The 129,856-nt window shown below is 39.6% G+C and overlaps 1 protein-coding gene across 1 annotated transcript; it reads left to right on the plus strand.

Annotated features, from left to right (window-relative positions):
* The first annotated feature begins 3,627 nt into the window (after nucleotides 1–3,627).
* Nucleotides 3,628–96,833, plus strand: LOC122107544 (SPHK1 interactor, AKAP domain containing). The gene is made up of 11 exons (XM_042679330.1): nucleotides 3,628–3,771; nucleotides 23,042–23,149; nucleotides 62,371–62,430; nucleotides 64,050–64,184; nucleotides 67,668–67,923; nucleotides 69,550–73,303; nucleotides 84,619–84,792; nucleotides 86,597–86,683; nucleotides 89,179–89,231; nucleotides 89,320–89,504; nucleotides 96,465–96,833. The coding sequence occupies exons 1-11, from the start codon at nucleotides 3,628–3,630 to the stop codon at nucleotides 96,606–96,608; spliced, it is 5,100 nt and encodes a 1,699-aa protein (XP_042535264.1). The 3' UTR covers nucleotides 96,609–96,833.
* The last annotated feature ends 33,023 nt before the right edge of the window (nucleotides 96,834–129,856 follow it).

Genomic DNA, 129,856 nt, shown 5'->3' on the forward strand with positions numbered 1-129,856 from the left:
AGATTTTTGGTAAGGACAGATAAGGAATAAAATATCAAGAGTGGATGATGAAGAAGCTGACCAGATACTTAGAACTGTGGGATTCTTGCTAAGAATTGTACCAGTTCATTATAAAACCTGGGCTCAGCAGATCAGCGTCTGTCTGTAATTAAGAAGAGAGCTCAAAGGATATGGCTAAAGATTGACAAAGGATTGAGTCTTCATGAGATTTTTAATACAAATTATTTTTGACAAGATTGACCTCAATCCCCCTGAACTCCACCTAGCAGGTAATTCCCTCTGGATAAAAAGTAACATAAGAGCCTTCATTTTGAACTGTGCAAATGCATATTTCTAAATCCTCTAAATTTTTGGTTGTTGTATGTGATTAAATTGATTTAATGACAGCTTTTTTATGCCCTGCTCAGATCTCTTCTGATAGATCTGAGTTTTTATTTTCATCTAGTGTTGATATGAAAAGATTTAATAGAAAGCTCAAGAATAGAAATCCTTGACAGGATTGAGAGAATTAAGAGCGTGATGATCGCTCTATTTTACCAACAACCTTAAGTGGTGGGAAGATGAGAGCAAATCTCTATCCTTTAGAATCTATTAAAAATTCTGCTTAACTTAACACGGTGTTTCTTGACATCGTAGTGACAGTCACAGAGAATCCTTTTTCATTAGGACTATCCTGGGAAATAATTGAAATTATCTTCTTAGACATGGCTTATCCTGCCATCTGTGACCACGGCAGAAAATTAAACATTGAATTCCACCACACGTTTGAGCCTAATCTTCTGAGGTTAAACAGACTACTCAGACAGACAGGAGAAAACAACCTCAATAAATGCTTGTTTACCACAGCCCAACACCATTGCTAGGATCTAAGTGATCCCCACATTTTTAGCATTTGCAGATCAAAGGGAAGACCGAGAGATAATCTATGTGCCTTTTGACAATTGCTGTAACAGATCACATGGCCCAAGGTGCTGTTGGAGCATACAAGAAAGTATGTGTCTCATTGTGTGGGTTGCAGTGTGGATGTGTTTGTATGTGTGAATGGGGCTTTGAACAGATGTTGGAGGAGCGGAATAGCTGCTTCTCAACAGGGAGAAGAAAAGTCAGAGGCACAGAAGTAATGTACAAGCTGAGATCAAGAAGGAAGCAGGATTAGAATGCATGCTCCTGAAAGTGACATCAGAAGCAAGGACCTAAGAGCCAGAGAGAATGTATACTTGTTTAACAGGTTAGACCAATGATTCTCAAACCTGAAGTGGACATATAAATCACCTGACTTTAATATCAAAATGCAAGTTCAGACTCATTAATTCTGGGAAGGGACCTGAGAAAGGACATGTTCTCTTAGAGGCTCCCAAGAAGAATGGTGGTGCTGTTCATGGGCCAGCTTTGAGCCCGAGTGCATACACAGCTGTGTCTAGTGACTGAACTTTATCTCTCTGGAGAATTCACTGGCTGGACCATTTTTACTATGATGGTGACCTACTTTCTCCCTCTGAAGGAATTCTTGATACTGGTGGTCCAGTGACAACTTCCAACACTAGTTATTAGTATGTGGCTTTATTCTTTATGGAAAGCTACATTATTCTTTATAGAAAGGTAGGCTAGTTTAAGGTCTCTTTTTCTGGCTACGTGTTTGTATCTTCTTTCCCACTTTTTCTGTCTTCTCATTGAAATGAGAGACAGAAACAGCTTCAGCGTGAAACCCATCTAAAAAGATATACTTAAAGTCCTTTAAAAAGGATGAACTTAAACATTGCCAACTTGTCAAAATCAAAAGGAAATGCCATGAGGAAGAATCAGCAGCCCTGCTCATTTGAAGCACATTAGAGGTCTGTACTTTATCTTGAGGCAGATTTTGTAAATGACCATTTGAGCTCATTTTAATTAATGAGTGACATTAATATCACCTCCATCTCTACTTCAACATCTAACTGCAAATGTTGGGCCTTGGTGTTGGAGACCAAGGACAGAGTCTTAGCAGTACCCCTAAGCTTCACATCTCTGTCCCAAAGGCCATGAAACAAATTGGGCTGAGTTGTAAAGTCAGCTATGAAAGGTTCATATCCATATCATGTGATACATTTTTGAAAACATGAGACATAATTAAAAAGATATCTAATGTGTTTCTGGAGATGAACAGCTGCATTTGTGCTCAGTGTTGAAGCGATGGAATGTATTATGTCTTTTGTTAGGGTAATGTTCCATCACGGGATCTATTTCCTTATTCACTTCTCAGAACAAGTACATAGATGTGAGTGCATATATACATAATTGCATAGATCTAAGAAAGCTATACAAGCTTAGGGTAGAGTGAATGCTTCAGAGAAGCCAAAAAACTTTCACATTCCTTTCTGAACGTCCATCTGGAATTTCAGAGTCAGGAAAGCAGAACATTCTTCAGGTAGACTGTCATTTCTTTTTAATATATGCGTTCAATGGCTCTTAAATTTTGAGGGACATCTAAGCATACTGTATGCTATCAGGCTGTCTAGCTAGAGCCATACAAAATATGCTTGAAGGGTAACTTAAGTAATTTTCAAGTCGGATCTTTTGCTCTTCTTCGTTTCCACATTATCTTCTAATTTGAACCTGACCTTTCTCGTACCAGTAGGATGGGATTCTCCTCCAGAGGAGTTAGAGAGTGTGGAAATACTGGGGGTCTTTTAAACCATTTTCCTTCAGGAAGAGTAGCCTAAAGTCTTTCTGAATTTTAGTTCTCAGTCTCCCTGACGCTTCTCCTAGGATCACCATCCTATCAGACATGGGGAATGCCCTAGCTCTGAATATAAGTCCTGAAAAGGCCTGGACTGAAGTAATCCACTAGTTTACCAGGTCTGCCTGTGGAAGCAGGGCAAGGAGCTATTTTCCTGTGGTCAAAGCCAATACAAATAAAATACACGATTTGAGAGATCAGTACATTTTTAATGTTCAAATTACTGTATTTTCAGCAGAAGAAAGTGTTTCAGAAATGCTAACACAAGCAGATGTTTGTATTTAAAAGAGGCATCATTTTATATGATCCGTCACATAATAGGTAGCAGATTTGGTGATCATCTCAATTTTTATCACTCCCCGGAGATGTAGGAATAATTCTAAATCTATGGAACCATGTTTGCTTTCATACAAAGACATAGCCAAGCCCGTCAGTATTTGCCAGGGACACAGTGGAGGACGCAGTGAAGTCACAGCAGTTTGGAAACAGAAGAGCTGAGGGACTTCCTGTCTCCAGCCAGAGATGATGAGCGGATAGCCTGGCTTTGCTGAACTTTGACTCTCTTTCCTGGAACTACACTGCATCCTGGGCTAAAATTCTATTCTTCACCTCACTTTAAATATACAGTGGACATTGGCTATGTTAGTACCAGCGGAGCTGAATGAATGTGCAAGTGAAAAGGTTTTATGGTTGAGTCTGACAACTGCTTGCTTAAGAAAAGTTGCTAAGACTGTAAGAAGTCTGAAGAGATGTGATTGCGTCCAGGTGAGCGTGGTGTTATGTTCACATTAATGTAGCCAGACATGGTCCCACCCCACCTGTTAGAAAAGCATCCAGCATAAGTCACCCAGGGGAAAGGATGGTTTTTAATAAATCCTGTCATGCTTTATTCTGCACTTTCAAGTGGAGCGATGACTCACTCGAATGTGTTCTCTTTTGTGTTTGGGGAACACAGCAACTTGGAGTCACCACTGATGCCCGAAGCTTTGGAGCCTCCACAGAGCAGTGGCAGACCAGGAAGCAGCCCGGGAGCTGCCATCACAGCTTGTAAGAAGGTAACCTGGCTCCATGAAGCCACTTTCTTGCTACCAGTTAAACCTGCACACTTCTTGACGTGGACCTTTCTGAAGGAAAGCAAATGAGAGGAAGCAAATGAGGAACATTTTGCTTTCCCACATGAGCCTTAATGGTGATATTCATATATATTTATGTTTATATATAAATATATTTATGTATGAAATGATATGTATATATCAAATATAAATGATATATATAAATATGTTATATAACTGATATATATATATATATATATATATATATGTATATCATGGAAATGATATTTAAAAAGCTCAGGCAATTCACGGAGGTACAAATTGAAAATTATTGGCCTCCATGGCCATCACCTACCTAGGACCTCGTAGCTCAGCATATGAGATTCTTGAAGTCACACGTTACAAGTGACTTGGCATATAATATAATGCAGCACTTGACTTACTCTAGTAAATCATTTAAAATTATTTCATGACTCCTTAGGTTATTTTTTTTAATTTGGTAGAGTAACATTTTAGTTATGGCAATGAAATAATTGCTAACAAGTGCTTCCTTAAAATAATTTTAAAATAAAGTTCTTGTCTTGCCTTGTAGGAGAGGCAGAGTTGCATTTGCAAGAATACAGGCTTTAGAACTGACAATCTTGCCTTGAGGTACTTGTAGAAAGTTGTCAATTCTATAACCCCAAACCATCTCTTTTCCCTCATTTCTCCTGCCAATCCGACTAGAGCCCTCCAAATTAAAGCAAAACACCCAAGATCCTAGTTTCCCCCATATATTGCCTTTTTCTCATTATTTATGATTTCCAGATGAGCATATGTTTCTTCTCATTCAAAGTTAGTGGAAAGCATGTTGGATTATTTCATTTATTACCACAAAAATCAATGATAAAAATCACTCCTATATATAAATCAAAACAAATTATGTGGTTAAATATATAAAACCCATGCCTGCAATGCACCTTATACACACATATATGTATATTTATTTCATGTATATAAAATGTATAAAACATTGTGCTCCATAATCGCTCTTACTTATTTTCTGCCTATTTGACTTTTGTATCACTTCCCAGATTTTAAGCTTTAAAGAAAGTGACCATTATCAGCAGCTAGAAACAGTGATTATAGAAAAGCTACATTGAATATGATTTTTCAGAAGTATTTGTATAGTGTGGTACTCACCTTTCCATGGTTGTGGATAATACCTGAAACCAATAACCTCTTAAAAAAATTCATTTTAGCTAATGGTTTCAAAGGCCTCAGACCATAGTCACAAGGAGCGTCTGCCTCTGGGCCTGTGGAGAAGAACAGGAGCAGTGCATGATACTAGCAGAGGAGGCTCTGCTTACCCATGGTGACCAGGAAGTGAAGAGAGAGGAAAAGAGACCAGGTTTCAATATCCCCTTCAGGGCATGCGCCCGACAACCTAACTTCCTTCTATTAAGCTCCACTAGCTCCCAATAACACCACAAGCTGATAACCAAGCTTGCAATAGTCTTCAGGGGAACATTTACTGTCCAAACTATAATACATGACTTCATCCATCACAAAATATAAAAACAAAAGTAAGTAAGGACTTTCCATGCCTCACGCTACATGTATTAGGTATCTCTATCTGTATTTCTAGACAGATATAACTATAGAGAGATGGATCTATAGGGATATATAAAGATCTTGGTATCAGTGATATACATATCTGCATGTAGAGTTCTATAGATCTATTCATAGAGATAGAGATGTAATACAGAGGTATCTAGATAGTGAAAGAGAGAATATAGATGTGTTTGAAAATAGAAACTCATCTAAAACTCTATTAGATTTAGGAAGGGGATTTGCCTCCAACTCAGAAGAGTTCACAATCTGATTTAGTAGATAATATTACTTTGTCAAGTGAAAAGTCACTTTAAGTACTCTGTATAACTATCTCAACACAGTTTATATTACATGAACAAACAAGCATTTTGAGCATTGAAAGCTGAGGTCCAAGAGAGACCCCAGCAACCAGCACAGCAGGTTTGTGGATGTTGATAGTACGTGGGCAGATGGTCTTGAGTATAATGGATGGGTAGAATGTACACCAAATTCAGCAATGACTACTATGAGCTGACAAAATTAACACTTTTTTAATATATCTTTTTCAGTAATCACAGTGTGTTCTTTATATTTCAAAAATTCTCAACTTACAACTGCACTTAAAAGTCTACTTAGTAGTGATTAGACACATATCACATACCATGAGGGCTGTAATTGTTTTCCTCCCTTTCCAAAAAGTAATTTGCTCATGTTTGGTCCCTCTTTGCATTTAGAAAAGTGGTCCGCCATAATAAGAGATTGAATGTTGAGTTTTACAGCTTTATTCATTATTCCATTCTTATACATTATTGCAAACTAATGTCAGTGGTCACTGACACGTTTTAATCTTATTAATCAGGGATGATAGGGCTGAGGAAAGGATCATCTGTAGGTCCGAAAATACTTGTATAATGTGTGTTCTTAGACATAGCCAGGCCGTCTAACTGAATCTCTACCCTTCACAGTCAAACTTCAGTAAAAGGAACATGGATAATTGAAATCTACTAGTAATTCTCCAGCCTCATCTAATGTAACAGGCTTATCGTGTTCTCCATCAAGCCTTCTTATAAGGACTGACAGATTGCTAACTTATCTGGCAGATGAAATAAAACCAGGGACCAGAAGAGAATACATTATCTGGACAGCAATCCTCTGAGAAGCCGCACATTGACTGGATTTCTTTCATGTGTTTCATGATGAATCCCTCTGAGCTTGTGACTACTACCCAAGTGCAGTTGTGTCAGCTCTGATTTGCTGTTGGAGAAACAAATTCTGCCACCGCTGTGAAAAGACACAGCATCAGGAGCAAAGTTTGTGAGGGATTTATTTGAAAGAGGAACTCTTCAACATATAGTTTTGGGTTTGCATGCTGATTCTCAGAACTAAGGTGACCACATTACAGGGTAATAGTTTGCATGTATTGTTATGATGTTTTGCTAACAGGCCCCCTTTTGCCTTCAAGCGTTATCCTTTTGTTCTCAGTCCTCCTAGCTCAAGCTTCAGAATGATCCTTTTCCCTCTTCCTTCTTTTCAGTGCTCTTCAACTGATAGATAAATTCAGTCAAGTGTTAGGATTGCCCGGCCTAATGTAGTGGTAACAACGTATTTCTATTACAATGTATGTTTTCTATTACTGCTACGCTCCCTTGTTTGTATCCCTTGAGTCATATTGCATGCAGGCATTTTCTCATGTCCTGTTTATCCTATGACTATTCCTTCTCACGAGACAGAGAAAACCACAATTGTTAAATTGATATATAATGGATTTTCCAGTAAACAAAGTAAACCATTATACACTATTGTTTTGTATATTGAAGCACCACTTGAATGGTCTTTAATAGATTTTTTTAATTAAAAATATCAAGATCTGTTACCTGTAAAGAAGCAATGGGTGTTTTGTAACAAATGTGAACTTGGATTCCAAATACCTGAATGAGCTCCCAGGTTTGTTTGCTTTTTCCCTCGTTGTATGTTCTTAGGCCAAGAACATAATATCTCTAACTCAGACCATTAGGGTTGGTATAAAAGTTTTATAGTTGATGCTCCATAATTCCAGGTAAATGGTCTTTACCTAAGGTCAAACTTTATTTAAACAGAGTTAAAGAATGCACCTGCATGATATCAAAGGAGTTAGACTTCCTTTTACTTTGAAAGCATTATACCCCCTGCCATATTTCTTCAGTGGCTAGACATTTCCAGCCCAGGCTTTACTTCACATAGGGAAGATTTGTTATTTGAGACAGAGTGGAAACAAGTCTTCCCCCCCGCCCTCCCCCCCCCCGCCCCTGTCTGTCATAGGGCTTGAACTCTGGGCCTGAGTGCTGTCCCTCAGCTCTTCAGCTCAAGGCTAGTGCTCTACCACTTGAGCCACAGCACCACTTCTGGTTTTCTGGTGGTTTATTGAAAGTCTCATGGACTTTCCAGCCTAGGCTGGATTTGAACTGCCATCCTCAGATCTCAGCCTCCTAAGTAGCTAGGATTACAGGCGTGAGCCACTGGCTCCTGGCTTGGAAACAAGTCTTTAAAGAGCATTGATGTGAGAAAAGAATTGTTGGAGAAAAATCAAAGCATCAAATAGCCTTCTCTTTTCATTGTCATGACAATTAAATCCACCTTTAACTTGGGCTTATCAAAACCAGCATCCTGAAAGCACTCCAGGTTCCCAGACACCTCACATTCCCAGAGGCACAGTGTGATCTTAACATGGCATCTCATCAGCTCCTTGAAGTGTCACCATCATTCTTTACCATGACTGACCGCTTTTTAACTGATGTCATTTGCTTCAGATAAGTCTGGAGAAGGACAGGGTGGATGAATGCCTTGATCTGTGATGCTACCTTTCAGTCTGCAAAATGTTCTTTCATTTCAGTCTCTATGATGGATGACAAGTAATTACTAAAAGTTAATTCAATTAACATATGCATGCTTGGACATTCACATTATGAGGCTATTTTCAGAATCCCATCCATAGCTCTAAAGGCATTTCATCCTAATAGACAAAATTGTGTTGGACAAAAGCTTCTATACTACTATCAAGAACCTAAGGAGGATTTTGGCTGTTTTAAATAGCCAGATAATCACATGATATGAAATTGTTACAGTATTCTGTACTTACAGAAGCTTTTTCCTTTAAGAAAAGAAAGACTTACAGAACAAATACATGAACAGTTAAATGAGTGAATAGACATATTTTAAAATAAGCATGACTGGGCTTTATTCCTTAGAAGGCCTTAGTTTTTGGGGTTTTTTTGTTTTTTTGGTCAGTCGTGGGGCTTGAACTCTGGGCCTCGGTGTTGTCCCTGAGCTCTTCAGCTCAAGGAGAGTACTCTACCACTTGAGCCGCAGCGACACTTCCAGTTTTCTGGTGGTTTGTTGGAGATAAGAGTCTCATGGAGTTTCCTGCTCAGGTGGCTTTGAACCGCAATCCTCAGATCTCAGTCTCCTGAGTAGCTAGGATTATTGGCATGAGCCAATGGTGCCCAGTGGGCCTTAGATTCTTTATAAGGAAAGTTTTAAAGAATCCCACACACACACTTCAAGTATCCCTCCTTTAGATCCCTCTCCTCTGTTCTTGGTCTTGCAGCCTGTGCTCATCTTTAGGCCCTGCTTTGAATTACAAGGGAATGGCTTAACCACCATATCAAATGGCTTCTTGTGCAGCAGCATTGAAGTAGCCGGGACTTTTGAAAGAAAAGAAGTAGAGATTTGTTTTGCAAAAGTGATATTTAAAGAGAGCTCATCTAACCATGCTAAAGGGGATTCCTTGGGGAAAAGGCGTCTGAACTCTGTGATGCAGGACAGATACATTCCATGGAGGAGAAAACGGGAAGACAAGTTGAAGCTGTAAGAGGACGGTGGGAGGAGAGCAAAATGGAAACTGAGTCAGGCATATTGGGAAGGCAAGACCAGGAGGACAGGCCAGGTGCTGGTGGATGACATCTGTAACCCTATCACAGCTACACAGGAAGCTGAGATCTGGATGGCCACAGTTTCAGGCCAGCCAAACTAGAAAAGCTCATGAGGCTCCATCTCCAGCAAAAAGTGGGACTGGGTGTATGATTCAAATGCTAATGCACCAGAACAAGTCTGAGGCTCTGAGTTCAAACCTCAGTTCCTGCCAAACAAACAAAACATAAAACAATAAAACACTCTTTCAGTTGAGGGTTGTGTGAGTTAAACAGAAGAATGAGCTGGAATGCTTTAGGCCAGGGAATCCAAGTGAAATGGGGAATTCCCAGGAGCCACCATTCAGACAAAATATATAGCCAATGGAAAGTCCTTATCAGGCAGCCAGTGACTACACTTGGGTGTGATAGCCCATTTCCTGACCAAGTCAGGTTAATACACCCCTCACCCAGTTTGGAATTTGCCTTCTTCCTAATCTACAGCTACAAGCAAGCAAGCAGGGAACAAGAGAAACAGAAGTCAGCATTAAGCAAGTGGCGCCTTATCTAATTTATTGGTGCATTGTGCTTTGTGCTCATTCACCTGAGTCAAGCCATCTCCTGAAGCTAGACTCTTTCTGAAGTTTATTGATCCCAAGCAAATGGGAACTAAACTAATTGTTTCCTGGAGCTTATTGTCCCCAGGCAAGCAGGAACTAACAGGAAGATAGAAGCAAAATGCACCGGACAGGATGGTACTTAGTCATGAAATGAAGAATTCTGTTCACTACGCTATCACACAAGAACGGTGGTCATTGCTGAGGTCATAGGAAGGTTGATGGAGAAGGACAAGGAGACTTGGAGTTCAGATTTGGCTCACTATCAGCCCAGTCCTCCAAATTCCCTCTGAGGACAATCTCACTGTCCAAACCCCTAAGGAAAGTTCCATTGGTCCTAAACCATATCCTTACCTAGGAGATTCCAGTGTTTTACTGAAGGCAAAATGCAAATACTGGACGCTTCCAGCAGGAATTCATTTCCTCCGCTGTCAACAAAAGCAAATCAAGATGCCTTTATTACAGCCAAGCTCACAGTAAACCAGAGAGAAGGTTCTTTGTAGGAAACTCTGCTTAGCGCTATCAATTATGGCTCATTTTATGTTTTGAATGTGATTCAGCTTTGTATTCCAGAAGTTGGTAGATTCCAGAACTTCTATTCTTGGCTCTGCCCAGCTTCCTTTTACTTCTAACAACTTGGCTATCTGGTATTTGAGATTTTATATACTGCATGTGAAGAAGCCATTGGGTGTCATTTTCTTTTCTGTCTTATTTTCCTTCCTTTAAACCAAAAAGTAGCACTCTGAAAACCCAGAATAGCTTAGGACAATTTGTAGTAACTAATGGTAATGTTGCATCCATGGAACTAAGTAGGTGATATTTTCGTGAATATTTGTTCTAACTGCACCAAGTTCTCTTTATTTGGTACCTTTTACAAAGAATAGAAGTCTTGAATTTTAAAATGCAGTCTAGAATTTCCATTTTCTCATTGGATTTTTACAGAAAGACCAGCCAGTGGGCCTCTTCTCTTTCCTTTCCATCAGCTTTCCCCACCAATTCTGATACCATCCCTCTTCCTTCCTTCTTGAGAGGTTTATCATTCTGGAAAAAAGTAACATGTGTGCATTTCAGTTCTGTCCCCATCCAAGCAAGAGACAGGACACAGCTCAGATCTATTTGAGTACCGCTCAGGCCCAAGCCTCCCTCAGACTGAATCTGCTGCTGCTGTGTGTCCACCTTTACAAGGCTAGCTTCTGCCCTGTGTGAAGGTGATGCACTGAGAAAGACTCCTATTAGGGTGTGTACTCTCCCAAATAGGAAGCATGGCAAAAGCATCTCTCTCTGCCAGGCATCTTAACGGACAGTTGTTCACAATAGTTGCTTCTGAAGATGAGTCTGAGAAAAGAGAACCACCACTTTCATTTCATTTCCACAGGCCAAAGGCTTGTATTAATGTTGCAGTCACACAGGGTCATTAAAACCCCCATCCCTTTATCCAAGGGCAAATCCTAAAGAACCTATACTTTGCACAATCATGAACATACTACATGTTTTCTTTTATGAGTCTTTTTCTGATGTTTTGCTTCTCCTAATACCGAAGTCGCATTATCTTCCCTGATCTGATATAAATGACAGCATTCTTTTGACTCTATATTTCCAAAATAGAGATTACTGATTAATTAGGTAGCTTCTATTTCCATACTAACTGGATTGTGTTTAAACCCTGACTATTCATAAATTATTCCATCTTTGCACTTCCCGAGGAAGTCACTCTGGAATTTTATATACTACACCCAATTTGGTTTCCACTTTTGTGTGGAAAGAGTTCCCATCGACTTTCAAAACATTATTGGTCTGCTGACATATGTGGGATCCAGCAGAAGCTCACTGTGGTCTGATACTCCTTTGCCTAGCTCAATTAATTCTCAGGGTCTGAAGTGTACATGTGATTTTGAGACAATTTTTGTGCCACAGTGAGACAGACATGATGTAGCTTCCAGGATACAAGTAATTCAGTGGGGCGAGAGGAGCAGAAATGTAGGGGAAAGTGGGAACCACTAGGCAGATAGAGATAGAAGATGTCAATCATCACCCATGGCAGACAACATGTGCCCCATAATGGCATTTCTTGTTCCCGTAGTGCCTTGGACTCTTGCTCAAAATGGCACTTCTTCTTTTCATAAGGCCGTGGGTTGGTGCCCAAATGCTTTTCTTCCCATAATGTCCCATGCTTCCACTCACAGTCCTATGTCAGTGGTGAGTTAACGTCTCATGCACAACCAGATGTGACCAATCAGACTTATTTATGTACTCATGTGCAATGGCAGAGACCAATGAGGAATCCAAGTCGATGCATGGCCCCTTACTGACCAATAGTGTTCTGAGACAAAAAGAGAATTGATAAGGTGTAAAGGCCACTTGCCTGGGGGGAATTCATTGCAATTCCAGCTCTAGGGCACCTCTCTATGGAGCATTAGTACTGTACTTTCCCTTTCAGTCAACGTGGTACTTTTTCCTACTTCACTACTTGTCTGCCTCTTAATTCTCTACCTGGTGAAAGAATGGACCTGTGCCCTTAGATTACAGAATTAGAAAAACACCCAGGATTATGCTGAAGCTGCTAGTCATTCTTACCACATAGGTATGTCCTCTGGCCCAGAGTTAGCATAAAAAATCCAAATTACAGACACAGACATGGGATCATGTCTGTAACTGAAGGAAAGATGCTGTTGTATAATGAAACATCTCAGACGCAAGCTTAATTAGAACATACTGCTAAAATTCCATAGATAAGTATTCTTCCATTAGAAGAATCTAACTTATCTGGGGGCCAGTCATTAGCTTGTGAACCATGTGACACCTGCAGGCATTCTTTCTCATTCCTCTACAGCAAGGGAGAGTGCATTGAAACCCACTGCTAACCTTTTTCCTTCCCAGACTCCTCTCTGCCTATCAGCTGGTGTTTTCTAGGCTCCCTTTCATCCTTGATAATGAAGAATTGTTTTATCCTAAATACTAAAAGAACTCATTTTCCATGACTTTTCTAATAAGTACTTAGACAATTTCCAAATCTTAGTGTTCATATGATTTTTAATACTATATATTCCACCATAACTAAAATTCATGTACAGCTAAAGAGAATTACTGGATATGTCCTATGAGAAATGGTTATTTTTACTCTGAAATACTTATCTTTTTTTCTTTTTTGTCAGAAGAAACTAATACACAAGAATACACAGTCATCAAGTAAAATTACCAAGGAAAATATTCTCTTAACATTTGATTTAACCTTCTGAAAAATGGAGACTGAAAATCACTGAATTTTGAATGTTTTTTTTTTCTTCTACACAATAGCTATGTCTAGTTTGTGGCAATGTTTCTTCTGAATAATGCAGGGTGCTTTAACTAGACATTATAGAGTTTCTCTTGGAAATAATGGAAAGTGATTGTATCCCAGATAGGAAAACAAAAGACTACAAAGAATACTTTGCCAAGGCTTCGGTTAAATTAGCATGAACTTAAATGTGTAAAATTGTACATAATCTTCTAAATTCTAGAACTGTTTAGTTGGATGGACACCAGATTTTTAGGCTATTCTGAAAACTTAATTCAGCAATTAACCATTAGCTAAGCCAATGACAAATGATAATAAAATGATCTTACATACTCCTAAAGTGCTTTAAAACATTAAGTCCTGTAGCCCAGTTTAGCTATAGATTTCCTTTTAAAGCTATTTTATTATTTTAAGTAGTTAGATAAAGATGTTTCCATTCAACATGTCTATTTATAAGTACAATGCATCTAGATCAATGTTACTTTTCATCATTTCTCTACCCATCTCTCTCTCCCAATGCTAAGCAGCCCCTCAAGTTATCTGATTCCATGTGTACATTGACTATGATAACTATATGCATGCATTCTTCCTTTCCCCATTGAAGTTCACTTTTGAACTTCTGGAAAACTTCTTTTCCACCCCTGGCTGCACCAGCCACAATAGTTCTTTACTATCTTGTAAATGCACAAAGCACGCTGCTGCCTCGAAGATTTCTTTCTGATGATGACCTCTTCCCAGGTCACAGCTGGTCTCCACAGACAGGCATGACTGACTCGTACTTCATGCAGAGCTCTGCTCAGTGTTACTTTTAGAGAGGCCTGCAGAGATACGCTTTTCAAAAAGGCATTCTTTGCTTCTTTATCCCTTATCCAGCTTTATTTATCTTTGGGTAGTTTCATTACCAGACACCTCTCTCTCTCTCTCGCTCGCTCTCTCCTGTGTGTGTGTGTGTGTGTGTGTGTGTGTGTGTTATCAATTTGATTTGTGGTCCTGCTCCAACAGAATAAAAACTAGATTTGTATGTTGTATTGATATTCTTGCTTTGTCCACTATTCTCCAGTTAAATAAGCAGTGAGTGAAAACACCGCCAGGTGTTTTCAACAGGCATATAAATAAGCGTAAATGAAAACTTTTAGCATGAACAGCATGATCCTGCTCTTATAATACTTCCAACGTTGATCTCAAATATTATTAATCTAATTAATAATTTTGTGTAAAATTTGAGTAACATGGAATCCAAGCTAAAACTTCAATTTTAAACATATCCTGCAGGCATAAGAAAGGAGAACAAAACAGAAATAGATAGAGGTAATATATATTATGTAACTAGATTTTAGATTATGTATATATATATATGTAATACATAAAATCTTCCTGGTAAAACAGAGATTTCAATCCAGACATAACCTATGATATTTACAGCAGCTTTATTTGGCAAAAACTAGAAAAAAAAAAAAAGGTCCTTTAACTTGTGAGTAGATAAAAAAATAGAAAAAACTAGAACTACAACCCATTAAATGGGATACAACTTGGCAATAAAAGAAAACATACCTGCTTACAACAGGCTTGCATCTGCAGATATAACTGCACACACATATCTGGAAAATGCAAAATTAAAAACAAAAAATCAGACAGATTTCCCAGGGCTCTGCCCGGGAGAAGGTGAGATTTCGACAGTTGCAGGGCAGCTGGTATCAGGGAGGGGAGAGTGGAAGTTGACCTACATCTTGATGGTGCAGGTGGTTACACAGCCACATGCACTTTTGAAGTGAGTAATAAGTAATTTTCTAGGAATATGAGTTCTCTATCAAGAAAATATTAGCTCTGGAAGTGCTTCAAGGTGGTAAAGCACTAACCTTGAGCAATAAAGCTTAGGGACAGTGCCCAGGCCCTGAATTCAAGCCCAAGCCCAAACAAACAAACAAAAAACAAAAAAACAAAGAGAGAGAAAGAGAAAGGAAAGGAAGGAGGGAGGGAGGCACACAGGAAGGAAGAAAAGAAGTAAAGGAAGGAAGGGAGGGAGGGAGGGAAGGAGGAAATATTAGCTCCAATGCAGTGCTGCTTTATTGCTCAGGAATTAGGTGAATCCCTGAGTCCCTGCCTTCCTTCCATGGTTCTTTCCTTGCTTTCCTGACGACTCACATTCAGTGAATCTCTCTCATGTGTCTCCCTGTGTAATGAGATTGAATGGAGATTCCTAGAAAGAGGCCAGGAAAGCACCAGAAGCCTGCAGGTGTTCTCTGAGTGATGTCTCAATGTTCTCCTCCTTCCCTAGGTGTATAGCTCTTCTTGCCTCTTGTCCCCTCCTCATCAATCCATATTCATGTAGATTTTGTGTCATGTTTGAAAGGAAAAATCCTCCCAAATGGTTTCCAAGTCATTATGTATATTTTAAAGTTTGTCATCCATGAAAACACAGAGGGCCAGCAGGACTTACTCAGAGATGGCCATCCCGAGTTCTGCTCAGCCTCCACAGAAAGCATCCATGTCTCACAATCTCTGCTTTTCACACGCTCTCACAGTCTACCTACTACCAGAAGGGGGAGGAAAGAATAAATCTGTGCTTTTTGAGAGAAGAAAAAGAATTCACATTCTGATGTCATGCTGAAGTTAGCTCTAAGCAGCACTCCATTGCTCATCACAATCCATACATTAAGGGAATATGGCATATTGTGTGTGAAAGTCTCTCTCCTAACAGCTCTGAGATTGCTTCCCATCTATATGCCTGTGATGGATGGGACATGAAATGTTTTGATAGTTTATAAGATTTGAAAGTGGTTATCTTACTCAACTTCAAAAATCTTTATTACCTGTAAAGAAAATCCCTGCAGAAATACAAAACATCAATATGTGCATATATTTTCAAACTTTCTTCATGTTGAATAAATCACAATTATTAAGATTTCCTTTTGAAAAACACAATCATTACAAAGAGTAAAATTACATGTGTACATATATAAATTACATGAAATGTGAGAGAGTCCGGTATCAAATGAGCACTGGTCAAATACTAGGAGATGTGTGATTTAGAAAGGCAATGAAATGCTCATGGGCTCATACAATACTCATATCTGACAGGAAGGAAAAGACACATACACACTCTAAAATTCAAGGTAGAAATACGTTAAGTTATAAATATTGATACTGGGCTCAGTGCCCAGTTCAAAGATGTGTGGGGAAGAAAATCGATAAGATGTTTAAGAGACAGGAGGAAAGCAATGTGTGCATCAAACAAGCTATGTGTAGACCTCTTTTTTTCCTTCTTTTTTTAAATTTTATTTTATTGTAAAGATGCTGTACAGAGGGGTTACAGTTACATGAGTAAGGCAATGAGTACATTTCTTGCCGAGCATTGGTGCCCCTTCCCTTATTTTCCCACTATCTCTTCTCCCCCCACCTCCTCCACCCCTCCCCTGCCCAAAGTTGTATAGTTCACTTCCAATATACTGTCATGTGGGTATCCTTGTTGCAATGGGTTGTCCTGTGTCCTTGTTTCAGCATTTTGTTATTCCCCTTCCCCTCCCAAATTAGACAAATGTACATACAAGATGCAGGGTACCAAAATCAAGTACAGTGACAACAGGGGATATACCCTAGGGGGAAGAACATACAAAGGAAACAAAAACAATTACCTAGTGCATTAAAGCCAACACAACACATAAAGACCTCTATGTCTATATCCTGTGGAGAACTCTTCAGTCTTCTGGTAGATTATAACTCAGGGTATATCCAGAGGAATTACCAAAGACAAGGCTTGGGATAAACCAGAATATCTTAAACAACAGAGAATTATAACAGTTCAATAGATGATCAGAAATTAGAACTGAATTGGGATGCCCTGAATGCTAGGCCATAGTTTGGTAGTAAGCTGATCAAACTTTAGGCTCACCAACGATACCATTTCCCTTCAAGGGCCTAGTCTGTCCTTGTAGGACTATGAAGTCCTCACTGATTTTTTATTGGATCAATTAATCAGTTGAGGTTAAGGTCTTAGCAGGGAATTACAGGACATTAAGACAATATGAATAATAATGGATACTAATGTGATACTATGTACATCAGTATGTACAATTATTATTCTAACAACTTTAAAACACCCTTCACTATGAACAGGAATCACCTATATTTAAAACATGAGAAAATTGAGTCTCAAAAAGGTTAAATGACTTGCTTTCTGCTGCTGTGTTAATTAATTTTAAAAAATGGAATTTAAGGCCAGGGGCTCCTTTGAAGCTCACCTTCATGTCCTTTTTGATTCTGGTTTCAAGGCGTGGACAGGCTTGGGAGTGAGAGAAAGCTGGGAAATAATTAACAACATGGGTGGTTAGGATCTATATATGATGCTCAAAATTTCCTGTCCAAATACCATTCCTGCCTTAGTCTATTCAGGCTTTTATAATAAAATATCCCAGACTTATTTGTTTATAATCAACAAGATTAATTTTTTAATAGTCCTGGAGGATGAGATATTCAAGATTAAGATTCAGATCAGCTGATTAAGGGTCCAGGAGGTTCATTCTTAGTAGATGGTACCAAATGCTTCACCCTCACCCTCTTGTGGAAAGACAGAAGGCCTTCTTCAACTGCTCCTGTAAGGACACCAATCCTACAGATAAATCCTCACAACCCCTATCATCTCCCAAAGGCCCTATTACTTAATGTCAACATCCTGGGAATTAAATGTTGACCCACTAATTTCGGGAGGAACCAAACATTCAGATCATAGCAGTCCCTTTTATTCTCTATCACAGCATTGTGTGGATTTCTTCATAATGTCTTGCAATTAAACATGTATTTATTGTTTGGCTCCCATGACTGTTTTTAAGGTCCATAGATATGAATCTGAGATATTATTCAGCATAATGTAACCCAGAGAGTAGGCCACAGTATGGATTTCATTGGTTGAGTGGGAACCCAGGGTATGATGGGAAGAAGAATCATTTGAGAAGTATGATTTTTAAAACATTTTCTATTAAGTGAACGAAATAAAAGAATTGTATTTTGGAGAGCCTACTGTTAAAATAGAAATATACAAAGAACTATTCCAGCTGGCAGAGAAAGTTCAAACCAGGGTAGTTGGGAGAATTGTTCTGCCATCAATTCTGTAAACATAAGACAAGCTTTTCTTTTCTTTCCAGTTATTATTTTTTAAGCAGTTGTGCAAAGGAGTTGCCATTCAGCGAAGCAATTTATGAATACAACACATCTTGATCAATGTCTCCCCTTTCAACGTTCTTATCCATTCCTCTCAATCCACCCTTTCCTCTCCCTTTTCTTAATTGTGTAGGATATACATTGAATTCTTAACTGCATTCTCTCTCTCTTCTTTACATTCATGTACCCCTTTCCCCTTGACCCTACCCTAGTCCTTTCAAACACTCATTTCCCTGCTGTTATTTTGTTGTATCATTTGTAACAAAATGAAAAGACCTGGAAAAAATTATGTTAAGTGAATTAAGGTGCAGAGAAACAAACGTTTGTGTGTTTTCCTTCATATTTGGAAGCTAGATTTAGCTTATAAACATATAAGTAAATATGTTGGGGGTTATGCAAGTGTATACAAATATATTAGCTGAAATATGGTAGGTTTAAGGGAGAACTCAAATAGGGTAATTCCTTAGAAAGGCAAAGTCAAAGTTCAACAGAACCGACATCGAGTTTTCTTTGTGGATTCAGGTGTGGGAGAAGAAAGTCTACATTTATTCACAAAGAACCCAAGATGACAAGGGGATTTGCAAGGGTTAATAGTTAACAGTTTAAAATGTAAAGCTCCAGCTCCCCAGAAAGGTCAACACTGCCAGTAAGTGGGTAAGTCAGACCAGTGGGTGCTAATTGATATCCCGAGACTCTTGGAGTCTCCAGGGGAAAAGATTGAGTAAACTGGGAAGACCCATGTGTTTAAAACACCACGAGCGGGGAAACTTACACAATGAGGATTAAAAATTAGTCAAAAGAAGACGTACAGCCAGGCACTCCCTGGGTGCTCATACCTATAATCTAGCTACACGGGATGCTGAAATCTGAAGGTTGTGGTTCGAAGCCAGGCCAGGCAGGAAAGCCACATGAGACTTTTATCGCCAATAATCTATTCAAAAAAAGCAGGAAACGGTGCTGTGGCTCAAGTGGTAGAGTGCTAGCCTTGAGCACAAAGAGGCTTAAGGATAATTAATGCTCAGGCCCTGAGTGTAAGCCCTAGGATCAGGAAAAACAAGGCATGTGTCCTCTTCAGTGTACCCAATCTTTCCCGACAATTCAAGTTCACCTTCCAGAACTGGTCAAGTGCAAAACCTTTTCCTAACTACAGACCCCTTGAAATCCATTGTCCAAAGCAGTCCCTCTTCTTGACAGTCCTGGGTACATGTAATTTCCCTCCATTAGAACTGAGCTTCCAAAGGACAGCTGTCATTTTGACTCATCTTTCCCAGGTCTAATCTCAAGGGAGCTTACTGAGACCTTATTGACTGAATGTTGACTTGAGAAAGCAAAGAGATGAAAGAGAAAAGCAAAAATGGTGTATTGAAAATAATAAAGAGAAATTGTCAAACATTATGGAAAAGTAAAGAAACCATTAAACATAGAACAGATGCTATATGAAATTCAGTCTTCTGATATTAATATGTCATCATCATGCTTAATAAATTACATTCTCTTGTAAGAAATTAGGCTTTAACAGATATTTTCTTTTTTTTCTTGTGAAAATATGATACAGAGGGGTTACAATTACATGGGCAAGATAATGAGTACATTTCTTATCAAGCATTGTTGCCTCCTTGAAACAACCTTCTGGAATGTCTTTAAATGTCATCATTTAAGTTACTATAACTTCAGTAAATGATAAGTGTGATGACCACATTCACTCAGTAGGTGATGGTAGGGAAAGAACTTGAACTCTAACCCAAATATCTGTGGTTCATCATAAATTACTGTTTTATCCTATCTAAATTGCTTGAAAAATGCTAGCATTGCTTAGGACTGTGTTCAATCTACTAAATGCTCATTCTAGCTTCCTCCTCCATCTCAAAAACACATTTATTTTTTTCCTTTCCTGCATTTTTTATTGTTATTACAAAAGTGATGTAGAGAAGAATTATAGTTACCTAAGTCAGATGAAGAGTATATTTTTTTGAACAATGTCACCCCTTCCTTCACTTCAGTTTTTCCTACTCTAGTGAGTAGCACTGCTATATCTGTTCACCCTTGGTTCCACCATTTCTAGGCCCCCACCAAACTCCCCCAAATAGATAGATGTACAAACAAGACAAAGAGGAAAAGAAAACAAAAACTGCAACACAGGAAAAAAAACCTCTTGTTGCCATTCTCTGGAGCTCATTTCAATAAATATTATTGTATATGATCAGATGCTCATAGGTACTGTGCCTTTGTGATCCTCTCCTAAGAATATCCTCCTTTGGTCTCACTGTGTAACACACTAAATTCCTGCCTCTTGATTCTCTCCATCAGAGTAAAGTCTTTGAAAAAAAGAAGCTCTTCTTCCTTATTCTGAACACTGATGAAATTTTAAAAGTAGGGGCTGGGAAGGTGGCTCAGTGGTAGAGTGCTTGCCTTGCATGCATGAGGCCCTGGGTTCGATTCCTCAGCACCACATAAGCAAAAAGAAAAAAGCCAGAAGTGGCGCTGTGGCTCAAGTGGTAGAGCACTAGCCTTGAGCTGAAGAGCTGAGGGACAGCGCCCAGGCCCAGAGTTCAGGCCCCATGACCGGACCCCCCCCAAAAAAAAAAAAACAAGAAATTTTAAAAGTAATTGTGCCAATATTATTTCACACTTATGACTACACAGCACTTTTGTTCTTAGCTCTTCATCAGAAATAAGCAATCCTGGGAACTAAAAATAGCAGATAAATTAATGAGCCGTGGAGAACCTGGTGAGCTCCTCTCTTTTTCTCTCTCAGCAGGGAAATTAGATTCATAAAGTTTCCAAATTCATTGCATTCTCAAGCACATATTTTCTCCCCTTCAAGTACCTCTCTTCTAACCCTTTGTGCAGACCATTAAACCAAAAGCTTTCAACAGGTTATAATTGTTCAACTTTTTTCTTGTGGGGCTAAGTGGTTTATTGAAGCCGGGTTTCATTCTCTTTTCTTATTTGGCTTTTTAATATATATGGGAAAAGGAGAGGCAGGATGCAGGAAAGGGGAGGAAGGAGGAGAATTACGTGGTGCTTGATGCACAAGCACCCCTCAGCTCAGCTAGTTTGGTCTGATGGTTTAGGGAGGGCAAACTGTGGCCAGGAGCAAGGAGGTAACTTCATCACACAGAGAGTGAACAGTGGACTGAGACCACATAGACCAGGATGGGCTGCAGGACTGAATAGATGGGAACTGGGCAGAATCCAGAAATGAGGAACTAAAATCCCCTGGCAAGCAATGCACCGGTCATGGTTTGGGAGCGCTTAGGTCTGAAAACTGTTCTCAGATGCTAATTCTGCACTCATCTGACAAATTACTGCACCTGGATAAAGGTATTAATAATTTCTAATCACAGCTCAGCTTTGTTGGGCACTCAGTAGAAGCTAGAATCTGGTATACGCCTTTTTCTTATATAAGCTATTAAATTCTACCACAACTTTTGATGTTTAAATCAGGTAATATGTTAGTGTCTGAACTCAGGGTTTCCAACATAGCATTATGTAGCATAAATATTAAGTAATTAATAATTGAAATATCAACAAAATTGATGGGAAACTATTTTATTTCATTTTAGTTATTTATATAATCATGAGCTATTTAATGGTGAGTAAAATTGGTGTTTATATCCTCAACCATACAAAAACTCTCTCTTACTAATATACTTCTTAAAATATTTAAGACTTGTTTGAAATTCCACTTTTGTATATTTGTGTTTTTGTTTTTATTTTCTTTTATTCTTTCTTTTGTATATCAGTCTTTGGGTCTTGAGCTCAGGGCCTGGGCACGGTTGCTGAGCTTTTGTGCTCAAGGATATCACTCTACTACTTGAACTACAGCTCCACTTCTGACTTTTGGGTAGTTAATTGGAAATAGTCTCACAAACTTTCATGCCCAGTCTGGCTTGGAACCGTGATCATCAGATCTTAGCCTCTTAAGAAGCCAGGATTACAAACATGAGCCATCAGAACCTAGCATTTCTGTTTCTTTAAAGCCAAGATGTGTTTTAAGGAAGCTATTCGGTATCTAAGGATATAAAGATGAGAAAATTTTCATATACAATATGGATGGTGTTTAGACACATTGAAAGTTGAATCATTCTTTAGTGATGAGATTATGTCTTTGAAATATTTTGGCATTGAGGAATGTGCCTTTTATCATTGCTTTCAAATCCAAGCTCCAAAGCAAGACATGTTAAAATCATGTTTGACTTTATTAGTTCATGTATATGACTTTTTGTTTTGTCTTGTCACAGTGTTAGCAAATAGACAGTGGTTATTTTAATGCAACTGAATTAGCCCTCATATTTTTAATAATGTGATATCTTAGAAATGTTAAATGAATTGTAACTTGTTCCCTATCTATTCTAGAAGAGTTGAAAACTCTTGCAGCAGAAGGAAAACCATGATGACACCTAAAAGATACAAAGCATCAGTAACTTATGAAAGAATTGCAACACAAATGAAATGTACCCCCATTTGTAGCCACACCAAAAAACAATCACGTGACTGTAAATCACTTAAGCCAGCCATACATTGAACTTTCCAGATGTTACATTTGCTAAGGAAAGAATTAGCAGTGTTAACATCTATCTCAAGCCAATTTCGGGAGTAGTTCACACTTTGTCAAAGTACTATTTATCCTGCTAGCCATTCCTCTTTCTATCCTGATACTCTAAGGAAAATTTAAAAAGATACATCTGGGATTCTTTTAGAAGAGGTTTTCTTTGTTTAAATAGAAAGACTTGCCAAGTGAATGTTCGTCTGGTTTTCTGCTTCCCCAGGTCCTGCGCAGTGCCAGCTTGCTTGAATCCACCGACTACTGGTTGCAAAACCAGAGGACTCCCTGCCAGATTGGATTTGTGGAAGAGAAGTCTGAGGACTGTGCTTCTGTAAGTACCCAGTACTGCTGGAGACATTGTCTAAGAAGCGAAGGGTATCCATACTAACACCACAAATGTCAAAAATGATGACAGAGAGTTGGCAAAAGAAATCTTTTGAAAATACGTGGCTGGTTTACACAAAATAGCAAAGAGCCAGGGTTCCTATTTTTATGTTGCTCATTTCAACTAATGAATTGATCTGATCAGTTCTCTAACAAGCAAAAACAAAAAAGTTTATTTTTCAAATGACTGAGAAAAAGATTCAGAAATAGAATTGTAATGTAGGATGAAACATTTTAAGAAGTCGACAGCTGTGTTGTCAATATATTTTAAAACTCTTAAGTAGTAGATATTTTTCCAATGCAGAAGTCATGTAAAATTTTGCTACCGTTCTTTTAAGTTATAGTTATTATTTGAGAATGCTTTTTTTTATAACGGGCATTCAGCTTAACACACCAGAGTTGTGTTTTATATATAAAACCTTTCTTTGTGAGGAAAGGGATGTTGTTATAGGTAAATAATGTAATTTTATAGTTTCTAATACAAAGATGTATTGCTGAATTTTTATAAAAAGATCCTTTCTATGTGTTCTACAATACCATATGCTTCATTTGGATTGAATCACCTTATCCTTATTGGGTGATGAGCAAAGAGATTTGACAGAGTGTTTTCAAAGAGGAGAGAAATGTAATGTATTCCTCCAGACTAAATTGAGAGCATGAGCTCTGAGCTATTCCTGGTGGTAAGATGTATGCCAGCATTTCTGTTTAAAGAAATGAAAAGGAAACTGAACATGGTAGAGGGGGGCTTTTGTGTATATTCCGGACAGACTAGAGCTGGCAGACAGATAATGGACCACACTTTACATAGCAGAGTATTGGAGCACAGGACACTCTGTGTCCACTCTGCTTTCATACACAAATCTCTTTCTTTAGGCAAATGATTTTTATTGTCATTGGCAAATTGAGTATTGGCAAATGGGATTCTGAGTCATTTGGATCCTTTGTCCAGAAAACTAGTTGTTGAATATGAATTTTCTCTGGAGAAAACAAGCAGGACTAAGCTATTCGATAGTAATACCTTCTTTGCAAATTCAATACTGAATTGTGTTGGAAAAAAATGCAAGCATCTGCAATGCAGATACCTAATTACCATAAGTTTTAAAGGACAGAAATGGAGAGAAAAGTTATCAGTGTTCACACTTTGGTCTGAGCTGTCATCCAGAATGTTCTTTTGTTAGAAAGGCTTTCTCTTGGGGGATACATAAAATTTGGGACATTAAAAATGATATGGTGACTATGTTGACTATGAACTATACACCTTGTGGGTAGGGAGAGAAAAACTGTGAGAGAGTGAGAGCAAGGGTGGCATTGTTCAAAGAGAAATGTCCTCGTTACCTGACTCGTGTAACTGTAACCCTTCTGTTCATGTATGTATGTATAAATATAAATGATATGGTGATGGGCAAAGAAGTTGTATCTAAACTTTCTCTGTGGAGGGACTGGATTTCAGGTGTATAATGGAAATGCTAATTGCTTTAATTTTATTTTTTTGGTTGGTCGTGATGCTTGAACTCTGGGCCTGGGCGCTGTCCCTCAGCTCTTCAGCTCAAGGCGAGCACTCTACCATTTGAGCCACAGCACCACTTCTGGTTTTCTGGTGGTTTATTGGAGATAAGAGTTTCACAGACTTTCCTGCCCAGGCTGGCTTTGAACCAGGATCCTCAGATCTCAGCCTCCTGAGTAGCTAGGATTACAGGTGTGAGACATCCGCACCCGGCTTGGAAATGCTCATTTTTATACCCAGTTTAAGAATCACCACTGACTTCTTCTTATGTGCAAAACATCTTTTCTCCCATCTTTCCTAAACCCCAGTAGGTTCAAATTCAGACACAAAATGGAATGACTTTCTTAATTCTCTACTGCTTTCTTGTGAAAAGTGACATCAGTATGAACCGTGGTACCATTATAGTTCTTCCTACTCTCTCTGGAGGGAAAAGAAACATCAGATTATTTATTCTCTTGTTTATTCCCAGTAACTTATAGTCATCGAAACTGACACAAACATTAAACACTTGTCCATGACTCAACCCGAAGGAAATTCTTAAATTTCTATGCAAAAATTTCCCTAATCTCCCCCGAAGTACCGTGTGCAGTCATCTGTCACGATACCACCATTCACTTACTGCAGCTTCACTATATCACAGGTTTAAAAACAAATGAATTCTGTATCACTGAGCTTTTGCTATAGCGCGGATTTTGCAGTTTACAGTTATTTATACAATATTGATGCATTTAATTATTGTTGCCTAAAATGTTTAAAACAATATAGCAAATATAAAGATGTTAATGCAAACATATTAAAAGAATATTAAATCAAGATAAAATACAGTATGTATTTCATCGGCACTCTGCTCTGTATCCTGGGTGTGGGTTGCCTCAGTGACTGTAGCATTAGTCTGTTTGCTCTCCCGCACTGTGATCTTATGTTCAGCATCTCTTCTTGTCCACTTCACATCGACGTCTGACCACTGTCCATGGTGTTGCTCTGTGGTGTTGTGTTTTTGTAAAATTTTCATAAAAGTTTGCATTTATTTCAATCCCCACCCAAATATTCTGCACCTTTGAAGGTGCAGAACCAAGTAAACCCAAGAACCAGAGGAAGATGCTTACCATCAAAGAAATGGTGGAATTCTCAACATGTTAACGGAAGGCAAAAGCTCTGTGTCTGTAGGCCACCATTATGGGATCAATGAATCTACTGTTCACTACACAAAGAAAGATAGGAAGAATATTAGGTCTACAGCAGTGATGACTTTTAACAAGGCTGCCAAGAGGGGAGTCACTTCCTGCAATTAGGCCATGGCGAGGATAGAGTCTGTGCTGTCCCTGTGTATAAACAACTTCAGGAAGAAGAATATCTCACTGGATACCAACACCATCAGGACAAGGGTCAAGAAACTACCTGATAGTTCTGTGGGAAGCACATATGTTCATGATGGTGATGACGACAATGCAGAAGCAGGACCGTAAAGGACCTCTCCCATCAGACCAACCCCATTCTGGCCAGCAAGGCCTGGTTCAACAAATTTCAAAGACGCTTTGGACCCAAGAGCATTTCTCTGCATGGAGAAGCTGCCTCTGCAGATAAAGACTGAGCTGAGGAATGACATGAGCAAATCCATCATCGAGGAAGGGGGTTATAAGCCTCAAGTTTTTAACCTGGATGAGATGAATTTAGCAAGTGAAGAAGATGAGAAGGAAGGAAATGAAGTACAAGTTGGAGAAGAGGAGGAGGTTGACCTAACACTCAATCATCTTGCAGGCGTGGTCAGCATGGTCAGAAAACTTCAGAGTGGCTGAAGGATGCTTTGTTCCTAGCATTTCGTAAATACAATCGAGACTGGTATGCCGATTTATTTAAACAAAAACAAAAGAAAAAGCAGTGCTGGTAACTCCCCAGAACCACATTCATCTCTCAAATGATGAGATCAATTATGCCTACACCTTCAGTGGAAACCGAAGTTACTTCCCAGGGCAATGATACTGCACCATCTCATGGAAGGCTGAAGAAGTGCCATAATATTACTCTTGGCTGTGCAGTACATTCATCTCATTGTCATTACCTTCATTGTCATCAGCATTGCACAGCTACATGATTCATGATCTTCACCATTCAAGTTGTAGTATACTTCACTGGTGAGTTCCCATATAGACTTTTATATGTTGTTAAAATTACGTAGGTTTAACAGTATAGATGCATTTAAGAGCATATGAAGTTTTTATCAGTGTGGGAAAGGTTAATAAGAGAGTGGGAAAGGTTTATAGGGGAGTGGGAAGGGTTTATAAAGTCTTAAAATATATATTAAATAATAACATAAATATAATGCTGCTGCTTCGTGGATTTTCACCTGTCACAGGGGGGTCTCTGGAATGTAACTCCTGCGATAGATGAAGGATCCCTTGCTAAATCCTTTCTCTTTATGGTTCGGAGAAGATTTTTAAAGTGGGAAGAAGGGTCTTAATATTCCAGAGTTATAAATTCCTGAAGAGAACCTATTATCTACAGGAGAAATGAAGGTGGGCTGTGGAGATGATAAACCAAGACCAAGAGCTCTTGAACAAAAGATACCACACACAAGCAGCCAGACCACTGGGGAAATGTACTCAATTCCTTTCCAAACCCTTTCTGTTTTCATCACGAAAAAGAAAGTGCATACCATTTAAAGGACAATTAAAAGACTACACTTCAGAATTATATCTTAATTGAAGGTGAATTTTTAAAATCATTTCATGAAGCTCATGCCTTTTATCCTAGCTACTCAGGAGGCTGAGATCTGAGGATCATGGTTCAAAGCCACCCTAGGCAGGAGAGTCTATGAGACTCTTATCTCCAATTAACCACCAGAAAACCAGAAGTGGTGCTGTGGCTCAAGCGGTAGAGCACTAACACTGGACGTCAGCCATGCCTGTGAGCCCCTCCACTGGTGGTACAGAGATGGAGTTGCTCAGACACAGCCCAGTGCACCTGCCTGCTGGGCCTGGAGCCTTCCTAGGTGAACACACCAACTACATTGCCCAGGTGTGCACATGACTTCCCGCTCCCAACTCTGAAGATAGAGAAGATAGGCAAGAGGAACCTTAACTTGGAATGGAGAGAGTGGGGAGTTCATACAGGATGACCTCTGTCTGGGGCTGGAGTCCATTAAAGGTTCCCTGAGGGAAGTATGGGCAGGGGCTAGATAGAGTAATGTCTATTTGTGGCCAGGACAGAGTCCTGACCAGAGCTGGCCCTCTTACTGATGAGTGTTTACCTGGTGCATGCATTTCTGGTCCAGGGTTGAGGGAGTCCTCAAAGAAGTGAGCACCAGGAGGCAATGAGCAGTCGACCTCCAGAGGCTGGCCAGGCGTGGTTCTTCCTCCGGGAGAAGGGTGTGGTACAGACAGTGGAGGGGCTGTCCCATGCCTCAGGAACCAAGGCCAGGCAAGAAGGAGCTGGAGCAGTTCCCCACGTTTTCCCTCTGCAGCAGGACCAGAAGGATTCATTGCTGCAAGGTAGATGCCAAGGTCCTGAGGCTGTTCCTGTGGCAGCCAGTGAATACTGGATCATCATGAGCAGCTGAGGGATAGCACCCAGGCTCAGAGTTCAATACTCACGAAGGACAGAAAAAAAAAAAATTTCATGAAATCATCCCAAACCTAAATTTATTTATAAGTAATTACAATAGAAAATGAGGAACCCAGGGTAATGCTATACTGCATTTTTATTATTTTGTCTTCTGTGCATCAACCCAGGGGATCCTGCTCTAAGTCATTTCTTAATAGAAAACTCCTATCAAAGCATACAATTTAAGAAGTATACAATTTTATTCTCTTTCCATTTTATCATTGTGAAAACACACACTATCCTCCAAGGTGATATTTTTTATTTGTCCCATTGGTTACTTTGCTTTGTTTTGGTTTTATAACCTGATTATTTAAAAGAAGGGAAAGAAAAAAGAGAATGGAATCGGCAGCCAGTCTCCCAAGCCTAACAGCCAGGCATTATCTCAGTAGAGGTCCTTAATGGAGTTTTCATTATTGTGGACCCATTTACAATTAAAACTAAATTAGTCATTTTTAACCCTCTGTCAACTTTTGCTAATCACCAGAATTCAGGTTTTGATTTTTTTTTCAGGAATCAGCTTTTGGTTGAATGCTTCATTAATTTTACCTTGACTGTTCTCATTTTGTCTATTCATAGTTACTGTTCATCGTTTTCCTGCTGATCTTTAAAAGACATGCAATTATCACTTCCTAAATTTTATTCTTTGTAGTATGCTCTGTATTGAAGAAGCTCAGTGTCTATAAATGGCATATTTGCCTTAATTATAGAAATAAGTAGATCGAGCGTTAGAGCCAGACTTCAGCATTCTGCACATGATGTTGCCAAACTCAGGTATCTGATAGCTGTCCTCCAGGTCACACAATATAATGTAACCCAGCGGAAAAAAGGAGTAAAAATGCCAGATGACCATTTTTTTATTTTGAATTCTCTCAGTGTATTTATTTCTGTTTACTATTTATTTCTTTATGTGTATATTTATTTATTTATTGTAAAGGTGATGAACAAGGGGGTTACAGTTACACAAGCAAGGTAATGAGTACATTTCTTTCTAAACACTGTTGCCCCAGCCTTCATTTTCTCCCGCTTACTCCTCTCTACTTTCCTCTGCCCCAAGTTGTATTTCCAGCACGAGTTCATCCTTTGTCCTACTGTTTCTGTGATTGCCTTTCCTTTCCATGGATTGGATAAATTTATATGCAAGGCAAAGGGTACAGAAAACTAAAGCCCCCCCCCAAAAAAGAGAAATAACTGCATGCAAGGCATAATAAGGACCTCTTATTTCCAATTCTTGGAGTTCATGTTGTCTTAAAGAAAGGACAGCTGCCTTACTTGATGAGCTTTTCTATGAACGCTTCAGACTCAGTGGCTTATGGAAATACATAACTGTAGATGGGTGTGGGGGCACACACCTATAATTTCAGCACTAAAGATTGTGCGTTTGAGGCTGGTCAGGACTAATGAGGCCCTGTTCTTCCCCCAAATAAAGAAAAAATAACTTTAAAAAGGAAAATATATAGCTACCAAACTGTGAAGGGATATTTAAATAATTTTCTCCAGATGTACTTGCCACATTTTAAAACACATTTCATTTCTTTTAAAAGTCAGAAACTTTTTTATTTTATTAATTTTAGAGTGACGGGGAAAAATTGTTTGAAAGGTCGCAAGAAACCCCTATTTCCCCACATATTTAAATATTACCATATTTGCTCTTTTCTCCTGTATGTGCTAGAGTGTGAATATGCACATACAACATTTTTCCTGAAATGTTGGTGAGTGAGATGCAGAAACAATATCCCTTTATTTCTACCTACCTCACTGTAGAGCTTAAATATTAAAAACAGTACTGGACTCAGATCTGCAGTGTGTGTGTGTGTGTGTGTGTGTGTGTGTGTGTGTGTGTGTGTGTAATTATGTGAGCACAAATATGTGTGTATGTATACAAAGTCTGTATCCATATATATATATACATATAAATATATATACTTTAATTAATGTGCACATGCACAATTATGTTTCTGCTGGTGCCAAATAGCAAAACAAACAAAAATATTTCAGTTGACCCACTCATTTTAGGGAGCAATTTAAGCAGCCACCTAGGGTCATATGAGCAAGAAGTCTTCTGAGAAGGGGAGGCTATGAGGGGGCTCTCTGCTCCCACCCCACCCCCCATTCTTCCAACTTCACATACTACTGCTCTCTAATGTGGAAGCTCAGGTAACCTTGATTTCTTTCATTTGGACATATTTCTAGTAACATCTAATGCCCTTTGATGAGTCCAGGAGGGATCTACTGGGAAGGCTTGCTTCACAAACCAGCTTGAAAACAAATAAAGCAAGAGAACTCTTGGAGAAGTAGAGCAAGACACCTCTAAGGCATGGCTGCAGCCTTCCCTCATCCTGTGCAGCCCCTGCGCATCCTCAGAGTCCAGGAGTACCAGGGGAAACCCCGAGACTCCAGTCACAAGTCATTTCCACTACACATCTCAGAACCATTGAGTTAGAAAAATTACTTATTGTGAAACGCAACCATAAAGACTGATGCTTTCTAAGTGTGCCTTTGAAAACACATTTCCAATGAAAATCTACGCCCTTGAAAATAAAGGTTCACAACGTGATACATATATAAAGCATCAGTTGTAAAATAGGTACAGTTGAACTAATTAAATTCTTTATTTAGCCAGGTGCTGGTGACACACACCTGTAGTCCTAGCGACTCAGGAAGTTGAGATCTGAGAATCAGGGTTCAAAGCCAGTCTGGGCCAGGATGTCCAAGCTAGCAAAAAAGACCGAAATAGAGCTCAAGTAGTAAAGAGTAGCCTTGAGCACAAACTCTCAGCCACAGTACCCAGGGGCTGAGAGCAAGCCCCATGACTAGCTCGCTCTCTCGTCCTCTCCTCTTCTTGCTCTCTCTCTCATTTTCACATATACACATACACACATACACACAGTTTAATGTACATTACAAAAACGCAGTTAATTGTGTGTTGTATTCAGAACTTTAGTTAAATGAATAGACCAGAAAGAGTCTTGTGGCAAGAGAATGTATAACTATGAGATAAGAAATACGCTAATTTGTCACATTATACTAGCCATCACACACATATCTTATAGTATGCTAAACATCATAAACATGCACAATAAAATATATTTTTTTACTTGAGAACTAAATGAACAAAGGCCATATATAGGATCACATAATAGGATCACAAAGAGAGAAGTCAGGAATAATTCCGCTGATCCTCACTTGAGCTTTTTGGTGCATGGTAGGGTCTTTACTGTGCTGCAGAAAGTAGGAGTAACAAATGGAGTGGGGATGGGGTAAAGGTACTGATCACCCAACCAAGAAGAAGTTGCTGGCAAGATCAGGGCTAGACACAGAGATCTGAGTGACTTCAAGGTGACCCTGGAAAACAGAAATATTTCTGAGTGTCCACAGAAACCCAGTCAGAAGGGTGTGTAGATAGAGACAGTGCTTGTACAGTGTTCTGATGACTCTAACAGCCTGGCTAATGACCTGCAAGTCACAGTATCCCATATATTATTATTTTGGCATGTAAGCTTGAGTTTCAGATGCATAATGCAGTGTTTTACAAAACCTTGACATTTTTCTCACTAAGAAATGTGGTTCACTGAATTGCTCTCAATATGCTTTTAAAACCAGAATATTTATACCATTTCTTAACTATTTTGTAATTCATTTTGACAGGGGACTACATTATTAAAATAGTTCAGAATAGTTTCAAGTTTTCAGTGTTTGACCTTTCCTCTTATTATGGCATTTTTTCTCCGAGAAGAAAAACCAATCAGTCAAAAATAAAGAAAAACCAATAACAGCAAATAATTATCCTTATTAAAATACCTTTAAACTTGAAGGGTACAGACTACATAATTTTGTGTTTCTCTGAAGAAAAATTATTGGTTTGGATTAGCCTGTCTTTCCCACACAGTCCTAGCTAGAATAGTTATTTTTTTAATTTTTGTTTTGATTTTTACCTTATTTTCTCAAGGTTAAAAAAATAAAAGAACTAAATTTGTGAGCCAGGCAGCTACCCACCAATGAAGATGTGGTGGGTTTTGTTTTTTCAGTTTATCCTCTCTGGAGTATTCGTTCCGTATTTTGTGACAATGATACAACTTTTCTGTAAGGTTTATTATGAAAGGAGAAAATGCTAATAGCAGAATCTCTGTCATTCATATTAGTTTTTGCAGTTATGACACAGCCTCATTTTATATCATAAGCATACTTGTCACATGAGCTCCTCCACCGTGTCTCCAATGTGGTAGAATATAACTGGATTTTTGGGAGACATTTAGTATATTAGTATCTGAAGAGGCTGGGATGGGGGAGGGAAAGCTTGCCCCTTGTTATGTTATGCTTCACACATAGTTCAGTACAATCATTAAGAAAACGGTGTAAGTTAGAAGTAACTCAATGTTAGTAGGCAGCTACAAGTAAGGTCTTATAAAACAAAATCTTTCACCTTTAGCGTTATCAAATTATTGGGTCAGATGGTTCCTTGCTGGCCTATATATTATGGGATGGATGTTGAATAGCATCCCTGGATTTATGTGTCAATAATAAACTTCCAAAGTTAGATACACAAAAGTGTTCCCAGATACTGCCAGTCACTCCTGGATGTATGTCACTCTCGGTTTGGAACTCCTAGGCTAAACTTTCTCACACTTTAACCTCTGGTTATAAGTTGACCTAACCCAAGTCACGTGGTTCAACTCAGGCTGTACCTTAACCCCCACTGTAACATAATCATGACCTTCAAACAGCTCCACTCCTGTCAAGCGGTTCCTCATTCTGTGCCATCAAAGGCCATCTTACCCTGAAGAAAGATGGAAAGGAAATCTCTGTGGGACAGTCAAGAGCAGTCAGGATGCAGGCCCTAAATCAAGGTCAATTTATTTATTATTGTGGCCTAGCTTGTCTACAAGAATCCAGCATCGCTCATACATCTCAAATGCGGTATGTGTTCTGGGCTTAAAATCTTCAGTGTTACAAGAGAAATCAGATATCTAGTTTTATGTTTTTTGTGTTTTATTTTTCCTGAATTCTATCAATTGGTTTCAGAATGTTGCCCTGGCCAATAATTCTCACTCTACATTGTATAACAAAATAGAGCATGTTTTATGAGCAGAATCAGCTGATGGGACTCCAGTTTCTGGCATTTCTTATGCCATGGCTTGCTTGTTGAGCTTAACTTTTCTTATTTGGAAACTCAGCTTTATGATCTCTATCACAAGTGTTTTCCAGCTAAAAAATAATGTCTAAGACTAAATACATTACCAGAGCATTTGTTTTCATTACCCAAATTGGCCTGCTCAAAATTCTGCCACTCTTAATTCAGATACCAGCCTTCCTGTGCAAGCAATTACAGAAGATGTCTTGGAAAACAATTTTTCCTGCCCTAGAAAATAAGGATCAATGAATGTTAGTTATCCCAATCTATTCCCTTTATTTATATATACAAAGATGTACATATATGTACATATATCCATGTGCTGACATAAATTGGCATATATATATATATATGTGTGTTTGTATACATAATTTATTGACATTAATGTTCTAAGTATATAGCTCTTTTTATTTGTTACACCCTCAAAAAAGACTGAAAGGAGTACTTAGCTACGTTTAGCCAAAGGAATGAAATTATTAACTATAGATTTATAAATCTTGCCTGAGTCATAAAATCAGACACCTTCAATGGGCATGATGAGAAAATTACAAAAAGAAAACGAAAACAGAGTGAATTCCAGCTGTGGGATGATGGCATGAAGAACTCCAGGGAAACTTTCTAGTAAACTAATAAAAGCTAGCAAAGAACAGAAGAACAAATAACTAGTTCTCTAGAAGGAGAAGAATTGATCCAGGTGGCACATTTCTACCCAATTATCCAATTCAAGGCCTCCTCAGGTTATTTCTCTTTCCCCTAATGCCTTCTGTTCATTTTCATTATAATACTTGCTGGGCCTCAAACATAGATGCTGGTCCATAAAGTTTCATAGACTGGTAGATGCTTGCTGCCTCCTAAATTGACTATTTTAGTCCACATATGTTCAGCAAATCATTTCTATTTCTAACCATTATTCATTTAGGCAGGGAGAAAAATATCACAGTCTTTTTTTGTTGTCTCAGATTAATTCCTGAAACTCTTTCTGTCATGTCCTTACTTGAAGCTGATAGTTTCTTACTTCAATCTCATTTTCCTTGAACATTGCTTTGTCTGAAAAGACCACAAATGGTCACCATTCTCAATGAAATTATGATTCACTGCTGCCTTCTTATAATGTTGAGTGTATTTGTTTCCTATCCATATAAACATTTATGTTTCTCCAACTTCCCTTCGAAATAAATGGCAAAACAAACCCCACTTTTCCTTGACATTATCTTTCTGTCAAACTATCTCTCCTCTCCCCCCCTTCCTTTGGAGCATCAAACAAAAATCAATGAAAAGCATGCTGTCTTTATAATCCGACTCATCTCACAAATTTGCTGCAGTTACTCATATTACTGTCACCAATTGTGTTAACATCATTTCTCTTCTTACTGTAATTAGCTGTTGGTGGAACTAGCTGAAAATGTCTGCTTCCAACCTCTGCATACTAGCTCTTTTCTCCATGGCTTCAAGAATACTGTTTTCATTTCTAATTCTTCTCCTGTCTCTTAAATCATTGATTTATATATTTTTATCTTGGATTTCTATCCCATCCCACAAATCTGACTTTTTTTTTTGTCGATCATGGGGCTTGAACTCTGGGCCTGGGTGCTGTCCTTGGGCTCTTCAGCTCAAGGCGAGCGCTCTACCACTTAAGCCACAGCGCCACTTCTGGTTTTCTGGTGGTTTATTGGGGATAAGAGTCTCATAGACTTTCCTGCCCGGGCTGGCTTTGAACCATGATCCTCAGATCTCAGCCTCCTAAGTAGCTAGGATTACAGGCGTGAGCCACCAGCACCCGGCAAATCTGACATTTTGATGTGGTGTTTCCTAAAGTTCTTTCTGAAAACCTGGACTGTTCCTTCCTGAGAGGCTCGAGGCCTTTCCCTCCATACCTGCGGATTTTCACTCTATCTCTACACCATTTACAGAGTGGAGACTTACTTACACATGCCAGTTACTCACATGAACACCTTAACGTGAACACACTTACATGAACACCTTAAGAATATCCCAAATGTAACAAAACTGAAAGGTAAATATTACAAACTAGGCTTTGCTTCCTCAATTTTCTGTCTTTAAATGATTGACAGTTATGGAATCTATTCAAGTTTCCCAAGCTAGAACTCTTCGTGTCATATTCATTTTTGTTTTTCCTGTACATCTTATGTTGGTTATCAACAAACACTATTTTGATTTTTTTGTTAATTATAACTATGTCCTTTCAGCCCGGTGCTGTTATTTTAGTACCTAAAGACCACATATTTATTCTATATATTGAATATGTAAGAATTAAGATCAAATAGGAGCAAAAAGGCAAACACAAACTAGACACCACCAACCTGGAGAAACTGATGATACCTTTCCCCTTGAGCCATTCTATAAAAGCTGATTCCTAGGCTCATTGTATGTTTCCATTTATGGTTAGTTGCAAACACCCCTCCCTCCTCCCTCCCAACGCCATTCCTCTAGCAGATGCTGTGTCAGTTCAGTGTCTAACCTGAAGACCAAGGTTTGTTTTTCATTGTACTAGCTATTAATTCCAAAGAAGCTGATTGGCCATCTTTGTCCACATTTGGAAAGCTCCATGTGAAGTGCCAGGCTAATGAAGAAGATGCTCTGACACTGTCACTTTGACCTTGGAAACACACTCGTACTACTCATTCTCCCAAAGCCTCATACAATGCAAAGAAGTCCACCAGTTGAGTGTATTTGTGTGATATGATAAACAAACAGAACGCACAAGTGTTCTCTTACCCTGCCACACTAAATTGCCGGTATGTTTCCGTGTGTGAAATGGAGCAACCCAAGAAATGGGAGAAACCTGACAAGATCCAGGTTCATGTCATTGTCACTCCGCTAAGGAACCAAATGTCAGGGAGGAGATTTCTCAGAGCAACAGAGGAAATCAATACCAAGGCCAGCAGTTCTTGCTTTGAACGCAGTCCTTTTCCCATGTTCGTATTGGTGCCTCTCTCCTAAGCGACCAACTATTTTTAATATTATGAAAAAGTCACAGAAGTGTGTCAGTGCCCTGGATAAGATGATTGTGGTCATTTGAGGGTTACTAGATTTGCCTTGCTAATCCATACTCAAGATGCAAAATAAAGAAGTGTTTTTGAAAAGTTCCTAGATATTTAAGCTTTGTGGTTATTTTCCATAGATTTACGATTGTTACCTATTTATAGATACGTCCCAGATCGTATCATTGTATGCCATTCCTCATTATAAATCTCATTATGGTCTGATATATGTGCATTATCAGCCGATGCAGCATCCTCATCCTCCTCCTTCATCTGTAGGGACAGTGGCTCCACTCTGTCACCATCTGGCATTAAGCGGCCCTTAATGGTGTGTGAACTGCCACGCTGGAATCCCTGCAGGGCATAAAAAGTATGGGTGAAGTAGATATTTGAGTCATAAGAAATTCACAAGACATTAAAATTCTTTTAGACAGACATAGAGTATTATGGTCCAGTCTAGGATGAAAACTAAGGTTAGGAGTGGAAAGGTAAAGAGAAATTGTTTGGCTTGGTTCAAGTAAGAAAATCAGATAACAAGAAAAACATCATGGACCTAGAATGGTCTGCGTTTGAGACAGGCTTTCACAGTGTGCAGGAGTTGGCCATATGTAGTGTGGAGAGAAGATAAGAGCAAGCAGTGGGAACAGGCTGAGCGAGAATCAAGTATGAACAGCACCCGAAATGTGCAAGCCTCCTGGGAGTTAGGATTACAGAGGTGAGCCACAGCACCTAGTCTCTCTCTCTCTCTCTCTCTCTCTCTCTCTCTCTCTCTCTCTCGCTCTCTCTCTCGCTCTCTCTCTCTCTCACTCACTCTCACTCTCTCTCTCTCTCTCTCATTTTCTCTTCTTTCTCTATGTGTGTGTCCTCTCCCTTTTCTCCTTTCTCCTCTCTCTACTCTCCCTTCTCTTCTCTCTCCTTAGTTTAAGATCATTGTAGTAGAGTTTCTAGGTGAAGTATTGTTTCATTCTCTGTGTACATGTAAGACAATGCCGAGAGAATTTAAATATTCACTTTTATACTCTGCAGGAGTTTGCTTGAACTTAACCCTCATCCCAGAGCAAGACTTCACTCCAATTTTTTGTGGGTTGGGATTTGGGGGGTTATTTTTGTTTGTTTGTTTGTTTGTAGCTCGATTTCTTTTCAGCCCAGCCTGACCCTTGAGGCTGTCTGAGTCAGACAAGGTTTATAAGGCTGCAGTCAGCAGTTTTATTCTTGCAGCTACGGGAGGTTTAATATCCTTTCCTTTCTGTCTCCCTGAGAGTGGAACTTCAAGTCTCTCTTGAAAGTTAATGCTTCTAATGTCCCTGAGAGAGAACATCTCATTTTTGTATGCATTCAGCAAATGTGGGGAGAGCTGTCATTTTTCTCAGGGAAAAAAGGCTGAGGTTACTTATAGTCCATGAAACTCAAATTTAAAATTTTTCTATATTATTCTGAAGATACTCAATGTCCCAAGTGTAACTCGATGTCCAAAGTAGCCACTATAAGTTTATTATTATATGGTACTGCTTGCTTAACTTTAAAGAATATTATTTCAAAATAAGCCCATTAAATTCACATTTGGTAAAACATTCCTTGTTATTCTAAGCACACTGGTTTGCAATATAGTTGTTAGATTGAAGATAGACAATAAATGATTGGCAAAGTGTGATAGATATTGAGTGCTTAGAGCTAAGTCATTCTATATGGCACTAACTGGGGAGCAGACCACTTTGTCTATTTATGCCAGACACAACACAATCATCCTATCCACCTACAAGATAATTAAGGTGTGTGTTTCTGAAACAACTAGAATTTGGATATATTCTCAAACAGAAAATGGTGGACAAAGAAATATTAATGCAAATTTTGTACAATAACACTGACAGATAAGGGAAGGTAGGTACAGGCTAAAAGACTACTATTACAATTAAGGATCATATTCATTTATCACCACATATTCTCAATTGGCTTGGGGTCTGTGAGCTCAAAAAGCTCTTTCTAATTGTAAGACTCTTTTCTAAAGCTTATTCATTGTTCCTGATGGTACTGTATTGAAAGAAAGGAAAATTTTGCTTAATTAGGGAGGTCAGCAAAATCTTGCCACATATCTACGTATTAGAATTCCACACTGACCTTCAGCATGGTGTTCTGCTAACTCAGCGCATTGCTGCTGCTCTGCAACTTTGTGCAAAGGCATTCTGCTCAATTATCTGGGAGCCAAAAGAACTAGGTGTGTATTTCTGGTTTACCTTAGCAATGTCGAAGAGAATTCGTCAATCAATGTCACTGTCTCTGAGCTATGCTTGTGACGACTCCATTTTGTTGATTGCTTTTCTGCCTGTAGTCAGTTTGTCTGCAGAGATGCCTTTTTTCCCCTCTCTCTTTGTCCATCTTAACCCTCTCAGACTCTTCTTATAGACAAAGATTCATTGATTTAAATAAAAGAAAAAATACAGCTGTGCTACTCACTAGATACTTTGTAGAAAATGAACTATTCAACTTGTGGTTGGGGGTGGGATGGAAAAACTGGGAGAGAGCAAGGGAAAGGGTAACATTGTCCAAAAAGACTGACTTTTATGTCACCTCTGTAATAACAACAAAAAATTTAAAAAAGAAAAGTAAGGAATTGGATTCAGCCCTGTTCACGCTGCTAGAAACTGGTATGGAAATTCATTGACTTAGAAAAAGTCCCCTTGGTTTATTTATTTTTTATTTATTTAATTTTTTAAGTATCTTCATTATCATTAAGTAGCTGCATAGAGGCTTCAATTCAGCATGTCAGTTCGTGAGTACCATGCATTTTGATTTGCCTTGATCTCTCCCAACCCCACCCATCCATGTGGCAAAATTAATTCATGGAAAACATGTTAGGAATTTCTAAAACAAACTTTACAGGATATACAAGATGAAAATAGTAGCAGATTCCTGGAAATTTATATCACATTTATTTTAAAGGAAAACAAACCAATAAGAGCAATTTATGAATCAAAATGGGGATACAGGTGGACCCACTGCAACAATGAGAAGTACAAGTCTTTATGTCGAAAACTAACTTTACAACTTTCGTGGGGGGGGTGGGGAGGATTTGGTGGGGAGGTGAGGGAGAGGGGAGAGGATGGGAAGGGATGGGAAGGGGAAACAAATGAGGAGGCTACAATGCTTGATAAGAAATGTACTCATTATCTTGCCCATGTAATTGTAACCCCTCTGTACAGTATTTTCACAATAAAAAAAGAAAATTAAAAAAAAAGAAATCAAAATGGTACTTATGTACAAACCTATGAACTATAAAGTAATAGATGTGACATTTTCTTTAAGGCATTAATAATTACAGGGAAACATCCTATAGCATTTAAGCCTCCTTGAAATCAGTTGGCCAATGATTGGAGTTTGGTGATTTCTTTTTGCTGTTTTTGGTTTTGTTTCTTTTTTTTGGGGGGGGGGGGAGTCCGGTCGTGGGGCCTGAACTCTGGGCCTGGGCGCTGTCCCTCAGCTCTTCAGTTCAAGGCTAGTGCTCTACCACTTGAGCCACAGTGCCACTTCTGGCTTTTTTCTTATGTGGTGCTGAGGAATCGAACCCAGGGCCTCGAGCATGCAAGGCAAGTGCTCTACCACTGAGCCACCTTCCCAGCCCTTGGTTTTGTTTCTTTGAGCTACTCCCTCTATACATACCAATGGGCCTCAAACTCATGATGCTCATACCTCAGTCTCTCAAGTACTAAGATTATAGGCCATCATAACTGGTCATAGGAGACAATTTCATTATCCTTCTGTTTGTAGACACAGTCAATTATCAGTGGCATAACAATTGTTAACTATATTAAGATTCAGAATCAATTGCCATGAAGATGAGATGGCCATGGACTGGCCAAGAAGCAGTGACTCCCTAGCCACGCTCTAATCCATAAGCTCTATCCAGTGGGCACCATTAATGAGGTTACCAGGCAGTGCCCATTGTGTTACTTAGACTGAAATATGTGAAGCAAATACGAGGAGACAGTACAGTTCAGCCCCTGCTGTATTTGCAAAGAAAAAATGGTTTGCTTATATTAATGATGGAAAATTTAAGGGGGTTACTATACTGATAACTGCTATGCAAAGTACTGTGTTTACTAATAAAGAAAATATTGAAATTGAGGATGGGGTGTGAGCCCAGAGGAACAACATTGTCTAATGGAAGACAGCACACTGCATTGGGCTCTCCACTTCAAGCTCATGCGATTGAAAACATCAGGTCATTAAAAGTAAGAAGTGGAATTAATCTAATTCTTAGGTCCACAAAGAGCTCAATTCAGAATATCAGATGGATTCACTAATTTTTAAAAAAAATGTCTTTCTGGTTGTCTGTGGCTCATGCCTGCAATCCTAGCTATTCAAGAGGCTGAAATCTGAGGATCATGGTTCAAAATAAGCCTGGGAAGAAAAGTCCATGACACTCTTATTCCAATTAACCAGTAAAAAGCCAAAAGTAGAGGCATGGCTCAAGTAGTAGAACACTAACCTTAAGAGGAAAAGCTAAGGGTCATTTCCAAGGACCTAAATTCAAGCCCCAATATACTGCTTGAAGCCTTTTCTAGTCCTCGGAATTCACTGTAATTGAACAACAATCCTATTCTAATTTTTTATTCAGAATAAATAATTACCAATTATTTATTGTATTATACATATTATTTAGTATAATTACCAATAATTTTACAATTTGCATCCTTTTCATCACTATTATTTGTCATGTCTTTCTGAGAATTTTCTGTTCACTTACCACCTATTAATAATATCAGTTTTATTCATTTGAATAATACTTTAATTTATGGAGTATTTTCATATTCCACTAATTTTATGTTACTATGTCTTTACAGCAACCTCATAAAGTAGGCATGATAGGAATTCTAAGTGAAGAAATATGCACAGGTGTTGAAAAGTTAAATGCTTGTCCATCCAGGATTATACAGTGATAGAATTAGTGCCTGCACGAAAGACCTCGTGTTAAAGATGCCAAGTAGTCTTTTCTGCCCTGTGTCACCTGTAATTAAAAGATGAATAGGGAAATTAAAGTGTGTGATTTCATAGCCATTACTTACCAGAGCAACAGCTGGCATAATATAGTTCTCTCGTCAGATCTGGCCCATGGCCTATGTTCATAAATAAAACTTTATTGGGATATAGTTACACTGGTTTAATTTTAGGTTGTTTATGACTACTGTCCCTCTGAGAGAGAGAATGGGAGACAGAGGAGAGGAAGGAAGAGACAGAAGAGGAAGGAGAAGGGAAGAAGGAGGAATGAAAGGGAGAAGGAGGGATTAAATAAATGCAGGAGATCCTACAATAGCCTGCAGCCCGAAATATGTAGAAGATGACACTTCACGGAAAATAATTGTCATCAGCTCTTCTATATTTCTAAGCTAACACTTTGAAAGATAAGTATGACTCTGATTTAATGGTTTTATATGAATAAAAACATAATGTTGTTTCTGAGACTCTGTCAGGCCTTCATGCATCATGTTTGAGTGACTTCTGTCTACACAAGCAAGACGTTCACTGGTTGGTTTGTGTTTTGTATGATCAATTTTACTGCCCAATCATGCATTTACTCATAATTTGTTCTGAAATTTTTATCAAGGTGACCTTTCGAATAATTTCTTACATATGCTCCAGTTGTAGTTTCACCTCACTAAAGACTTTCTTTGCTTTAGCTATTAGCTCTCTCCGTGTAACCACTCAAAAGTGTCTCACGAAATTACACCCTTAAGAGTATCTTCCCCTGATTTATGTCTGAGAATGAGATATATGCCTTTTCTGCCCCTCTGCAGAGCAATCTGGCATCTTTTGCAAGAAAGCTATTGATTCCTGGGTGAATCTAGCTCTTGGGTTTTTTTTTTCCAAAAGCTGTAATTACTAACAGTATTTTTAGTCCTATAAACTCTAATTTGCCATCCAACTTTACTACAGCTTGTTAGTCACAACCTGCTAAAAATCACAAAAGCCACAGTGTCAGAGGAAGATGTGAGATGCAGTTTTCAGCCTTGAGATAGAATCAAACATTTGTCACTTCGTTAAAAAGAAAGCAAATCCTTGCTAATTCGAAGAGGGTATAGAAGGTCCATTTCTCTGTTGCTGGGAATCCAATTTGGGGAAGTAAAGTAGCTGGGCAATGTCACTATACAAATACCACAGTGTTAGTAAATTTGGAAAGGACACATTTGTGCATTCCAAACACAGTGTGCTTAAATACCTTTCAAACAGAAGAGAAATAATGGAATATTGGAAAATCCTCATCTTTGAGATCCATCTTTAAAATGATATTCTATAATTTGTATTATTCCCATAATTCTGTTCTTCCTACTTTACTCCCTGAAAGTAAAATTGTGATTGTAGTATACATCATCTCTTCCCTATTGGGAGTCAAAGATTTTCTTAGCCTTGTCATGGAAAGATCTTGTTCTGTTTGATAACATTGATTATTTCCTGCTGAACGAAACTCGACTGAAGTTGATGATTAATGAAGGAGATGGGGAAGGAGTATATACAGTAAAGGCAGTACTTACATGAGATCAAGGAAGTACTTTTGAAGACTCCAAATAAGGCAAGATTAGTTTTCTCCTAGGCATTAATGTAGAATGCAAATCACAGAAATAAAATTATACTAATTTATACCCACGATGTATTTTTGTGTACACTTTTTAATCCTGATATATATTTACAGCATCTCTTTACACTAGTACTGTGACATTATCAAAGAATACAACTTGCCTTAGCCAGAGTTAAGGCAACTAGCTCCGCCACAGTTGTTTACTAGCTTATTAACTTGTTGACTTTCCCAGTTGACACTTGTCGTTGGAAGACCTGAGTTGAGACATCAATTCCATCAGTACACAATCCTTTCCAAGAACTTCACTTTTCAGAACCCTGTAGTCAGATGACATAGAAATAATCATGCATTTCATGAAGCTTCGATTTCTAATATTAGAAACTGGGCTGGGAATGTGTCTTAGTGGTAGAGTGCTTGCCTAGCATGCATGAAGCTCTGGATTCAATTCCTCAGTACCACATACACAGAAAAAGGCAGAAGTGGTGCTGTGGCTCAAGTGGTAGAGTATTAGCCTTGAGCAAAAGAAGCTCAGGGACAGTGCCTAGGCCCTGAGTTCAAGCCCCAGGACTGGAAAAAATTAAGTAAAATAAATTAAAGCTGCATAAGTGGTCACTTGTCTGCAAGGCCCTTGGCAGAACTTAGAGGAGGTTCCCATCTGTCAATTCTGAGGATGACATCTCAGCATCAAAGTCATGAGTGAAAGAAGTAGCAGGGAAAGGAAGAGTTATTGCTAATTAGAGAAGGCAATGAGAAAAACTCCATGCCCCAAAACTTATCTTCCCCTAAATAAATAGGCTATATAGATAGATATCTTCTCAGAAGATAAGACTTTTAAAAACTGTAGCTTGAAAAATAGGAATTAATTGAACAAAAAGTAAGCTTAGAGAATTCTAAGCATATGCAGAAACATGGCCTAAATGTCATAAAATTTCATAATATTTACATTAAGAAAGAAAAAAAAAAACAACACAGGTTTATCTGGACCTTGAAAGCTGTCTGAGTTTCGAACTCAGCTAAGTCAGAGCCAACTAATTTGCAAGTCAAATAAAAACTTGAATAAAGCTGAGCATCGTGGTACCTGCCTGCAATCCTAGCATTTGTAACACTGAGGCAGGAGAATCATGTTAGAGGTAAGCCAAAGCTATAAAGAGAGTTTAAGGCCAACCTGGAGTGCAGAACAAAACCCTGTCCCAAAAAGAAACAAAACACACACATAGAAATATAAAACTCCAAAGAAATAAAACAAAGTAAAAGAACTCCAGAACTCACAAAGACCTCCTCAAGGTAAATGAAAATTAGGTGAAGTTCAAATTTTAAAGTGTTGTACTTAACATGTTGGATCTCTTCTCTCTCCCCTCCCCTTTCCCTTCCCCTCTATTCTCTTCTCCTCTCCTCTCCTCTCCTCTCCTCTCTTCTCCTTTCCTCTCTTCTCTTTTGCACTAGTCCTGGGCTTGAACTCATGGCCTAGGTGCAGTCCCTGAGCTCTTGTGCTCAGGGCTAGTGCTCTGCAGTTTGCACCACAACTCCTCTTGGCTCTTTGGTGGTTAATTGGGGATGAGAATATCACAAACTTTTCTGCTGGGGCTGGCTTTGAACTGGGGTCTTCAGATCTCAGCCTGCTAAGTAGGTATGATTGTAGGAATAAGCCACTGTTACTGACACATGGGTTGGATTCTTCCCACATAGAAATGCATATTTCCATCTCTTTATATATTTATTAGTTTGTGCTGGAATTCTAGTGATTCTGGGCATATTTTTAAATAATCCTTATACAGTGTTAAATATTCGGTGGATCTGTGTTGGGTTTTTTTTAACAGCAGAAACTAGTTTTCAAAGGAAATTTTACCTGCCTTGTAACATAAAAACAGAGATACACATAAAGCTCATTTGAAGACCAAGGACCTTGGATGGCATCCATTGTGCTCAGTTGCGATCCACAACCCTTAGTTACTTAACTGATGGCTAATGGAGGCCCTGTCTGGTCGACTGTCTGGTGGCTGGCTGACTTAGCCCTCAGGAGAACCTACCAATTTCCAGGCCAAGATGATTTTATTAGGGCATATACCACAAAGAACCTTGCCCTTCAGATTTCTAGCTGCACTTATACAATATATGATTTTATATTTGGCAAATGCTGCTTGCAGTTGAGATTTTATCAAGTTTCTTTTCTTACCCCCTCCCAAAAAATCTAGTTCTATTTTTTTGCTGAAAATTGAGAACACCTATCAATTTTTCTGTTCACATTGAGCCACTGGGACTGAAACAACACTAACTTCCCAAGGTGGACAACGATGCAACTGTTCTTGCCTTCTAGCCTTCCTTCTTTTTACCCCTCTGCTAAAACAGGACAAGTAGAATGCCCTTTATGGAGGAAAGCTATTGAATCTTTCAACACAGACAACCCAAACATAGTTTGGGCTTTTTTACAGTCACATTAAGTTGAAGAAAGACACCTCTGGGTGTGTTCTTCAGACAGAACAGACAACGAAGCAGAAAGAGTGAGTGAAGACGAAGCACAGAGGACAAAGTGCATCAGAAACCTAATTACAACCTTTCAAGGCTTATTCCTTCTTCTATTGACTGGCTTAGTTTAAACGGATGCCAGAAAAGAACAAAACAACTATGGGTGATTTTGTGAGATTATCTGCTCTGATAAATTTAGGTTGTAATGAGAATGCATTGCACAGGAAGCAGCTCCTCCTTTGTTCCAAATCACTTCCTCCTTGGGAAATGCACTTCTTTTTCATGGGAACTGGAATGGCTGTGATTTGTCACTGCCACAGCAATGTGCATCTGAGTGATGGGCCTTTTATAGTCCCAGGCTGTAGCTCCTGGGTCTCACACACCTGGGTTCAGGGCACCTCAAACTGCTGGGCTCTCAGTTCTCCCTGGAGGCTGAAGGGCACTTAACGGCAGCAGATTCAAATAGCTTGTCTGTGAAAAGAAAAGAAGGAGAGGGTAATTGGATCACCTTTTGAAAAGAAGATAACCTTCAAAGAGGCATAAATTACCATATTATAGAAAATGAATTAGCCTGTGTCAAAGTGAGACTCAAGAGAGAGAAAGATAAGGAGAAGAAGTGCAGGGAGGGATAAAGGGACTTTAGCTGGGACTGAAGATGGGGTCAGGTGTTCCTGCCACTGAGACGCAATTCTCTGACATTTTGGAACACAGGCTTGTTCCAACAGTGGGGTGAGTCATGTTCGATTGGTAGCAGAATGCAAAAGGCAAGAGAGAAATGGGGGAAGGGAAACTTGCTGGACTTCTTTCTCTCCAGTAGCAGACATATCTTGAGGGTCCCAGGAGGCAGCCAGCCAAAAGCCCAAAGGGTAAACATTTCCTAAATACCCTCATACTCCAGAAGATGGGGATAACTACACAGTCCCCCAGGACTACAATGCTGCCCCAAGAGATTGGCATTACACTCTGAACAACAACCTTAGATAAGTATAATGGCAGCTCTGGCCTTTAATCCCAGCTATCTGGAATGCAGAGATCGGGGACTGTAGTTTGAGGCCAGTCGGGGCATAAAAGTTCACAAGCATCCATCACAACCCGTGACTGGATGTGATGGCGGATGCCTGGAAACACTGGGAAGAACAAGTAGGAGGATCACAGTCCAGGATAACCTGAGTATGAAGTGAGAACCTGTCTCAAAAACAGCTAATCCCAAAAGAGACTGGAGGAATGGCTCAAGGGCTGAGGCACCTGCCTAGCAAGTGGGAGGTGCTAGGTTTAATCCCTGGTGCCACCAAAAAAGAAAAACAACATCAAAAGCAGTCTCGAATCATGAACGTAAAAGCCTAGGAGGCGCAGGCACAATAGAGAAAATATAGTCTCTGTCAAAAGCAGAACAATCTGTGAGCACCTGGCTTCCAGCAGCCATTATGGTCTGTGCCCCCAATGAGAACCAAACTTTCCCTCTCTGAATGAAGCTTAATGAGGTCTGAGAAGTTCCCTTTCTTTCAAGCTGATAGACAAGAACATGCAGAGGTCCTTGGGGTTTATGCCAGACTGCCTCCTCCAAGCCTGTACCCGTCAGCTCCTGTAGCTTTGTCTGTCTGTGTTTCCAGTTGCCACTCCAGCTATCCAGCTTCTTTGTGAGTTCCCTTAATCTGCCCGCATGCCAGCATTTGAATGAGTTGGATCCTCTCCTCTTTACGTACTCTTCCCATTCATCATCGCCTGCCTTATCTGACATCTATTTCAGAGAACGTGAACCCAAAAGCCTGCACAGCAAAGGAAAGAATATACACCAGGAGTACATCCATCGTCTGCCAGAAATTTGATGCTGCACCATTCATTTATTGAAGGGGAAAGAAAATATTTCACATAACAAAGTCACATATGATACTGAAAACAGCACTTGGGAAGCAAGTGCTGAAAACTCTATACTCTAAAGAAATAAGCATGCTTTAGTAGTGAATTATTAAAGGGTTCCCGACATTCAGTTGGGAACTAAAAAATCCAAAGCCTTTTTAGCTACCACAGGGCAAATACAATTTTGATATCTCCGTTTGCAATGTGCAAGACCAACGTGAGCCAGCAAGTGTGATATTTACTTTTCTCTTAAGTGAAATAAATGTCCTTCAACACAGGTGTGCAAGCTTGGCTAGAATTGTGCTTCTTGTATTTAGGGTAGCTACACCTAGAAAAATTATGAAACTCTGTGACCCCAGTAATAATGGTTCTTAATTATTTTCCTTCTGATTCTGTATATCAGTAATCTTTACTGATAGTTCTCCCTTTCCAATCAAAATATTAAGGGGATGAAGTTGAGTAATGTCAATTAATTGTGATTTCCATTTAATATCAATCTGAACAGTTTTTTTTTTTAAATAAGCCTTCAAAGTCCCAGGAGAATATACTTTAGTTTCATTGTGGGAACTGATTTTTAGCATATGAAATGTTCCCATTTAATGATGTCCAAATTTGCCATTTCCAAATACGTATTTCAGGGTGAATGAACCAATAAAATCTCACTTTTAGTGGTTAAACCAAGTGAAGTGACAATTGAAATACACTTCTAGTGTTTTAACCGTTGGAGAAGTCAATGTCTACCAAAAGTTAAAACTCTTCAGCATAGTATTAAAGTGAAATCCCCAGACTTTATGCCCTGTGTCTCATCCAGGTACCCAGCACGAACACCTTGATGGGAACTACAAGTCCGTAATTAAACTTATGGAGTTAATTGCTATGTTTATAATAAAGTCTAGTTTTAACTTTTAATCAAAAGGATAAGCAACAAAAAAAATCTAGTTTCTAATGTGTTACATGAATGAAGAACCTACATTCTTCCAAAGACAACAGCATATGTATGTGATTTTCATGAAATAATCCAACTTTAACACCAACCACAGCAGCAATGTCATTTCTTATTAATATTGACCAGCCTCAATCTGTCCTCAGAATAAGTAATTTCATGATGATATGAACAGATCCTGGGTTAAATGAAACTGTCATATAAGTGCCAACTACCAATACAGTTCACTGAGCAGTGCTGGATGGATGAATGGATGGATGGATGTTCAATGAATAGATAGATCAGAGACAGAGAGACAGAGATAGCGACAGGGACAGAGACAGAGTGATTTCATTTTGTGCTTTTGGCAAATGCTTCAAATAACTTTTCCATTAAATCATACAGTAAAATCTCAGCAGTATTTGGCATGCCAAAGTTATTTACAGCTAGAATTTTATTTGTTTATTTGTCAGTGTACATGATCATTTCTGTTGTATTCAATAGACTTTATTTAATAATTCATCTATCCATAATAACCTTCCATCTGTAGAAAGTAATTACCCAGACAAGCTCCTCTCCCTAATAGAGAACAAATTCCACAGAAGCGTGGGCTGCTGGATTCACAGCCCACACCAGCACCTTGGGAGTGTCACTCCTGCTCCTCAGATTACCAGCTGTCATCCCGTGTCCTTCCTTTGTAGCTGCATAGTCACTGATGAGGGACTGCTTCATAATATCATTTTAATATTTTGCTTCATCTTTTGCATATTATGTGAATGTGGTACTCACTTTCACAAAGAACTAGCTGTCCACCGTTTTCCTTAAAACATTATTTTGACATGTTTGCTTTTTTCCATTTTTAGTAAAGACATCGGTCTCTACTGTTAAAAAAAAAAAGAGATAGCTGGCTGAGTGTGATGTCACATGACTATATTCCCACTTGCTCAAGTGACGCACACAGGAGGGTCTTGAATTAAGGGCTAGGGGAAAAAAGACTGCAAGACTCAAGTTTAAAAACAAAATACAAGCAAAAGTTTTGAGAAAATAGCTCAGGTGGTAGAACACTTGCCTGTCAAGTTCAGGGCCTTGAGCTTAATCCCAAGTACCTACTCCTCAGATATGGGGCCCATGTTTTTGGCCAGATTAGCTGAGGTACATGATCCTCCTGCTGAAACCTTGCACATAGCTTAGGTCACAGTTATGCTCTACTATGCACAGCTTATCTGTTGAGATGAGGGTCTCATGATCTTTGCCAAGGCTATCCTTGAATTGTGACTTAACGTACTATTAAAAAAAAAATAGTATTGCCTTGGTCTTGGAATGTGGCTCCGTGGTAGAGTGCTTGCCTTGTGTGCATCAAGTTCTAGGTTCAATTCCTCAATACCACATAAACAGAAAAAGCCAGAGGTGGTGCTGTGACTCAAGTGGTAGAGTGCTAGCCTTAAGCAAAAGTAAAAAAAAAAAAAGTATTGCTTCAAATTGACAATTTTTTATATGAAAACCATTTGTAAGTACTGGCTCACATCTTGTATAACTATATACAATGGTCAAGTGGTTAGAGAAAGCAAGATATTTTCACTAAATGAAAGTAAAATTTAAGAAGACAAATCACTTGATTTATTTTTTTCATTTTGAGTCCTCATAAAACATTTGTTTATGTACCAGCTAAACATTTCAGCCCTAGTTACAAGAAAAATATAGATACTAACATATATAGCATGTAATTAAAAGAAACATCGAACATTAGTCATAAATTGGAAATTTTTATAGGACACAAAGTAATATAAAAGAAAGATTCATATAAATCCTCAAGTGATTTGAGGGATATTCTGAACCAAAATGGTAAGTTCTAAAATTTAAGCTAAAATACAAGAATTGTAGACATAAAATGGCATAACATAAAAAATGACATTCAGTTGGTACTGGTTGACTCATATCTATAAGCCTAGCTGCTCAAAAGGCTGAGGTGCTTGGATCATGGTTCAAAGTCAACCTAGGCAGAAAAGTCTTTGAGACTCTTATCTCCACGTAGCCAGCAAAAATCTGAAAATGGAGGTGTGATTCAATTAGTAAAGCATGAGCCTGGAGCCAGAGTGTGAGTTTTGGAGTTCAATACCCAGTACCAGCATCAAAAACAAACAAATAATGATGTTCATATTACATTATTTGATACTTCTCTCATTTGAGTTCCATTGCCTGTCTCAACTCTATTCTTGTCTGGCTTGGCAGGTACTAACTTCCACCTGTAAGAACATGAATTCTTGTCCATGAGAAACCCACTGAATATGTTTCCTCTAAACAAAAATTCACTTTTTAATGCAGACCGCCAAAAAACAATGGTTCATGATTGTTTTTTAGCATTAAAAGAGGTTCTGTCTCATGCCTGTCTAATACTCAAGGAGCTGAGATTTGAGGATCACAGTTCAAAGGCAACCTGGGTAGCCAAATCTGAGAGATTCTTATCATAAGTTAATTAACAAAAAGCTGAAAATGGATGTGTGGCTCAAGTGGTAGATCACCATCTTGAAGCAAAAAATAAGCCAAGTGAGAGCAGAGACCTTAAGTTCAAGCCTCAATACTGGCACAAAATTAATTAATATGTAAGTTGCGTAAGAAGAAATGCCAGTACATTGTACAGTTTCACCAAATACTGGCCATAAGCCAATTGATGGATTTTATCCAGTTTTTCACAAACAAGGGTGTGTGTAGCTACTCAGAAGCATTTAGACTTAAAGGAAGTTTATACATGTTGCCTTGGTCCTGTTTATTCTGCTCCTGTACTTTGCTGACCCTTTTCGTGGAGCAGGTAGGGTGATATGGTGGTTAATGAAGAAGAACATAGAGTTGTCTTCAGAACTCTATGAGAGAGAGACAGAAAGACAGAGACAGAGAGAAAGGAAATTGTATAGGATCTGAAGTAGAGATGGAGCATAGTCACACTCATCACTAACTGTGAGACTGTGGGGAATTAGTTAATATCTTTGCTCCTTGACATTCTTATCTGTTAATAATTACAGTGCTCTGGCAAGCTTATATGGCTGTTAGGAGGATTAGTGAGCTTAGTTCATAGAAACACTTAGCACTGACCTCAGTGAATTATAAAGCTTATTCCTGCTATTGCTTTTATTATAAATACAATGATATGAAGATAAGCCAATCAAATTCAGTGAAGGAAAAATATTCCTGCTGTTTGTTCTGTATTTTTGTGTCCTTTACAACACCTAATGAAGTGCTTTAGTCTGTATCAATAGGATAATATGTATCATACATTCCATATAGAAGTACCTGAATGAGTAAATGGTTTCATAATGTTTTAAATTTTGTACCACCTAAAAACAAGTGTTTGAAGATAATGTAGCAAAGAAGAAGCATATCTCCAGTCTTTACATTAAATTCTATACGATTTTGTTTTATACTCTCTCTCTCTTCTCTGCTCCTCCCAACTCCTCCCCATTCCTTTCCTCTCCTCTTTTTCTTCTCTCTCTCTTACTCTACATACACCACACATGCATACACACACATGGAAAATAAAAAAGTAGAGAGTGAAAACTGTTTTAGCCACACTGAGAAACAGTTTAGCAGCTTTTCAGAAGTTATATCATTCACATCATCGAGTCCATTCCAAGTTTATAGCCAATGGGATGAAAGCATATGTTCTTACAAACTCCTGAACACAGGGGCCAGTGAGTGAGTAAATGGATTGATAATCCATCACTCATCCACACAGTGAAATACTACACAACAATAAAAAGGAGGATGCAATAGACAAACACAACACAAATAAACTTCAAATGCATTTGCCCAAGTGGAAAAAAAAACACTAGTGTTAAACAGTTACATACCATTTGACTCTGTTTATACAAAAGGCTGGAAAAGAGAAACACTAGGATCTGAGAATAGATCAGTGATTCCTGGAATTAAGGAGAAGGAGAAGGTCAGAGTATGAAGGAGAAGCAGATCAGATTTGAAACAGGAGTAGAATTGGTTAGTATGTTGGGGTGAATAAGAAAGTATGCATGCATCTGTAAGGTAAGATTTAATGAATGTAGATTTAAAGTTTTTTTTTTATAATTTTAGTGTATAAGCAGTCATTTGCATTTGAAAGCTTGTAGTCTACTCAAAGTAGCCTCTTCTAACTAGCAGCTCTTAAGGAACAAATACTAAGAGGAGCACAGAGCACTAGAAACTCTAACAATATAGTCACTGAACAAGGCAGCACATTGGTTCGAGTCTGCCTGGATGCTCTAAACTGGAGTGAAGAGCTCAGCCCCTGGAAACAGGGTCAGCCAGCAGCAGCAAAGGTGTGGACAGAGGTGCATGGGAAAGGAACACTGGCCACGTGGAACCTGTATCACCCCCTCCTTTTCCTCTGTCTAAATACACTCCCAATGGGATGTTGGGCTTCCACATACTAATGAAAGAAGACTGTAAGCATTCAGTGTATAGCACACATGTGGGTACTCACTACAACCATTTCTCTGGAAGGAATTCTTTCGTTGTATTGCTTGGGATAGGGATGTAAAAAGTCTGGCTTCAGAAAATGGAGCCAGCCTTGAATAAAAAAGTTAAGGGATAGCACCCAGGCTCTGAGGTCAAGCCCTATTGCCGGAGTTCCTGCCCCAGTACACACACACACACACACACACACACACACACACACACACACACACACACACACACACACACACACACACACACACACACACACAGGGGCAGGGGCTGGGTATCTGGCTTCAAGAATTACTCAGAGCTGGGTGAATAGTACTTAATATACACACTTCTGCTTAAACTCATTTGTGAATACTTACTCTGGAGGCTGGGTTAGTGCCACTTGACTTCCTGAGTAGCTGGAATTATAGATATGTGCCCCACACTGGGCCTTCTACTTCTTTTTAAGGTTCCCTTGTATAATACAGATGTTAAAAAAAACTGTTCTATGGTAGGGGATAAACAAAGGAGGAGGCAACAATGCTGGATAAGAAATGTTCTCATTACCTTGCTCATGTAACTGCAACCCCTCTGTATGGTATTTTAACAATAAAAAAACATTTAAAAAAAAACTGTTCTGCTAGGGGCTGTGAATGTGGTTCAGGGGCAGAGCAGTTGGTTAGCATGCACAAAGCCCTGTGTTCTGTCCTCAGTACCCCCAAAATGAATGCTCTAATATTCCCTACAGGTATTCTATAATGTCACAAGTGAGCATATTTAAACAATATTCTCTAAATCATGCTTAAGATAATGTTAAATACTCCTTGTAACACATAGCTCCTCTTATGAAACCACAGTATTTTGATATATCATTGAACTTACATGTTTACCAAAAATAGTAAGCAAAAGCTATAAGCAAAAGTCAGGCACAACCATTTCTTCCAAATTCTGTCCTTCTCTACTATTCTTCATGTCTACATACTTATGAGTGGCTTTACTATTTCCTGGAGAAATATTTGAATGCCTATGAGGGAAGTAAGTGTGAAACCTCAACTCCAAGGAGATCTGTGGCCTTCAGGGAATGTGTGGTAGAAGAGGACACTGGAGTGGTAAGGAAAGAGAAGGGAAGTCTGAGTGTGTTACATGGGAGGCAGTGGGTGAATGGACAGGGCATAGCTAGAGAAAGGCCTTGAGATGGGGAACAAATAGCACTTGTACAGCTTTGTGACAAGAGTGAGCATGGTGGATTTAAGAAAAATTAAGAGTGGTCAGAGTGTCGGTGCAGAATGGAGAAATGGCAGACACTGATGCCGAGAGACAGGCAGATTTCGCAGTGCCCTAGGCTCTGGAGGGAACTATGAAGAATGGAGTGTAATAGAAAGCTAGTGAGAAGGATGTCCCATTTAGTCTTGGTTTCTGGTACATTTACAGAGCTACTAAGATAGGATGTGGTTTTTTTCTTATTGTTGTGGTCATTGTCTGATTCAGGATCTCATTCTCTGTGTCCAGCAGCAAAAAGTTTCTCTCTCTGACATCCTCAACTCTAGGTCTCCATTTTCTTTCTTTCTTTCTTTCTTTTTTTGGTCCGGTCGTGTGGCCTGAACTCTGGGCCTGGGCGCTGTCCCTCAGCTCTTCAGCTCAAGGCTAGCACTCTACCACTTGAGCCACAGCACCACTTCCGGCTTTTTTTCTTTTTTGCTCATGTGGTGCTAGGAAATCGAACCCAGGGCCTCAGGCATGCAAGGCAAGCGCTCTACCACTGAGCCACCTTCCCAGCCGCCAGGTCTTATTTTTCTAGCTCATTCTATGCCCTGCTCCTTCAGGGCTAAAATATTGATTTGGGTTTTTTTTCCTTTTTCTTTAGAGAAACCTTAGCAAAGGGTGTGAGTCACTCAATGGACGAATAGCCACAGATATGCATTATCCCATTACAGACATGCATTGTGGGACCTTAACTCTATAGAGCTAGGAACACATGTAAAAAAAAAAGATGCCGTGAAATTTAACTCATTAATCAGGCAACACGGAAGTTACAGGGAAATGGATGGGCCTGGAAAGCAATTATGTGAAGTGAAATCAATCTCAGAAGGACAAAGGACACATGTCCTCATTTGCAGATGTTAGATATCAGTTATAAATACATATGAAAAGATATGCATATATCATATGTATATATACATAACGACCTTATCTAAAGTATGATATTTGCAGAGGAGGACTGCAATAAGGTAACTCCTTCAAACACCTAACTTACAGTTTAACAAAATGAATACCAGAAAGCAGAAACCTGTGTTGTCAGGAAGGGAGAGGTCAGGGGAGACGGAGAGAGGAACAGTAGTGACAAAGTAATAACCTTCAGTGTATGACAAAATGGAACCTGGTAACTTGGGTGATGAGGGGAGTTACATGAGATGAGGAGGAAGTGGAAGAGGTAACATTGTTCACGATGCATTATCCTCTTACTTGGTTATGCTGAGTAAAATGCCAACAAAGTACAACGATGTAAATACAATTTAAAATTTTTAATTTAAAACAAAAATAAAGAGACGCCAGAGCTTTCCACTACCATGGGAGGCTACAACAAGAAGGCGACACTAAACAAGCTGGAAAAGAAGCTCTCGGAAGGAATCAGACCAGCAGCCACCTTTACCTAAAATAAAACCTTCTAAAACAATGAGAACATAGATTTCCTTTGCTTAAACTGCCTCGTCTGTGGTACCTTGTTGTGGAAGCTTGAGCTGACTGGCATGATGATAGGAGGAAATCTTCCAAGACATGACCAAGTTCTAACCAATCAAACTACACAGAGGAATCTCTTAGTCAGAAAGCAGTATCTAGAGCCCCCAACCTCATCTTCACGCTCGAATACTCGTGCATAACAAACATAAATAAAGGTTGCGAATATGAAAAATCGCAACAAGATAATCAGGATATAGAAAACAAAAGTAACTTCTTTGTAAATGAATAATCACTCACAAAATTTCTTAATAGATAAATTGGAAAACAGAATGGGTGAATGAATCAATGAGTGACCAGCTATATGAAGTAGCTTTGGACTTGGCATGTATTCATTTCATTACAGATAAGAGAGTTGAAGCATATGGTTTTTTAAAGTTCCTTTTCTTCTCTAACATTCCATCATTATTGAAATACAAATACCAGAGGCAGATTTTGCTGCACATAGCTGCACTGGAATTTTGTAGAGTTCTTTCACTTTTGCTTGTTCTTCATTGTACACTCATAGTGAAATAAAAATGTGCTTGGCAAGAGCTACGTGAAGCCTAAGAATCTTTTTCATTCTATGTTCTGCTTTCCTTCCAAGTGGGAAAATGTGAAAGTGAACTGATGATAGCTCTGGGTGACAAAAGGGTGAACTTGGCTAGTGGGCCTCACTCAGTCAGTGATTTTTGTTGATTTTGTTTTTAATTTTTCCTTGCACAGGAAGGAAACTCTTGTAGAGGCTTTTGTGACGACTACAAACAGACAGTTCACAGTATCCTTCAGTTTCAACCTGGAGTCTTAACTCTTACACTGGAAAATAGAATATTACAAAATATTCTTCTTTTGTCTCTTTTTCTTCCGAAGCTAAGGTCAGATTTATGGATGCTTCAATTGGTAAAGTTACAGACATTGAAATTTTGAATTTTAAAATTAAAAAGAAAATCACCTGGCTCCGTACCCTGTGGCTGCAAATATTAGAGGCTCCAAAGTCTTTTAACTTCTGCACTGCCTAAGTATTTTGAACATTTGATTCTGCATTATTTGCCATGGCTGCTAGCATGACTAGTTAACTGAGCTACTTAGGCCATTTCCCCAGAAACCATCCTTTTAAATAAACAAAGGTTAAGGCAAGAAACTGAACAAAGATGGTAGAAATCAGGCTATCAATCACTTTTACCAGTAAAGACTAAAAATAAACAATAGCTACTCTGCAAAAACAAAACAAAAACAAAAACAAAACAAAACTTTGAAGAAAGTTAAGTGTTTTTAAAGGATTTAATGGCCAAGAAAGAGGTCATACACTCTGGCCATATATTTGGATGTGGTCTATATGTATGCTTTGTTTCTGATTACTACAGTCAAATGAACATATTCATCCCCTCCCATAATTTCCATTTGTGTATGTGCATGTTTTTATGTGTGAGATTGGGGACCTTAAAAATCTGCTCTTCTCAAAGTTCAAGAATATCACCAATTCTGGGCTTGGAAGGTGGCTTAATGGTACAGTGCTTGCCTTGCATACATGAGGCCCTGGGTTCTATTCCTCAGCACCATACAAGCAGAGAAAAGCCGGAAGTGGCGCTGTGGCTCAATGGTAGAGGCTAGCCTTGAGCTGAAGAGCTGAGGGACAGCGCCCAGGCCCAGAGTTCAAGCCCATGACAAAAAGAAAAGAAAGAAAGAAAGAAAGGAAGGAAGGAAGGAAGGAAGGAAGGAAGGAAGGAAGGAAGGAAGGAAGGAAGGAAGGAAGGAAGGAAGGAAGATCACCACTTCCCAGTGTAAAATCACCCAAGATGTGCATTTAATAACTGCTCGTTTCTACTTTCCGTACATCTTAGCTCTCATAATGGGATTGCTGCATTAGTTAACTATTGAAGCTGAACAGCGGTTCCCCACGTGTACCTGAGGAAGTAATCATTTAGAAAGGAGACATAGTTGGCATTATTTAGTAGTTTGGTTGTCAAAAACAGATGAGTGGCAAGTTAGACATCTAGAGAAATTTACACAGTATGATTAGTCACTGGAGACAGGGTCCAGGAGGTTTGGGATGGTGGGGGAAATCCTCAATGCATTACCCTATTTATTAGCAGTCATTTTCTATACCCTCTCACCAGCCCCACACCACTGTTAAGCTACTGTTTTGTCTGCAGTAGCTTCTACCATTCCAGGAGCAAACTATGTTATGTTTTCATGGTTGCTTTCTTTACATCCACCTCTGTTGCGTTCAGAAGCCTTTCAGATCCTCTTCCATTTTCCTCTCTCAAGGAAATCAGAGGGGTCTCCACAGTTCCCATTTGCCTTAATACTCTCACCTAGACAATGGTGAGAAGCTACTCAGGTTCTAGGGAAACAGAAGGAGCAGCCATTGGGTGTAACTGCGGTCCCTTTCCCCACCACAGCCCAGGAACAGAGCACAGAGCCTGTGGCTTGCGGTCCTCAGTCCATCATCACCATGGAGAGGCGCTTAGCAGATGACATCCTACACAATTCTATGCCAAGATTATTTTCTTCTTGGGGGCCTTTGGACCATAGAGACCTGTCTTCTCAAAAATTAGTACCCACAGAGTACTTATTCAATCTTCCTGAAAACCATTGGGTCTGATAAATGACATCGAACACTCTGTCCAGTGTTGGCATAGAGTGGACTCCAACCAACAACTTCTATGTGACTGAAAACAGAAAACAGTCACATTTTGGCAGTTCCTAAAACCAACTACAGAATTAAAATCTCGAGATATGATGGTAATTATTGTCATTTGCCTCTTCCTTTTATACAACCCCACAGATAGTTATAAAAGCAGATCACTTGTAGAAATGTATTGGTGTACTAGTTCTCTGATATCCATTGACTCTAAATAATCACTGAGAGCCATTTAAAAAACAAAACATTTTTAACCTAGCAATAATATTGGCTTCATGTATTATTAGTTAAAATATCCCTCAGGTTCTAGAAACGTCTATACCTTTCAGTCTTTTCATAAACTGTTTGAATAGCTGCCCCCAAAGTAACATATTCAAAATAATTATTAAACATTGGCAATAAAAAGAAGCTTGAGTCTCAAGTGTAAAAAAAGGCTTTCATGTTGCATGAGTGCTGCAATTATTTCAAAGAAATAACTGGATACAAGTGCAGCATTTCCCCCAAATGATCAAGTCTATTGCAGAATGTTGGACAGAATGATAGCATGCCAAAACTGATGTCAAAATTGCCGTCTTTAGTGTCATCCACCCAAAGCACTAATCAGAGAAAATGTAGAATGCTTTAGCAGATAATTTTGGTCCACTGTCTGGAATCTAGCAAAAGTCTTTCGCTTGAGAAAAGAAAGGGGACAATTTTTTCTCTGGAAACATTGTGGGTCAGCATTTTGATACCATCAAATTAAGAGACCTCATCCATCTTACATGGCCAGATGGCCATATTGTGAAAAGAACCCGCTGTCTCCTAAGATAAACCATAAGTATGTATTTGATCGTATTCAACATTCAGATGCCTAGATTTTGAAGGCAGTTGGCATCTTGTTCTGATGAGCACTTTTCATAGAATGATTTCCTTCACAGGTTTTAGCTGACATCAGGAGAGATAGAAAAAATTCCCCAGCAGAAGTCAAAGGGTCCATCCTAAGGTAGCCATCCTGCTGTGGTTTTCCTCTTGAACAGTGATTGACCCTCTGTGCATAAAACACTCAGAGGCATGAGACAGTCTACATAGTCTAAAATGTAAACTGAATTTAACACATTGAAAAGTTAAAACTGATGAGTGAGGTGGAAATATGGCTTTGCTGTCAACAATTATCATGTATTGTTTTTACATTCAATTTGGAAGCTGAACCTGTTTTTCATCTGCTCTGTGGTAATACTGGTTTTGCTGTATTTAACTTATAAATACAGTTTTCTCATAGAAGCTACTGTGAACAATAATCCACATAAATTACACTTAGTCTTAATATGATGGTGACATCAGCCTTTCTTACAGAAATGTATTTTATAAAGCTGGCCAATATATTTCACAGTCAAATTTTAGTATGAAAAATGTCCCCATGGAGTTCCATTATGAAAAGAGACTTACAAATTTAAAAACCAATTGGGATTACTTGACCACATAATCCATAATACAAGACAGAGAAAGGCTATGTTACCTATGAACATTTAAAGTTTATGTAAAAGTCACATAAATAAAGTAACATCATTTTTATCACTTACTACTTTCATCATTTTTCTAATAAAACAGAAGACAGATAGAAGTCTAAATACAAAGAGAAAAGAATATCATTGGTGTACAAAGGTTAAAAGCTACTACAAGGTAGCTTTGCTAAGAAGGTAAGAAAAGTAGAACTTGGGCCAAGCATGTCTGCAAATGATCTAAACTGGGACCTGTGCAAACAAAAACCCAACTATATTTTATGAGAAGAGAAAGGTGCTTCTAATCCATGAAAAACATTAACACCTTTTACAAAAGCACTTTATTACCAATTATGATTCTCAACACTTTGTCTTTTCTCTTTCATTAGCAAATCTTTGTTTATGAAGAGAAGAATTTATCTAAGCACTTAAAACGATAGCTAATAGCTGGATTCATATTAGCTTAATTAACTCTCATCTAACTTATCTAAATAGCCCTAAACTCTTATTAAGAAAAAATGTTTATTGATGACACTGAAATTCATTACATAAGCAAGGGACATAATTGTTATGTAACTATTAAGTATTTCCCTTCTGTATGCCTGTCACTCCATTCAAGGCTTCTACTCCATTCATTCATATTCATTTACCAACAAAAAATACACTAAACATCTATCACGTACCAGCCACTGAGCTCAGCACTGAAAATACAGTGTTAAACAGGAACTGTCCTCTTTCAACAACAACTTGTGACGAATGAAAGAAGATAGACTACATTTAAGAGAAAATTAAATTCTGTCAAATGCATGTTTTTTCAAAGTTCTCTTTTATGGAATATTTTTGTGTTGGTACTGGGGCTGGAGCTCAGGGGCTCTTGCTCTTGCTTAGCTTGGTCACACAAGTCTGGAGCTATACCACTTTGAGTCACAGCTCCACTTCCAGTTTTGTTTATCTCTTTTAAAACTGGTTAATTGGAGATAAATATTGAGACACAAATCAGAGAGATTTGTCTGCCGAGGCTAGCTTTGAACTAAAATCCTCAGATCTCAACATCCTGAGTAAGTAGAATTACAGGACTAAGCCACTGGCGCCTGGCTATCCAACGTGTGAAATTTAAATACAGGACTAGCTTCTCACTCATGCCTACTCAGCGTGAGGTGTCTTCTGAATAATTTATTTGGTATTGTAGTCGCAGCTTATACGTGCATCACAAGGTAGAATCACAACCAAAAGGATTCAATACAAATTCTTAAGTTGATAGCACACATATATATATACACACCACCCCCACACCTATAATAATAACACAGTGACTGTGCCTTTAAGAGCACTTATATGAAAGAAAGATTTCCCACTAAATTTGACATCAAGCTGAAAAATATATGATATTGCCAACAAAAATTGGACCAGCTGAAAAAGTGTAATCAACGATATGCAATAAAAACTGAAATATCCTACTATTCTTCCTTGAAAAACATGTTATTATAAAACCAAAGTCATCTGAAGAGATGATCACAAATAAACATGAGAAAGCATTACGGTAGTCAATTTGGGTATCAATTAGGTAAAAATACCTTTTTTAAGATTTTTCTGGATGGCTTCCATATTTGTAGTGTTTGTGAATCTTGTAGAATGTCAGTTTCTGGGTGCTTCTTTTTTCTCTCCTAAAATAAAATGAACATTCACTCATATCTAATAATAACTTTCATTCTTTTTCTTAAAGAGTTTCTCTCAAGGAGATGAACAAACACAGTCATTATAGCCAACGTACATTATGTGAAAACTACACTAAGTAACTTGAGGGTAGGGATGGGAGGGGGTAAATGGGTGCAAATACTGGAACAGGTAACACTGACCAAGAAGCATTGTACTCATGACCCGAGTTATGGAATTGCAACCTCTTTGTACAACTATTTAATAACAATTAAATAATCATTAAAATGGCCCTCTAAATTTTATGAACATCAGTATCTTCAAATCCTAAATCAATTTGCTACCAAGATGTAGAAAGATCCACCTGAAAGATATAAACAAGTAGTTGCTTTGCGTTTTCACTTTTGTCTTATAATAATTTTCCTTCACCTGTAGACAGAATTTCACATTACAGCCCAGAATAAATGCAAAGAAACCTCATCGTCAGTCAGCGAAAGGTAGAATTGGTCCAAATGCAAACCGCAAGAGGAGATGGAGATCATAAGCAGCTCAGGAAGGAGAGTGGTTTGAGAATATTCACATAGCAATTGCAAACTCTCCAGTATCTACAAATTGGAAAACTCCAGTACCTACAAATACTCGAGACTTTTATTCACATATAACCAGGACTTCAGTTACTAGATTGATGAGACCAATTTCTGTTCCCCTGTTTAAAAAAAAAAGTCGATGTGGCAGAAACAAGAGACCAAAGAGAGGTGTTGAGCACAATGATGTGCATGTCTTCAATTCTACCTTTAGCTGTCTGAAGATGAGGGAAAGAAGTGAGAAGAGGAGAGGAAAATGGAGAGAAATGCTCATCGTAATTGTAAACTTGCAAGCTTTCAGCATTTAAGTCTTTTCTCTTGCTTCCTGGGATTACAATAACACATTGCAAAACTGAAGTCTTTCTTGTGTCTGCAGTCATCTTTTACTATGTTGAGCCATGAAAATAAAAATGTTATTTCCTGGGGTCCTGGGGAAATATGAGCAGGAGACTGGAGATGTTCATAGAAGCCCTTTGGTGAACTGATGGTTTCTCTGGTGAGCTACCGAAAGATGTAGGACTTTTATAACATTTCCCCCAAGACGTATTTTCTTCTAAAAGGATCGACAAGTTGTTTTTTTTTTTTTTAATGCTTAATTGGCTACTTTTGCTCTCTTTTCCAGGTCTGCTTTGTGAACCTGGATGTAAAGAAGGATGCGTGTAACACAGAGCACCTACAGCAGGTAAACCCGGGCCCTTGCATTTCCCGGCCCATTACCAGGGCCACGTGCGTTTCCCTGTGGCAGAGCTGTTCAAGCCAGCCATTCCTCTTTCTCTGCAATGCCCTAAGGTCCCTGCTTTGTTCTCCCTTCACATTCAAACACCCAATCAGAAGTGATTTTTTTCCCCAAGGTTTTTCTAAAGCCTGACTGATACCAGCCATCCTTCCCTCTGGCTCTGAGTTTTGCCTCCTTCAGCTTTCATTAAAGTTTCTATCTAACTTAGCTTCCCAGTCTAGGACTCATCTGGGGCTTGAACTTTTGCACCTTGTAACAGGTAAATTTCCCAAGTTCATACAAGGTTATAAGGATCCTGATGTAAATTCTTGACAGCATGTTGGCTCACGTTGGCCCACTGTCATGATGAGAAGTACAAGACACTATGTTGAAAATGAACTTTACAACTTTGGGGGCTGGGAGGGAGGAGTTGGGGAGGTGGGGAGGGACGGGATAGTAGGGAAAAAATAAAGGAGGGGTAAAAATGCTCCATAGGAAATGTATTCACTGCCTTACTCATGTAAGTGTAACCCCTCTGTACAGTATCTTTACAATAAAAAAAATTTAACAACACAAATAAAACAGTTTCAATTTTAAAAAAACGAGTCTACTCAATTCTTTCACACAGCTCCTGCTGTACCATGGGAATGCAGTGATATAAGATTGTCATTTCAATACCAGAGTTGAGGGGTTTGACATTATCCATTGGTACAATACTGTTCTGTGTATAACCGTATACACTTTATGGCTTGATTATCACAGAATAGAGTACACATTATCCCATCACTCAGTTCCAAGTACTGTTACTCAGTGCTCAATTGTTCCATGCTCAGTACTTGTAGTTACGTACTCTCATAATGTTTTCTTCCTTGGCAATGCTGAGCCAAATCTCCTTAAACCCAGTTGCCTGCAGAGATTACTCATTATAAGTTTTTACCATGCTCTGAATACCATTACCCACATAGTACAGAAAGGATTTTCAGAAGGAAATCGTACATACAATTTCATTTGATGGAATCATTGTGCAATGTCCATCAAAGAGAAAACAGGGAGGATGAAAGCAAGTTATCCTGAGAACGCTGTGTTTGAAGAATTTCTGTGAGTGCTTTGAGACTGGCTTACAACAGACACACTGGATTAAATTTAATAGGATGTAACACAGACAATCGTCTAGCACTGTGCTAAATGCATAGTCAAAATCAACGGTAGCCATTTTTTATTGTCAATTTGTTCAAAACAGAAGATTATTAGTACATAAATCTCTCATCAAAATTCTTAAGAGGAAATTATTTCCGAAGTATTGTTTATTTAGCTGTTAGGGTAGGAATTACTACAAGTTTGCTTTGGAAAATTGAGAACTAGAGTTTATAAAGCTTAAAGATTCTGTTTAATCTTAACTCTTATGCTTTAATATTATATAATTTCTTCCAGGAATAGCCTTCTTAAATTATGCCACAGCCTTAATAAATTGTGTCATCAGTAGTGATTTGCAGGAATAAATCACTTGTTTCTATAAATCATTCTGGGGGTGTTATTTTGGAAATGAGTAGAAATCACCAAAACTAAGAAAGACTCTTGCTTTACAGAAATTGGTCAATGTTTCTCCAGATCTTCCAAAACTTATCAGCTCTATGAATGTCCAACAGCCAAAGGAAAATGAGATTGTCCTTTTAAGTGGGCTAGCATCTGGAAATCTCCAGGCAGATTTTGAAGTTTCACAGGTAAGAAATACAAGTCTTGATAAGCATTTACATTTTCTGTAGTCTGCTGAGTACAACTTGATGTAAACTCAAAAGGCATGCAACAACATACAGATCTTATAAGAGCATAAGAATCAACAGTATCTTTGTATCTGATTAGAATCACCCTCTGTATTTCTCCCAGCGCTTCCTTTGCAACAGTTGAAATTCTTATTATCTTCTCAAACTCTTGATCAAAAGCAGATGAACTGGACACTGGATGTTTAATTTCATTTTCTACAAATCTAACAGTGAATGAAATACAGGACTGTCTTCCCCCAGGAGAACAGTATCAGAATTCTAATCATACCGTATAATTTCAGAATCACATAGCATGGTTTTCTGCTGTCATCTACTCCTTAGAAAACACCAAACTAGATAAGCTAGTAAATAAAGAATATTTATCAGAACTATAGGCAGCAGAGATAAAAAAGGATCTCAACTCCAGGCCAGCATTTAGGGATAAAAGTTCTCAAGACCCTAGCTTAATAGAAAAAGCTGGATATGGTGGTGTGTGCCTGTCATTCTGCCTACATAGGGAAGCAGAATTGGGAAGACCAAGCTAGTCCTAGGGGAAAAAATGGAGAACCTATCTCAAAAATAGGCAGAGAAGGAGAAAATGCTGGAATTGTGGCTCAAGTACTATGCAAAACACTACTAGAAAGTATAAAACTTTCATTCCCAGAATTCCCCTCCTACCCTCCTTCTCCCTCCCTCCCTCCCTCCCTCCCTCCCTCCCTCCCTCCCCTCCCCTCCCTCTCTCTCTCCCTCTCCCTCTCCCTCCCTCCCTCTCTCTCTCTCTCTCTCTCTCTCTCTCTCTCTCTCTCTCTCTCTCTCTCTCTCTCTCTCTCTCACACACACACACACACACACACACACACACACACACACACACATATAAAACCCAGCCCCAGGGAAGAGAAAGGACTTTGTTGATTCCCGAAGGGGAATGTTGTTAAAAATAAATTCCAACTAAAAATTGCTATTCTTATCACTGAGCACACTGATATTCATTTCTGTTATAAAATTGTCATAAACTAGTTATTTTAAAAGAATGTAGGTAAAGTTGTTCTAAATATAAAAGAGAATGTAGACTTCATTGCTTTATGACACCACCATATATTTTAATTAACATGCCCTGCTTTTCCTGTGTTTAGTAACTGCAAGTATTACTGGAAAATTCCAACATCTTTCCAATATCCCAACAAAAATTCAGATTGACATAATTGTCCTGACCTTGACTTGAACTTGCCAGGCTCTAATTAACCTAAGTGATATTCTTAATTCAACATGATAGAAAATTGGCTTAATCATGAAGAGAATATATTGTCTCATACAACTAAACAAACCCAGTGGGTAGATGACATACAAGGATTTGGACAGTGTTACCAGATTAGTCTACAGGTCTCCTGTAGCCTCTTTCCTGCTTTCTCCCTCAGGACCCCATGTCAGGCATACTTTTCCCCCAGGGGTTTAGGTCACTTTGGCCTCCAGTTCTGTAAAAACTCTCTTCCAGGGGCTGGGAAGGTGGCTCAGTGGTAGAGCGCTTGCCTTGCATGCATGAGGTCCTGGATTTGATTCCTCAGCACCACATAAGCAAAAAGAAAAAAGCCGGAAGTGGCGCTGTGGCTCAAGTGGTAGAGTACTAGCCTTGAGCTGAAGAGCTGAGGGACAGTGCCCAGGCCCAGAGTTCAGGCCCCACGACCAGATCAAAAAAAAAAAAAAAAACTCTCTTCCAGGAGCCACTCAAAATTATCCTTAAGTCCCATTGGTTCTCACGTACCTTTCTGAATGAATCACTGTGGTCTGGGGGAGTCATTGTTCAGATTAGCTAAACCCAGGTCACATGGTCACCCCAGGTATTCCAGGTGAATTTATTCCATGTGAATTGCTTGGGCAGTAGGTGGGGCAGAAAATAGTGCCTTGAATTTTTCACAGGAGAGCGACCTCTCCTAGAATTATTCTGCTTAGGATGTTCAATCAAAGGTTGAAAAATGCTATGTACGTAAAGAAAAAGTAAAGTACTTCAGGAAATAACAAAATGAATGTGAATCGGTACATATCCCCTTGTATGGTCACATACATATATTCAGACTCAAGTACTCCAAGCTCACCAATTTTAGACACAGTTAGGTTCCACCATGGGTAAGCACAGGATTCTCAAATCATTTTTAGAAGGTGAACGTTCAAGCGTAGAATATTTCCCCCAGTGGTTCAAATATATTTACTGCTTCTATGAGAATTATAGGCCAGAGTCCTATCTCTGATGTCAATAGAGGGAGAATTGGGACAGAGAGGAATAGATGCGCGTTGTTGGGCTGTCCCAGGCAAATGTGTCCTGATTGATCATAAAAACCTGACTAAAGGTTGACAGAGTACCTACTAGGTATCAAAAATACTGGCAGAAGCTTTACTACAGAAAACAATAGTGGTGTGATGGCTAGTGTGGTAGTACACGAATGCCTGTAATTCCAGCTACTCAAAAAGCAAGAGGCCTTGGGAAGAGTAAGAGACTCTGCTGGGAAAACAAACTGAGACAGGACATAAGAAATAGAGTGGTTGCCTAGCAACTGTGAGGTTCTGAAATTAATCCCTCCTACCACCAAAATTTTTTTAAAAAAGAATACTAGTGTGAAACTAGAGCTCAATTTTATAAAGAGATGTGACCAAGGCAGCCTGTACACACCTCACCTTAACAAACATTAGCCTTTTCCTCTTCCTGACTCTAGATCTTAGCTGACCTTTTCTCAGAGCATTTAATTTAGAAAGGGTATCTGGGTAATACTTTCTCTGCCTATTACAAATTGAAAGCTTTCTTTTAAAAAGCCTGTTTGCAGTTTTACAACCCAAGAATGCTTTTTTCCAAGACCTGGAGACAACTCTTTGGAAATGATCACTAAGGAAGTCGGTGTGCTATCTCCTAGTCCCTGGGGAAGCATTAGAAATTAACTTCTGTAGGCTTACCCACTCCATTGTGAAAGTTACTCTTGTCATGAAGATAAAAATAACATTTACAAACATAACAAACATGGATGGCCTAGAATCTTCTCCTTAGCCCTATTCAGAAAAACCCTATTATCTTTTATTTCATTGAGATATGGGTCTGAATTCTACCTTTTTATCCATTTTAATAGCCTTCAGTAAATTCTTCGTTGAATTTTACCCAATTCACATTCCGTTTTTACACATAAAAAATAAAATATAATAACATTTATAAATCATGTGATACAGCCAGTCTACTTTTTTCTAAGGCCAAACTCTCTCCTAGATATCACATCTTCTAATAATACTTGAATTTTATTTTCAGTCAGTGCATCCACAGAGGCCCAGAAGGTATTTCAAATATTTTAATGACCCCACTCCTTTTAACAGAAGAAGCTCATGCAAAGGGAAAGATCAGAGGCAATAATAGCCTTTTCTGTCTTGAACAGGTGAACAAGTGCTTCCTTTTCTCTCTGCTTTTAGTGCCCTTGGCTGCCAGATATCTGCTTGGTCCAGTGTGCAAGAGGAAACAAAGCCAATAGTACCAACTGCATCATCTTTGAAATCAACAAATTCTTGATTGGTCTGGAATTAGTGCAGGAACGGCAGCTCCACGTGGAGACAAACACCCTGAAGCTGGAGGAGGACACAAACTGCTCCCTATCCTCCATCGAAGAAGACTTTCTCACTGCATCGGAGCATTTGGAGGAGGAAAATGACGTGGAAGAGAGTAGGACCGGTGAGGGAATTTCCCAGTCAAATCAATATGCATCCCCAAATTAGTCACCCTCCTAAAAATATGTCCGGGTAAAAGTTCAAAACAGTTCCAGGCCAGGTCAGTTTGGCTGATACATCACAGTCCTTGCTTGCTAAGATTTAAAGAAGGAAAGGACACCGGCAAAGATGCTGACTTGATGGGTGGAGAGAGGTCAACTCCCAAAGGAAATCTACCGTAGCCCAGAGATAGGGGCTATCCCATGGAGGAAAACCAGCCTTACTACAAGTTCTACAAAACCCATATATTAGTTGCAGCCAAGCTGGACTGGCTTCAATTTGAATCTCAAAGCTATCAGTTGGAGGTTCGGAGATCTGGGACCGTAGATGTAATCATTTCTGTTCTGGCTTTCTTATCTGTAATTTAAGACACCATCAACCTAGAGCTAAAAGTGACTGGGCAGACAGATGGAAATTGCTCATGAAAGTGCTTAGGACTTACTGATGCAGCTCTTTCTCCTGACTTCGAGTAGAGCCCAATGAATGAGCTCTTCCTTGCCCATGACCACAAAGAAAAAAGACACTCAGCATTATTGCCATTGCTCCTGGGCCTGACCTTTGCAAACCCCAGAGCAAATCTTTGCCACTCTTGAGCTTGCTCTAGGTCCCCTCCTTTCTCCCTTTCTCTCCATCTGAAAGGTTTAAGATACAATTGCTTGTGCTGCTTTTCCTGACAGAGTGGTGACCACCTTTCAGCTACCAGACATCTGCTCCACCATTTACACTTGGGTCTCACATGGAAACACATGGTAGTTGGATGGCATAGCATGATGGAATTCTTTCGGATCAGTTTTTCTTCTTCTTCCTGTATTTTGACGGGCATCAAGTACTTGTACATTTGGGTTTCATTTTGACATGTCCATCCATACATGAATATTTCTGGACCAGACTCATTTCTCTATGACTCTTACTTATTCCCCTTGCCTTTCCCAAAGCAATTTCGAGAAGCTTCACTGAGTTATTTTCCATATGTGTATACAAAATATCTTGGCCATGTTCACCATCCTTTACCTCTCATTTGCCTTTCTCTATTCCACTAAGACATTGCCACAACAGGACCTGTTTTGGATCCCTGCTATTTTTAATATATGCTAATTGTTCAAAGAGCATTTCATTGTGTGCATAACACAGTATTCTGATCGGATTGAACCTGGCTTTACTCTCACTTTCCTCAATCTTCCTGACCCAGGTTATTCAACAGCTTCAGTTAGATTCACTTTTCCTAAGGAAACCTTCACAATGCTCTGTTTAAAGGGGAAAAGAGGGGCTGGGAAGGTGGCTCAGTGGTAGAGCGCTTGCCTTGCATGCCTGAGGCCCTGTGGTCCTCAGCACCACATAAGCAAAAAGAAAAAAAGCCAGAAGTGGTGCTGTGGCTCAAGTGGTAGAACACTAGCCTTGAGCTGAAGAGTGAGGGACAGTGCCCAGGCCCAGAGTTCAGGCCCCACAACCGGACCCAAAAAAAATAAAAAAAATAAAGGGGAAAAGAAGGTATTTGGTATTTTATATCAGCTTTAGAAAGTAATTATTATTTTAGACCCACAGAAACCCACTGTTCAAAAAGTAACTGTGGCTCTCGTTTCTTCTTCATTAGGTTATGAAAACATAAAGGTAGCAGCCAATGTTTTGGAAAGCAGAAAGCCATGGGAAGCCTCCCAGCCAGAATGGGAGCACAACAAGGGAAAATTTCTTTATGATCTGGAAGACAAATACTTTAGCAAACAGGATATGACGTTGATTAAATCAGAACGATCTCTGGAAAGCGTCGCAGAGAACACATTCTTGCAGAATCTAGATCCTTCTGTCACCCCATCACAATGGAAAGGTGATGCAATGGGGAATGAGAAGCCAGCCACAAACTATTATTATCCAGAAAGATTTAAAGATCAAATAGAAAAACCTCAAGCACTGTCTAGTCCCGCTGATGCTTATTTCTCCATGATGGGTAAGAAAGATGTACCTTCTCCTCATGGCTCTGCCACCGAGAAAAGCACTAACTTAGACCCCAGGGGCCATGAACATAGAAGAAAATCACTCCCTTCTCTCCAAGATGGAGAAGCCACAACTGGAGAGTATGCAACAAATTTAGCTGAATCTGTGCTGCAGGATGCATTTATTAGACTGTCTCAGTCTCAGCCTGTACTACCGCAGGAGTCCACAGTCCATGTTCCTATAGGAAGGCCTGTACTTTCCAGTGGCTGTTCCACAAAAGACATCATGGCTCCTCGCTCGTGGAATGAGCTTCCCAAAATTGTCATTGTGCAGAGTCCAGATGGAGGCGATGCCACTTCCGAGCCAGGTAGCACCTCCTGGCTAGAGATGGAAGACTCTGGAGACAGCTCAGACCTCCCGTCTGGAGAGAAAGCCAGCAGACACCCTCAGAGTGCTCTAGAAGTAGCATTAGCTTGTGCAGCCACTGTGATTGGAACCATCTCCAGTCCACAGGCCACAGAAAGACTCACGATGGAGCAAGAATCCCTGGGATCAAGCTGTTTGCTGAAAGGCAGTGAGCAACTGCAAGCTCACTCATCTCCTGGACTCCAGGAACCCTCCATCCCTGAGTATTCCTTCCCATCGGCTCTCTGTGGCATGACACAGGTGGCCAGTGCCATTGCTGTCTGTGGCCTGGGTGAAAGAGAAGAGGGGGCATGCTCTGTGACCCCTGGTGGCTTCTTGCCGACAGCTGGAGCTTCTGAAGCAACAGGGAAGAGTATGGAGCTGGGAAAGGAAGCCATTGCTAAGGTTCTGCTCAGGGAGGCCGCTCTGGTGTTAGCGAGGCCCGAGGCCTATGGCAGCATGGGAGACCTCCTGGAATCTGTGAACAGGAAAATCAGAGCAACTGCTTCTAAGCCTCAGACTCTGCGCTCAGAAAACCTCCTTGGAAATGAACTGGCACAGACCCTGTCCAATATTATCCTAAAGTATTCCTTCGATGACGCTCACCAGAAAAATAAAATGAGCCACTCCAGCGACAGCAGCCATCCCTCTGAAACTCTGGATACCTTGATGGAAAGTACAACTCAACTGCTCCACGATGTAATGTGCTTCACGGTCCAGAAGATGAGCCATCTTGTACAGCACGGTCAATGTCCCACGGTCCTCACTAAGCAAAGCATCAGATGTAGGGAGACAGAACCCCTGGGCTGCCAACCATTTGATCAAGTCACTGGTCAAGCCTGGACAAAAGCCACCGAAGGCAGTGGCAGCGACCATCCCCTGAGCAGTATACACAGCAGCAATCCTGTCTTCCACGATCCTGCGGATGACCTGCCTTCAAAGCAGGACAAGAGTAAAGCAAGGCCCGGGCTATGCCAGAGCCCCACACTGCACTCCGGACTGTCCCGTAGTCACAGACTCCTGGATGCTTCAACGGCTAAGACACCCTCCAAAGAAATGGATCTGAAAACGCTCGCGGGAGAGGATGCTCAGAACCTTGGTAGGATACCCAGTGTCAGTGAAAATGAATGTAGAGCTTCTTCTTTGGAAGCAGAGCAGGCACCCACAGAGAGAAAGAGGAGAGGCAGCTCACAGGATACGGAAGGCAGCAGCGTCGACTCAAACGCCTTACCTCCAACCAACGAGGTGCAGGTGCAGGTGTCCATGTCAGGAGACGACCCGGGGTTTGCGGCTCAGCCCGGGCTCCAGGCCCAGCATGCAGACCTCTACTGCATTGCAGACTTTGCGGACGAATTGGCTGAGACGGTGGTCTCCATGGCGACAGAAATCGCAGCGATCTGCCTGGACAACTCCAACGGGAAGCAACCCTGGTTCTGTGCCTGGAAGAGGGGGACCGAGTTCCTGGTGACGCCGAATGCGTCCTGCCGACCCTTGAAGCGGAAGAAGGACAGCCAGGGCGGTGGCAGCGCGGTGAGGAAACACAAACCGCCCCGGCTCAGTGAGATCAAGCGGAAGACCGACGAGCACCCCGAGCTCAAAGAGAAGCTGATGAACCGGGTCATGGACGAGTCTGTCAACCTGGAGGACGTCCCCGACGCCGTGAATAGCTTTGCCAACGAAGTGGCCGCCAAGATCATGAACCTGGCCGAGTTCTCCCCGGTGGATGGCGCACCGTGGCAGGCGCAGGGCGGCTGCAGGAACCGGCTGCTGGGCGGGGACCGGTGGAACCGGCTGAAAACCTCCAGCTGCGAGAGCATTCCAGAAGAAGACTCCGAGGCCCGGGCCTACGTCCACAGCCTGGGGTTCACCAATACCTTAAGCCAGCCGGTGAGCAGAGCCAGCTCGGTCTCCAAGCAGTCCAGCTGCGAGAGCATCACCGATGAGTTTTCCAGGTTCATGGTGAACCAGATGGAGAACGAAGGGCGAGGGTTCGAGCTGCTGCTGGATTACTACGCGGGCAAGAATGCCAGCAGCATCCTGAGCTCGGCCATGCACCAGGCCTGCAGGAAAAGCGACCACCTGAGCGTGCGGCCCAGCTGCCCCTCCAAGCAGTCCAGCACGGAGAGCATCACCGAGGAGTTCTACCGCTACATGCTCCGGGACCTGGAGCGGGAAGGCAGGGACGCCGCCTCCTCCAGACGGAGCAGCCAGGACTGGAGCTCGGGTTTGCTGGCCCCTTCCCTCCGATCCCCGCTCTGCTACCGGCAGTCGTCCGTGCCGGACAGCAGGTCCCCGGGCAGCAGGTTGACAGTGAACGCGCCCATCAAAGCCAACTCCTTGGATGGCTTCGCTCAGAACGGCCCACAAGACATCCTAAGCGTCCAGCCCGTCGGCAGCACGGCCTCCTCCGAGCTCTGCAAGTCCGACTCGTGCTTGTACCGCAGAGGGGGCGGCGACCAGATCACCAACATGCTCATTCACGAGACGTGGGCCAGCTCCATCGAGGCGCTCATGCGGAAGAACAAGATCATCGTGGGCGCTCCCCGCGCCCCCGACGCGGGAGCTGTGTCAGGCGGCTCGCTCTTGCAAGTGGAGAAGGGTGCCAACAGACCGGACCCCAGCAGAGCGCACCCCAGCAGGCCGGCTCTGCACGGCCAGGACTCTGTGGATTACCCCAGGAAAGACCCTGGGACCGAAAGCCAACCTTCCCCAGGGGCGTTTCCAAGCAGAATGGCTCCTCTGGCCAAGAGAGAGGGTTTTCATCCCCAAAGAGAAAGGTCCTCCTGCCACGATGCCGGCCCTCGCAGCCACAGCCGGCAGACGCTGGGCTCCAGGGATGTGCCTTTGATTCAGATCGAAACGGACCAGAGAGAAGACTGTGTCGGGGAGCTCGACCCTTTCCTATCCAAATGTGCCCCGCTGGAGGAAAGCAAAGAGCATCTGGAAGAGGAAAAAGGCCCAGATGTGGACAGAGGTGAAGACACAGCCACAAACCCCTGCCAAGCTTACAGGTAAGTGAATCCCCGCTTAAACTGGACGGCTGACAGGCCGCTGTAGTTGGCATCCGAATTCGTATTTATTCTAAATCTCAGACTTGAGATGTAAGGACTTTATTGGCTGCACGAATTCGATTCCACAAATCAACAACACCTCTGAGTTCATAAGAGTAAATGACTTTTTAAGTTCCAGAAGGAATTGAACTCGTTTATATAGCAGAGAAAATACAGTAGCATTCTCCCCAGTAAAATTAATACCCCATAGTTTGCTTACTTTTGAAATTTATTCATGGTGATTTTCAAGCAAAAAACAAACGATTATTCACCTGGAAATTTTTAGATGTGAATAAATGTAAATAAATTCCTATTGGAATTTGAGATTAAATACTTGGGCATAATTTCTCTGGAGTTTTTCATAGCTGTTTCTTCCCTGCCATTTTATTAGTATCAATTAGTTGTAGATGGGGGCTCATGCTGACATTCTATATATGCATACATGGACCTTCATCTGACTCCCTCCATCCCTCCCTCTCCTGCCTAATTCTGCATCCCAAACCAATTTCACCAAACTTTATTGTTCCATTTTGACTGTATTCATCTTCAGTTCCCTTTCTGTTCAACCTCTCCCCTCACACTAGTACTGTTACTCTAGGAAGCTGTTTTACATTTCTCTTATTCTTTTTGTGTGTGTATGCTAATTGTTCAAATGGGTTTTACTTCTGTGTTCTACACATGCATATACAGAATTTTAATCAGATTAATGGTCTCATTTACTTTTACATTACAGTTACATTGCCTAAGATACTGTATCCCATGAGTTCTAGCTCCTACCACATATAGTATAACTATTGCAGTGCAGTGTCAAGCAACACTGAGGTATTGTGAACTGGGTAGTTCTTTTCCAGAACATCAGTGTGTGAGTAAGTGATGATGCATTTTGAAGTTGAGGCAAGGTAGTTATGTATTTCTTTTACAACCTCTCCTTGGTATATTCATATAAGGTCATTATATCATTCTTACGCTATTAGGGTTTTTTTGTTTTATTTTTTCTATTGTAAAGGTGACATACAAAGAGGTTTCAGTTACATAAGGTTTAAGTTACATAAGCTATGAGTACATTTCTTTTTGAACAGTATGGTTAGTAATATGTAGTTAATGTTGATCAAAACAGGAAAATGTAAACAAAAATTTAAACTATTGGCTTTAGACAGATAAATTTCAGAGACATGTGCCAATTGCTCATTATTTTCAGTCTGTAACTTTTAAATTTTTAATTCAGTATTTTAACTTAATAATAAATCAATAGATTAAATAATAAATAAAATTAAAATTTAATAATAAATAAAATTAAACATTTAAATACTGGAATTAACAAACTGAACTTGGCCGACATCCAATTTCACTGTCTCTATTAAGTCCTGAATGCATTTCCACTTCTAGCAAGGAAGTAGAGAGAATCCATCTTTACAGGTGCCAATCACCACCATTGATGGAATCATTGTAGGGATAGTCAGGGCATAGTCCAGGGAGACTTGAGAACTTCCTGCTTCAGAGACGAAACACATAAAAATGCACAAAGAAGCAAGCAAGCAAACTTAAAGGAAAAAAGAACAAACAAACCACAAAGCCAAATCCAATGAGGTAGATTCAGCTGATCAAGAAGACAAGATTTTATATATCAGTCATTGTTCAGCTATAAACAATATTCACCAAAGACCAGCCCAGTGAGTCGGGGGAGTTACAGTGTTTTTAAAGTGATCAAAGATGGAAAGAAACAAAAGATGTCGAATGTGTAATTACTTACTGTTAGGTTTTTAAAAAGAGGTAGCCGAGTAAGAACAGCAGCACGCATGTGGTATTCAGGTAAGGGGTAGGTTTATTTAGTAGACCTGCTGGGACCAGGCAAGGTTGGCCCTCCACGCGGCTGGGAAAGGCCTGGGAAAGAGAGAGAGCAGAGAAAGAAAGAGAGGTAAGAGAGAAAAGAGCTTGAGAAGAGCTAGACAAGAGCAGAGAGAGCTAGAAAAGAGCAGCGAGAAAGCTAGAAAAGAGAAGGAAGCTGGGAAAGAGAAGAGAAGGAAAAGCTTGAGAGCTAGAAAAGAGCATCTGGGCCTGTGCTAGGCCTTATCTAGGGTATGGGCAGAGAAGGGTGTGGCCACATCAAATTCAGATGTGACCTCAGCGGATTCAGATGTGACCTCTTCCAGGTGTCCCAGTTGCCTAGGTAACGCAGGTACTAGATGGAGACTTTGCTGCAAGGAGGGTGGAGTCTGCTCACCATCCAGGAGCGGACCTTACACTTACACATTCTAATAATACATACATTTAGCATCTTAAGGCCTTAGCTTGAAATACAAGCAAATGGAAAATACTGATCATGAACTCCAGTGCCTTACTTGAAGTCTGCTTAAACACAGAGATAATTACCCAGATACTGTCTTAGTCTAAGATGGTCACCAAGCTAGAAAATATTTGTGAATTAGCACAAGATTCACCATTGTAGTCAAAAATCAAATAGTGATTTTCATTAAGTTGAATAAATTACATTGCACGGTTTTGAAGTAAATGTCACTGATATTTTGCTTGGACTATGTGTAATGTAGAGGAGCTCAGTTTTGTTTTGTTTTTTAATCTATGGGAATAAAGCCTCCAATTGACTTAGATTGTGCTCCTTGCAATGCTCTAAAACACATGATCTCAACTCAAAGATGTAAACATTCATTTTTCCCCCCAATGAAATAAAAAGTGTGTTGAAGTATTCACCTTAGAAATCAAAGAACTGGCTCTGTTTGCAAAATTTACAGATTACATGTAGGATATATTTTTCTTTGTGGAGCAATAGAAAGAATTGTCACCCAGTAGGGACTGCATTAACAGAAGCTGAGTTCTGTAACATAGAGCCAGTCTCTACTTCACTTATATGTGGAGATAATGACAGTATCTTAAGAGAATTTTTAACTCAGTGACTCAGTCACGTTAAGGAATCAATACATGTTTATGGTTATCTTTAAGGTATGTTGTTGTTGGAAGTTGAGCTATGTGGTAGTCTCTACTACAGAAAAATTTCTTTTTCCTGACTAAAACCTGTCATGAGCAATGTGAGAATTTTATTAAGACAGGAGAATTTCCAGAATTTACCAGGAAGAAGATTAATTATAGTTAGATTACATTTTATCAGCCAGGGGTGGCATTCAATTTGTCAAAATAAACACAGAACTCAGTTCTCCATAGAATAGTTCTACCCACTCACACAGAAGAACAAAGCAGGTAACTTAGGCATTCAGTTCTATTGGACATGGGGAGGTGTTGAAGACATTTTTAGGCTACCACCTGAAGGATATTCTCATAATTTTTAAATTTCATTAATACCTTGAAATAAAAATTATTTTCTTACCTTTTTATTTGATAAGATTAATGTTCAGATTTATCATGGAAGTCATTCCTAAATAAATATATATTGTACATTTGATAATTTAGGCCATCATATTTTTCAAGAGAGAAGAATTATCCCCCAATTATAGAGATTTTTAAGTAATTTAGGACAAACCTCTTCTTAATTCTGAGAAAGTGGTACCCTAATACAGAATGTCCTTAACATCGGCCCCTCTCAGACTACTGAAGAACAAGCATTTAACTTTTCAAGAGTTGAGTCTTCAAGGAGTAAACAACAAACTGTGAATCGTGAGCTTTCACACATCACACTTGCTGACATAGCCGATGCTTTAGAATCATATTTCAACTTGTGTATTAATTTATATTTTCTTCATAAAACATTTCTACAACAAACACTTGAGTGTCCCCTCTGTAATATCCACTGTCACTGAAGTTGCAAATACAGAAAAAAGTAGAGGGACTTGGTGCCTGGATCCAAGATGGGATTTACCAAAAACACATATGGAAAACTACTAGAAACTCTTTATTAGCTTTAATATAAATGGTTATCATAAATTTATTATTATGAAAGAAAAAATTCTGGAGTGACATCATAGAGAAGTAGCTGGCAAGGTAAGCAAGGTTTTGAGTTGGATGCTGGTATTTTAAAATACATGTATAGAGAAAGAAAGAGCTGCGTCTCCACCTTGGGAAGAGCTCAGGTTGACTTTCATTTCATCCTTACAAGGTTCTAGCCTGAAATTTTCTCCTATCATAAATCCTAGAAATCTAGAATCTGAAATCTAGAAGTCCTGGGATAAATATAATTAACATCTTTTGTTGCTGAGCTGAAAGTAACAGTAATAATTATAATAATAAAAATCTCCGAAGCAGAAAAAGGATGAAAACAAAATGGTAAAGTAAATCTTCCTCTATGCCCAACCCTGAGGCACTTACTCATTTTAGTAGCTACTAGTTTACCTCCTTAAGGATGGTAGAAATGGGGAAATTAGACTGTGGGATTACAAATGGTGAAGACAGGGAACTTGAAACAAATCTTTAGGTCCAAAAAAGGTCACGTTCATCCATGAGCTCAGGAAGACATTCACGAACCAGATGGAGGAGCTGAAGAATTCTCTCTCCTTGACTTAAAATGAATGACAGGGCTGGGAAGGTGGCTCAGTGGTAGAGCACTTGCCTTGCGTGCATGAGGCCCTGGGTTCAATTCCTCAGCACCACATAAGCAAAAAGAAAAAAAGCCGGAAGTGGCGCTGTGGCTCAAGTGGTAGAGTGCTAGCCTTGAGCTGAAGAGCTGAGGGACAGTGCCCAGGCCCAGAGTTCAGGCCCCACAAACGGACCCAAAAAAAAAAAAAAAAAAAATGAATGACAGACCTACATGTTAAATGGAAAACTATAATATTCCTACAAGATTAGACAAAATTCAGGTGAATTTAGGAATGATGATAGCTTCTTAGATACATGACCAAAGGCATAATTTATGAAAGATGTATTGATAAGTTACATTTTTTGAAGCTCTGCAAAAGTCATCATCAGGAAGATGAGAAGCAAACCAAAAACTAGAGCAAAAACATATTTCTTTAAAAGATATATACAATAAAGGACAATTATCCAAAACATAAAAAGCTATTACATACCAACACAAAGGAAGGAATAACATGTCCTTAAATATCAACAGACAAACTGAATAGGCACTTTATGAAAGATACTTAGATGAACAAATAATCAGTATTAAAACATGCATAGCATTATGTCATTAATAAATTGCAGATTTAAACAAGGAGCAACCACTAAAGATCCATTGGAGAAACCAAAACTCAAAACACAGACAACACCAAACATTAGTTTCATTCTTTTCTTAAAATTTTTGTCGGTCATGGGGCAAGAAGTCAAGGCCTGGGCTCTGTCCCTGAATTCTTTTGCTCAAGGCTAGTGCTCTACCACTCTGAGTCACACCTCCACTTCTTGTTATTGAAGAGTTAATTGTAGATAAGAATCTCACGGGGACTGTTCTGCCCAGATCTGAGATCTCAGATTTCAGCCTCCTGAGTAGCTAGGATTACAGGCATGAGCCACCAGTGCCCCACTTAGTTTTGTTCATGATTGCTGGGAATGCAAAATGGAGCATCTACTTTGGAAGATAGTTTGGCAACTCCTAGTAAAATTAAGCATATTTATCACACTATCCAATAATCACGATCCTTAGCATTAGGCCAACTGAAGTAAAAAACAAAAAACAAAACCTGTGCATAAATCTTTACAGCAGCTTTATTTCTGATTACAAAAACATGGAAGCAAACAAGTTGTTTTTTAATAAGTGAGAAGAAAACATATTATGGTACACCCAAACAATGGGATATTGCTCAGTACTGAAAAGAAAAAGAGCTGTCAAGCCATTAAAAGAGCTAAAGGAAGCTTAAAATATGCATATGAAGAATAGCCCATCATAAGCTGGGTGCCAGTGGCTCACGCCTGTAATCCTATCTACTCAGGAGGCTGAGATCTGAGGATCACGGTTCAAAGCCAGCCCGGGCAGGAAAGTCCATGAGACTCTTATCTCCAGTAAGCCACTAGAAAACCGGAAGTGGCGCTGTGACTCAAGCAGTAGAGCACTCGCCTTGAGCTGAAGAGCACAGGGACAGCGCCCAAGCCCAGAGTTCAAGCCCCACAACCGACCAAAGAAAAAAAAAAGAATAGTCCATCATAAAAGGCTACAAACTGAATGATCCCAACAATATGACATTTGTGACAAAGATAAAACAATAAAGACTATAAAAAGATCAATGGTATCAAAGGGTTATAAAGGTGGGATGAAGAGGTAGAGCTCCAAGGATTTGTAGGACAATTAAACTATATAATCTCATGCAATGATTATGCACATCTATCATTGCTGTGGTTTGAGTGTGTCCCCTGAAAACTGGGTTGAAATTTCACTCCCCAGTGTAACAGCACTGGGGAGCTCTATCCAGAGGTTTTAGGTCCAAAGCCCTTAGTACTCTAATATAAGAACACAAAAGAGACTAAATTAATGTGCATTTGTCAAAACACATGTAGAGCTCCGAGGCTGAATACAACCTGTTCTGTGGGCACTGTATGGTAAGGATGTGTCAAAGTAGCTTCATTGAAAGTAGCAATGTATCAATCTATTGCAAGATGTTAAGCTAAAGGGATGAAGTGTATGTTTGGGAGAAAGATGGATATATAGTAACTGTATATGTTTTCCACTCAACTTTGCCATAAGTCTAAATCTAAAGCTTGCTATTTTTTTTCAAATGAAGGCTTTGAAAATTTTGAAAACAAGATAATGCTCAGAAAAACCCTGATATATAATCTATAAAGATAAAACAAAAATTAGTGTTCATACAAGACCACTCATTAAAAGAAAAGAATACTGATGGAAACTTTAATCTATGGAGGAAAGAAATGCCACAAGTTGCAAGTAGTAGAAGCTAATATAAAACACCCACTTCATTTGTTCATTTGTTTTTTCAGTGCTGGGGATCATATCTTTTACATTTCCAGCCTCCTAACATTGCACAGGCTAAGCAAGCACTCTAACTACAAACAACACACCAGTCCTTTAAAAGACACTGCCTGTTTAAAATAGAAAAAAAAAGTTGTTTTATGACACATGGGAGAACATATATATATATATATATATATATATATATATATATGTATATATATATATATATATATGCACAAAAAGAATATTTTTATAAATGTTTTCCATTATATTGGAATCTGCAAAAGTAGGTAGGATTTTTTAAGTTAAAAGATAGTAGACTTTTTAAGTTAAAGATGAATTTCCTAATCCTGATTAAACTTTAAAAAGATAAAAAGTTGTGAGGGTAAGTAAACATTGGACATGGAATGCTAAAAATTGCTCAGTTATTTAGGAGAAGTGCAGAAATAGAAAAAGGAACCAAGAACAGATGGAACAAATATAAAATGACTATCAAGATAGCATATTTAAGTAAAACCTTATAAACTTCAGTTTAAAGGCAGAACTTGTTAGATTGGAGATAAATGCAAAATCTTGGTATAACAGCTTATAAGAAATGTATTTCAAATATAAAAATACAAGTAGATCAAAAGTAAAAGCATGGAAAAGAACTCTGAAAAACAGCTGTGTTAATGTCAGTCTAAATAGTCTTCAGGACAAAAAATGCTATCAAGATAAATAAGGATATTTATTTTAAAAACTTTGTTGTTAAATGGGTCAACTCATCAAGAAAACATAGCAATTTTAAATGTGTAGCCATGTGATTAATATAGACCCAAAGTATATAAAAATAAATCTAGAAAGGAAAACATACAAACACAAAATTATGATTGGAAATTTAAGCTTCTCTCAGTAACTGACAGAATCATACAAAGTGAATATAGGTATGCAAGACATGAGCAACTTTCACAATGACCCTGATCTAACACTTCATCCACAACAGCAAAATATTTATTTTTCAAGTGCACTTGAAACATTTTCCAAGATGCCCCTTATGGGTACAAACAAATATAAATGAATCTAAAATAATTGTAATCCTATAGAATATGTTCTTTGGGCAGAATGAAATTAAATACTGAAAGTGAAATAATAAAATGAGGTCTGGAAAATCCTCCAAATCATTTAGAAATTATCTTTAGATAATTTAAATTTAATTTCTAAATTATCTTTCTAAATTATAATTTAGAAATTACCTTTAAATTATCTACAACTGGTCAAAGATCGTCACATGGAAATTAAAACAAATATTGAATGAAAATGACAACATTTGTGAGCTAAAATTTTGCAGAAGGAAATGCATACATATTTTTAAATATTTAAATGTTTCTGTGAAAAGAAGATGCTCTACCTACAGCAGCTCCCCCAATATAAGCAAACTAAACCCAAAGTAATACAAAGAAGGAAATAATAACAGTGAGAGCAGAGGTCAATAATTATAATTATAAAAGACAGAATATAGAAACCAAGTATTTTCATACAAGATGGATGAATATGTACTATTTATGCATTACAAATTGAAGCAAAATGAAATTCCATTTATGTTCCTTCTCAGTTCAAAGAACTGAGAAAGAAACTAAATATCGTGTGACATTAAAAAGTGGACTTTGACTTTAGCTGTATATTTATTTTTATTGTTACCTACCACTGCCAAGTGAATTCTGTCTCCCACAGAGTAATGATTTAAAATTACTTCTTAAAATAAACATACTTGGGCTGTATAAAGTAAATCGACGTAAGGAAATCTCGGTGCTATTCTGGTACAGGTGAAGCACAGGCGTGTATGAGTGAGGAAAAGAGTTTGGTCAGATATGGAATTAGGGCTTAGTAATCTTCTAGATTCCTGCCAGCTCAGGTTTTGTGATTGGATTTCAGTGGCATGAGACTCTTTAAAGCCCAGAATAGAAACCCTGATCAGAAACAGAGCCATCTGCACGCATCTGCAGAACACATCTGAGCATTATTCCAAAATATATGGGCATAGCTAAACATTTCTCTCAAAAGAAAATGAAAACTAGTATTTTGGAATTTCTAGTGATGTACCATGGGTCATGAGTTTTACTGTAAGTAGAGCATGACATTGAAGTAAAATAAAGTTTACTAGCAGACTTATTTTTTATCCTGGACCTTGTTATATGTCAGTCACTGGGATTTAACTCCTTTTGTAGCAAGAACTGCTCAAAAATGAATTTTGCTGATAATAGGAGGCCCTAAGCTGCTAAGGAATTGACCCAGGCAATTATTCTTAAGTAGGCAAACAAGTTTGTGTCAAAGCCTTCTCCTTTACCCTTGTACTTGGTTCATTAACACTTTATATGCAATGTGTTGTTCCCATCTGGCATTAGTGAAGGACAATTTCATTTGAATTTAAATAGACACCATCTTCTCTGCACCCATTGTTCCTCAACATTTTAGGAAGGGAAATCTAGTTTTAAGTAGCAAAGCACACTAAAGCCAGCCACACCTCAATAGCATGGCTATCCAGACTATTTCTGAAGGAATGCTGAATGCAAAAAAAAAAATCTGATTTTAAATATCATTAAATATGAAAATTTACCTATCAATAAGGAGACTTAATTTTTAATCACATCCCACAGAGCACATATTTGGAACTCTATGCTATAACTTTTTAAAAAATGTTTAAAGTATGACTAACTAATCTCAGACAGAGGACAACAGAGTTAATTCTAAGGTTGAGAAAAATCATAACCTCTCTGCCAGCCAATATGCTACTTTAAGTGGAAGAAGAGAGCATCTCCAGTTATATTCACAGACAGCTCTGAGATGGAGAATTATGGGTAAATAAGTTGTAAAGGACCTAAGATTGACCAACAATAAATATTTTGGAACACTAATTAATCAGCAATGTAAAGAAAGTTTAGAAAGAAGAGATGTCCCTTGTTTAAGCAAGGAACAACTATGTAATGCCTCAAACATGAAAACTCAAAGTCTAAAGTTTGATCCCAACTCTCATTGCAGCCTTAGCAATTCTCTTTCTCTATGATACATAAGGCATCGGATGTCACTTCTTCTCAAAGGTTGTTAAATAAAGCCTTTTACCTCGCATCTATAGAAAAATCTGAGATTCTTTCTGAATCTAAATTCCTAATAATTTAGAAGGACTGAAACTGATCATTTTAATCATGATAATTTTATTAAGATAATTTTAAAACATAGATATGTTTGAATACATAGTAAAACTAAAAATTCATAATAATTGAAGAGACAAGGAGAAATCAAAAGACTGAAAGCCTGATTTTAAAGATACTCATGTCAATGAGATTAAGAAACACAGGAAGAACACGAGAAGGTAACCAGAATTCAATCGGCATGTACTGATTCAAAAATGTGACCAGGGTAGATTGTAGAAGTTCAGAAGACTGGCTGAAAAAGGAACTCCAGGACCCAAAGGAAGGTTCTTGACAAAGATCTAGATTCAGACACTGTTTATGTAGCTAAGAGTAAATGAGATACTGTGGGGATAGATAAAAAAGTGAACAGTGCATCCTTCAGAACTGGCCTGGCACATGTGGTTCAAGCCTATAATTCCAGCTACTCAGGAAGCTGAGATCTGAGGATCACAGTTCATAGCCAGCCCTGGCAAGAAAGACCATAAGACTCTTATTTCCAACTAACTAGCAAAAAAGTCAGAAGTAGAGCTGTGGCTCAACTGGTAGAGCACTTGCCTTGAGCAAAACAGCTCAGAGACTGAGCCCTGAGTTAAAGCCCCAGGACCAGTTAAACACACACACAAAAAAAAGAAGTATCCATAATGATACTCAAAAGAGATGGCAGGCAAGTACTGCTAGTGAGGCGAAAGTCACAGAAGGCCCCGAAGGAGAAGTCTCAAAGACAAAAGCCTGTCAGATTAAGGGCTAAATGTTCTGGAGAACTACTTGACCAAACAAGGCATAAAGTCACACAAATGGCACTGACATAGTTTTGGGGGGAATGACACATGGCAGATGACAGGAAGTGCAAACACATTTAGAAGAATTTGTTGGAAAGTGACTTGGGAAAGCCCAAGAATGTATGTATGTTTCCCCTAGTATGGTGCACATACCACTTGCATAAGAATCATGCAAATCTGGGCCTCGCTCCAGATCCAATGAATCATTAATCACTGGACAGAATGTTTTGTGTAATCTCTATATTAAATACCATCCCACAACATTGCTTGTGTATTTGGGCCAAAGTATCGCAACTTTGAGGGTAGGGGGTGGTACTAGAGGAAGTGAGTGGGAAAAGATCAATTGAAGAGATGGAGAGTAATCTTGGGAAGGAAGAATGGGAGCTGGGCACCAAAGAGAAGAACAATCTACAGAGAGACATCACGTGTGCCCCACCATATCCTGCACACTGTAGCAGAGACCCAGCCTCAACAGTACCCAGGATAGTCTCTCAAATGTGTTGTGCTGCTTCTCTTGATATCTATCTACAGTGACAACCTTGAAGACATACAGGAAGTCTCAACAGAAGCCAAGGGCCCTGATGAGTTCCCCAACCCTCCCAGCAGCAGTGAGGAGAGTACAGGCAGCTGGTCTCAGCTAGCCAATGAGGAGGAGAACCAAGATGACACAAGTAGCTTTCTGCAGCTCAGCGAGAGATCCTTGAGGTACCTACTTTTCCTTCCCTAAGCGATTGGTCACAAGAAAGCTTCTGAAAATGCGTTTGATGTTTCTAATAGAGAAAGAGAGAGAGAAAGCAAAACAGGAAAACTTCTAAGGTCTCTCCTTGGTCAAAAGTTGTGCTAAAACTAAGTAGCCAGCTGTGACTTTGATTACCTTGGCCAGAGTTAAGAGTTAACTCTCTCCCCCTCCCTGAAAGCCCCTACTAGTGCATTCAGTGATAAGAACTGTGATGTTTTAATGAAGATTGCTGCTGCACATGGTGTGTTTGAACTTTCTTTCTGGTTCATTTGTATTTCAGATGCAACACAGGCTGGGTTTACACGAGGCAAGTGTTTCCACACTGTGTTGTGTTGTTTGGCTTGACTGTTTTTCCTCCTAATATCCCCTGCCCTCTGTGTTGTTTCTGGGAAAACTAGAGAGGAATTTAGGAAAAGATAAGTCTCAGAAGGACTTGAGAAAAATCGGGAAACGTGAATGAACTAAAAACTATTCCTCTGTAAGAAAGAACTTTCTTTGTTTCTTACTCAACTTGACCAAACCCAAAGACTTTCCAAAGAGGCTGTTTGGAAAATGGGTTTCTCGAGATATATGTTGAGCTCTTTCAAAGTTTTATTCCTGGCAAATTCAGACTCTTTAGACCTGCGAAGACCTCACCATGTTAAATCATCTCCCTAAAATTTCAAAAATCACAGGGAAGAGACAAAAGAACTAAGAGAACTCAAATCTTTGGAACCGTGGAAGTTTGTTGTTTAATCATTTCCAGTGGAATCTGAGTCATCAAGTTTCCATCTGTGACTCGATTGGGTTGCCCACCTGAAAGTTCAGATGAGAATTTAAAATAGAGGGATTTGGTTACTCCTGGTATTTATGAAGAACTTTGTCCCATCACATGACAAACTAAGGAGTCACACTTTCAAAACCTTGCTTGGAAGAGATATGGTAGGGTATAGAGGAGGTGTGAGTTTGGCAAACAAATTGGATACATTCAGTTTCACAAGTACAGGCAGAGCCTAAAAATTGGCTCAACTTTAGTATGTTACAGTGACTAAAGTTCCAGGCTTACAACCAGACCATATGATCAGTTGCACAACCTACAAAAATGATGCAATATGCAATTCTCTTTCTCTATGATACATAAGGCATCGGATGTCACTTCTTCTCAAAGGCTGTTAAATAAAGGAGCCATTAAACTTTGATACTACCTATTTTTACTTGTAAATCCTGTTGTCCTATAAGAAAACAGCAAGTCAAGGTTATATCCTATGAAATCCTTTGTAAGGTCCTTGAAAAATCTCTAGAAAGACAAAAGGACCCCTAGTTTCCATCCAAGTCCAAAAAGCAGGCAGATGAGCATTCTGGAATCTTCCCGAGTCAACCTTTCTGTGGCACATTCCTCTTGATTGTCCTATCCAGTTGAAGGAAATCTCTCAATAAAGAATGAATAGCTCCTCGCTAAGTAGAATGAGGAATAGAAGAGAAATGTTCATCATTACTCACTTGGTAGGATCCCACATGCTACAACCTCATTTCAGAAGTTGTGGTACTTCTGAAATTATAACAATTATTATTATTGACATGAGATTAATAATTACTATTATTGTTAGTATTAGCTTGAGCCTATTAGGCTTTTGCCCTGTGTTTTCTCCTAATTTGGTCCAGTACCAATGCAGGAATCCTAGACGTGATGCAGTGTACTCCCCAGGAACAAAGGAAGGATCTTGATAATGATGCCACCATGCATACCAGGGGTGGAGACGGGCATTAATATGTAAACTTTTGCTTTGTCAGCAATGGCAACAGTAGTGCCACTAGCAGTCTTGGCATTATGGACCTGGACATTTATCAGGAAAGCATACCAGCTTCTCCCATGATTAAGTAAGTAGCCATCAGATGCAGTGATTGTGAGACCACTACTCAACTCCATCCAGCAACCCATTGTAATCACTCAGATTGTGCCCAACCACTGATCCATTGTGTCTGTGCAGCTGTGGTTCCATATCACTGGAGCAAGGATTCAGACCTAGAATGGGCCCTCCCTAACACCACTGGCTTTCCTGGATTTGAATCCATTCTCCTGAAATAATTATTTTGGCTAAAGCTCATCAGTATAATCAGAAGCCTTATGACCTTTTACCTACTGGGACATATAGAAGCCAAAATTCCATTTCAGTTGTACTATGTCAACCAAGGTGAACCATTCAACAGTCTTCACTCTAGACCACTGTTGCTTCAATCAGATCAAATGTGGGTGGCTTTTCCTTTGCTTGTGGACACTTGGGTTTATCACTACTAAGTGTGTCTAAAACTAAATGAGTGCTATGATTAAACAATCTCATTCCCACTCAGTGACTCTGCTCCCCACAATATAGAGACTTCAAATATCCATAGGAAACAACGTACTTAGAACACCATAATATGCACTGCATAAAATATACCATAGAAAATTGGAAGGGTTACACAAAATCAAGACTACATCTGGGATTTGTGATTACTCTGGAAATCTAAGTGAATTGAAACATTTTTTCATGGTGGGTCTTGAACTCTGGGCCTGGATGCTGTCCCTCAGCTCTTCAGCTCAAGGCTAGTGCTCTACCACTTGAGCCACAGTGTCACTTCCGGTTTACTGGTGGTCTATTGGAGATAAGAGTCTCACGGACTTTCCTGCTCAGGCTGGCTTTGAACCTCAATCCTCAGATCTCAGCCTTCTGAGTAGCTAGGATTGCAGGCATGAGCCACTGGCACCCAGCTGAAAGTATTTTTGACCATAAGGACTTAGCTTATTATTTGAAGATTTCTAAAATTTTTGGGAAAAAGAAAACAGACCAACAAGAATAAGATTGCAACTTCCTTTTGAAATATTTCTATGAAAGCAGTTTTATTTAGCCATTTAATTCAATGAATTCTTCAATGATCAGAGATTCTAACTAACCATGCTTAGTTGCTTCCCTGAATAGCTACTTTTTCCATCTTCCCTTAGGACAAAGCCAAGATCAGCATCTCCCACACCCAGCACTGCAGAGTTCTAGAATAACAGGAAGTAAATCTATTAAATGTCATGTCCTTATACCAGATGCATAGAGATCAAGCAGAAATCTAGATCCTTAAGAAATGAGTGTTTCTGCAAGTACAGTAACAGAATGAACAATAGATAGAATGGCTGTATTCTTTCTCTCAATATCAGTTAAATTCATCATCATCAGTGGAATCCATTGATTGAGTAGAATTTATCAGTCACATAGTGGTAGTAACAGAGAATATATGGTAATTCTCTCAAGCCATCAAAAGACACATTTTACAAGCCTAATCCTAAGTTTCTAGAAGTTAAAAATATATAGGAATTTCATGGGCTCACCCACATGATCACTTCCTGTCATCTTTTTTATTTTTGTCCATTGTGGGGCTTGAACTCTGGACCAGGGCGCTGTCCCTCAGCTCTTTAGCTCAAGGTGAGCACTCTACCACTTGAGCCACAGCACCACTTTTGGTTTTCTGGTGGTTTATTGGAGATAAGAGTCTCCAGGACTTTCCTGCCCAGGCTGGCTTTGAACTGCAATCCTCAGATCTCAGCCCCCTGAGTAGCTAGGATTACAGGTGTGAGCCACTGGCACCCAGCTTCCTGTCATCTTTTGTAACATAGCCCCTCATTTTTAAAGCATCACCGAGTCTTCTCACTAGGTATCAGGCCCTATGATAAGCAAAGACTCTTTGAAAATACCTCCAGTGTCAAACACTACCCTTGCTAATGAGATAGTCACAACCTCATTTTAAAACACTACTGGCCTACCATTCTTCTCCATAAGAAAAGAAAGGAAAAATGTCAGTTCATTGAAATATTTTGCTGTAAAATTTAATATCTTAACTTATCTCAGTCTAAAGGCTGATATTTTTCTATTTGGAAAAGAAAATATATTACTCTCACAAAGCAGAAAAAAATTCCATTATGACAATATGGAAACATATGATTCATTAAAAGGCAAGTAAGGTACATGAGAAGGATCTCATTACCCAAGTTATCTCATTATCCCCAAGTCAGATCTAGTTATCCGAAATCTTGTCTGAAAGGTACAACCTTGTAAAGTTTCTGGAAGGAAGGTAGAAAAGAAGAGAAAGATGCATCTGAGTTTCCCATACCAATCCTCATATAAATTGAGGTTATCTGGAACTTCCCTTTGGTGAACAGGAATATTTATTTATTGAAGACCCAGTAGCCATATGTAACATCCACATTATTCTTTATTAGCCGTACTTTGCTCCATGAGAACTGAATCTAGAATGAATTCCAGAAGATTTTAGGCCCATCATCTCACCTTCTGTTTGCAGTTTATTCTTCCTAACCATTCCCAACCATATTCTGTTGTTTTCTCCCAAAGCGAATTAGTAGAAGAAAAGGAGATTCCTAAAGGCCAGTCAGACAGCATAAAGGGTAAGCCACCTTCCCATATAATCTTAACCCCCCATTGCTTGAGGTCCCCTTTGGAAAGCAGAGTAAGGCTGTGGTTGTGTCTGCCCAGAACACGCCTTGGGACTGCCAGGGAGGACAGCCAGCCACCAGAGGAGCCTGCTGGTGATCAACTTTGACCTGGAGCCCGAGTGTCCTGACGCTGAGCTTCGTGCCACTCTGCAGTGGATAGCTGCCTCCGAACTGGGAATCCCCACCATCTACTTTAAGAAATCTCAGGAAAGCAGAATTGAAAAGGTACCATGTCCCATGCTTGAGAAGGATAGCCATGAAGTTTGATGGTTTTTACCCATGTTGTAAATTCAGTAACTGCCCACTTCATCCATGTACATTTAAAATGTTTGACCTGGACTTTTCTTTTAGTATTATTATCATTTTTAATTATGTAGTTGTACAAAGCATTTCAATTCCACAAATGAAGTCATGAGTACAATGTATCTTGATTCATGTCACCCTTTCCGTGATTCCCCTCCCTCATTCCCCAGCCCATCCCTCAGGTTGTGTAGTTCAATTGGTCTTTTAGTTCAATTGATCTTGACATTTCTTGACCTAAAAATAGTGTCAGGAACCCCAAAATCTTCCACTGTATGAATACAGTCATGATCACTGATTCTTTGATCTTCAGTTTGTTTCAACCAGTTGATGATGATGAGTAATGTAAACTGAGAAGATGGTAACTTTTCAAGGTTATTTTGAAAGTCAACTTGTTATTTTTTTTATAACCTTGCTCTAAGACCAGCCTCTTTGTAACAAACATTTGAAACAAATGTAGGCAAAAATGAGCTGAGAGCAACAGAAATTAAGTTGAAGCCACACTGATATTTAATATAGCAGTATCTTTCTCATTATCATTCTCTACCTTACAGATACACAATACTGAATAACAGATCTTTACCCATCATCAAAATCAATCACAATGATCAACCTGCCATTAACAGTGGTAGAGTCTCATCCACTAAAATTAATGAGTGAAACATTGGACAGTGTGTTCAGATTCAAGTTCCCATAATTTGAAATTATTCTACTCCTAAATTATTAAACTAACAATTATGTTTTATATTAGTTTCCTATTGCTGTTTAGCAAATGGATGCAAACTTTTCAGCTTTAAACCACACGAGCTCTGCAGTTCAGAAGTTGGAATGAGTCTGACTCTAATTTCTGGTCATATGTTAGTAGACAGAAATCTAGCCAGTCTTGTCAGATTCTTTTCGAAAAAGTTCCAGACAAGAATAAGTGTCCAAGCTCATTTAGGATGGTTGTCCTCACTCAACTCTTTGCAGCCGTGGGACTGAGATTACCATTTCCTTGCTCTCTGTTAGTAGAGTTATGCTTAGCTTAGCAGCCCTTGTTCCTGGTCACATGACTTCTTCCTGTTCACATGTCAGTGTTCCTGCTCACCTGTCTCCTTCCTGGTAACATGACTCCTTCCTGTTCCGATGCTGTCAACTTCTGTGTGCTGTCTACTACTACTAGGCTTTTGACAGGCTTATGTGATTAGATCATGCTGCCCTGACAATCATCCTCTTGATTATCTCAAATTTAATGCTTGAATCTCTTGCTGTGTAAGACAGCATCTTAAGGACGCACTATCTCACAGGATTCATAGCCCCGGGGATGGGAGAGATGTTAAGAACTATTTTAAAAGCCACCCCACCCCATCCACATGTACTTTCTTAAGTCTTATTCTCACCAGAAGCTTCTAGTTATTTATCATACTAGTTTCCTTACAGCCCCATGAGAAGGGCAAAATGGTACAATTTTCCCTTTTGTACTAATGAATGAATCAGGCCTCAGAGAGGCTGATACGTGAAGGATTCCTCTGGTAGTCACAGCTGGAACCTAGTCTCCAGGCCCTGCCAAACACTTCTCAGTAGTCCTTTACTAAAAAGTACCTTTCTCTGTCAAATGTCCTTAGGGTTAAAATCTGGATATTTTAAATGTGAAATGACAACCTAACTATCAGTGCCAAAATCAAGTCATGTGAAATGACATGAGTATTACTATTTGGCCAACATACATGGCAATCAGAATAGCTTCCAATTTGGAATGATTAGTGGATCTCATTCAATTTCCTATGCCCTGTCCCACTTCAAATCTCCTTTCAAACAATGGTTTGTACTTCTTTTCTGGCCCAGATCTATCCACTATTCTTCCCAGTGAAATTTAGGTATCTGTCTCATTTGTCCTGAATTTGTATAGAAGCTGCTGTGTGGGTCGATATCTACCTCCAATCTGCCACCCAGAATCCTTGGGTGAATGGAAGAATGGAAGAACATAATCACATTTGATCTTTCCTTGTACTGTACTCTAAGCCATAGGGAGAAGAACAGGAGCATGCTCAGGAGAATGTTTTGAGTCAATAGAAAAATGAAAATTCAATTAATTTCCAAATCTAGTCTTTCCATGAATATAAGGATGATGCAATGCATTTTAATTGGCATACTTACTTATGGAACAGATTTATATCAATGTACCTTTTTGAACAAACCATCATTTCATGGTCCTATACATCTAGGAAAGATCCAGTCCAGTGGGTATAAATGTAAAGGAATCCTTTGCTAATGCCAAGATTATGCAAATCATACCCTGGCAAGACATTTGTTTATCTCTACCTGGTTTTCAGTTCTAAAGGGCATTGCTTTCATTTCTTATAACTATGTTTCTCAGAGAATAAATGTCATTATCATTATCAAGAAAAACACTAAGTGATCTTTCATTCAATTCAAAATAATTCAGTTTTAGCTACTAAAACTGCTTTTGTTTTTCTTTTGTCACTCATGAGGCTCAAACCCAGGGCCTAGGTGCTGTGCCTTGTGCTCAAGCCACAGTGCCACCTCTAGTTTTCTGGTGATTATTGAGAAAAGAGTCTCATGGACTTTCCTGCCTGAGCTGGCATCCAACCATGATCCTCCGACTTCAGCCTTCTGAGTCACTAAGATTACTGGCCTGAGCCACTGGTGCCCAGCTAAAACTCTCTATTTTAAGTCAATTAGGGCTCTCTTAGAAATGAGTACCTCATTTCATTTTATGTGGCTGAGTTTGTTTATTAAAGAAAACTCTTGAGTGACATTTGACATTATTTCATCAACAGTGATTTTTGAGGCCTGATTCTGTTCAGTTTTTAATTAGATGATTAAGCAACCATCTTCAAGAGAGGTGAAAGAGAGAGAAAGGATAGGTTATGTAACAGCAGCAGCATCTCATTAGCTCCCTATCTGCTTAGAGAAGGTTTGGTGAAACCCTAAATACACACTAAGTCATGTCCCATTGTCTCTGAAGTTATTGAACCACCTCCACAGATGGACATTTTAAGTCCTTATTTGTGTGAAGCCTGATCTCGTTTTGTTTTGTTTTTTGGATATTCATTGAAATTAACATGCTTCCCTCTCTAGTGTGTTCTCAGTTTCTAACCTTCCTATCTTATGGAAAAACCAGGAAAATATATGTTAAAAGGAAAGAGGATGGGATGAATGAATACTAAAGCAGTCATCTTTCCCATTACTGCATATAAATGTGACCTTGGAGTTGGAAGACATTTAAGACATCTTAGAGTGAATTCCAGCCTTAGTTCAACCCAAAGGCAAATCACAAATATTCTGGGTGCCCAAATATCCTATAGTCATACAGATTCCTTCAGTTTAAAATTTTTCCTTTCATAGTTTTGCCAAGGGGGAGGGTTTGCATATTACCTAGTTATTAAAAGAATAAGTGCCTTTGAAAGTCAACTATTCAAGCCATTCATCAAAGGTAAATTGTGAATATGACCATAATATGACCATGTACTCATAATCGTACATGCTGAATTGAAACCTCTTTGTACAACTACCTAAATATAACTTACAAAGGAAAACAAATAAAAATGTTCATAGAGTTGAATGTACTGGTCACTTTTTCTAAGCTCTGAAAACACATTTAAAAAAGAGATAAAACTTTCCTATGCTGTTGGAGTTTATATTCTAATTCATAGAGAACTGAAGATAGGAAGACCATAAAACCAAGAGATACACAGTTTTTAAATACCATCTTTGGGACTGGAGGGGGGAGTTTATTCTGTTTCTGTTTTTTCAAATCATGCCTACAAGTCACTTGGGTACAAAATAGAATTCCTTGTAATATTTATCCACAATTCAGATTCCCAGCCTAAGTCTTATTTCATGGAAATTCTATCACTTGACAATGTAAGACCATTTATAAATTTCATTTGTAGCAACCTTAACGCTAATTAAATTTAATTAAATTAATTCAGGACCAAAAAAAAGCCATAAGCATATTCGATTTAGAAAGAAGAAGAAAGCAGGAAAAGAAAACCCAGCAGCGCATTGTCCTGGATTTTGGACCACGTGGTCTTTCCTCTCCCCATCCTTTTCTTCTATGTAAATTCAGTGAGGTTATCAGATAACTGACATCCTAGCTAATCTGGTGCCTTGATGATCTTTAACCTGGCAATGAGAATTATTTCCTTTTCGCAGAGACAGTATACAGAAAGGAAGGTGCAGAGAACAGGAAGACCTCTATACTTACCTTCCTCAGGAAATGAAGGTCAGAAGAGGGATAGCCTCTAATTTCTTCCATTCAACTGGCAAAGCCATGGAAGAAAAATGAGAGAAGATACTGATGATATGACTGTTGGCTGTTCTATCACAAGATGACAGATTCTTAATATTTGCCTAAGAAATACCAACTGTTGTCTACAGAAAAAGGAATCTAATTATTATTGAGTGTGAAGTGGCAAGTGAGGGGACTTTCATTTTTACTCTTTAAGACAGTGGAAAGAAAGCAAAGCCTGGTAAACCTGATTACAAAATACCGACACACGGGCAGGGACAGACATGGAGCGCTCTGCGAGCAGCTGCTGATCTGAATGTGTTTATCATAAGGTTGTACTCATGAGTTGGAAATGCCCTTTTCTGACTTCTTCCCAACCTTATTTCATTCTTACCTGATTTTTTTTTAATGAAGAGAGCATGAGACATGTCAGCTCTGTAGACATTTCAAGGTCTTAGTGTCTGAGTTTAAGGCATCTCAGATTCAGAGCATGCTATATTTAGTGGTGCCTGGTAGTTTTCAAAGCGGCTCCACTGGGATGTCAGTCTAGACTTAGAAGTCATGAGACATTCTAGGCCGTGGCCATTCCACAAACTCCTGACAGAGTGGCCTTGCTGTGGGGCTGCTTCCCTCCTGTTGGATGTGTCATTAGTGTCTGTCATCATCACCACTTAGAGTTCTCCTTCACAAGCCCCAAATACATGGCAAACGAGCTACAGTTTGACTTCTAGAAGGCAAGGAGCCTTCTGGGAAACACGAAGCAGCAAATATTGGCATAATGCACCAGAGCCTTGGTTCTTCCTCCCCTCGGCAATGGCTCGGTGGTAAGCAATGGGATGTAGAGGTCCAGTGAGCCAGAGTTTACAGTAGCTCTCTGCATCAGCTTCACTGTCATAGGACACGTGGGAGAGGACACGTTCTCAAGTGATGACTTGTGACCAAAGGTCACGGGGGACCCGTCCTACTGAGAAAAAAAATCAATGATCCACAAGTTCCTCTCCGAGAGACCTCAGGCACAAGGTCAGGCCAGCTGCACCAGTGACCTCTCTTCCCTCCCTGGATTTCGAGCAGGATCTGAGAGATGGGTTAATAAAAATCATACAGGTAGGAAACTAAGGAAGATGATGCAGGGTCCTGGGAAACAGGTGGTTTGTCTGAAATTCTAATGCAGGTTGATAGAGCCAAATGGATTCCTTTCCAGTTTTTGTTGCAGTGAGCATTGGGACAAGATCTTGTTTATCTAACCTCTGTGCTATGCATGCCCATTCTCAGTCACCATGCATTAGGAATGGAGCTCCATGTCTAGTTCCCATTGTGTTCCCTGTACAGTATCCATCAGCTCTGCTCAGCTATTTGTTTGGGTCATGGAGAGACAAGAATATTGGGTTTTATTTCAAAATAACTTATTATGCAAATGTAGAGAAAGAGAACCATACCAATGTCTCTTTTTAAAAAAAAATTCTATTCTAAAATTACCCATTCACTAATATTCTACTGCCCTCCTTCCCTGCAGGGTCTGATAAAATACAGATTTCAATAATTTCCTCTGCTCAGCTTTTTATTAGATCTAGGACCTCAAAACATTTTCCTGGAGGGTTTTATCAGCAGAAAGTTATTGAATCTCATAGGTTTATAAGTTGACTTTTAAATTCTACATCTATAAATTCAGTACCTACAGATGAAGAGTAAATATTTCATGGAGGTTTTTACTCATGGACACTAGATTTCCAACAATCTTGAGAACTTTGAACATGTTTGATTCATATTTAGGTGTCCATCCCTTCCATCATTCAACAAATATTCTTTGAAGACTTCCCCCCTTTAGGTATGAGATACAAAAAGATATCTAAGATTCCATCCATCCCCTGGTAGACTTATGCTTATAGTAGAAGGACCATCCATCTTTCATCTTTCTTCATGTCAATAACATCCTAAAACTCTTTCAGACAGGATTTGTGTTTCCATGTGTTAAAACTTAAGTATTTCAGAAACTCGGTGTGGTGTCACACTCCTGTAATCCCAGCTACTTAAAAGGTGAAGATTGGAGCATCCCAGCTTGAGACAGCCTGAGCAAAAAGTTCATACAATCCTTTCTGGAAAGCAAAATAATTTTATTTTCCAGTCTAGAAAATGGCTTCAGTTTGTCTATACAAATTCAAAGCATGCAAGTGTCATAAAGCACTGATTGAGGGATAAGAGAGTTTGAAAAAGGTGGGTTTTTTTTTAATATTATAAATAGTTGTGCCATCGCCATGAGGAGAATAATTACTGAATCCAAAATCACAATGAAACTAGGTCAATTTCATAGGGAATCCCTAATTTATACGTAATAAATAAAGCAAAACAGACTTAAGGGAACATTAACTACCTAAAAGATTGACTTTAAAAAAGAAAAAGAAGAATTAACCTCATTCCATGTAGTTCTCCTGCTGTTAATGGAATTGCCAAGTAGAAAATTCTAATTCATTTGAAGGAACTTTCCTAAAGAGACAACAGACTACTGTGGAAAATCATCTTCCAAGATGAAGGATACTCAGACATAGGCCAGAAAACCACTGGCTCTGGAAGGGTGCTAAATCGGATGTATTGAGGACTCTGTGCCGAGTGAGTTCTAACTCTCCCCCTCTCTTTTTCTTTCTGTCATCCTTAAGTTTCTAGATGTTGTCAGACTGGTTCACCAGAAGTCCTGGAAGGTGGGAGATATCTTCCATGCAGTGGTCCAGTACTGCAAGATGCATGAGGAGCAGAAGGAAGGAGTCCCAAGTTTGTTTGATTGGCTGCTGGAACTGGGATAAAACAGAGCTGCCTTGTGGACTATTTCCTTTCTTTAGCCCAGCTTAGATTACCGTGGTGTGCTCGAAATGTGCCCAACTTTCTCAAAACATCGCGTCACATTAACCATACTTATAAGAAAAGACCTATATGCCAATTCCATGCACACTGAGCAAATCTGAGGGTTTGATCAAACTACAGATCTGTACACATCAATAAAACCCTTGAGTAGGTCCCAAGAGCTTGTATTCGAATGGCTACAAAGGAAAATATTGCATTCCACAAACTCCAGAAAGACTGGACTCACATACATATCAAAAGACATGTCATGTCTCCAGTGATGTCAATCGATTGAAAACAAACCCATTGGTCAAAGTAACTTTATAAACTCTGTGGTAATTGTCCTTGTTCCTTTCTGAGCAGATAAAGGGGGCTTTCAGGCCAGAGAAACATTTAAGATATTGGTGAGAAACTTCTAGAACTTCATACAAAGCTTTCCACTTTCTGGTCCATATCAGTGAATATTTACAGGCTTACAACTGAATATTAGTTTCCTTTATTGGGATGTTCAGTTTATTCACTGAAACCCATTAATAAATCTTCCCCTTCGTCTCAAACCATCTCTGGGCTCCTTGATTACCAGAGAATGAATGGCTTAAGACTAGAGGAAAGGAAGATGGAAAGTCTTTGTTTTCATTACAACATGATGAGTGAAATTATTAGAGAATCCTTACCTTAAGGGAAAAGCTTTCTTAACTGGGAGAGGGGGGAGAGGTCTTAGCTTTGGGGGATAAAATCTACTTATATATTGAATTATATGAAATATAAGCTTTCATTTTATTTTATTATAAATGATGGAGAGATTATTATCTTAATATATTCAGTTGCAGAATAACTTAGAGGTTCACAAACCACGAAGCGATTGTTGTCTCAAGTTGGCTCCTGACACTGAGCTTGGGGGTTTATTGTATTGTAAATGTGTGGTTGTTGTGAATAGCTGACGTGCTATGCTAAGGACATGAACAGTGATAGTGGAGGACTAGTGTCTGTGTGTCGGGCCTGGCTGGGTAGGGCTGCAGTCCTTCTGTCTCAACAATGGTGTCATTGATTTGGGGACAAAGAAGACTTTTATCACATATTTTAACTATTTTAATACCAGATGTCCACTTTTGAAAAATAGATATCTAACGTCATTGATGACTTCTTTCCTTCCATCTAAATGAGCTACACTATTATTTTCTTGCCCTATAAGGTATTCATTAAAGGCCTTCCAACATGTTTTACTTTTACTCTGCTTTTGAGGATTTGCAAAGTAATATTAAGTGGGAACAAGGCCCTCATACCATCCGTGCTGGCCTAAGCAGATCTATTTAGCATCCACATCTTGAAATTCCAAGAAAACTTCCCTGTGAGCCATAGTTTTCTCCCCACCCACCCACGCCAGGAGTCTTTCCCAGTGCTGAGTGGGTGCTTGTATACAAATAGCCCAAATGTAGATTGTATGTTTCAATTCACACATTGGCCAGGTTTTAAAATCTATTCATCAACGCCAGTGGAAATGTACTTCTCTGTGCCACTGATGGAAAAACGACATTTATTTTCGAAACAATCCCAAATATTCTGTGTAGACTTTTGTTGTGCTCAAGTAAATGTTTATTATCCTACAAAGCACAAATACTGGGTTGTGAACATGTGGTGAAGTTACATTGTACCTGATGTTGCAAATCAATCAATACATTTCTGTTGCCCAAGTGTTGTTGTTTTCTTTCCTCTTTAAATATTTTATAGTGTGATTAGGTAGACATTAGAGGTACCCCTCAGCTAGGTTTTGTTGTGTTTGCCTTCAATTTTTGAGTAAGAATCTGTTAAGTTAGTAATCACCACGTGTCTCACTGCTTCTCAGAGTGACACTGTTCACGTGTAGGGCCAGATGTCTTGTATGAGAAGAGATGCATGGCAGGCTCCTGGCCTGCCATCAGGATATGCTTCTACCAATCCTAACAGCAGAAAATATCTCGTAATGGCTCCGAATGCCCACTGGGGCATGATGCCCCAAAGCTGAGGGTTATCATGGTGATGAACGCACTGAGGGTACATGACCTGACTCTCTATTAGGGGTGACAGAAAAATAGGAAGAAAATGTAGTCTTTGATGCAGGGAGTCTCAGTAGGAGCCAGAAAAGGAGTCATCCACCGTTCAAGGTCCGTAGGGGTGTGGCCTTTATAGTACATCTGGAAGACAAGAGAAAAGAGACATAAGACCCACAAGGCATCTACAGAACTGACCCTAGACTTGAGCACACTAGAGGTAAACTTGTCAAGATTAGAGGCACATGCACAATTGATCTTTGAAACTAATGACTAGGCTGTATGTCAATAAAACATTTACAATCCCTGAGGGTTAGCGTTCGTTCTCTAAAAGAAGGCATGACTGTTCCCATGAGATAAATGCTTTTCTAGTCAATCAAAGTTATTATCAAATTAAGAACATTCTGGATAGTAGCAAGAAGACGTTTCATTTGAAAAGTTTATAGGAATTGGAAGAGCACTATTTCAGTGGCGCTGAACCATGAAATCAGTTGATACTGTAGTAATTGAGCCAAAGGAAGTTTTATTTCAAAAAAGAGAAGGTAAAATGCTAGGAAATATGAAGTGTGAGGAGATGGGGTAGACAGGATGAATCACGGAGTCACCACTGAAGCAAAGAATGGGAATTTAGAGGAACAGTGTCTAGCCTTGTCAGAAGCAAATGGGGGAAGACAAGGGAGAAAGATAATCTCTCGCAGCTGTTTAGAACCTAAAAATATTTGGGAGGATTTCTATACCCCTGGTTGTTTCCCCATATCACGAGACTCAGGTAAAGTTTACACTGATAACGTCAAGACTCATCGAATGAAAACAGTATCTTGACATTCGCATGGTCCCATGTCTTCATCAGAAAGATACATGTGGTCACATTTAATAAATAAATGCTTTCGTGGTCCAGGCACAGTGTCAAGTATCATGCTAGATAGTAGACACAAAGATGTGAATCACACCCAGGAATTCACAGACTGCCGGGGAACAGACACAAGAAAAAACAAACAAAACAATATCATACCTATTATAATACAATTCCAGTGGACTGGAGAGGGAGGGAGAAATATATAGTATTCATTACTTCCTGCTGATATTTGGGGCCACTTCCAAGGAAAAGGACCTCCACTTTGAGGGTGCAAGGAGATCCTTTAAACAAGTAGGAATGGGGAAATTTTAAATTATGAGCAAAACTCTGAAACACAGGCTGAGATTCAGCTAAGAGTTTGGTGCAATTGTAATGGCATGAGCTGTGGGAAGCCCTAGCCCGGAGGCTTAGAACTTTAACTAAAGACACTCTTTAAAAAGGTTTCTAGGCTGGGCACCAGTGGCTCATGCCTGTAATCCTAGCTAGCTACTCAGGAGGCTGAGATCTGAGGATTGCAGTTCAAAGCCAGCCCGGTGGGGGAAGTATGGGAAGGGATGGAAAGGGGAAACAAAGAGGAGGCAACAATGCTTGTTAAGAAATGTACTCGTTATCTTGCCCATGTAATTGTAACTCCTCTGTATGGTATTCTCACAATAAAAAAAGAAAAGAAAGAAAGAAAGTCCGTGAAACTCTTATCTCCAATAAACCACCAGAAAACCAGAAGTGGCACTGTGGCTCAAGTGGTAGAGCACAAGCCTTGAGCTGAAGAGCTGAGGGACAGCACTCAGGCCCAGAATTCAAGCCCCACGACCAACAACAACAAAAAAGGAAGGTTTCTATGTATAGCATAGGGTCACAAATGCATTGATTAAGCAGAAATTCTTTCAGTGAAAAGAGATGCAAAATCGGAGAATACATGGGAACGCATAATACAACTTCCAGTTGAGATGATGCCATGAAAATTGTTTATGGATAGAGATCCTCATTATTTATTTTTCTCATGTAGGATGGCTGTGGGGTGAACAAGACCCACCTCAGGCTCCATAAGGCAAGAAGTAACAGGACACGGAAATCAAGTACCCACAATTATAATTCCCCACAGCAAAGAGTGGAATTCATATCAGGAAAGACAAGGAACACACAGGAGAAAGTCCAGTAGAAATTAATGCCAAGAGAACTGACACCAGGATACACATAATTCTCCAGCAATAGAATATGAGAGCACAAGCAAAGTGTGGCCAATCGAGGGACCTCATTCAAGCCTTGGTGCCTGCATTTATTTATTTGTTTGTTTGTTTGTTTAGTGTTTATTTAGTGCTGTTAGTGGGGCTTGCATTCAAGGCCTCCTGCTCTTGTTTGGCTTCTTCACTCTAGGCTGGTGCTCTACTTGAGTCATATCTCCACTTCTGGTTTTTCGCTGGTTTGTTGGCAATAAGAGGATCAGTTCTATTTGCCCTGATTGGCTTTCAACCCATGATCCTCAGATCTCAGCCTCCTGAGTAGCTAGGATGACAGATGTGAACCATAGATTGGAGGTCAGTCATATGAATGTTCTGTGCCCCTGGATGAAACTCAACTACTCATAAGCCAGAAGACCACCCCTAGATGACAAAAATAAACAGGGCTTATAACAAATCACTTGAGTAGCATAAGTTATCTGGCCCAAAGTGCCAGGTACATATTAAAATGCTCTCACAATTGGACAGAACATTCTAAAGCCCAAGAACTTCTTTGATTGAGAAGCTAACCAAGAGCCACATCTGGAAATGAGTTTCATGGTGAAAGTGAAGGGTTGGATGGAGCCAGCCAGGCCTCCTGAGTTATTTCCATCTCATTCCAGCATGGTAAGTGACACGTGGGTCCCCGCCACCAATCCTAAGCTCTTCAAAGATGGAGACACATTTTATTATCCTGCATTGTCCTTTGTACAATGCCTACCCCATTGGGCTAGAAAAATTTGTGGGCCTCAGGGAATTCACGTCTCCGTTTATATTTAATATTCTTCAACAATTAACTCTAGAAACCCAATTTTATTTTGACATTCTTCTTACTTTGCCACAGATTGCTCCGTGGCATATAATGCCACTCATGATTGTTTTATGAAATTACTTTGGCTTCAGGCAGCTCCAGCTTTCTCTAATCATTTACTTTTAATTGTAATTGCATAAGAATTTTGGGCCTAAAACAGTTCAGAGCGCACAAACTGAGAGCATTTTTAGCACTTTGAGGATGAATTTAAGGGACACTCAGCTCATTAGCAGCAGGACCCGGAGGTCAGTTCAGTGCAGACAGGCTTAAATGAAATGAAAATGGGAAAATTATTTATGGAAAAAATATAGCAATGAAAAGTCCAACTTTATTGTTGCAATGATCCTTCAACCAGCTATGCTTTATCTATTTCTTTTTAAAAGGTTCCTCAATAATGTGCTATGTTCTATCTCCCATTCTTTTAGTTTTCATAAATTCTTCCTGTGGGGGTGAAGGGGAAGGAGGAAGTTTCTCTTCTTCAGAGATGGCTTTTTTCTGTTTTTGTTTTTGTTTTTTGTTAGCTATAGGACTTGAACTCAGGGCCTGCTCATTGTCCCTGAGTCTCTTTGTGCTCAAGACTAGTGCTCTACCACTTGAGCCACAGCGCCACTTCTGGTTTTCTGGTGGTTAATAGGAGATAACAGTCTCATAAATTTAGGAAAGCCAGCCTGGGCTGGCTTCAAACTGTTATCCTCAGATCTCAGCCTCCTGAGTAGCTAGGATTACAGGCGTGAGCCACCAGCACCTGGCTAGAGATGGCCTTTTAATAAGCACTTAGTAACACTTTTATGTACATTTGGAAGATTATTTTCTCTTTGTTTGAGCTCTATTTGATTTATCACTATCCTTGTTACCCTCTTGCTGGCTGAGAATGTGTCTCAACTGTGATGCTCTTGAGTGCATACAACTAATGTGCACAACTTATTTTATGTCAATTTTTATTTTCCAAAGGCCAAAATCTCTTTTTAATTAAATATTTTCTTTTGTTATTATAAAGATGTTGCGCAGAGTGGTCCAGTCCTTAAGTACAGCTCAGGAGTACATCTCTTTTTAGACAATGGCACCCCTTCCCTTGCTCTCTCCCATTCCCCCCCCCCGTCCCCACCCACAAGTTGTATAGTTCATTTTCAACAGAGTGTTGAGAATCACTACTGTTGTTCTCCCTTTGTGCCCCATTTCTATGCCCCTCTTTACCTGCCCAAAGATATATCAATAACAAGCAAGACAAAAAGAGAAAAAAAAACTTGTGTTTATTTCAACAAATATTTTATATGATCGGAGGCACAGAGGCACTCCGCCTTCATGATCCTCTCCTAAGATTATCCTCCTTTGGTCTCCTGGTGTGTGAGTGTCTGGAGTCCTGTACAATTTATCATGTCCTGGCATATTTTAGATCTAGCTTTCCTATTTGTCTCTCTGAGCTTGGCTCACTTCACATCACGTGGCCTGTTCTAGATCCACTCATTTCTGGGCAAATGACATAATATCATTCTTTCTAATGGCTGTGTACAATACCACTGTGGCTAGGTACCCCATTATGTGTAAGTATCCACATCTTTGTGCTCATAACACATCTCTCTCTTCCCATGTCACAACAATATCCTGAAATGAAAGATACTTATGTAGGAAGGAGTTTTCATAGAGAGACAATCACCATTGGTTGAGATAGAGTGAAGATGAATGAGATCAAAGGGTCTTACATTTAAACACCTTGAATTCATCCCTATTCCTGCATACATCACTTAAAGAGGATATGCTGGCCTTCTATTTCAAGTAACAGGACTATTATTTCAACCTAGCAATATTTTTAGTAATAAAGGTAGTAGATCCCATGTTGACCTTTCGAGAAAGCCATATAAATGTCAGAAAACATTGCATTGACTAAATTAGATCAGTCATTTCCTTCCTCCTTCAATTTGACAAGAGTTCTTATTTTTAAGTTCAGGGACATAATAGAAAACTCAGTCATTTGTAATCCCAGCTGTGTGGGCCCTCCAGCAAATTATTAAATGTTGCTGAAAATTAGTTTAATAAAATAGAGTGCCTGCACAAAGTGATGAATGAGACTACTTCCAACGGAACATTTTATAAATGTCGATTGGGAAAGAAGAGAGAACAAAGAGATTGTATTAGATTCGTGGTCTCCAAAGAGTAAAGAATGGCAATGTTTTCCTGTGAACTATAGGACAGTAGTTTGTTTCTTTTTGCCTTGGAAAAAATATTTTTGAACAATTCTGATTAAATAATGTATCGAGAATGTTCTATGAGGCAAAGAGAACTATAATTATCAATGTTTGTGTGTTGCAGACTCTTTGTGAAACCCCAAGAAAGCTGTCAATTCACAGAATTCAAGGGTTATCTGTTAGCATTTGCAACCCAGCTCTAGTTTGAAGGATGTAGACTATGTCTTCTCCATCTTCTCTTGCCTACTAAACCCTCCTTCAATAGCTCCCCTGTCACTTACAAGGTCCTCCACACTGCTTTGATTTTAAAAATCCAAACCTCTTAGAACTTAGGTACTTTGAGAACTCAAGTACTTATGGTACCTAGAAGGAATGTTATGTTAAAGTTATTTTTGTATAGGGGATGGAGAAAGAACGAATGAAAAAATGAAAGAACAAAAGAAAAAAAGAATGAAAGAATGGAAGGAAGGAAGGAAGGAAGGAAGGAAGGAAGGAAGGAAGGAAGGAAAGAAAGGAGGGAGGGAGGGAGGGAGGGAGGGGGAGGGAGGAAGAAAGGGAGGGAGGGAGAGAGGGAGAAAGAGAAAGAGACAGAAAGAAAAAGAGAGAGAGAAAGAAAGAAAAAGAGGGAGGGAGGGAGGAGGGAAGGAAGGAAGAAAGGAAAGAAAGAGAGAGAAAGAGAAAGAAAGAAAGAGAAAGAGAAAGAAAGAAAGAAGGGAAAGGAGGGAGGGAGGAAGAAAAGGGAAGGAGAGAGGAAAAGGAGGCAGATGAGAGACAGGGAGAGAGGATAAAAGAAGGCTAAAAGAGAAAAAGAAAAAATGAAAGAAGAGGGGAGAGGAGGAGAAGAAAGGAGAGGGGAGGGGAAGTAACTCTTGAGGAAATACTGCTTTGAACGTAAGAAAATTCTACATTCAGAAAAAGTAGGGGACTTGTAGTTGTCAGCTACCAAGGGATGAGGTCCTAAGGTTGATTACTTGGAAGCCATGTGAACTTGCTCCTTCACAGACATGTGTCGAAAATGGACGCACCTTTCTTACCAGTCAAAGTGGATGAAAAATATTCCTTTGAACTTGAATCACATAAGTTATAACAGCGCTCCTTCTGGAAAACATTTCCTTCAGAAAAAAAAAATAGCTCTAAACAGACTGTCAGCATCTAGCTAAGCACATTTTCTATACAGGCTTTGGTGGGCCCAGTACCCAACTTGAAGAAAGAGAGCCAAAGGAAAGAAAGCACAGGCCTGGCATCCTGAGAGGACCTTGTACTTATCCATGCATTCCATGAATATAAATTAAACACCAAGCATGCCAAGCAGTGTTCCAAATAGCACAGGAAGCACAAGAAACGAAGGCCAGAGATAATTGTCTGTAAAATCTCATATATAAAATAGACTTTGGTGGGCACATTGGCATCCATGAAAAGTGCTAGGAAAATAATTTAAAAACAGGCAAGTGGCTAAAAAGCAACAGAGAATGGTCATTTCCACACCCAGCTCCATCGTCCTCAGGGCATCTTTAAGTAAATCTGAACATTCTCAACGAAATCCAAACATATCACTTGAGCTAACCCCTGAACACGTAGGGCATTAGTCAAACTAAATGGGATGTGGATCGAGGAGGCTGGGGCTCAAGGCAGCTATTGTCTGCATATCCCCATGAGCTCACCTCGCACAGCTCCAACAACCATGAGAACAGGGTTAAGGAGAACGTAGCTATACAGGAAGCCAATACACCTTTAGTCTTGGGGCAATTTTTCCTCCTGCCCTCACATCTCTTGGACAGTATATATATTTTCCCAGTCTCAACTAAATCCAAATGCATTTCCTGGTGAGATTTTGCACCTTGGCCCCAGCTCTTGCTGGTTATGTCTCATGGTGCATTGATGTTTCATGCATGAGCACACAGGGAGATGACACATGAATACGCTGTCCTGGGTCACTGACTCCTGACACGTCAAGGTCGTTGTCATCAGCATCATCAGTGGAACCCTCCTGACTGAGGGATAGTCAGCATTCAAGCATAAGGGATTGACTTCTGGGAGGGAGTACGGTTTCCTGATTCAGGAGAAAAGACCAGCCAGCCCTCTGGTTGGCATAGGGTGGCGTCTACCGATGGGCATCTCATAGAAGTCCAAGCTGGGTCAACTTACAACAATTCTGGAACTACAGAGCAGCCTTAAGAAGAAGCCCCAAGGCCGGTCAGTCGACATTTTATTGAGGAATTCTTCCACAGTTCTTGTTTGAGTCCCTGTAGAACATTTGAATGTGGAAAGAGAATATGAACTAAATTTTGCAGGTAAAGAAATTGAGATTTCAAGGTATATGAAGGAATTCAGTAAGGCAGCAAAGATACCAACCACAATGAACATATATTTGAGTGCCTATTCTAGGTGCAGGACACGATGGAGTGCTTTGCATGCATTCATTTACTTCATCAAAAGGAAGGAAGGAAGGGAGGAAGGAAAGAAGGAAGGGGAGGGAAGGAAAGAAAGAAAGAACAAGAAGGAAGGAAGGATGGAAGGAAGGAAGGAAGGAAGGAAGGAAGGAAGGAAGGAAGGAAGGAAGGAAGGAAGGAAGGAAGGAAGGAAGGAAGGGAGAACACAATCGACAGGAGGATATTTGCATGTCCAGCATGTCTCACCGTGGGCCTTGGAGTTAGAGCAATCTTCCCTTGTGATGTGGAGGGGTGAGAAGAGCCCAAAGGAAGTTGGAACGCACTGCTCAGGAGTCTGGGATGGAAGCAGATGCCTGTCACATACAGGGCACCCTTGCAGGGAAGCATCAATGACCAAGTCAGCCGTGTCCCTTTTCTCTCCTCTTTACGTGGCTGGTGAATGGGAATCCACACAAGCCATGTGACGCAAGACAGGCTGCTTCCATCTACCTTCATCCTGGCCCCTGCATCTAGTTCATTAAAGTTCAGTGGGACTTTATCAGGACATTTCATTCAGGGATAGCCTGGGACACATATTTGCACAATCTGACAAGGAATTAGATAGAGGGTTTCTCCGCCCCACCCCTACCCCTTTCTCTTCTTCTTATCCTTCTACCTGTAACTCTTCTTGCTCTTCCTTCTCCTCCCCCTCCTCCTTCTCTTTCTCCTCCCTCTCCTCCTTCTTTCTCTCCTTCCCTCCCTCCCACCTTCCCTCCTTCCTTCCTCCTTCCTTCCTTCCTTCCTTCCCTCCTTCCTTCCTTCCTTCCTTCCTTCTTTCATCTTCTTTCCACAAAAGATGAATAAGACAACATTTCTTTGATAACCAACTGGCAACTCACTTGCTAATGCAAATTACTTATTAAATGATTTGCATTACTTGACCCAAACAAAAGCATCCTATATGTTTTAAGACTATTTAACTACTAGGCCCAGGGTGTTTTGCCAGATCCTGTCATCCTATTATGAATGTAGGGCAGATCCTATACATTCTGGTCACTTCATTAGTAAGACCGCTGGCCACTCAATTTAGAGGCGTGGCTTTTGTTGGCCCCCTGAAGCTCTCATTTCCTTCTAGCCATTACTCAGCCTTGGCCCTGGGAGCTGGACTCCTGTAGAAGCACTGTGTCTGCTACCTTTTCTTCCTCTTCCGCCTTTTCTCCTTCTGTCTCCACCACTGCTGGGCACTGAGGGGTAGAAGGGCATCAGGGACGGAAAACATTTCCTTCTTTATCTGGAAATGCAGTTACAATTTTCTCTCAGCCATGATCACTACTTCAGTTAATATAATTCTCCAGGCAACATCCCATTGGGTAGGAACCCAAGCCTGGGCTCTCCTGTTTTAAGGAACACTTTAATGCTCTTTCCAGGGTGAAACCCAAATCTGCTCCCTGACAACACTCCTGGGCCTCTCTTCTTCCCTCATCTTCCCATCTCCTACCCGGCCTCAGGTCGTGGGTTATAATACTCAATCATCAGTCCTCATGTAAGTCAGAGCATCTCAAGCCAGTACAGAGGTGAAGTTAATGACTCAACTAGACTAGGTAAGAGGTACTCAGATGATCAATAATAAGTTATTATAATATATCATATATAATAATATAATATTTATTTATTATTTATAATTATTGTGTTGAGGAGGTTATTTCTGGAAGAGAAAAGACTTGAACTAGGGCCCTAAGCAAAGAAAACTCCTGTCTCAGCAATGAGGAAGAAACTCATCAAGTTCACTGAAGGTTAGAATAGGAGGAAAAGAGAAGGAAGAAGGACAAACTCTATCTCTCATCCATCTTCTTCCGTCACATGACTGAACTCTAGTTCTTCCACCTTGAGATAGCTTGGGGACTCAGACAGAATGAAACCAGGTTTGCCAGATTCTTCAGCTGCAGCTGAATGGTATTTCATGGACTCCCTGACCTCCATAACTGCCTGTGTTGGTCCACATAATAAATTTGTTTCTCCTCCACTAACTTCCTTCCTCTCTGTCCCTTTCTCTCTCTGTCTCTCTATATCACTCTCCCTTTCTCTCTTTCTATGTATATATATCTCTCTCCTCTCTCTCTCTTCTTCTCTCCTCCTATCTCCTCTCCTCCCCCATATACATGTGTCACCTAATGGTTTTGTTTTTCTAGAGAATATTGACTTTAAAAAGCACATAGTCACGTAACACGAAGACCACAATACATTAAGATAGACTAGTGTCAAACAGTCTGGATCTCAGCTATGTGGACACTGTCTGTCTCTCCTCCCCTCCCTAAACCAAGTCTTCTCTCTGGAACTTTCTTCTCCAACTAAATGTGTTTAAGAAAAATCCATCCAGACTGCTTTCCAAACAAACAGTAACTAACTGAAACATTTGCCTTATGAAGAGACCACCTCCTTTGATTTGAAAGGGAAGCACAAGGCAAGCATGGGAAAGGGCACAGGGTGATGACGTATCATGCAGCCGAGAGCAAAGGGTCATGCTGACTTGATTTAAGGAGATCAGATCCAAAGCCATGTTCTTTACCATTCCTACAGGTCAGTTCTGGTCAGAGTAACAAGACAGCCCAGATACACGGCTTCAAATTTACCTAGAAAAGTGGGAGGGAAATTTCTTTTCTCCTTTCATTCCAAACTTATGGAGAAAATGTAACTAAGAAAGAAACATCAGTTACCTAATCTGTAGACCCCAGGGCAAAACTTAAAAAAAAAAAAAAAAAAACCCCTAGCCAGACACTAGTGGCTCACACCTGTAATTCTAGCTACTCAGGAGGATAAGATCTGAGAATTGTGGTTCAAAGCCAGCCCAGGCAGAAAGTCCATGAGACTACATCCCCAATTAACCACCAGAAAACCCAAAGTGGTGCTGTGGCTCCAAGTCGTAGAATGCTAGCTTTGGGTAAAAGAGCTCAGGGACAGTGCTCCACAACTAACAAAAGCAGAAAAAGGACAAAGGGGAAAAAACTCTTGGCTCAAAGTTATTAAGAATTTCAAGACAGCAGCAAAGCTTAAGTCAGGTGTGTAACCTCTCTACCTCTGGGTTCTCATGCGACTGCACATGGTTTACCCTGGAAGCCAGTCATGAAAGCACAGAAGCAGAAGAGAAGGAGCAAGCTGCCGTCTTGTCCTTTGACTTTTTCTGACAGTGGTTAAGCCTGAGCAGCCAAGGAGATGTGATAAGATAGCTATTTCATCAGAAAAGTATGTGCATATCTATAGCCTGCAGATATATCGTTCAATAGCTTAATAGACTATAGTCATATAGTTTAATAAACTAATTATCAATGAAACAAGTCAGTCTGAAGACAAATGCAGCATCTGAAAAAACATGCAGCTGGGAAAAAAGTTACAGAAGATCACATCTGTAAGGTCCACTCCTGGATGGCGAGCAGACTCCACCCTCCTCGCAGCAAAGTCTCCACCCAGTACCTGCGTTACCTAGGCAACTGGGACACCTGGAAGAGGTCACATCTGCATCCGCTGAGGTCACATCTGAATTTGATGTGGCCACACCTTTCCCCGCCCATACCCTACATAAGGCCTAGCCCAGGCCCAGACGCTCTCTTGCTCTCTCTGTTCGTTTCTAGCTCTTGCTCTTGCTCTTCCAGCTCTCTTGCTCTTGCTCTTGTTTTCTAGCTCTCTTGCTCTTGCTCTTCTTTTCTAGCTCTCTCTCTGCTCTAGCTCTTTCCTCTCCCTTTCCCAGCCACGTGGAGTGCCAACCTTGCCTGGTCCCAGCAGGTCCACTGAATAAACCTACCCCTTACCTGAATACCACATGAGTGCTACTGTTCTTACCCCTCTCTCTGCTCTTTTCTAGCTCTTTCCTCTCTTTCCCAGCTCTCTCTCATTCCCAGGCCTTTCCCAGCCACGTGGAGTGCCAACCTTGCCTGGTCCCAGCAGGTCTACTGAATAAACCTACCCCTTACCTGAATACCACGTGCGTGCTGGTGCAGTTCTTACTCACCTACCTCTTTTTAAAAACCTAACAACATCCAAACTTTGAACTTTCCATACCTAGTAGACATAACAGATGTATTTTAATGCCTAAACCTGTTTATTTAACAGTCTCATCCATTGTGAAAGGTGACTTTTCAAATACAGTAGTAATTATGTTCTCCAAACCTTGGCCTAGCCTGTAAAGGACCTGAGAGTATCGGTAGTCTCCTGGGTTAGGGTTAGGGTTTAACAATATAAATAAGAAGTATCTGCAGTCTACATGCTTTTCCAGTGAAATAGCTGTCTTGCACATCCCCTTCGGATGTGATAGAGCCTGGGGCCTCTATGCTATGAGCAAGCACAAGCTGGCCATTTGTAGGAAAACAAGAGTAAGAATCTTGAGGAGGAAGTCCTTCCTAGACATTCTAGCTCAGCTCAGCTATCAGCTGAATGCAGCCAACTCAGTAACCCAGCTGATACCTCACAGACCTGAAGGTTCAACAGCTGAGCTTGCCCAAATCTATTCTCACCGAATCATAACAACAAAATTAAATGGTTCTGTGTGTAAAGTCGCTGAGTTTCTGGTTGGTGGCTATCTAGTAGTAATGGATTATACACATCCCAGTTTTCTATTAAAAACATACACTATCACATCAAAGTTAAATATTTCAAAATCAGCTGTCCAATACTGGAATATTATCAATGACACTATTGCTAAGCAAAATCAGGAAAGAGGTACATATTTAACTAAATAAAACTGGTGTAAACTCTAGGGAGGAAAAAACACTTTAAAATATCAGATGCAAAACAGACCAGGAAAAATATTCATATTATATACAATAGTGGTCACACACAAAGAATTCCATTTAAAACTTTCTAAAATTGAAAGAAAAAAACTGCTAAAAAAATGAGGAAAAGATTTAATTATGACCCAGTTTTAAAAAGGAGTGAAAGATAGTGACCAAAAAACAGAAAAATTGTCTCCTTTTTTTAATAACCTCATAAAATTCAAATTAAAACAAAAATAATGTCTAATTAACAAAAATTAAACTGATTAATATTCAGTGCTGGCAAAAATATAGAAAAAACAAAACACTCAGACAATGTCAAGGAGAATATGAAATGGGAAATCTTTGGAAATAAATTGATTAATAGCATTAATTTTATAACATGAAATTACATTTACCCGATGAAGATCCATCTGGGGCTCAGCCATGTGGGATGTCCTTTGACCTAGGAAGCTGTGTTCAAAGGCAAAGCCATGTCAATTTATAAAATGCCCTTAAAAAGCAGCTACTCTTGTGGGTTTTTTCTTTTTTTTTGTCAGTTGTGAGGCTGAACTCTGGGCCTGGGCATTGTCCCTCAGCTCTTCAGCTCAAGGCTAGCACTCTACCACTTGAGCCACAGTGCCACTTCCAGCTTTTTTCTGCATATGTGGTGCTGAGGAATCGATCCCAGGGCCTCATGCATGTGAGGTTAAGCACTCTACCTCTGAGCCAACTTCCCAGCCCCTCTTGTGGGTTTTTTCTTAAGCAGATGTTCCTTCTTTCCTAATGTAATAGATGCACTGCATCAGACGTTAGACAAAAACAGGGTGACAGCTGTCTTACTGGAGGCTTCAGACATGTGCAATCAGAAAAAGAGGTTTGGGGAGGCTAATTCTAAGTGAATGGAAGAATGTCAGAATGAGGTGAGGGCCTACTCAAGATGTGGAAGTAGCAGACATCAAAACAGGGAAGGGCGTAAACATACAACCAAGATGGAGATGGCCATTCAAGCACGTTGGTATGTTTTACACACATTTGTGGGTTGTGTGTGTGCTTAGTTCTTTTCGGGGGAGACGAGGATAAATTATAGTATTCAACTAAAAAGTACCATAAAAGTGGGTCATTTTGTACGTGTCTACTATTCTAGGCAAACTAACTGGTTCTAATTATATATGAAGTGGTTTAAAGTATGGCATGGTGCCTGGGATATGAGTCAGACTTAGACAAGTGAGAAGCTCCCGCTGACTTTATTGATGATAGGAAAGGAGGTAGGACTTTTGCTGGAGAATCTATGAACTTGAGGGAAAATGTAGCCTTGAGTCTCTATCTCCACCGACCATCTACATATCTTTTGGAAAATGACTAAATTGTCTGAGCTTCAGTGGATCCCATAAAAGGTGCATCAATATACCTTCATTACAAGAGGAACTGTGAGAATCAATTGCCCTCATTCACAAGCATACTATGTCATTGTGATGCCTGAATCCTTTACTCCACCCTGGAAAGGTCGCCCAAGATGATGCCTGCTTCAAAAATGCTAAGTATAGAGGAGGCAGAGTTAAAACAGGCTGACATTTATAAGCCTAGTTTCCATCTGGGTAAAGCATATTTTTGACAGGTGATTCTCAAGGGAAACATTCAAGTGTCAGGGTCACAGACTCTGTGAATGCGGCGTATGATTGAGAGCAGTCAACTTTCGCTTGAGCAGAGCTGCTAAGGCCCTGGCAGAACAGCAAGATTTCAAAATAAAACCTTCATGCAATGCTTTTAGACTTGGATCTCCAATTCTCCATCATTTCCTTGGTCACAAACTAGACTGCTGTAAGAGTAGCAGTCTGTGTGTTAGAGGGTTGATAGTGAAACAATTCATATTAGCAATGTTGTCTCTGTTAAGTGTGACATAAGATAGCCTGATGGCTGTGATTCAGTGGCCGGTGATTTAGGGAGGATTTTTACCAGCCGTTACAGATTAGGCCCTTTCCTCACAAATGAACCTTGATTATACAGAACCTTACACAGGCTGTTTTCTCTTGCGGAAATACTTCTCCCATGATAGACACTTGAACACGACTCTGATAGCACCTACTTCCCTGTTCCAATGACTCCCAGTTTACACTTTTGATCTGAAGTCAATGCTCTTCAAGGCTTCAGGATTGGCACAAGACCTAGGACTTAAACCAGTTACTGCATCCCACTCTGACGCTCACAAAGGGACACATGCCCGAGCCCAGAGAGCAAACAAGGCTCGGCTGACTATCACAGTCTCATTAAAACAGACTGGTCAGAATAAAACAAATGTTATTGTTTGCATTTCTCTTTCATATTTTTCATTTTTACCCATTATTAATAGTATTCCATGTGATTCTATTGAATTAAAGTTTCCTGAAGCTAAACTTTATTCCTTTGTCTTTCCATTAGCTTTGATTATCCCACATACTTTAATATATTTTCCCTTCTTCAAGTTAACCCATTATTGACAATATGAGGGGGTGTCTTGGAGATATTTCCATGCATTCGCTCTGAACAAACTCATCCCTTCCATTCTATCTACATTTTTTATTTTTTATTAGAATATACTGGTTATGTATTTTCACAATAAAAAATAAAATATAATAAAATAAAAAGAATATACTGGTTATGCAAAAATTATGACATTTCCATAAATGTCACAGTAAAAAGTGAAATGATAGCATAATCACTGATAACTTAGCCCTCATGCTTATCTACTTCACACAATACTGTTCTCATCTTTCAAAACATGGGGACATTCTGATTACCTTTGTAAATAACTTAGCTACTATCAGACTCAACAGTGAAGAAATTGATTCACTCTCTCTCCTAGGACTTTCTTGGTATCATTCTGTGGCATGAAGTGTACACGAGCCCTGTACCCATTTTCATAATGAATAATCCATAATTCTGTTGAAATAGAAGCCCAATAAAGCACCATCAGCATTATCTCAGATGAACTTTATTAAGTAGTACGACGATCGAAAGACTGTCCTTAGCAAATATTCACCTTTTCCTAGTTTTTGGAAGGTGACTTGTTTTAATAGTCGCAGATTTTTTTTTTAATTTTGTTGTAAAGAAACTGTATAGAGGGGATACAGTTACGTGAGTAAGGTAATGAGTCCATTTCCTGTTGAGCATTGTTACCCCCTCCTTTGTTTTTCCCCTACTATCCCTTCCCTCCCTGCCTCCCCAACTCCTCCCTCCTCCCTCCCCAAGTTGTAAAGTTTGTTTTCAACATAGTGTCTTGTACGTCTCATTGTTACAAGGGTCAACCTGTGTTCATGTTTCAGCATTTTGTTATTTCCTTTCCCCTCCCCAAATTAGAAAAATGTATATACAAGATGCAGGGCATCGGAATCAAATACAGTGAAAACAAGGGGGGGAAGAACATACAAAAGAAACAAACAAAAAAAATCACATAGAACATTAAAAACAACAGTGACAAAGAAAAAAAAACTTCTATGTCCCTACCTTGGGGTTCATTTCGCCTACCATCATCTTGCAGGGTCATATGTACATAGCTTTTGACCTTCTCTACTTGTCTGGTAAGGTTATCCTAGACATATACTAGTTATTGCGATTAATGGAAGCCATGGGACCTATGTTTCTTGAGTCTGGCTTATGTCACTTAATTTAATTGCCACTCAGTAGATGAATGGATGAAGAAAATGTAATATATATATATATATATATATATATATATATATATATATATATATATATATGAATTCTATGCCTCTATCAGAAAGAATGACACAGCTCCATTTGTTAGGAAATGGAATTATTCACAGATTTTTTTTGACACCTCTCCCGTGGAGTTGTCTATCTGCCCTGTTTTCCTTACACAAGAGAGGGTTCTGACTTGGCAGTAGTCATGAGGAATCATGTCTATGGCTAAATCTCTTATGTCTTCCTCCTAGGGTACATACTATAAGACAATGTAACATCTACACAAAAAAATGCAAGCAATAAAAAGCAGACTCACCTAAAATTACCTCACTAGAGAGACCAAGTTAAAAGCATTCATAATCCTAATGATCTTGGCTTCAACTCATCCAGTCCAGAGGCCACAACATTGGGCAGAAACAAAAACCATCCCTTCTTTATCATAGTTTTCTAACCCATAGAATTTCTAAGTATCATACAGTTGCTATTTTGTGCCACTAAATGTTCATGATGTATCACAGTAATAAGACTGTTTGCCTTTATTCTTCACTGAGAATAGGCTTGCATTTTCTCTGTGACATCTACTAACTACCATCTTACCTAGGTATGCTTTTTCCTTTTCATTACCTTTAGGCTACAACAAGCTCCACGCATATGTAATTAGTGTCTCAAATTCTCTCCCATTATTTCTGTACCATGCCCCTTTCTTTCAGGTCTCCAACTTTCCTGCCTGAGCTGACCTTGAACCACAATCCTCAGATCTCAGCCTCCTGAGTGGCTAGGATTACTGGCGTGAGCCACCAGCGCCCAGCAACAACTTTAATTTTAAATTTAATGTTACAACTTTATTCAGATAGGCTGATAATCATAGAAAACCTATTTGGGAAAAAGATACTCTGAAAATTACCATTGAAAATTAGCAGGAGCACGCAAAGCATTAGGAAAATGTTTTCCCTTGCTTCTAGCTCCATTCCTAGGAAACTGGCCTAGAGGCCTGATTTGTTTGATCACACTGTTTTCCAGTTGAGGCAAACGGAATTGGAATACTTAGCAAATCAATTCAGTGCTTATGTAATAACCAAAGGAAAGAAGTGATTCTTCTATTTCCTCCAAGCAGGTCATTCTCAGATACCAATGTACAAAGATTCTTCTTGGTGAAGAATTCCCATCCTTTACAGGAGTCATACCTGATAAACTAAAATTTTAATTTCCCCTAGATTTTCACTCTGCCCTGTTTAGACATATTGATTCAGGAATAGCTGGCAGAAATAAGTCCCACCAAGCAGATCTTCCTGCAGCTACAGTGCATTTATTATTCCTCTCAGTAACACCATGCTGGAAATTCACTGACACTGAGGTAATTGTTCTGCATCACTGCCGTAAGCTTAAATTCAGAACCTGCTTTAAATAATGAAAGCTATACTTCGAAATTAGCCCACTAAAGACTCTCAGTTAAACTCTATACTCAAAGAACTTTTTTAAATTGTGGAAATGGTTAATGTAAACTTGAGGAAAACATGTATTTAACAAATGGTTGAGCATACAAGTATTGCCTGCTCCAGAATTCTCATGAATTTTACAACTTCAGAGGGGGGCGGGCGGGCGGGGAGAGAACAAAGGAAGAGGTAACAATGCTTGACAGGAAATGTATTAACTTACTCATGTAACTGTATCCCCTCTGCACAGCATCTTTACAATAAAATTAATTGCTAAGCAATGTCAGTGATCAGTCGGGGAGGACTTGGGCTCCTCGGGTCCCAAAATCCCTTGGCAAAGCACAGTCTGCAAATCTAAACCATGATCCTCACATCTGAGCCTCCTGAGTAGCTAAGATTACAAGTATGAGCCACCTGCGCCCAGCTTAGATAGAACTATTTAGAAGGCATACGTGGCTGCCTGAAAGAGAATTAGCTTGAACACTGTCTTAATTATTCAGCAAATACTTATAAAACATTATGCTACCTAAAGACCATAGAAACACCAAAACTATAGATAAGCTCCTTGCTTCCCAGAAAAACATTCTTGTAAGAAAATAACTATAATACATAGATACCAGTGGGCACAATGGCCTAATAGATTAAAGAAATCTTTTTTTTACCTTCTGTCCTATCATCTTTAATTTTTAATTAGTTGGAGTGTGTGCACATATGTGTATATACAAGTTACATTTGCCCTAGAAATAAATGCTAGCCCTTAATAGAAAAAAGGACCAGAGCCATGCTTTTCCTAATTTGTAATAATGAGTAAATGTCTAGGATAGTCTTAGCAGAGGTTCACAATAGCTCAGTAGCTGCATACATATGACCACATAAAATGATGCCAATCAAAATGATCTCCACATGGAAACAAGAGGGATTTTTATGGTTTTGTTTTCCTTTATTTTTCTTCTTCTTTTCTATATTCTACTGTTTAGTTATTTCTTTTGTCTTTGGTTTTCTTCTCTGGTTTATTCCCTGCGGTCACTATTTCTGATTTCAGTAGGCTTTTTCTTCTGATTTGGGGAAGGGAAGGGGAAATCATAGAAATGGGAGACAAAGGGTGAACCAATGCAACAGCGATACTCACCAAACACAAAGTAGGAAATGAACTTTACATCTTCCGGGGGAAGAGGAGGGAAGAACTTTACATCTTCCAGGGGAGGAGGGGAGAAGCATGAGAAATGAGAGTAAGGTGAAAAAAGAAAAAGGGACCATATGGAATTTTTTCAGGATTAATGCTACTACATAAATCCATTGTTCAAACTAATGCTTTCATCAGAAGGTCCAAACACCTTTCTAGTGTGGGTCTGTCAACATTCATTGGCTAGAAAAGGTTGTATCTCAAAATTTTAGTCATCTGCCATCTTCATGTTAGACCTTAAGACTTCAACCCAAATGAAATTACCCTTATCCCATTGGTTGATCTTTTAAGAATACACACAAAGTGTCTGAAGAGTTATTAAAAGAGATTGATAATATGATTTGGGTCAGTTTCCTTTGAGAAATACGTTTTCACATCATATTTTGCCTTTGTACTTTTGGTAGAGCTAAGTATTTTAGTTGTATTCCAATTCAAATTCACATTTATTAATCTAAGGGAAGGAAAAAGAGCATCTCAGTTTTGAAATTTCTTTGAATTTACACTGAACCTCTCTTTGACATATTTTTAATATCATGAAGTCATAGAACTTTATTGTTTTATTATTTGAGTTCTAGCTTTAAGTAGTTATACAAAGGAATTGCCATTTGACCCAGTAGTACATGAATTCAATGAATCTTCATCACCTTCCATCATTCTACCCCATCCTTCCCCTCTTCACACCTTCCCTCAATTTTCTTAATTTTATAGAATAAGCATTCTCACCCTCTTCTAGAAATTTAGATTTGGAAGGGACATGTGTTGAGTCAAGAAGAAAAGTAAGCCTTGGGTCAAAATTTGACTAGAATGCTTCATTATCTTGTTTTAAGATGAGTTAAAGTGATATCAGTTTAAAAACAACAAATCTGAATTTATGTAAAGCAGTGCTCTGGTCCAGAATTTCATTAAAATAATTATGGCCTGAATTAACCAACTTTAAAAAAAACAGCAGCAACTTACTTTTTGTTCAGTTTAAGAGGTAACCTGGGTTGTTTGTCCCATTGATGGGTAAGGACAATATGTTGGTGGAGGTGCCTGACAGAAAGAAAACTGCTCACCTCAGGGCCAGGGAAGTGAAAAAGAAAGTGGCAAAGAGAGCAGAGTCTGACCATCCCTCCCTGGGTGATTTCCTAAGAGACCTTCCTTCCCTTCTAAAGGCACCATCCACTTCCAATAGCTTTGGATATCTTGAACAGCAAGCCATCTCCACCCAGGTCAATGAGGAAACAGCTTCCAGACTACAGCAGAGTGCATCAAGTTCATGTCATCTTTGGAGGCATAAATGAAGACTTTTGATCTTTTCTTCTTTAAGTATTTTTCAAACCCTGAAGGTGAAACAGATAGGAGGTGAAATTAGCAACCACTGAACAGAGATATGAGTGTCACCTAGAAAGGCATTGGGTTGAGATATCAAGACGTGAAAGAACATGGAGGATCTTCTCATAAAACAAAAGCATAAGATTATAAGTCAAGGCAGAGAGCATGCAGATTTTTCCAACAGCCCTGACGTTAGTTTGGTTGTATTGCTTTATATTACCCAAAATATATTTTATATACCTAAGATATCCAAAATGATAGCCATTAATCACTTATGGCATTTAGGTACTTGAAATGTAGCCATATGAATGAAATTTTAGTATTATTAACTTGATGTTAATAATGTAGAGTTAAGAATAAATGACTGTATTAATTTGAACAAATGGAATTTCAAACAGATATTTTTGCTTCATGATCAAATCAATTCTCCAGACGTCTCAATATGAAAGCAAGTCGCAGGAAAATGATTACTATTGCTGGAAATGATACATTGGTACTCAATTTAATCCTGGGTAATTTTGAAATTTTATTGGAACAACCTGTGTGGGTAAGCCTAATTTTTTCCTCAACAGAAAATTTTACAAAAATCGATAAACAAATCAAATATCTCCAATGAACATATAACTTCTGAACAAAGATGAGTCTGCCCTCTTCATCCACTGTGCTGCAAAAATGTTCTTATTTTCATTTGTCCCGGGACAAAGGTTCATGGAGAGTTTATGCTCTAGAAGTCTCTGTCAGATGACCCTTTCTTACTGAGGTAGCAATGTCTCTTCCCAAAGCAGCAATTTGGAAGTAGGAGCTTGGCATATCTCTGAAAGATTCTTGAAGGACCTTGACCTGAAGACAGCCTGCCTTTCCTTTCCCAGTCAGCCCACCATTTTTCAGTGCTGTGCAGATCTAGGACGTTCTGGAAACAGCTCTCACAAGTCGTATTTATGTGATCAGGGAAGTGATCCAGACATTTTGCTGACTCTCCATAGAACTTAGCCAAGTTTACTGCAAACTGATGTGAACAAAATATAGAAAATAGAAATGTTTTATCTCCTTCCTGAAATAGCAAAGTATTTTGAATGAGCTGTTTAATATTCTTCTAATTGGTCAGTTTCCTGTCTCTCACTTGGGGACTCCAATCTCTCCACAAGGTTATTTTGCGTATCTGTTGAGTATAAGTGCGAGAGGTCTGAAGAGGTGACACTCAGTTGGAGTGTCTGGTGTCTAGGGACCTTCTCTGTCCTGGCACTGTTACTGTAAGGATCATCCACTTCTCTTGATTGCAGACACCTGTGTCCAGAATCTGCTCACTCACTCTCAGGAGTCACAGTCAGCACTACAGACCTGCAGAGCCAAAGTGCTAAGAAGACCCTCTCTTGAGAGGACAATAAAACTCACTACACGCACACACACACACACACACACACACACACACACACACACACACACACACACACACACACATGAATGCATACCAAAACACAGACACACAACTATCACACATAATGTCTAAAAGCAAAACAAATGCAGTATATGGATTTTTCCAGATATTTAGTAAATATTTACTATGTGACAATTATTGGACCAATTGTCCAGAGTTATAACACTAAATAGACAAGATATTGTTAATGTTCATCACTACCTCTTTCTCTCCAACTCCCACAATGGGAGAAAGTCAGATCACTCAGAGTGATGTGTGATCAGCAACAAAGGTGAAAGTCTGTGGTAGTTATCTGTCAGTTTCCATCTCCCCAGTCCCTCATTTGTTCAGCATAGCCTTACTTATCCTAACTGAAAACTAGCTCAGTAACACCCAGTTCAAGAAGATGACTTACAGTATCTCAGTAGCTTTGCTAACCTGCATGTTTTAAGTAAAATAATTATTGCTAACCAAAGAGGTTGAAAATATCATGCTAATATCAAAACTTATATCTGTTCAGAGTACCTGATCTCAATCCTGGCTTCTGGTTAGAATCAAAGGGAGAAACTTTTCATAATGCCAGTTTCGGACTCTACAACCCTGCTCACAGATATTTGGCTGGCCATTCACAAGACTTATTCCAGGACCCTGACATTCTTCAGACTTTATGCATTTCATAGTTGTATAGTTGCATTTAAGCTGCTCTGGACAAGTCTTCAAGTTAGCCTAAAATTAGACATAAAAAACTTTTCCTTCCTATGATGATGTTTTATTTATCACCCTGGTTAACAAATAGTTCCCAGAACAGACACTAAGATAAGTTTTGCTGTGAAAATGTTCTGTAGAGATCATTAAAACTCTATAATTAGCTGACTGTAAATAAAGGAGATTATCCTACAATAGGCCTGAGCCAGTCCAATTGAAAGAAAATGAGAATAGAATTAAGGCCTCTCAGATGACTGAGGAATTCTACCTGTGGACAGAAACTTCCTCTTGCAACCTTGTGCTCACTCTAAGGGCCTCCTCTAAGGATTTCAGACTTGTCTAGTCAGGCCCATGGTCACATAAGCCAATTCCTTCCAATAAATCTCCTTGTATCCCCTACTTATTTTCTCTAATTGAACCTTGACTAACATACTCCTTTATCCCCATTAAATTGTAAAGCAGAAATAGCCATCATATTCACTACAAATCCCAGTGCCTAACTACATGCATGACCCATACTAGGCACTCAATGAATGCATGCTGAATGAGAAGATGGATGGATGAAACAGCTGAATGAGAAGATGGATGGATGAAACAAAGAGGTAAAAAAAAAACTAATAAAAGATAAGTCATGAAGGACAGTCAAAACCAATCCATGGCTTGCCAATCATTAGTAAATAATAATCCATACTGAGTGCTGACATGCTCATGAAGTTCTCAGTGAAAGAGAAGCAATGTCTCCCAATGGTGGACTGGCTTGAAAGGGGATGATTAATCTCCAGAGTGTGTCGGTCTTCTGGGATGTGGCAAAGGGCCTTAGGTGTCTCCTAATGGCTTGAAGGCCTATTCCAAACACAAGGAGTCCAAGGTGGAGCAGGCCTTATGTAAAAGGTATCAAGGCGCATTTGTCAGACTTTTCTCTGACCTCATCTCTCCTCTATGAACTTGTGCCAGGGCCCTGGGGAGAAGAGGAAAAAATAAAAGAGCACCACCATAAAAAAACAAACTCAGAAACATGAGGGTAACAGCAAAACTGTCTCATAGCCATATGGCAGCACAGAGAAAGTGCCAAAAGGCACTCGACGTGGGTCAGATTCTAAAACTGGAATATGAGGGCATTAGCTATCGGAAGAGGAAAGGGGAGGAGTCACTGGCATCAGAAGGAACAGTGGCTGTCCTATCTCCTGCATCTTGTCTTAGAAGAGATGGAATGTCTGACAAAATGTAACACGATCCAGGAATTAGTCAAATTCTACTTTCTCAATGTGTCTTGCAATAAACCTCCGATATTCCCCCCCTCCAGCTTCCTCCGCTCTATGCTCTGGACTCTTTCTAGAAAGAAAAACTCGTTATCCCAAAGAGCTTCTAGTTAGAAACTCCTCTAAAAGACTCAGTGTTTGCTTCTCTTAGTTGTTAGTTCCTTTATAATCTGTCTTTATTTGCATTCTCCATTCTCAATATGAAACCAGCAAAGCTCTTCTCACTGTCATGCTCAGTCTGAATTCCTGTCCTTTTCTCCTATCTCTCTGTAAACCCTCCAGGACCGGCAAGAGTTAGACTATGTCTTCTCCATCTGTGCTCCAGAGCAAGCACCAGGGAGAGAACCACACAATCGCAATGCCTATGAGGGCCATGAGAAATCTCAAGTCTCCAACCTCAGCAGGACCTATCACATTTGCTATCCATACTTTGGCGTTCTCATCTCTGATTATGGGGGTGGAGACTAGCAGAGTTTAATGTCCATCTCATTCCTTACATAGCACATTTTGAGACTGTGGACTCACAGAAAACAAGGTCATCAGTCAGTTTCCAGCTAGGTCTTGTGGCTACTGGCTTGAGCATCCGAGCTAGGCTTCCATGCTGTTCTCCAACTGTAGCACTCACAGCGTTGGGCCTGCTTTAGCCTGTTTTCTCCATGGATTCAAAGTTTGAAGATTAACAACCATACAATTACCCTCATATCCTGGCAATATCCAACCCAGAGCAAAAAAAACAAAGTCCTCAGTTCCTCCTCAAATAGCCCAAAGTAACCCCAAATCCATAACATATTTTTTCAAAAATTCTCTGTTGGAGTGTTCCATGATTGTCTATGGGGAGCCCATTCTCCCTCCAAGGGGAGAGTCAACCTGCATTGTTCAACGCCAGGCATCTGCTTGGTATTCTGTGCCTGACAGCAGTAATAAGAACTGTTGCTATGATCAGTCTCATTAGGTTCCCTGCTAAGTACTTTACAAATTTAATCCTTTGATGTCAGCAAGTATTTTTATGCATCATAGACACAGAACCATTAACTATCCAAATCACAAGTCCAGCATGAGTAGAGAAATTCTGGAGTCTGACTCTGAGGCCCATGAAATAAGTAATTTTAGAAATAACAAACTAATTTAGCAAGACCATTCTATTCCTCACACCAGTCTCGTTACCTGAGCTATTTCTCCTTTAATGCCCTCCCCTCTGCAGTTTTGCTCCTCTCCTCTGTCTTCCTTGGCACCTGGCTTCAGCAAATATCAAACTCCTAATTTTTCAACATTTCTTTTCCCACTAGAGACGTCTTCTCACTTTACGATCAGGCATGAGCCGCTCTCATTCTAAAACCAGAGCTACCTGTGATGTTCCCATCATATTTTCCTTCATATTTTTCATCTCCAGTCCACATTCTGAAAACCCCAATCTCCATATGATTACTAAGTATGTATACATAGTATTTGTGAGGACTGTCTTGCTGGCTTCAGAGGTGTGGGTGTGGAGATTCCAGGACATTGTGATAGCTAGGTAAATTGTCAAGTGTGGAGTGAGGAGCGAATTACTGAATTATAAATGTAGGAAAAGTAATTGTTAGTTTGGTGGGTAAAGGGGAAATATACAAAAAGAAAAATGTGACACACACCTGGAGGCTCAGTCAATGAGTGAGACCAGGTAAGAGATCCAGTGAGAATTTCTGTGCTATTTATTGGGTTGCTAGGACCACCAGGACTAATTTACTTTTTCACAGTTCAGGAAAGTGGAAATCCATCATAATCTGGTGCCCACACATGTGGTTTCCCCTGAGGTCTTTCTCCTTACCTTGAAGATGAACTTGTTTTCAACAATGTCTTCCCAAAGTCCATTTTCTAAGTATAAAAGTCATCCTGGATTACAGCCACTATAATGACCAAATGTTCATTTTACCATGTTATAGACCCTGTTTTACAACATGTTACACATTTCGAGGTTCTATGAATTAGAAGGACTTTATCACATGAACCTTCAGATGGGTATAATTTAACTCATAATACCTAAAATATAGGGGAGCAGGGAAGATTAGGCAAGAAATGCAGATTAAAATCAAATGTGTTGGAATTTAAGAATGGCAAATCTGAAGTTTATCTTTGAATGGAAAACCATGTGAACACCTGGCATATCTCATTCACTATCCAAAATTGAAGCTTAGATCTGTTAACATAATTTATTCACAAATAATCTGTGTGCCTTACAGCATGTATTTGTAACTACTAAGACTTCTTTCTAAAGATATTTAAGTTTACACATACATACACAAATATATACATACATATGTAGCATTATTTTAATCTTCTTTCTTGGGAAGAGGGCATATATTTTTAAATGCTCTTTAAGAATCGGGGAGGAAGCAAGTGCAGAATGGGAAAATAGTGTCAGGGATGAATTGGTTCAAACTGGGTTGTGTGTGTGGATAGAAATATCACAAAGAAACCCCCTAATGTTCCAAACATATACTAATTCAAAAATAAAATAAGTGATTATCTTAAATAACATTTTTTTATTATTTGTACTTTTATTCCTTTATTTTCTGTAAGTAGTTGTACAAAGGAGTTACTATTTGACAAAGCAGTTTACCAATACAATAACATATCCTGATCCATGTCAAATAAAATGTTTATATACAGCCAAGGCTAAAAGAGAAGATTTGATTGGTGCTTGTAAATATTAGCTGAAATACTTGCGAACGTAGCTGATTCTATTCTAAAAGTAGGCCACCTGCTTTGTCCAAGGGCATCAGAAAATTCTGATTGACTCGGGAAGAGGAAGAGGCAGCTCCACACTGTTATGTTAGCAAATGAACTTGAGGGAGACAGAGGAACTGCCCTGGTACCCTGTGAGAAAGGTTGGCAGCTCATACACAGTCAAAGCTCTCTAACCTGAGGTCAGGGCCAATTCCAACCATGAAATGCACCTTCTCTGTGGAGAAAGGAGAGCTCTTCCTCATCTTGCAGATGAATGACTCGTGTCGGGAGGTATACTGACTTGTGTTGCTCTGTTTCCATTTTACAGATGAAGAAACAAACCCAGAACAGTGGACTCACTTCCTCCTAATGAACAGAATGATGAGTTGAGCACTGCCTTATTCTAGAGCCCTGTGCTCTAGAATATACCAGCTGTGATGTTTTCCCTCTATGCTCAATGACCTTTGGTCATTGCTTGGGTTCTACCATCTGCCCTCTGCACCAGGGAATCTCTCTCTACACAGATTGAACCATATACAATTACTTTTTATATATCAAAGTTGGAGGTTTCATTTGATTTCACCTTGCTTATAGTAACAATCCAAGGGCACTGTGAGTGTTCATCTACTTCTCATTTGAGAGTTTCTGGCCTTAGGAAAGAATTACACATGCCCATTTGCCTGAGGCACACCTAGAAATCAAGTATCTTATTGACTGGGGGGGAAAGAAACCCAGCTTCAACCTCCAGTCCAGGAATATGCAGGGAGGAAAAAAAATGTATTTGAATTAAGAAGAAATTCAGTCATGTCTCCAGGAGTTATTATTTCCATAATCAATAAAAGCAAGCATATCCTAGAAATGCCTGCAAATAACAAAGTATATAGAAACAAATACTAAACCAGTGGCCACACCATACAAGGAACCTTGTATGGTTCCTTCCCAGAGGCCATTAGAATATTTAGCAGAAAGCAAAGTGTGAAATGCTGATGGTCACTAGAGCAGATGCTGTCCTCACCACAGGTTCCCATACAAAGAGCCTCAAAAACTGTTTACTCTCAACAAACACTGGCTTCTTTGGGTGGTTGAGAGAAATGCTATACCAATGGTGAATGTGTGAAACACTGAAATTTGAATAATCACATCAGAACATCCTGGAGCATGAAGGATTGATATAGACAGACAGAAATATACATTAGGGGCTGTGAAGGTGGCTCAGTGGTAGAGCGTTTGCCTTGCATGCCTGAGGCCCTGGGTTCGATTCCTCAGCACCACATAAGCAGAAAAAGCCGGAAGTGGCTCTGTGGCTCAAGTGGTAGAGCGCTAGCCTTGAGCTGAAGAGCTGAGGGACAGCGCCCAGGCTCAGAGTTCAGGCCCCACGACCGGACCCACAAAAAAAAAAAAAGAAATATACATTAAAGATAAATGTGAAACCTTTGATCTCCACTCATTCCAGGAAATCGACACGCACAAAAATCATCTTGCTACAAGACAAAGCAATTCTTCCTCTTTTAAAAACCTTCACCTCCCCCTTGTAGCCAATCAGTGAGGGCCACATGACTTAAAACTAATTAGGTTGTCTTCCTGCTTCACAAGCTCTTGTCTTGATAGAGCATTTATCAATGGGAGACCACCAGGAATTCCTCTTTCTACCTTTGACTGTGGTCCATGCTGAGATGAACGTGACCCGAGATGAAATGTGGCCTCCTTTGACACTAGGATGCATGCAAGCAACACAGAAGTCCTTAATTTGGTTTCAGATTTCCTTTTATCTTTGACAACCAAACATGAATTTGGTTTTCCATCATTCTAGACTTAAAGTACGCACAATTCTTTGAGTAATAGTTCCCTGAAATTATACTTAACTATCGAAATATCAAATTACTCCACGTGCCGAGTGTAAAGATCCCTTAGTAGACTCTGTGAGATATGTGATCAGAACATGATTCCCAACCTCTAAAGAACAATAGAGGTATCTCCTCTTCGCCTTCCCTGGTCCATTCTCACAAATAGATGGGGAAATGTCACTCTTGTTCATCAAGATTAATGAGATATGTCATTTGTCCCAGCCTGCCAAAACTGGCCAGACTTTCAAATTCTATCACACTCTGAGCATTGTTATATAAACCTATATAACCCTGATTCATAAGAGCCATAGAATAAGAAATTTACTCTGTATCATTCGTAGCTCTAAGCCAAGCAAAAACCCATTTGCCAAAAGGCAAACACTGCCACCTGCTGAGATGAGAGTCCAAGCTTAGCTCCTAAAAACAGTCTTCCGATTTTCATTAGTGGGAGCAGCATGTTACTCATTGTTCCATAAAACACATGGACATCTGACATATTGCAGCAATTTCTTTAATATCCCACAGTCCCAAGAAAGGAGCAGCAAAGGCAACTGTGTTCACAATAACACATCCAGCTCTTTCTCAAAGGCAAAACAAATAGCAATGTTCACCTTCTGTGTGTGTGTGTGTGTGCACACGTGTGTGTGTGTGTGTGCGCGCGCGCACACGCGTGCACACGCACTTGGACCTTTCCCTTGCCTTTTTTTGCTTAAGGCGAGTGCTCCACCATCTAAGCCACTACTCCACATCCGGAGGCTTTTGCTGGTAAATTGGAGATCAGAGTTTCACAAGTTTCTCTGCCCAGGATGCCACTGAACTGTGATCCTCAGATCTCAGCTTTCTGAGGAGCTAGCAGTGAGCCACCAGTAGCTAGTCAGCATCTGCACCTGGCTTTCACCTCCACTGTATTTACAGCTTCCGATCATCTTTCCTGGAATTCTTCTAACTTGACAAATTAAGCTTTCAGGTAATACAACCTAAAGCTCCAAAAAGAAAGGAAGGAAGGGAGGAAGGAAGGAAGGATGGAAGGAAGGAAGGAAGGAAGGAAGGAAGGAAGGAAGGGAGGAAGGGAGGGAGGGAGGGAGGGAGGGAGGGAGGGAGGAAGGAAGGGAGGAAGGAAGGAAGGAAGGAAGGAAGGAAGGAAGGAAGGAAGGAAGGAAGGAAGGGAGAGAGGGAGGGAGGGAGAGAGGGAGGGAGGGAAGAGGGAGGGAAGAGGGAGGAAAGGAGGGAGGGAGGGAGGGAGGGAGGAAGGAAGGAAGGAAGGAAGGAAGGAAGGAAGGAAAGGAGGGAGGGAGGGAGGGAGGGATGAGGGAGGGAGGGAGGGAGGGAGGGAGGGAGGAGGGGGATAATTAGGACTAAGAGAAAACAGGACATTTTTCCCTGGTGTAAAATTCAGAAACTTCCTCCAAATATGGCTAGCTCAATATTCATCAAGGTATCTGAAAGGGGTGGAAAGGAGATGGTAGAAGAAAATGGTAAAGAGGTGTAAGAGTCTCAAAGTTATACTGACTTCTAAAGGTGTTATCATGTCTAAAAGACCTTATCATTCCTGCCTCATTTTTTCTTACTAAATGTACTTGCTTATGCAAATATCCTATAAACTATAATGTGAAAATATTGGAGCTTTTACTTTTAGGAAGAAATAATATGGAAAGGAAGAAACAAGCCATCACAACTAACTAAATTGTTTCTGTTTCACCATCTAGTACCAGGCTGATAATAAGATATAGATTATACAATAACAAGATTATAGATTAAAGATCAAAATAATAGTAGCCAGGTGCTGGAGGCCTATAATCTTAGCTACTCAGAAGGCTTAGCTCTGAGGATAACAGTTTGAAACCAGCCCAAGCAATCAAATCCAAGAGGCTCTTTTTATAACATATTTTTTATTGTAAAGATACTGTACATAGCGGTTACGGTTACATGAGTAAGGTAATGAGTACATTTCCTATTGAGCATTGTTACTCCCTCCTTGGTTTTTTCCCCTACTGTCCCTTCCCTCCCCACCTCCCCAACTCCTTCCCTCCACCCACCCCTCAAGTTGTAAAGTTCATTTTCAACATGTATCGTGTATGTCTCATTGTTACCTCCAGCTCACCACTGCAAATCCAGAGGGGAGGTGTAGTTCAAGTGATAGAGCATCGGCTTTCAGTGAAAATGCCAAGCAACAGCATGAGACACTGAGTTCAAGTTCCAGGACTGGCACAAAAAGTTGATTGGTTAACTAGTTGTTTAACTTAAAAAGAATGCAAATAAGACTGGATGTCTAAGATTTAGTTTTTTATTGAGGAAGGTGTTTGTGATGGATAACAATGACTGAGGGTTCCCTGTAGCAGGAATAGCCCTATCACACTGTTGGACCAGGCAGAAGGAAGAGGGAAGATGGTAAATACAGTGATCCCCATGCTGATGGAATTCTTCAACCATGAAATCAACATATTATTTTAATACTTGCTACTCAGAAGACTGAGATCTGAGGATCCCAGTTCAAAGTAAGCTTAGGCAATCTGTTAGACTCTTCTTTCCAATTAACCATCCACCTTCAGCAAAAACAAACAACAAAATCAAAAACAAAAAAAACTAAGGGATAGCATCCAGGTCCCAAGTTCAAGTTCCATATGTGTGTGTGTGTGTGTGTGTGTGTGTGTGTGTGTGTGATTTTAAAAACTGATGAACATGTACACCTTTTTTCTTGATATTATTCCCTAAGTAGTTTGGTGTAAAACTATTTTTGTAGCATTGATATTTTGTTAGGTATTGTAAAATAACTTAATGATGATTTAATGCATACAGGACAGTGTGCACAAATTGTAGGTCAAAATTGTGTCATTTTATTACAAGGGATTTGAGCATCTAGATTTTGCTATCTGAAGTTGGGTGCTGAGGCCCAAATCCCCACAAACACTGCAGGATAACTGAGGTTCTCTATGAGACACGATTGGATTAAAAGCTGTGTCCTCAGTCTGAGAGTGGAAGGGTCCTTAAGTCATGACATTGAGTAACCACATTTGGGATGGCTGGAATTTACTTTTTCTTTTACTTTTTTAATTAGAGTGTGTGTGTATGTGTGTGTGTATGTGTGTGTGTGTGTGTGTGTGTGTGTGTACAAAATAATGAGGTTTGTTGGAAGTTTTGTATGTGTATAATAAACTTTGATTACATTTGCCCATATTGCTCTTTCTTATCCTTTCTACCCCTTTGCACTGGTCTGGTACCCTTTGCTTTGACACCCCAAAAATTCCCCTTTTATTTTCGTGGATTTTACATATGAGTGAAAATATAGCCTGCCCAATTTTCTGAACATAATGATCTCCTGTTCCATCCATTTTCCTGAATATGTTAGGATATTTTTATTCTTTATGGTTGAGCATACCACATGGTTTTTTCCACTCATCTGCTGATGGACACACTTTGTCATTTCTATACATGGGCTTGTGAATAGTCCTAGGGTAAACATGTGCATGCAG

This window comes from Dipodomys spectabilis, unplaced genomic scaffold (genome assembly GCF_019054845.1).
Source record: "Dipodomys spectabilis isolate Male_0828 unplaced genomic scaffold, ASM1905484v1 ptg000051l, whole genome shotgun sequence".
NCBI lineage: Eukaryota > Metazoa > Chordata > Mammalia > Rodentia > Heteromyidae > Dipodomys > Dipodomys spectabilis.

What these genes read in the sequence shown, in the direction of transcription:
- LOC122107544 (XM_042679330.1), top strand. Translation starts at nt 3,628, where the DNA reads ATGACTCACTCGAATGTGTTCTCTTTTGTGTTTGGGGAACACAGCAAC. An exon ending in AGTCTGAGGACTGTGCTTCT is followed by an intron (nt 23,150 to 62,370) that starts GTAAGTACCCAG and finishes TCTCTTTTCCAG; the next exon opens with GTCTGCTTTGTGAACCTGGA. An exon ending in ACACAGAGCACCTACAGCAG is followed by an intron (nt 62,431 to 64,049) that starts GTAAACCCGGGC and finishes CTTGCTTTACAG; the next exon opens with AAATTGGTCAATGTTTCTCC.